The sequence below is a fragment of the Sinohyriopsis cumingii genome, chromosome 19 (genome assembly GCF_028554795.1).
Source record: "Sinohyriopsis cumingii isolate HCF-2022 chromosome 19, ASM2855479v2, whole genome shotgun sequence".
Classification (NCBI taxonomy): domain Eukaryota; kingdom Metazoa; phylum Mollusca; class Bivalvia; order Unionida; family Unionidae; genus Sinohyriopsis; species Sinohyriopsis cumingii.
This window is the reverse complement of record NC_142979.1, coordinates 18,520,423-18,664,601: the sequence shown is the minus strand read 5'-3', so window position 1 is coordinate 18,664,601 and position 144,179 is coordinate 18,520,423. Positions and strand designations below refer to the sequence as shown.

Below are 144,179 nucleotides of genomic sequence, written 5' to 3'. Positions count from 1 at the left end.
CGCTTAAAGTAAAAGTCGTTCCGATTGATGATTATTCGCTTGCAATCGGAACATCCTCAGCCTTTTACAACAAATCTAGATGGAAACCTCGAATGTATTGTAAACTGTATTCTAAATTACTTCAAATGGCATAATATGGTGGTAGGAGACAAAGACTTCATCGAAACACCGTCAGTCTTTTCAGTGGTAATCTACGTGATAGATAAAAAAATTGGTTTGGCATTGGATGCCTTCAGGGAACTGTTTCCATGTGACGTCATATTGTTAAACGAGCGCACTCGAACGGATAAACTGGTATTTATAATTATATGAATAGTATGTAACATTACTCGATGGAAAACATGCAGATGTTTAGTTCCAAGGATGATCTGATCTACTTTGATTAGTTTTACACGAATTTGAAAATAGGTTGTCAAATTGAATCTTGAAAAATTACTCATAAGTTGTAGAATTTATACTTTTTATACACCACTGTTATCATGAAAATGATAAGATATAATTATTGATAAAACATGCAACATATTAAACAATACTTTAAATTAATGAAAATTAACACCAATAGATATGATAAGGCACGCTTAAGAATTTTGAAAATAATGTGTATTTTTATATCCTATATGAACATTATTTGATTGTTGATATTTGTATCTCATACCCCTATCATTGCCTTGCTAAGTAAGACAATAATAAAACTTTTCAAATGTTTCTATTAGTTAAATTTTGAAATAATGTATATAAATAATATGAATGTTTCCCATATCATTTGGATTACTATTGCAAACACGTGAGTAGTTATAAGAGATGATATGGAATCCGTGAGGCTCTATGGGAATTTACATTGTTATGCATACCTATATTGTGTGTTTAACTTTTGTCCATGGTTGTAGATTATACTGATCATTTGTAAACAACATATAAAATAACTAATTTTTTCCATGATTATCGATTATAAGATAATGATCATTTGTAAGCAACATGTTTTTTTTTTGTTCAGGACATGTTTTTGTCTTGAAACAAATCCCTGGTCTGCCTAATATTTATCAGGTTGATTCACTAACATTTGCCTAAAGAGAGTTGACCTTACGGTTTGTGACAATTTCCATTGCTATGATGGGGGAATGTTTTGTTGCGAAAAGGCCATTGCGACATAGATTAAGCGGAAATGCATATACAGTTGTTTACATAAAATTTATAGATTCCCTTCTTAATCAAATTTATAGATTCCTATTTTAACTTATGTCTAGTTGAATAAGTCTTTAAGTTGTGTTCAGTTATAATTAAAGAGGATATATACATTTAAATTATTCTTTGGAAAGTGCTTACTGACGTTTGAACTTAATCATTGTTTTGGGATTATTGTGAATTTATTCAAAGAGATTCTTTATTATATCATTGTCATACAGCAAGACTGTTAGTACATCAGCAATGGAATTATCTCGGAATACGAATGTAATTTAACACTCTAGTCTTTAGGACTTGCAATATAACATTTCTGATTATTTGGGACTTAATTCACAAATCTGTTTGATTCACTTTGTATTGTAAGTAAATAAATTATTTATTGCGTTATACTTAAATTGTTGGTTTTCGCTTTCTCCGTTACTTTGTTTAAGTTTCGAAAAAAGCTACTGGAGGGAATCAAGTTCCTGTGAAATTGTTAATATATATGGCTGTGAAGGGGAAAATTTCTGGCAATCTATGAAGAACACATTAGTTGAGACCAGAGAACAATTAATTAGATTTATAGGGACAGGCGCGTATCAAATCGCCATACTGCCATGATAGGTAATGTCTTTTCGAGGGGAGTATTTCATTCTTAATTAAGCATTCCTTTATTTAGCCAACAAAAGACTGGTGGAGACAAAAGCTAACGTCGATTCCATAGTGTAAATGTCAGAATTGAAAGATTGCAGAACACTGTTACTCAAACTACAAGGTCAAGTTGACCACGACTTTGGCGCCTCTGGAAAAAGGCGGCAGATATATTTGATTCTGATTGGTTACGCTAAATACGGAGTGTGTTTCCCACACTAAATTTCCTAGTTTTAATATCGCCGTATCGAAAAGTTTAATCAGTCTAAGCTTTTCTGCAACAGAAAACAAGTGTAGAAGACACCGAGAGTAATTTGGGAGAAATTCTCTCCTAAAACTGTTGTCGAGAAAAACCGACGAACAAATTTAGCGGTAGAAGCGATGAACGCTGAAAGCTCAAATGTATTTGTGACAATTCCATGTAATTTGTTGATGCCATATATAATGCTTTGCTGAATTTATTTACTTATATTTGCATGAATCTATTTGCTACATTCGTATATCAATTTACTTTATGAAGTATAACTGTGTTGAGTTTATGCATATGACGTCGTACATTAATCTTTAGATAAGTCTGACGAATTGTTTGAATTTTTGTCGTCTTTTTTCCATAATAATTAGGTTCTAAGAATTTCATGTATTACATTAGTTAATATGAGTTACGAGAATCCTTGTGAATTCACAGAATTTAGAAGATTTCAGGTATGATTAAGGTTGAGTGTGTATTGACTGAAGGATGTAGTAAACCATGTAATGTATTTCATTTATTCACTTGTGTAAATTGAGGCTGGCTCGGAACCGTTATGCCTCGTGTGGTGTTAATGTGTGATGAATTAGCCATTAGACTAACTACGGTCATTATAGGACATGTGGTGCCGACTGATAGCCTTAGCATCTGTTTAGCACCGATAGTAAGATTTGATAACGAGAGGGGATAGTGCAAGCCCCTGTTATCATAAACAACAGGAGATTTAGGTTGTCTCTATTTATATTTTTTTTTGGGGGGGGGGAGAAAATAGCTCCTGCGAAGTATTATTCTACGACGTATTATCTCTGAGACGTATCCTGCGACGTATTATCTCTGAGACGTATTATCTCTGAGACGTATCCTGCGACGTATTAATTCTGAGACGTATTCTGAGACGTATCCTGTGATGTATCTGTGAATCTACGTGCTACGCACAGAGCTGAGGACCGAAATAGGCGAAACAGAGGGAGGCCGAAGAAACAGCTACAGTGAAAGTGGAGTGAACGGAGAAGCAGGTTATGCAATTGTACAAGGCATTGACTTCGATTGTTCACTCGATCCTATGATGAACTAAATCTATCAGGAAAACAGATCAGCTACTTTATATAAATATATTTGTGTTCTTTGTAATTCGGTGAAAGTTTTATTTCTAGAAGCAGAGTATATTCCTGATGTAATGAATTCTCACAATTGTTTTATGTAATTTATTAAATTGTTGTTTACGTGTATGGGGCTCGTGTTGGTCTGTTCTATATCTCTGCTCAGATCTCTATCTATTCCACCTATAAGTTTCACCACTTATATTTATATTTACTCGAACCGGGCAATAACATCGAGGGTGGTCAACCTCTAGATAACGATAACCAAATTAAGCGGACACCTTGAAAGAAGGTACAATCCGCCAACAAGCAAACCTCTTGCAAGAAGAGAGGACTTTGTATAAGGTTTCTACAGAGTGGACCGTGTGTACGCTTACAGTGGCACCAATCCTTGTGGGCCATATTACAAATCTAATTAATAACTTTTTACAGTGAAATATTTTCCCGATCGTCTGAAGGAGATAGCACAATTGGGGGCCAAAAAATATTCCAAAGATTCTATTTATTTTACGCCAGTTGTGCTGTTCAAATCTGCGGACACAATTTCAACATGTGCAGATTATTAATTCATATACAACATTACACACATTCCTAATGCATTATCAAACTGGCATTAATTGCAGAATTCATTAAAGTCTTCAAAATAAGCATGTAATCTACTTCAGGATTTTTAACAAATTTTACACCTTACTCAACTTTTCGTATTATTACTGATTTTTCATTTGATGCCGGTGGAATACGGCGAAGATAACCTTGAAGATATTCTTGGTTGAAGTATATATACGCATTTGCAACAGATACTGTGAAGAATCCTTTATAAAATTATACCTCTGATTGGTATTTCTCACCTTCCTGTAGGTCTTTAGTTGGGATTTTAGGCTACGGTGACATTGTTATAATCAAAGGAGAGAGAGATGATGATGACGATGATGATGATGATGAATATAAGATCTGGTTGTCTCGAACCTTGTATAATTAACGAGAAAAGAAGACACCAATCAAATTATAATTTATAGCGTGTAATGTTTCTTCTTTATTGAAATAAATAAGACCTGAAAATGGAAAATGAGTCTTGGAGTCATGACAATTTCACATATCATTTTTCATGGGGAGTGAGTATTGGAATCGTGACAATTTATCCCATCGTTATTGATTTCAATCATAAATTTAATTTAGTATATATGCGAAAAATTATCAAATATTCGCAGTTTATTGCTAGGCTGAAAAAAGGGAATCAGTCTTTGAGTCATGACAATTTTATCACACCATTTCTCATGGGAAATAAGGTTTGGAACCATGACAGTTTCTCAAATCATTTTTGATGGGAAATGAGTCTTGGAATCGTGACACTTTTCTCAAATCGTTATCAATTTCCTTCGTAAATTTAATTCAGTATATATGGGGAAAATTATCAAACATCCGCTTTCATTGCTGGGCTATAATTGCGGAAGTAAAATATGACATTCTAGATCAGATGTCTTTGTATAAGTAATGGAGATGTCAGTACATTCTAACTGAATTAGGAAATTATTGTACAGGTTTTTTTTTCTCCAAATGTGCTGTTTTTCAAAATGGACGAGCCCCGAAGGGGCGATTTTAATATAATAGTACATTTGAAAAACTATACAAATTATCAGTAGTGAAGGGGGATACTAGAGCGACAATGGGAATTAGCATTACAGGACCCCTTGGGAACATATAGCGACAATGGAAATTTAACATGGAGAAAAATCGTGGGAACATATAGCGACAAGGGAAATTTAACATGGAGAAAAATCGTGGGAACATATAGCGACAAGGGAAATGAACATGGAGAAAAATCGTGGGAACATATAGCGACAAGGGGATTTGAACATGGAGAAAAATCGTGGGAACATATAGCGACAAAGGAAATTAACATGGGATTTTTTTTTTTTTAAAAAAAATAAAAAATAAAAAAGGGGTAGGCAATGGAAAGGCTATCTCTTTTCGAGAAATATGGCTGGCCCTGAAAAGGGCCTTTGGGTTTATGTTAATATTAATATTAACATAGATGGCATCTGTCACATCTTCTTCTTCTTCTTAAACTCCTTCTAACTGCCGGTCCATGCACAAGTACCCTCTTGAGACATCCTTGCCTTTCTATATAAACTCTCCTCATCCATAGACTAGTATCTGTCCTATCAACAACAGTCCACTTGGACCGGACATACATGAGCATGTCCGTCCTGAACATCATTGTTGACACAAGGGTTGAAGATTGAACGTCGGTCCACATCTTGAGGCTCCGAGAACAGGTGAATCAATGCAGTGAACGGCGCTTATTTATAGGCAGAGGTAGGATTGAAACGGATTGAGTTCATTTACCAATCCGAACACGCGTTACAAAATTCAGTCAGCCCACATCCAATCCGAAGAGAGCAGTCTGTGACGTCTGTTGGTCTATATAGATTCGCTAGCGCTTGTGTGCAGTCAATCTATGCGACAGTGATTCAACATGACGGAAACTCAGAAAACGATCCATTGGGCTGCACCAACAGGGGAGATTGCCCAAGGGAACCCGGACTTACTTTCAGAAGAGGTGAATTGGGATTTTGTGGATTTTCTCTCCTCGCAAGAATTTGTTCCGGAACCTGCGTTACCTTCTTCATTACCGCAAGTGGAGAATTTTAGACAGAGACAGAAAGAAGAATTGGAGAAATTTATACAACGACAAAAGGAAGCGGAACAAGCTTTTCTCCTACAGCAACAGCAGCAAGAAGAAGAGGTAAGAAAAAAACAACAGCAGCAACAGCAAGAAGAAGTAGCAGCAAAGAAACAAGAGGGTGAAAATCAAACGGTCACGGTACTGTTGGACATTTTAGCGGAGTTAAGAAGTCTGAAACAAATGTATCAGACTTCTTTATTACGACCGAAGAGAATACGACCTTCCCGAGCTAAACACGTCAACCCTGTGACTAAGCCTACCGTACCACCCTTAGTGATTTCAACCCAATCATTATCATCATCATCAACATTACGCAGTCCAGAAGTAGGTCTTGGCCGTGGCAAAGGCTTAAGACAGTTAAAGTTGATTGCTTAAACTCACCCCTACACCATAAAGAAAAAGGCTTTTTTCAGGGCCACCCACATTTCTCGAAAAGAAATACAATTTCAATTTGCCAATAACTCGAGAAAAAAACCCACCCATTTTACCCTTATAGTACGTGTCTGTGTATGAGTGCGTGAGTGTAGCTTCTTATTTTAAAATCAAAACTCAAAGACACTTACCTTATATCATTCATTTATTCTTTTCTCCATTTTTTTACAATCCAATTCACAATTCACAACACAACACTTTAATAAAAAGTTCATTGACTTCTTCTTTCTCCTTGTTTAGTCTCTCTGTTTTTTAAATTTCTTCACCGTCTTTTCCTCATTTTCTTCCCTTCTTCTTTTCTTCTTCTCCTGTTTCTTTGCCTCTTGTAAATAGAATTGTCTTCTTTCTTCCTCTTCTTCCTCTGAAGAATCCCTCTCTTCTTCCGAAGAATCCCTCTCTTCTTCTGAAGAATCCCTCTTTTCTTCTGACTCCTCTTGTTTCTTTTTTGGGCAATCTGGAGACCAATGTCCTTTTTCTTTACAATAATAACAGGTATCTTGACTTTTGTCTTTTTTAGTCCCTGTTTTTGTTCTTTTTTGACGGTCTGGACACTCTGAAGACCAATGCCCTTTCTTCTGACAGATATAGCAAGTATCTTGACTTTTATCTCGAAAGGAAGGAGAGTAGTCCGTAGGCTGGTCTGAAGAGAATTTTCTAATGACCCCTCGCAAAGCTCTGACGAAACGTTCCATCTGGTTAGTCTCTTCCATCGTTGTGCTCGGCTTGAGAGTGAAATGAATAGTGAAAGGACAAGACACACACCCTTTTTATATACGCTGGTCTGCTATGACTATAAAGTAGCTCATGGTGTTTGAACTTGAGTCATTTGACTTTTTGCTTTCAAGATGAAACGATCTAATTCATTTGAGAAGAAAGAAGAAGAAAGTAAGAGGCAGAAACGTGATCTATCGCCTCGTACCAGAGCTGAAATCTTGGCACAAATTCATGCCAGTGATTTTGAAGAGGACATGAGTGAACCAGAATCAGAACCCTCTAAAACAAGTTCACCACCCTTAGTCAACCCTGAAAAATACTATTCCATTCGAGAGACGGAAAAGCGCTCCTCTAGAAAATTTAGAACCACGGCTTACAAATACACGGTGAAGTTTAAAGATTTCAAGGCTGAAGTGCCGTTAGAGAAAGCAGAAGTGTTCATCACTGAGGTGTGGGATTCTTTGCTCACTGCACTCAAGCAACAATGTCAACCCAAAGAAGACGATCGCTTGAGACTTTCCATACAACACGACGGTTTGAAATCCCCTGTTTGGATCGAGTTTAGCACCCCTGCAGAATTGACCGCTTCCAAAGTCATGGACAAGATTCAACACGTGCAACAATCTAATGACCAGTTTGACATCACCGATGGAAAAGCCACATTGGACATGACCCACGTCTCTCCTCCTCAAGGGACCGGACGCAAAAAGATGTTATTGGTGAACGACCTTCGCAGCATTAAGCGTAGCCTTGTCCAAATTCACAATCCTCATGACCAGATGTGTTTAGCCCGTGCCATCGTGGTGGGACGAACCTATGCCAACAAGAACGACACGGTAGAATGGAAAAGAACCTGGAAAACTATTCAACGATCCGATCGAGCCAAACAACGAAACGAAGCAGAACTCCTGTTGCAACAAGCTGGCCTGTCCAAAGACACACCCTGTGGCATTCCTGAGATGCAAAAATTGCAAGATGCCCTAGCTCCACGATACACCTTGAAAGTGCACCCTCAAGAAGTGCGCGGGCCTTTGTTGTTTCGAGGGCAAGACTTTAAGGACGGAAAATACATTCATGTCTATTATCACGATGAACATTTCGATACCATTACCGCCATCACCGGATTCCTGGGATACGGTTATTACTGTGAGAAATGTGACCATGGTTGTAATAATCGAGAGCAACACAAGCATTGTGGATCGAAATGCTCAGGATGTTTGGCCTCTTCACCCTGTCTGAGCGAAGAACCAGTGCCTTGTTCAACTTGTCTGCGCACGTTTGTTAGCCCTACCTGTTACCAACAACATCTGAAAACGCAAAGTTCACAGAAGAAATGTGCTTGTCAACTCCTGAGATTGTGCCCCACGTGTGAACAAGTCATACGTACCAATAATACCAAGGCACACGTATGTTCAGGAAAAAAGAAATGTCACATTTGTCACCACATCGTGGACTTGGAACACCAATGCTACGTGCAAAAATACCAGCCCCCACCAGAGAAAGAGGACGGTCACAAGAAGAAAGGCAATTTCATCTTTTTTGATTTCGAATGCATGCAAGAGACCGGCATTCACATTCCTAATTTCTGCGTGGCTCATCGAGCGTGCGAGAAGTGCATTCAAGAACCTATCTTCAGTCATTGCCCTCACTGCAGCAAGATTCCTGGAGGGCGTGAAAAAATCTTTCGGGGACCGAACACGTTAGCCGATTTTGCCCAATGGGTCTTAGACCCCATCGACAAGACGTGGAGCCAAGAGGACATCGAACTTTACGGAGATTGTCATCGTCATGCCACGGTGATGGCTCACAATTTCTACGGATACGATGGACAGTTTCTTTTGAGGTACTATACGGAACAAGGCACCGAGCGTCCTAAAGTGACTTTGAACGGAGCCAAAATCATTTTCATGCAAGTGGGACAAGTACAGTTTAAAGATTCGATGAGCTATTTGGCCATGCCTTTGAGTCGAATGCCTAAAACGTTTGGAATGACAGAAATGGCTAAAGGGTACTTTCCACACTTTTTCAATACGGAAACCAATCAACACGCCGTTCTACCCCATTTGCCTGAGGCTCACTATTACGACCCCGACAACATGCGTACCGAACAACGAGAAGCTTTCTACGCTTGGTACCAGATTCACGCCTCGGACCCTTTCGACTTTCAGGAAGAAATGCTAAAGTATTGTCGTTCCGACGTGGACATTTTACGGCGTTGCTGTGGAAAATTTCGAGAACTGTTCATGGAACACGGAGGGGTCGATCCTTTGAAAGAAGCTTGCACCATTGCCAAAGCGTGTTCCCTAGTGTATCGACAACGATTCATGCCTGAAAACACAGTGGCTGCCATCAGCCCTCAAACGACCCACTTTGTCAAGCGTCAATACTCGGTCAAACCTTGTCAGCACAGCCAGGAAGAACGGGCCTTGACGGGAACCTGGGTCAGCGTAGAATTGTTCAAAGCTCTGGACATGGGATACCAACTGTTAGAAGTGTACGAAATTTGCCACTTTCCCAAGACACAACAATACCGCAGGGGTGACCCTACTCAGAAAGGCATTTTCGCCGACTACGTGGATGCCTTTTTGAAACTGAAGCAAGAAGCCAGCGGCTATCCTTCCTGGTGTCACACTCCCGAAGACCAAATACAATTCAAAGAGAAATACTACGAACAAGAAGGCATCACTTTAGACCACATCGAGAAAAACGAAGGCAGGCGATCGTTTGCCAAAGTGATGTTAAATTGCTTGTGGGGTAAAATGGCACAACGACCGTGTTTACCCAAGACGGAATATTTGACAGAACCTTCCCGCTACTTCCAGATGATTCACGACAAAACCAAATACATGAAACACGTGGACGTCGTTCGAGAGAATTTGATCTTGGTCAATTACGAAGAAGATCTGGACTTTGTACAAGACGACCCTTTTGGAAATGTCATCATTGCGGCTTACGTGACAGCCCATGCTCGCTTAAAATTGTACGAAGCTTTAGAACTGTTAGAAGAACGCGTCCTGTACTTTGACACGGACAGTTGCATTTACATCCATCACCCGATTCAACATCACCCTAACATCGAAGGAGACCGTTTAGGAGCCTGGACAGACGAGCATCCCGACGACAAGATTCTAAGTTTCGTCAGTGGCGGTCCCAAAAATTACGGCTACGAATACCGGGACAAACAAGGAGAAGTGCACACGACGTGCAAAGTGAAAGGACTGACTCTGAATTATCGTACCAGTCGAGTGGTCAACTTTGGGGTATTGAAAGAAGCCTTGCAATCGAGAGAGGATGGAAACTTTAAAGTGACCACTTACCAACCGAACAAGATTGTACGTTTACCCACTCGCCACATCGTCAGTCGGCCCTTGGAAAAAGTCTATCAAATCGTGTACCAGAAGCGAGTGCGACTTCCCAATCACTTTACGTTGCCGTACGGTCACGTCGGTATTGGTCTGTATATAAAAAAGGAACCCTAGGGAAGATCGATAGTTCATTGTGACTACCAAGACCGAGCGAACAAGATGAATACTTTCAGAGAAACACAGAACAAGTTGTTTAGAAGGGCACAATTCAAGTGTGAGGCTTCGGAAGTGGAATGCGATTGTGAGCCTTGCGATGGGTACGATGCTGTACCTTGTGACCTGAGCGATGCCGTAAAGCATCATGGGAACTTTAGTGCCCCTACCCCTGTCATGGAAAGTGATGCTGTGCGTGTCAAACCTGTGGGATGCGAAAGTGATGCCGCTCGTCCTCTTGGACATTTTACTGGGTTTCGTTTTAAAGGGGAATGTTCACCTTCACGTCTACCCCCCTACGGATGTCATCCAGCCCTGAGCAAACTCCTACCCATGTCACTCAACCCTCATCGAAACGAACCTGTGAAAGACGAATATTCGTTCCCTGTGCGTTTGTCGGAATACTGCGACTTTGAAAATCGTCTTCAATCGTTCAAAGGAAAATGGCCTAAGTATCTGGGAGGACCGACCCCCGAAGAATTAGCCAGAGCCGGATTTTTCTACTTGGGCGAAGGAGATAAAGTCAAGTGCTTCAGTTGCGGTGTGTCACTTCACCACTGGGAACCGCAAGATTCGGCCTACGTTGAACATGCTCGATGGTCACCGAATTGTCATTACTTACCTTTAGTGGGACCGAGACATTGAAGTAACTTCTTACCATAATAATCTGTTCATGGATACTTTACAAGAGAACATTCGTGCTTTGCCTGTGGAGTTGAGAGAACGCATTTACCGAGAGCTGGTCAAAATACAAGTGAAACGTAAAGAACAAATGCATCCGTTACGTCACCGGTGTTTGAACCACTGGTACCTTCAGGCTATACAAGGACTGATTGAGTTGAAAGTGTTCCATTGGACAGACATTGATCAACGATCTCCTGGTTATAAAAAGGAATGGTTTGGTATGGACGATTCTATCTACTACATTGTAAACGTACTGCATCGAATTCCAGAGGAAGAGTTAACGAATTACCAACATCTTTCACGCGATGTCAACTTGGTGAAAGAGGAAACTTCTGAACGAATTGTAATGTGTAAATTAGTGGTGAAACGATTTAGATTCGACAATGAATTAAAACCATGTTTGTGCAAACAGTACATTTCTTGTGTCAGACCAAAGAGGATTTAGTATGACCTATTCATGGATACTTTGCTAGAGAACATTCGTGCTTTGCCTGTGGAGTTGAGAGAACGCATTTACCGAGAACTGATCAAAATACAAGTGAAACGCAAACTCAAAGTGATTCGTCCGTTTTTAAATTATGCTATGTTTCAAAGTACAAGAAGACTGATTATGAGTGGATATTACAGCAGGCACAAAGTTAAACGAGGCTATTGGCCACCACCCAACGATTCCAAAAACAGTGTATATACTTATGGATACTTTACAAGAGAACATTTTGGGCTTGCCTGAGGAGTTGAGAGAAAGGATTTATCGAGAGCTGGTCAAAATACAAGTGAAACGTAAAGAACAATTGCATCCGTTACGTCACCAGATCTTTAACCACTGGTACCTGAATGGTATGAGAGGACTGATTCGTCAGAAATTTTTTCACTGGTCAGACCTTGTTGAATACTTTCAGTATATGAATGAGGATGGGCCAGACGTTCGTAATTTTGGTTACTTGGAGATTCACTTACTGCAACGTATTGAGGAAGACGGGTTAAAGGATTACCAACATTTGTTACATGGAATCTGCTTAGAAAAAGACGAAACATCTAGACAAACTCTGACGTTTCAGTTACAGTATGTAACATTTAAATTCCCTACTGGAGAACGAACGTGTTTGGTTAGAAATTACCTTTATTACTTCCGAAACAAAGACACTATAAAATCAAGTTGCCATGCCACGGATTATGTCACATATCATTCAACAGATTCCGTGGAAGGAACTCAATGACCATATTCAAACCGTGGATCATTACCATCAATTATTACAAGAACTGTATCCATTCAATTTGGGACGACAAGTGGTGTGTGTCTTAGTGACTTGTTTTTTGGGATTTCGTTTACCAGCCGATTCTTTGTGGACTCTTTACGATCAGTACTTACCACCTCAATGGCCTTAAATGGTCACGAAAAACTCCTTTTGCTCAAAGCCTTGCGTTTTCATCTGGATACTTCTCGACCTCAACAGGAAAAAAAGATTCGTCAACTTTTAGCTACCCAAGAAGTGTATGACGATGTGTGTGTAGCTTGTGACTTACATCCCCATTGGACAGATGTCCGCGCCTGGAAAGAATGGGGTTTTGAGGCTTGGACCCAAGAAGTGGCCCAGTATGCACGAGAGTTGTTCAAGGAAAAAAGTTACTTTTCAACCCGTGTTAGTGACGGTGCCAGAAGAACCCGTCACCCAGGACAGGACTGTCGTGGACAGGCCTGAAAGACCCTTTCGGGAGGACACTTGTGTGACCTTATCCCCTACTATAGAACTGGTTAGAACATTACCCAAAACATGTGGTTGTTGTACAGACACTTGTGTTTATTCCACATTCATCGTTATCATGTGCCTTTTATTGTTGTACTTAAGCCTTTGGCTTTTATGTATTTTTGTCTTTCGTATTCATGTTTGAAAAAAAACATTCAATAAACGTGTTCTGAAAAAGTATATAAACTCTTATCTTGTTTGTTTTAGTGTCACAAGTGACATTTCTCACACCATGACTACCTCTGCTGTCTCTACTCCCTCTTCCTCTACTGTCAAAGTCATCGACGAACACTTAGATCGTGCCAGTTGGGAGGCTTTGTATCTTCGCCATCCCTTTAACATGCTCATTGCTGGACCTAGCGGTTCAGGCAAAACCGAATTCGTCAAACGTTTGATCGAACATAAACATCATTTGATCGATCGGCCACCTCAACGGATCGTGTGGTGTTACAAAGAGTGGCAATCGGCGTACAGCCTCTTGCGAGAAAGTCAAGGCGATTCCATCGTGTTTGTGGAAGGTATTCCTAAAGAAGACGACGGCATCGTCTCTGACTCCCGTCAAACCCATTTGGTCATTTTCGACGACATGTTAGGAGAAGACGAAGAAGAAATTAAATTGTGGTTCACGCGCAAAGGGCATCATCGTAATGCCAGTGTCGTTTACATCACCCAAAATTTGTTTCAACAAAGTAAAGCCCATCGCACCATCAGTCTCAATGCACATTACGTGGTCTTGTTTAAAAGCCCTCGAGATAAATCGCAAGTGCAAGTCTTAGCCAAACAGTTAGGAACGCCTTGGCTGACTCAGGCGTACGACGATGGCACTCAAACGCCACACGCCTATTTACTCGTCGATTTGAAACCTACGACTCCCGAGGATTTGCGATTTCGTACCCACTTGTTTCACCACTGGTGCCAAGACGGAGGGCCTGTCCTGTACACGTCTCCGTCCTCGACTTCATTTCACTCCCCATGAAAAAAATCTATAAAAACCTCAGACCCTTTTTCGTCTGTCTCACACAGTGTGAACATGACGTCCCTTCAGTCGCATCTTCCCGTCAAATTGATTCGTGCCTTGTATGGCATCAGTCGAGAAAAAGACCCACAAACACGAGCACGTGTCTTAGAAGCTAGTCTCAAAGAAGTCTTACGATGGTTCACGGTGACGGCACGTCAATTACTCCAAGGAATCATTCAGATTCCTCATCAAACCAAACGCTTTTTCGATCGAAACAAAGTCGCTTTGGTCCAACTGGCCGATCCCCGCATCGACACTCAAACCAAAAAACAAATCATTTTGAAACCTGGAGGGAGCGGTACTCTAGGAGGGGTCATCATTCGTTCACTTTTAAGATGGGATCCTAATGCCCCCAAAGTTATCCCCAAGACAAAAGTCCAACGAAGCCCCAAGAAGAAAAAGAAAAAGACCAGGTCCCCAAAGAGAAGAACTTCTCCAGTGGCGGGACCCTCCTCTTACCACACAACACCCCGGAAAAAGAAAAGAAGCCCCAAGAAAAAGAAAAGTCCACAGAAGAAAACTAGTCGCAAGAGAGGCACTTCGGCCAGGACGCAACCTTACACTCGCAAACCACGACCTGCCACGGCGGTGACTACGTCCCCGGCATCCTCACGTTTGTCCACTTCTCCGTTGATGACACCAGGAACTGAAGAGTACTTGGAGACGTTGATCACACCAAGAACATCTCCGTTGATGACCCCCAAAAGAACTTCCCCAGTGGCAGGACCCTCCAATTTAGTGGCAGTGGCTGCTGCTCACAAAGTACCTTCTCCCAAAATCAAAGTCCATGAAAGATCGGGCATGTTACAAAGTTTACTGGATTTGTCCAAGCAAGAACTGGCTCGATTTAGTCCGTTACGTACCCCTGCACGACGTGTCATGCCTGTCATGAAGTTGATACGACGTAAAGACAATCAGTGGCGACGCGTTCCAGTATAAAAAAGGCCTGTGACCAAGTAGGGTATCAGTGTTTTTTTGGTGCTCCTGAAGACTCAAAGATGTCACCCTCCAGAAAACCCCAAGGAAAGAAAAGGAAAGGACTGCCACCACGTTTAGCCAAACATGGGGACATGTTATCTGTCCTGTCCAAAGCTTCTCCACCCCTACGAAAAAAACTCATTCAAACAGCCTCCAAAGAGGTCATCGATACCGTGTGCGAATGTTGTTTGAACGTTTTGAAAGGCACGATCCCTTTGTCCAAACACCAGAAACAATGCTTAAGCAAACATCGTCACGTTCTTCGCCAAATGGTTCGAAAGAAAATTCCCATTCGTCAAAAAAAGAAGATGTTAGTGCAACGTGGAGGCATTTTGCCCCTCTTGTTAGGCCCCATACTGAAAGGAGTCTTGGGAACCATGTTGGGAGGACTAGTGGGAGCAAGATAAAAAGGCCCTCGAAAGTCCCAAGATCTCAGAATTCACCCCTGACAACCCCATGGAAGGACGAAAACTAGCTTTAGTGCCTTACAAACGATGGATGGAATACCATCGGTGGCAAGAACAACGCACCCCGCATTTACCTCCCAATCCCAATTTGAGCGAGATGTCCCAGTTACAACACGAATTGCAATCCTTGATGGATCGCCAAGATTTGTCCGAAACAGAAAAATCGCAAAAGTACGGTCAACTCTTGCAACGACTGCAACTCTTTCACCAGAAAGCTTTAGACGAAACAGCTCTACCCACTTTGAAAGATTTTAAGACCTTGATGAAAAGTCCAGCACCATCACCAGTACCAGTACCAGTACCGGTACCAGTGGTCAAGAAAGAAAAAGGAAAAGAAGAAGAAGAAGAAGGGTTTCAAACTCCACCAGAAAAAGTACGCAAGTTAACAACACCACCTACCTCCAGAATTGGATGGATTAAAAAGATGATGGCCACCCCTTCTTCATCACAAGAGAAAAAGAAAGTGAAGACAGAAGTGAAACAAGAACCGATATCCCCTGCTCAGACATCCTCCTCTTCGACACCTATTGCCGGTCGCACACGCAAAGCCTTGCAATCCAAGAAAATACCCCAAGAGAAAAAGAGTAGCCTCTTCCAAGAGTGGGTGCCTTATTAACACACAAACACAAAAAAAATGGAAAAAGTCTTAGCCAGCATTTACTACGATCCCTCGCATCCTGCAGGTTACGCAGGAGTTCAAAAATTGTATCGTGCTGCCAAAACTCGACTGAAAAGTCTCCGTTTACCTCAAGTGCAACGATGGTTACAAGAACAAGCTACCTACACTTTACACAAACCCATTCGACGTAAGTTTGCCAGAAGTCGCACCCGAGTGGAAGGCATCGATCATCAATGGCAAGCCGATTTAGCCGATGTCTCTCATTTGGCCAGCTACAATCGCGGCTACAAATATTTGTTTTGTGTCATCGACGTCTTTTCCAAATTTGCCTGGGTCGTGCCCTTGACTTCCAAATCCGGCAGCGAGTTAGTGCGAGCCCTGCAACGAGTGTTGAAACAAAGCGGTCGTCACCCTCTTCGATGGCAAACGGACAAAGGCACCGAATTTCTGAACCAAGCTTTCCAAAAAGAATTAAAGAAACGTGACATTCATTTTTTTACCACCGAGAATCCCGAAACCAAAGCCAGCATCGTGGAACGTTTTCAACGCACTTTGAAAGAACGCATGTGGAAATATTTTACGCATCACCACACTCTGAAGTACATCGACATCTTACCGCACCTGGTGCAAGCGTACAACCAATCTTACCATCGAAGCATCGGACGTGCCCCGCAAGACGTGACTCCCGACAACGAAGTGCTGGTGTTTGAGCGCCTGTTTGGTACGTCCCCGACGAGGGCTGTCCCCAAGAAAAGTGGAGAGTTGACCGTAGGAGATTGGGTGCGCATTGGCAAAACCAAACGCACTTTCGACAAAGGTTACTTACCTAACTGGACGACCGAATTGTTTCGCGTCACTGGACGAGTGCATGGCCGTCATCCTGCCGTCTATAAATTGGAAGACATGAACGGAGAAGTGCTCAAAGGAACGTTTTATTTGCCCGAGTTACAACGTGTGACCAAAAAAGAAGACGACGTGTACGACATCGAAAGCATTCTCGAACGCAGAACCCGTAAAGTGGGCAAACGACGTGTCAAAGAAGTCAAAGTACGTTGGAAAGGATATCCACCCAGTTTCGATTCTTGGATCGACGCTTCGCAAGTCATCGACTATAAAAAGAAGAAGTGACCATCATGCCCTTTCACACATCAGACGCAGCTACGTCGACCACTCCTTCTTCCCCTAGTTCTTCTGTGCAAGATTTACAAAAACAACCCTTGTGGGTGTGGTGTGGAGAACGTGTGCCTAAAACGCAAATCGTCTTTTTCTGCCAAATCTTCGTGGTGTATTGTGTCATCGGGGCAGCCATCGCCAATTTGAGTTTGCAACAAGGAGACAAACAATTGTGGACCATTTTATTGAGCAGTTGCATCGGTTACCTGCTTCCCAATCCCTCCCTGAAATTCTCCTCGAACGGGAACCCCGGGAACCTTGTGTCCAGTGCCAGTGTCAGTCACAACCACAACCAGAACCCCATTTTGGGTGGAGACACGCCTCTGACGTCCAGTAATATCCCCTCGGACAGCCACAGAACTCTAGAATTATGAGTCACGAAAACCAATTTTACTTGACCTTACCCAGTGACAGTTCCATGGAGGTGTTTCCCAATAACACGTTGTGCTGTTACACGGCCAAATTACCTCAAGCCATCCCCTTAGATCACGAAGCCCATTGGGAAGTGGCTTTAGTGGAAATGATTCACCCGACCCAAGTCCTCAATGTCCTTCCCAATCAAAATAAATTTGATGTGGAAGTTCATGACGAACAAATGCAACAGTATTTGGATACCCATAGCAAATATGACAAGAAAACCCGTACACCAAATCTAAAGTGGACCACCTATCACTTGTTCATTCCCCCAGGCTATTATTTTAGTGGTCAACATTTGGTCAACACCATAGCCACCAGGTTTAATGGTGTGTTTCTGAAAGCTTTAGAGCATGTCAAAAAAAGTGTCACCCTGGAGTACCACAAAACAGCTCGTCGCTTCCTGATAAAATTTGCTGAGGGGCCCAAAATCATGTCTTTCTTATTTTGTCCTGAATTGTTTGACATGTTGGGCGGTGACATGGAGCTGAGGAAGAAAGTAGAACAACAAAAAGGCGAATTACTAGTCATTTCTGACAACGATACTTTTGCCAAGTATTTTCGTACCCCGGTAGAACTGAACCAAGGACTAAATTTGATGTTCGTGTACTCCGATGTGGTGGAGTATAACGTGGTGGGACACACCTCTGTGCCGTTACTGCGTGTCATTCCTTTCAAAGTGGATTCTGCCGCAAACGCTGACGAGGAAGGTGGAAACACTTACCACGTCCACCGCGAATTTGTCCATCCTCACTATTTACCTGTCAGCAAGTCGTATTTGGACACGGTCAACATTACTATAAAAGGAGATTTAGGACAAAATATTCCATTCACCAAAGGAAAAGTCACGGTGAAACTCCATTTTCGAAAACGGTTTTCTCACGACTCGTAAGTAAGTCATGTATCCAGTGTACCGAGGGGTTGCACGACAGCGAGGACACGGCTTAGGAGACATGTTAAAATCGGCCTTTCGTTCGGTGGCCCCAGTCTTGAAACCGATGGTGACACGCGGATTGCACGCCTTGAAAGATGCGGCACTGACGCAAGGCAAAGAATTTCTCCAAAATGTCATCATCGACAAACAAAACCCTAAAGAAGCCTTCATGAGGGCTGGCAAAAATGTCTTGCTGCAAACGGGCAAAGACATTTTGGGCCGACGAGACACACCTATAAATGGTCTGCACGCTACCGAGTCAGGCATTCAGCAAGGACAAGGCAGAAAGAGACGACGAAGAAAACACCCTTTCACCAGACTTCAAGCGAGAAAGGCTAAGAAAAGAAGAACCGTTCGAGACTTAGACGTTTTCGATTATTGAGACACAGAGAAAAAATGATGCACCGAGAGTCTTGCGCTTGTTCCAAGACGGAACTGGATCTGTTTGCCATGCCCCCCACCATGATGACGATGCAAGAATCTCAATGGGTGGAATTTCATCCCGTCTCCTCATTGACAGCCTCAGCTCCCATCGAGTTTGAAATCAAAGGACAGCCCGAAGATTACATCGATCTGAATAGCAGTTACTTGTACTTGAAAGTCAAAGTTCTAGATAAGGATGATGGTGCAGTAGATGACACTGAGAATATAGCTCCCGTCAACAATTTCATGCATTCCTTGTTTAGTGGAGTGGACTTGTACTTGAATAACAAACTGGTCAGCAGCAGCATGGATACTTACCCTTACCGTGCCTACCTGGAAAATCTCTTGACGTACGGAATAGATGCCAAGGATACCCATCTCAATGCTTGTGTGCTGTGGGAACCTGACGAAGCGGGCAAGTTCGACCTTGTAGATGGAACCAATAGCGGCTTTGAGCAAAGAGAACTCAAAATCTTAGATAAGAAGAGTTTAGAACTGATGGATCGTTTGCATTTGGACATGTGGTTGCAAGAGAAATATTTGCTGAACGGAGTCAATGTCCGCTTGAGACTGAATCGTAGCAGTACCGCTTTCCATTTGTTGGCTGAGGATGCTAAGGCTCCTAAAAGCAAAATCGAAGAGGCCAAACTCTACGTACGACGCCTGGAAGTGTTACCCAAAGTAGGTAACGACATCAGTCAAACGTTGAGCAGAACGACCGCCAAGTATCCCATACGACGCGTGGAAGTGAAAACGTTCACCATTCCCGTTGGACATCATTCCATGATCGAAGATCATCTGTTCCAAGGACAGCTACCCAAACGTTTGATCCTTGGTATGGTCTCGAATTCAGCCTTCAACGGAGCCTTCGCTCAAAATCCTTTCAACTTTCAACACTTTAACGTGAAGAAAATCGAAGTCAGTCGCGATGGCAAAACCTTGTGTACCCGACCTTTCGAACCTGACTTTAAAGAGAAGAATTACTTGAGATCGTACTTGTCCCTGTACGAAGCCACCGGACAGTTAGGAACCAACACCAGTCACGGTATTACGTACGAGGATTACGCAGGAGGCTATGCTTTGTGGGCTTTCGATTTCACTCCAGACCAAGGCAGCGACGAGGGACATTTCCACCCTATAAAATCAGGCCAGATTCGTGTGGAACTTCAGTTTGCAGAACCACTGAAAGAGACAGTGAACGTCATCCTGTATGCAGAATTCGATAATACCATAGAAATCAACAGTTTGAGAGAAGTCATCCTAGATTACTAGAAACCATGGAAGACTGTTGTCCCTCTTTACCTAGTGGAGAAACTTTGGAGATGGAATGTGAGGAGACCGTGGAAAAAGAAGAAGTGATCATGATGAAGTCGAGATGGCCAGAACAAGAAGCCCATTTAGTCTCCTGTTTTGCCAAACACTTGGTCGACAAAATGACGGAATTGATCAAGAAAAATTGCTATGGATGTCAAAACGATCATCCCAGTCAAATTCAACACGATAAATGCCTGATGTTGAGCCAAGAAGAAAAATTGGACGAGTATCTGGACGAAGCTTGGAGTCTCATCTCAAACAAAGACGTGTTGCACCAGTGGTATAAAGACTTGCGTGAACATTCTTGTCCACCATTAACTACTCAAGAGATCCATCGTATCGAAGCTCTCCTGAATCAGAGTGAGGAAACAGAACGAATAACCGTTTATTCGTCAGACATTTTCAAGCAAAAAGTCAGGATCGAATTGACGACTTATTATTACCTGTGAAGAAGAAAACCACAAAACAATGGATACCTGGGAACTTTATTACCTTTTGAACCACAGTTCGTATACGGCTTCTTGGAATCCTGTCGTCTGTGCTAAAGATGAACTCCCTCATCGCAAACCTCAAGACCATCAAGCTTACGTGATCAACACGGACGACAGTCATCTCCCAGGAACCCACTGGGTAGCCGTTTACTTTCCTCAAGAAGGATGTGTGGAATATTTCGATTCGTACGGATTGCCCCCTTTGGAAGACGATATCATTGACTTTATTAGAAGAAATGCTCAAACCACCCGATTCAATAATGTGAAATTACAAGGCACAGATTCCTTGGTGTGTGGACAATATTGTGTGTATTTTCTGCATCATCGCAGCCTGGGCTATTCCTTAGAACATTTAGTGACTCATTTCGATCCTCGTTCTTCTGCTAGAAATGATGTGAAAGTAGACCGATGGTTTTGTGACCATTATGCTTATCTTTTGTCTCAAGCTAGGAAACGTAGTGTCCATCAATGGCCTAATGATTTCCAACAGTGGAAATCACAATTTCATTCACAACGTTGTCAGCCCTGTTCAAAGTAGTTAGTATTTGAAGAAAAAAATGTTTGTGATTAGAAAAAGATTGTTTGATGTTATAGTGTTGGATTATTGTTAAAAATGTTAGAAATGTTGTTGTTTAGTGTTAAGTGATTTTTGAATAAAAAATGTTGTGTTTAGAAAAAAATGCCTTTGTCTTTTGTTTAGCTATAAGAATGTTGGATTGATGCTCTTTCATTTCTTACTATCCCTCTCATGACACTCACTAAACGTTGCGACTCAAAAACCGTGTGGGGATGTTTTCCTTCACGTCCGCGCTTTGACTTTAAGAACCGGTTTGTTCCCAGTCTAACCATCCATTGTCGACTCATCCTCCTAAGAAGATGTGTTCCAAACTAGCTAAGCTCAACGAAGCCTACGTGAATTTGCATAGGGTCAGACACAGTCTGATACCGAAGCCAGAAGAAATAGAGAATGTGAGAATGTTAAGAATCACTGAAGACCTGATAGAAGAGCTCTTCAGAGAAGAAATGAACAGGGAGAAAGAAGAATGGACAGAGAAGTACAGACTTCAGAGACAGCAGCAACAGCAGCAACAACAACAACAACAGCAGCAACCTGAACCTGACAGAGGCTTTGTCGATTGTCGTATCGACACCAAAGAGTTCTTCTTCTCTTTCCGAAGAAGCAGACCTATCGCCAGAAAGTCTATCCTCAGAGGACATCGCATTCTTAGAAACTAAAAAAGAATGCCATAGCAAACAAAAAAACAGCCCTTTTCAGGGCTACCCAATACTCTAGAAAAGAAATAACTATTAATTTGCCAATGTGTGTAGGTAGAGTAGTGTGAAAATAAACACTAACTCTTTTATAAAAAATGTGAGGGTATGTGTTTGTGTGTTTGTGTGTTTGTAAGTGCTCACGTAAGTTGGTGTGGATAGTACATTAAAATGATGTCTTTTTTTGGTGTTTGAGGTGTATATTTGGGGTTAGATTGGATTGGTTTTGCGTATGTGGATAGTCTATTGAAGTGATTTATGAAAAATTTTTAAAATAGTGATGGGTAGCATAAAAAGCGAGTGAGTGTTTCTTTTAGGTCCGCGCGTTGTTGTTGTTTTTGGTCATGATCTAGGTAAGATCAATTTTATGTTTTTAGGGGATGTTTTCCTTCACGTCCGCGCTTTCACTATAAATTGAAACTCGCTGGACAGTCTAGCTACCCTTGTTGATTGATCAACACAAGAATGAATAGTAGCAGAATAAGCAAACTTCTTGAACTCCAGATACATCTGGAATATGTAAGGCGCCTGGTCAATGAACTGGCTGCGGAGGCTATAATAGAAGAAGAAAGAATAAAGAAGGAAGAGGAAGAGAGAAGACAGAGGGAAGAGGAGGAAAACAAAAGAGAAGAGAGGATGTCGTTCAATATTCCCGAGACAGAGGATTGGGGTGATGAAGCGAATCATCCTCCCTCTTCGCTCCCCAGAAGAAAGGTGAAAGGAGACTGGGGAAGAAGATGCGTGTGTGGCGCCAGGCCAGGAAGGTGTAATCATTAGATAGTTGCATCTGGAGTTCAAAAAAAAACAGCCCTTTTCAGGGCTATCCAATACTCTAGAAAAGAAATAACTATTAATTTGCCAATGTGTGTAGGTAGAGTAGTATGAAAATAAACACTAACTCTTTTTTAAGATCGTGTGAGGGTATGTGTTGGTGTGTTTGTGTTTGTAAAAGTAAAGGTATGTTTGTGCGAATAGTAGATTATGGGTTTCTTTATTGTTTCTTAGCAAATGTGGAGAGTATAGTTTGGGTTATATTATATGAAATGAAAAAGTAGGGGGATGTTTTCCTTCACGTCCGCGCGTTGTTTGGTCATGATCTAGGTAAGATCCATTTTATGTTTTTAGGGGGATGTTTTCCTTCACGTACGCGCTTTCAGTATAAGAACCCACAGTATTCGTCGTTCAAACCATTCTACATAGAAGATGGCTTCAAACCACCTGGATAAATTTCAATCATTGCAAGACGTCCTTGACAATTTGGGCATGATAGAACAAATGCTCGTACGACTCGTTGAAGACCACTATTCTTATAGTCCGCATAGAGTAAAAATGGAAATTAACAACTTAAGAAAAGCAAAGGACATGATCAGTGGTGTGATGAAGGAAATAAAGGAGGAGAAGGAGGATGAAGAGGAAAAGATAAGAATAAGAACATGGAACGAAAAAATTGAAAAAGAAGAAGAAAATGAGAAGAGGAAGAAAGAAGAAGAGAAGAAAGAAGAAGAGGAGGAGAAAAAAAAGAAAGAAAAGAAGAGAAAGAGTGTTGGAGATAAAATAAGAAGTTGGTGGAGGAAAAGAAGAAATTAGAAGCAGAAGAAGAAGAAGAAGAAAACCCAAAGGCCCTTTTCAGGGCCCCCATATTTCTCGAAAAGAGATAGCCTTTCCATTGCCTACCCCTTTTTTATTTTTTATTATTTTTTAAAAAAAAAAAATCCCATGTTAATTTCCTTTGTCGCTATATGTTCCCACGATTTTTCTCCATGTTCAAATCCCCTTGTCGCTATATGTTCCCACGATTTTTCTCCATGTTCATTTCCCTTGTCGCTATATGTTCCCACGATTTTTCTCCATGTTAAATTTCCCTTGTCGCTATATGTTCCCACGATTTTTCTCCATGTTAAATTTCCATTGTCGCTATATGTTCCCAAGGGGTCCTGTAATGCTAATTCCCATTGTCGCTCTAGTATCCCCCTTCACTACTATTATCTCTCCATACATTTAGACAAAAATGGATATATCTTTGTTAATCAACAGTACATTTATTTTTAAAAATATTAACATTGCATTTTTTCGCAATGTTAGATGAACATTAACATTTTTGACTTGTACATCATTATTACCTGCCCCTAAAGACAATAGACCTTTCCAACATATACTTCGTTACCGCCCTGCAGAAGAAAGAAAATCAACTCGGCATTCTTAAGGGGGCTCCCGTAGAGGACGAAAGCTGACAAACGCTGATCCAATGAGAAAGTTGCAGTTGAAATTTCAATGTCGTATGTCGAGAAATCCATTATCACGTGTTAAATCAAACTGTAGGTCTTAAAAGTCCATTTTCTATGTCGAGGTTTTAGATTTTATATTTTAATTATTCGGTGGTGGTTTAAAGTTCTTTTTCGTATGTCTACGTTTTATATTGTATATTCTAAATCACACAATGGTGGTTGATATTGCAAAATCGTATGTCGAGAATTCCTAATTTGGACGTTGAATGTAACTGTTGATGCTGAAAGTTCCATTTCATATGGCGAGTATTTAGATTTCATATGTTGAATTTCATAGCGTTGCTAGCAACTTGGATATCAAATGTCGAGTTTTAAGATTTTATCTGTTGAATTACACACCGGTGGTTGAAATTTTAACGCTGGATGTCGAGAATTCCAAGTTAACATGTTGAATTACATTGATTGTGCTGAAAGTTATATTTCGTATGCTGAGTTTTTAGATTGTATCTGTTGAATTACACAGCGGTGGATGGAGATTTTGTTGTGCTTATCATATTTACTTTTTTATATGGTGAAATTATGTGTTGGTGTTAAAAGTTACATTACACAATGAGTATGCCCCCTTCTACAATTCAGAATAATATCGAGTATTAAGATACATCATTCGTGTATTCAGTTATGAGGCGCCATTACAATTTATGAATTTACAGTTTGCAAGTTACCATTCACAGGTCGAGAATTACTATTAACTTCTTCGCTAGAGGTCGCTCTCGATAAAAGAACCGCGTTATTTTTAAATATGGAAGATTGCCGTTAATTGATTTTGATGAGCGATAATACCTGAAATATCTACTTATTTTAGTTGTCTTACTACTCTTTATTGAAGAAACTGTAAACAGTGAACTGCAAGACTACATTTTAGGTATTCATCGTGTATCCAGTTACTTGCAAGACTACATTTTAGGCATTCATCGTGTATCCAGTTACTTGCAAGACTTCATTTTAGGCATTCATCGTGTATCCAGTTACTTGCAGGACTACATTTTAGGCATTTTATCCAGTTACTTGCAAGACTACATTTTAGGCATTCATTGTGTATCCAGGTACTTGCAGGACTACATTTTAAGCATATATCTTGATCTACAAAAGCGTACTTTGAAGCTACGCCATCTCTCCCATAGACGGACGGATGCCAAGGATGATCTACAACTGTTATAAAATTGCGCTGAGGATGGTCTAATTGTCTTGGAGTTCCCGGAAAGAAGATTTGAGGACAATGCAAGGTTAAATTGTCATCATCATTGGAATATTGCACTAAAGCAACACTCAGGTTGTTGTTGTTATTATTATTATTATTATTATAAACTTTGTGCCGTATATGTGAATGTATTTAAAATTGTGACAAGATGAATATGAACAATACTGACATGGCATTGTTAATTGGTACATCTTAAAGATAATTCTCTCTCTCTCTCTCTCTCTCTCTCTCTCTCTCTATATATATATATATATATATATATATATATATATATATATATATATATATATATATATATATATATATATAATCTCTTCAGCTGAAACCTTGTTAGTGTATCCTTTACCCAAAGATTCTCCTGACTCATCTACTGTGATAGGGCCGGCGGCATAGAGCTTGCAGAGGATCGATATAACCTGCTGATACTTGACTCTATTGTACTGCCTCCACCTAAAAAGAAAGCTAGTAGCGGAATCCAAAATCCATTCGTGTCGGCTGCTATAGATTCATTAGAATGTCATCGAAGTCAGGGTTCAGGGTAGGTCGATAAATCAGCCACACACCTATAATGATTTTTGATTTTCGGATATTTTCGTCCATTTGTATCAATACTGATATGGGGGGGGGGGGGGGTTGATTTATGGGACTAGGTTCAAGGTTGGCCTACCAACCTTGTCATCTTATCAGCATTAATGCAAGAATTTGTACGTCATTATAACTGGTTAGAAAAATAAAGAGTAACATCAATAATTTCAGCAGAGATATTCTTGTATCATGATACGAGAAACCAGCCACAAAGAGAAGCAGCCTCCTTGGTTAAAAATAGCGCGGTCTGTTCACGGGAGCGACCTCTAGCGAGGAAGCTCATAATAATTCTCGACCGGTGAATGGTAACTTGCAAACTTACCATGTAGAGATTGTAATGGCGCCTCACAACTGAATACACGACTGATGTATCTTAATACTCGATATTATTTTGAATTGTAAAAGGGGGAATTCTCATGGTGTACTGTAACTTTTAACACAAACCCGTCATTTCACTACGTAAAAATAGCAATTCTGAAAAGCACAATAAAATGCCCAACCACCGCTGTGCAATTCAACAGATACACGCTAAAATCGCAGCATACATTACGGATCCTTCAGAGCAATCAATATGATTCAACATGTTATATTGAGACTCTCGACATATGACATTAAAATTTCAACAATCACCGTGTAATTCAGAAGATACAATCTAAAAACTCGACAGTGGACATCATATTTTCAACCAGCGGTTTGTAATTTAACCGATGAAATCTAAATACTCAACATATAAAATGGAACTTTCAAAATAAACTGCGCGATTCAACACGAAAAGTTCAACCACCACTGTGTAATTCAAACAATACAATCGAAAACTTCGACACAGAAAATATAACTTCCAACCACTGCTGTTTCAACTGATACAATCTAAAATCTCGACCAAGAAAATAGAACTTTATCGACAAACATTTTTGATATATAACATTTGAAATTGGAATTCTCGACTAATGACATTAAAATTTCAACTGCAACTTTCTCCTTGGATCAGCTTTTGTCCGCTACGTTGCCTCATACTTTGATGACTGGTTTCAGTATATATGGGATGGTGATGATGAAGATACGTTCCCGTACCAGGTTCTGGGCGAAACAGAAAACAAAACGTCATGGCATACGAGGAAATAGACAATATAACTTTATCTCAGTTAGGCAACGCTCATGAAGATTTCGGAAATGTGCAAGGGATGTGATATACTCCCCCACCCACCTGTAATGGTGCGTTGGTTATCGTTATCTCTCCCCCCCCCCCACCTGTAATGGTGCGTTGGTTATCGTTATCTAGGAGATGATCGACCACGATGGTATTGCCCGGATCGAGCAAACAATCAACTAAAAATGAAGATTAATGGATGGAATAACAGAGTTCTGAGCAATGATATAGAATAGAACAACACGAGCTCCTGTATGTAAAATATAACAACCGAATCAATTACATAAACAAAATGATAATGAACATGATATTTGAATGATACACATTCTCTTAGAAATATAATTAAAAGCTATCCGAAATGCAATAAGCCTTTCCGTTAAACCGATAAAAAAAGTCATCATAGAATCGAATGAATAATCGAGCTCAAATTGCCGGCATGTCGGCATAAAATGTTTGCTTACGGTTCTTTCCAAATCACTGTTGCTGACAGGTCAGCTTTGCCATATTTCTTCTCCCATATTTCTTCTCTCTCTCTCTCTCTCTCTCTCTCTCTCTCTCTCTCTCTCTCGCCTCTTCAGATCATCAAACTTAACTTGGTTGTAGAAAGCACTCCTTCCCACTTTGTAGCACATTTATGTATACATTATTTCCTTCAAATAAATAAAATGCAACCGAAATATTTTTCCTGTTTTTTTTTTTTTTCCTTTCTTCGTTTCTGGCGCTGAATAATATTCCCACTCTTGTTATGACAGGTATCGTCTTATCGTAACTCAGCAGGCAAGGATAATATGGTCTGTTCGCAATCTGATACTGATACCCAACCCTATTAACATCAACTTTAATGTCTCTTTAACGGCTACTCTCATTCCTTACTGGAACCACGAATAACTAGACCTCTTAGATAAACTATTGCACACCCTTTTGGCCTAATGGTTAGAGCGTCCGCCTCGGAAGCGGAAGGTCGTGAGTTCGAACCCCGGCCGAGTCATACTAAAGACTTACAAAAATGATACTAACAGCTGCCTCGCAAGACGCTCAGCATTAAGAGGTTTAATGTTAGGACTGGTCGACTTGGTGTCGGGATAATGTGACTGGGTGGGACATCATGCTACATGTCTGTAGCATGATGCCCCAGTGCTAGACATCACTGTAAACTGCCACACTGCAGACATCGTAACGATATGACTGAAAGATTGTTACAGCTACGTTAAAAATCCTAATCACACACGCACACACACTAGTTGAACAATGTCAGTCGACACACGCTGATTTTCTCTATTAAGAAAATTCACAATTACACAAATGAATAAATGGACTTCACGTCTTGGCTTAACTAAATTACTAATTAGCAATTCATTGACGTAGATTTACAGGCATAGAAAAATGAATTCTTAGCCAAATATTATACATGTCATTAAAGACCGATAAATTCATATATTCACACAAGTGCTATCCGAGTAATTCATGAAATTTGTAGGATACATGATTCCTATTACATCTGAACGAGGTAATTCGAACGAAAATACAGACGTTCAAAACAAACTGATATCAATTCGAGTAAATTCATATAATCATTGAGTCATATAACTTTCGAGACAAATGCATGCAAACTATTATCTTTCGAACTCATGGGAAATTGATGTATGAATTTAAAACGAATATATTCAACAAATAATTACAAACGTACATCAATGAGCATATTGCATGTGATTGAGACAATACCTTTGTGCCATTTCGAGAATCATTATCTCTGAGTCCCTCAACTTTCCAGACACTCGTCCCTTGGACAGTTCAACGAGAAATACTTGTTATTTCCCGGAGCTAAATTCTGGCTTCCCAAAGAAACTTAGACTGACTAATTTTGCGAGGGTGATTACTTAAACCCTTGAATTTCGTAGGGGAACACACGCCACTCGTTTCGCTTAGCTAAGCAGGATTGCCTTTCTCTAACCGCCATCAATTTCACACGTCCATCGACCGTTATCCTAGCAGGACCTAATTAAAATCCGATCATACCCCAAACAGAGCATGTCCCATCCTTCGCAGGCATCAATTTATTGCGAGCGTAGAGCATATGGCGAAGTTAATTGTTACGTGTCACGGTGAGCACGACAAAATGTGCTGCGAGAGCGTGTACATGGCACCATTAGAAAATATCAATGATTTAACTTATAATAAACAGTGAAAATATACCATGAAACAGATTTACTAGATCAAAACTTTGGTGTCTTGGAAAGCATGAACAAATTCTTGGCGGACACTGGCGATTCTCAGGCGGATAGACACGAGGTTAAACATAGATATTTAAAACATTATAAATATTCCTGGTTTCTAAAATGCAGAAAAAGTGCCAGTCTTCTAAAGCACAATTATCTGCCAGTAAGTCAGCAGTGAATAACTTTATTTCATTGGCTGGACAGGGTGCAATGTTTGATGATTTTTCATTCACTTCAGATTGCAATCTCCCAAACTAGGAGCCTATAGTAATATTCATGATCTAAATAATGTAATATAATCAATTATACAATCGTTATTTAATGTCAAATTGCGCTTTTTATTTGGCTATCTTAAATACAAAAACTAGGACAACTTTAATTGTGTCATTTCTACCAAATATGTATTCTCTCTCTCTCTCTCTCTCTCTCTCTCTCTCTCTCTCTCTCTCTCTCTCGCATTCAGCTGGTGACTGCTGTGCTGGCCTGGAGTCCAACAACAACAAAAAAAAGAACAGTATACTTATCACAAAACAGGACAATGATAATTTCAGTTATTAAGAAATACTTGTACCGAAACCAAAAATAGAGATACGGAGACTGGATTAATATAACATACGCATTTCCGACTCTAATTGACACCATTTAGATTCTTATTCTTGTCAATATTTTATACTTTCTCTTGAGAATGGCCAATGCTTTAACTCCTGTTGAACATCCGGTGAACTTTAGTCTTCCTTAGGGACATACCATTTTTTTAAGGGGGAAAGATAAGGAATTCTTTTTGAAAGACGAGAAAAAAATTGTCATGCTCTGATTTGTGGAATAAAAGACCATACTTGAAAGATAAGCTTATTTTAAAAACTTTGTAATGAAAAATAAACAAAACAAACAAACAAATCCCAAACGGAAGTAAATTCCAGTTACTGCACACACACACACACACACACACACACACACACACACACAGAGAGACACTGGTCCTTACAGTACACATGTAGTTAGTCCTATTGCATCAGAATTTAGCTTCTTCAAAGTTGGGTATATTGAACATCGTGCATATTTCTGTTCTCGACTGCGTACCGCCATTATTGCTATAGGGCTAAGCGTGTTGTTGCCCTTTCTGTATAAATTCACTGATTTCTATTCTTTTCTCTATTTTATATAACAGTGGTTGTCATTTGCAATTTAACTATCCGTGTATCAGAAGATTACTTTTTTCTTCATAAAGTAATATAAATGTTCAAGAGAAGCTGAAAGGTTGCCTCTCATTAAGTCAGTGCATAAGTTGTATGAAATTTCTTTGAATAAAGTTTAAACATAATGTTCATAGTAGTGTCTTTGATCTACAAATTCTTGGACTACCTTGTTGAAACTGAATTAGGAATGTACATTAATTTTTTTACATTAGCATTAACTGTTGATAGATTTATTGCATTGACGCCAATCAACTTTTCCAAAACACATTTACTGAATACACAAAACTGTTTTGAAATTATTTTTTATTGTACAACTATATGCAGTCGACATAAATTCGATTGTTTCTTCAAATGGTATCCGATTATACAAATCACTCTGACATTTCAGTCTTTCCATGAGTGGTTTTCATGCACTGACTAATCAAGCGTCAGTCAGAATAAGTTGACAGGCCCCCTTCCATCATCCATGGTACAGTTGCGCAAAAGGTGAGTGCCGAGTCGCGGTGGTAGTTTATAGGTATTTACCTCATTGGGGAAGAGCTTCAACGCAGTGCGAGCGTGGGAAGGATGGACTTACCTGAACACGATGAGTGGAGAAACAAAAAAAAGAGTGTTCTGTAAAGTAATTCTCACAATAGTGATAGTAATTATTCAGACAAAATATTCTGGAAATTCATAATTTCCATTAGTACACGAATTATCTGAACAGAAAGAAAAGTGATTATTTTTTGTATCTCTTGATATTTAGGCCAGCAACACCAACCTGTGGCAGAGAACCTTCCCTCTTCCGGTAGAGGAAGAGATAAAGAAGACAATGTGGGTTTGGATAGGACACACCTTACGTAAGCCGCCAACCAACATTACCAAGCATTGAAGTGGAACACTCAAGGCAAGTGGAAAAGGGGCCGGCCAAGAAACACCTGGCGACGCGACCTTGAGGCAGACATCACTAAGCTGGGTCACATCTGGAGTCAGCTCGAGGGGATGGCACAGGACAGTAGTCTCTGGCAATCTTTTGTGGGCGTCCTATACCCCGCAGAGGTGACGGGCAAAATTGAACTGACTCCACTGATACTAGTTGAAACGGATTTGGCAGCCAAATTTATTGAAGGTGTTTCCTTAGGTCTGCAGGCCCTTTTGCATAATGACCGTGGTGAGCATCTGCATTATCTCGGGAATTATAAAGTAACACATGGAGCTGAAGCAGACATGCTTGTTTCAACCGATCAACGAATAACGTACAAAGAATGATTTGTAGAAAGTTATCCTCTATTTACAATGTTGTAAGAAATGTACATGTTCATTCGCCTGACCCCGATATATCTAAACCTCGTCTGATGCAAACCAAACCAAAGTCACCCAATTCTATCATAAAAATTTTGGTTTACGTATCTTCACATTCGTACACCTGAACTGAATGACTGTTTAGATTACTATACTTATGCTGTAATTATTGTTGGAAATGTACATGCTTTTTGGAGTTCAAGTATTTTCCAGAACACATTCAAGAAGTTGTCTTTAAGTGCCCGATGGTTTGACTTCTTTCCAGAGTGCTGTGGCAAACTTTCGAACTGCAAGCCATATAATGTTTGCTTATTAACGTAGGATCACATTAATGATTTCTTTTAAAAGGAAACTTTGTTTAAGAGCTTATTAGAGGGCAATATGAATGGCTCAGACCGTTTAAAATATGTCATTATTTAAAAATGAATACGTTTTTCATTTATGGGAATTTCTTAGGCATTGGTACCTCCAGAAACATGCAGTTTGATATTTAGATGCGTCTCAATGAGTATAACACCATCCTACCGAAGGTAGGTCACTGCTACTTACATTTAACACAAAAGTATTTCCGGTTTAGTTTCGCGTCTAGGCAAGTTTCTAATAGATCATTGGCCACGAAAGTATGCAAATCTTTTTGTGGATGCATCTTGGTGACTACAACTCTACCGTATAAAAATCAGGTCATTGTGACGCATATTTTATGCTTGATAGACTTTAAGTCCAGTTGTTTGTTTAGGTCAGTTTTTCAGACATAAATGGTTGCAGTTTGGTGGCTTGTTATGTTGATGCAGCTAGGTAATCACAAAATTATCTTACCCAAACTTACGCCACAGTGACTTACATTTAATGATTCAGTGACTTTAGTTAAGTTATGGGTGTAAGACAGTTTCTCACACATTATTGTCCACAGAAGCATGTAGCTTCTTTTGGTGCGTGCAACACCACACGATCCAAGTTAGGTTATTGTGACCATCTTAAATGCCTCATTGACGATTAAGTTTTGAATTTAGGTCAGTTCCTCGTGTGCATGTGAGAATAGGGTTGCACAAAAATGTAGTCAAGGGGCATTGTTGTGTTTTCTGCACAAATGTCAAGCTTTATTCCATTAATGAAAAGCTGGTTCATTTTTACATTAAAATAAACAATCGTCTGAATTTAAAACAAATTATTGTGGCATGAAGACGTTTTTGTTCTATGCAGACTTTGTGGCTCCACATCTAATCGCCACAGTTAAAAGACCTTCATATGATTTCTTGTTAATAAACACTTGACAGAATTTGATTACAGTTAATCCGGTCCAGAAAGGAAATTTAATTGTTCACTCAACATTCGTCTCCAGGAAGATATGTATTTCAACAGTCATCTGTCTTCTGTAGTCAATGGCCAGGTCTTTTCAACCCAAACAATAGCTTGTAATTGTTTCAAGTAGTAAATAGGGCATCCGCCATATAAATAAAGCGTTTTTTTTAAAGGCATTGTTCAAGTAATGACATGTCATGTGAGTTGATATATAAACATGTCTTATGTTATATTCACTGTAATCAAGTAGATATATTACGCTACGTTAAATTTGTTAATATCTCCATTGATAATTTAAGAAATGAATAAAACCACAATTTTGATTAGCAAAGCCGTTGCTGCCATAAATAGTTGAGGTAAAACGCCGCTCTTTACACCTGTCTCTCCCCACCTCCTTGTCTATAGTAAGCATCCTGATGAATGTAGTACATGAACAGATTTTAAAAAATTAATAGAGAACTAATTTTATTCTGAATTCTTTTCATTGATCAAACTTGACCTATTTGGCAATTCATATCTGTTTTACTGCATCATAATAGTTTGGAGATAAGAATCATGGTAAACTGATTCTACGTATTGTTTATAATACGAAAAATAAAACTCAGCTTTCATGCACTGATAATTTCTGTTGGATTCTAATTTCTGTAAGTAAAAGCAAAATTGTAATAGTAGTATGTTTATAGTAAAAAGTTTGCATAAATTAACATAAATTAAATGAATTGTACATACAGTACCTTAATAAATAGCCATCCATGTTTGAGATGAAAATGCTAGCAGCCGTTTAATTATTAAGGTATTCTCTGGAGTCCAAGAAAATGTAATCGGTCAATATTACCGTCACAATTTCATATAACATATTCCCTTAGCTCAAAATTTTCAATGAATGCTATGCCAAATTCTGCAAGAACGCAGAATTGAGGATGAAAACTTTTGACAATAAAGACATGATGGGAACATTGTTTCTTACTAAAATGCTTTACAAGTCGATGAACAAAGGTGACCTGACCATCATTAGCTTGACACTTTGACATGTATGTATGTATGTATGTATGTATGTATATATATATATATATATATATATATATATATATATATATATATATATATATATATATATATATATATATATATATCCTCAAGCTAGGTACCTGGAATGTCCGGACCATGCTGACTGGGCTTTCAGATGATCTCCAGACAATCAGTGATGTTCGTAAGACTTCAGTCATCAACGATGAACTTGCAAGGCTCCAGGTCGACATCGCCTCACTACAGGATACACGACTACCAGATTCTGGGTCCCTCAGAGAAAAGAACTACACATTCTTCTGGCAAGGAAAGAGTGCAGATGAAGCCAGAGAGTTTGTTGTTGAATTCGCTGTCAGGAACACTCTGCTGGGGATGATAGAACCCTGCCAACAAGGAAATGGAAGACTGCTATTCCTCCGCCTCCACACCACAAACGGGCCTGTCAACCTGATCAGTGTTTACGCTCCCACACTAAGATCCTCCACATATACCAAGGATGAGTTTTATGATGAGTTAAACTCGCTCATCGACAAAATTCCCAAGGAAGAGAACTTGATTTTGCTGGGCGACTTCAATGCTAGGGTGGGTGCCGATCATGACTCTTGGCCCTCCTGTCTTAGCAAGTTTGGCGTTAGGAAGATGAATGAGGATGGTCAGCGCCTTCTAGACATGTGCTCGTACCACGAACTCAGCATCACCAATTCATTCTTTCAGACAAAGCCACAGCACAAAGTGTCTTGGAGGTATCCCCGGTCTAAACACTGGCACCAGCTGGACTTGATCATTACAAGACGGTCAGCCATGAAGAGTGTGCTTCTTACCCGTACCTTCCACAGTGCTGACTGCGACACAGACCACTCACTGGTGTGCTGCAAAATGAAGCTTCAGCCAAAGAAGATCCACCTCTCTAGGCAAGAGGGTCAACCACGCATTGATATGAGCAAGACATCATATCCAGACAAGGTTGAGGAATTCACCTATGCTCTTTCCAAGACGTTTGACTCAGAACCCACCAAGGGCAGTGCCAAAGAAAGATGGGATCACATCAGAGAGACTGTATACAGCACAGCCACGCGGATCTTTGGTAAGAAGCAATCAAAGAACAATGACTGGTTTGAGGCTAACTCTGCCACACTCATGCCAGCCATAGAAGAGCGTCGCAGTGCTCACCGGCAATACAAGCGATCCCTCTGTCAGAAGACACTACAGGCATGTAGGTCTACCAGAAGCAAAGTGCAGAGAATAGTACGGCAGTGTGCCAATGAATACTGGTTTCAGCTCTGTCAGAGTATCCAGTCAGCGGCAGATGTTGGAAACATCAGAGGCATGTACGATGGCATAAAGAAAGCAATGGGTCCCACGAAGAAACTGACAGCACCACTGAAGTCTGCCACAGGCGATACCATCCACAACAAGGGCAAGCAGATGGAGCGTTGGGTGTAATACTACTCCGAACTGTACTCCAAAGAGAACCACGTGACCAATGATGCCCTCAACGCCATTGAAAACCTACCTCTCATGGCCGAACTGGACGAGAAACCTACTGTAGACGAACTAAAGAAGGCCTTAGAGAAAGCCCCAGGGAAGGATGGCATCACAGCAGAACTCATCAAGTGTGGATGTAGCGTGCTGCTCACACACCTGCACGATCTCCTCTGCCAGTGCTGTGACGAGGTTGCAGTGCCTCAGGACATGAGAGATGCTAACATCATAACCCTGTACAAGAACAAGGGCGACAGAAGCGACTGCAACAACTACAGGTGCATATCACTTCTTAGCATCGTGGGTAAAGTTTTCGAACGCGTCATCCTGAACAGACTGCAGACGCTTGCTGACAGAGTTTACCCAGAGTCGCAGTGCGGCTTTCGCACAGAGAGATCCACAATCGACATGATCTTCTCTGTCAGGCAATTGCAGAAAAAATGCAGAGAACAACACAGACCCCTCTTCCTGGCCTTTATAGACCTCACCAAGGCATTCGATCTGGTCAGCAGAGACGGACTCTTCACAATCCTGGCAAAAATTGGTTGCCCTCCAAAGCTGCTAAGCATGATCCAGTCCTTCCACGATGACATGAAAGGCACAGTTCAGTAAGATGGCTCAACATCCGACCCCTTCGACATCCGCAGTGGAGTTAAACAGGGCTGTGTCCTTGCCCCCACGCTCTAAGGCATCTTCTTCGCAGTCCTGTTCAAGCACGCCTTTGGGACGTCCACAAAAGGGATTTACCTGCACACACGATCAGACGGCAGACTGTTCAACCTGGCACGACTGAAGGCAAAGAGCAAAGTGCGTGAAGTAACCATCAGGGACATGCTCTTCGCAGACGATGCTGCTCTAGCCACCCACACAGAAGCTGAGCTTCAGCGCCTGATGACCCGCTATGCTAAAGCATGTGATGAGTTTAGGTTAACCATAAGCCTAAAGAAAACAATCGTGATGGTTCAGGACGCGGACCCCCCCCCCCAGCATCATCATCAACAACTACGAACTTGAGGTGGTGAGTCAGTTCATGTACCTCGGCTCTACCATCACCAACAACCTCTCTCTCGATGCTGAGCTCAACAAGCGGATCGGAAAGGCATCAACAACTCTCTCCAGGTTGTCGCAGAGAGTGTGGAACAACAGCATGCTGACCATGAACACTAAGATCACCGTGTACCGTGCATGCGTGCTAAGCACTCTCATGTGCGCCAGTGAAACCAGGACTCTGTTCGCCTCACAAGAGAAAAGACTGAGCGCCTTTCGCATGCGATGCATCCGACGCATACTCGGGATCACCTGGAACGATCGAGTAACAAACAACGAGGTGCTCGAGCGTGCCAAGATTCTCAGCATGATCACACTCCTCCGCCAACGTCGCATCAGATGGCTGGGCCATATACGTCGGATGGTTGACGGACGGATCCCCAAAGACATTCTTTATTCGGAATTCGCCTCTGGCAAAAGGTCGATCAGACGGCCACATCTCCGGTTCAAGGATGTCTGTAAGCATGACATGAAAGCCCTTGATATCGATGTCAACACCTGGGAAGACATCGCTCTAGACAGATCAAGCTGCCGACATGCTCTGATGACTGGTCTGAAAGCCGGAGAGGACAAGCAACGCTTGCAAGCTGATGAAAGACGATCGCAGAGGAGGAAGAATCAGCTCCAACCAACACCTGACATAACCTTCAAATGCAGCAAGTGCAGCAGGGACTGCCACTCCCGCATTGGACTACTTAGCCACAGCAGACGCTGCACAACAACCAACCGGGACATCTCTCATAGGTGCAGTTCCATCGTCTATCGAGACTAACGGATGCCAACAACATATATATATATATATATATATATATATATATATATATATATATATATATATACACACACAGAAATTTCCCCTTATTAGGGACATCAAATTTAGCAGAGTCCAGTATGGAGTGAAGACCTTCCGAGTTCAAAGTATGTAAGTTCACCATCGAGATGGCTCTTTGTTAAACGTAGTTGCAGTCTGCATTTAGTTCTCTCCATGGCACGAAAAGTGGGGTGCAATAGGACATGTGTTTGCAATTCAGTCCATTACACTTGTTTATGCACAGTAACTTAAAGTCGCCAGAGTGGTCTAAAGCGATTACCGCTACCGATCACTGCCATTTCATCTCTATTTGCATGGGTTCTATTCTCGGTTCGACCAATGTGGGTACGTGTGAAAGTTTGCCAGCAGCTACCCGTGGGTCGGTGGTTCTTTCCGGGGTTATTCTTTCACCAGATATAAAGACCGCCATCTTGTGATGAAAAATGGCGTTAAACCCCATACAACAACACAACCTTAAAGTATTTTGATATTAAAGGTCAATACGTGTGGTACTTATATATCATCATTTAGCATGCATGTCATGGACCGCACGTGGGGTGTCTTTGGATGGTGTTGCTTCTGTTGTCAAGGGAACATGCTGTCAGCATCATAAGTATATCATCATATCTTCTCATCATATTTCACTTTACGTTAAATACTTTAGAACTGTTTGAAATAAATGGATGAAACATGGTATAATTTTATATTGTTACCAGATGTGTTGAATTGTACAGTCTGTGGCCCTATCGTCAAGGTCGTGGCCATAGATCAATACTGTAATTGTTTTTCTTCTATTCCCTGCACAACTGTAATCACTGAAAGGTAAATAATGAAGCTTGGTATACTTTTACATAGCAGGTGTGTTGCATAAATCAACGAACATTCCATCCTCAGGGGCAAGCCCTTATGTCAGTTTTTAATTTTTCCATCGCACTTTTCATTTGCATTCTATACTTAATAACCATTTTAGATTCAATATACTTTTACATCACCGTTTGCAGGTGTGTCGTGTACTATATTTACTGTCCTATCATCCAGACCAACATCGCCGGTCAATACTTTTAGTTTACCATTACACAATTGATTAATGACGTTGACCTTAAAAATTGGAGGCCAAATGTTGTATGTCATAAATGTACTGATGAAGATATAGAAGGATGCAAAGTTGTATCGCTCAGTATAAAACAGCACTAAAATTCAAGATCAAAAAAGGGATTTTGGAAATTTTTCAATACATTTTCATTTCCATTTTATAATTTTTTTTAACCGTTTTAAATAAATGAATGCGGATCTACACGTCATCACAAGACGATATTTTAGTCACATGATCTCGTGTGCTATAAAAATGCCTAGCTGACCTGCAACATGAACAGCCACGCTTACTGTCACTACCTCTATTAACAACACATGGGTTCTTATCAAAATATAAGTTATCTTACCCTTAATGAAAATGATGCCAATCCGACACAGTATGTTCTGCATTGGATGTGTGCGGTATTACTGGTATACCGTTTTATCACGGTATATTTTTCTTGCGTTACGTATCACGGTCCTTTTTCTTACTGTATCGTTACGTCGGTAGTTTCCGTCAGTAAAGAATGTGAGGAAATTACAGAGGAATCCTGTTACGACTTTAATATTAATAGTATGTTTTCATTATTCATAATATAACAATAATAAAAACTTGTCTTTTTATACAAAACGGTTGCATCTGTCACAAATTAATGGTGAATATTACGAATTATAATTATAGTTATGATCCTTTAAACACGCTTGACATGAGTCACGTCTGCCAATGCGGTCGCGAAATGAGATATTGTGAAAATATTCGGGATAAATCCAGATTCTGAAACGTTCCTGATTATTCCCACCCCAGGAAGCACCACATGCTATGCTTTAGTTATTTAATAGCGCATGGAAATGTGCTAAGTGTAAATCTTCCGTTGCAAGACTGCAAATCATCTTACGATTTTCAAGAGTGCGCCTCTTTTCTGTCTAAGTTTTACGTAATTTCTCAAGTATACTGTTTACTCGTTTATTGAGTAAGCTTGTTTTATGTTTATTGGCATTCTCCGATCAATATCTTGTTTGAGTGTTGGCATTCCACTCCAAGTTTCCTTGCCTACTATATCAACAGTGTAGTTAGAAAAGTGTAGGCTTCGGTATTAGCACATCCAACTTTTATGAATGAGCTTTCTAATGTCTGCACGATGTCTTTCATGGTATCAGCCATAGTGTAAGTTTAATCATCCCATTATAGTTACAGCTTTTAGATTAGAACTCGTACAACAATTAAATTTCACATGACAAATTCATCTACTATAATGCATTGGCCATTTGATTTTTATATTGGGGGTGGGCTGTGTTTTTCATTTGAGCTGAAATATTTTCTTTACGCTGATCTCAAGATCTTTTTTTCTCGAATAATATATTGGACATAGTACGGTGTTATTTTGCTATAAATCAAATAAAGATATTTCTACAGCTATTGTCATAATGAAATTGAACCCCAATAAGGCCAGGCCCTTGGCCCAGATCATTGAATCGTTGGTCCCTAAAATAATTGTGGTGTATCGAGTTACGTTTCGAGGTACGTTCAGAAAAACCGCGGTATACTGGTGGAAAAGTGTTCGTTGTTCCCAGGTCGGCATAGTATCGAGTTTGAAAATCTTTTTATTTCCAACTTTCCAAAAATAATCGTCAAATGGTGACATTGGATTTTTCACTAATGGACTTCTAAGACTAGTTCATCCTAGCCATTACATCATTTTTATAGGCGAAAGGCCATCGAATATAATTATGTTGTGCATTTACATGATTCCCGTGAACACATAAACTCACTGAACATAATAAAATATTTTTGTTGCGAAGTTACTCTCCATGACTGCCCAGTAACGTCACAACTGTAATACAAAAGAAGCAATCAGATTTCAATATTATTTACTTTTGGTGATTTCACTGTTACTAATAATAACTCCTTGAAAACTTCTGAATAGAATTTGACCAATTTTGAAAGAAGTATTCAGGTGTGAAGACTTTTCCAATACCATTGACGTTGATCTTTTATCAGATATGGTCAAAAAACAACAACTTGAAACCCTGTTGTAAAGAAATTGACCAAATTTAAGAGAAATCATTCTTGTACAGAGGGGTTTCAGATTTATACAATTGAATATGGTCACTGTTACTAAAAGAAGTAAAACCTTTAAACGCTTTTCTCAAAAGAAGTTCACCATGTTCGACATCTTGAAATGGACATCTTGCAAGTTTATACAAGTGATGCCGATTCACCATCAAATATTGCAACCATTACGAAACAAAAACCCTTTAAAACATTCTACTGACCGAAATTTCTTGCCCAAGTGCTCTTGCATTTCATTATATGACAGATATCAGCGGATCATCAATTGCATGCCGACTTGAGTCTCTTCTTTATTGAAAGTCCATATGTTCTCCCTGTTTGTTTTCCATCTGTTTTGAGTGTGCTCATTCAAGTATTCCACTCTCATTCTTCGGTACTCATAAAAACTTGGTAGAGGGAGAGTGGGCGGTGTCATTTGTCATTACTAGCAACCAGTATTAACAGGGTCGCAAGATCGTATTTAGACCAATAACATCATCACCTTTTTACGCTTCGCTAATGGTACGTGTAAAAGTCTATTTTGGGCAGGTACAAACATATAGTACTTACCTGATTGGACAGGTGGATTGTTATACAGGTTTGACAATCCCTTGTAGGTATTTGGCTCTTTTCATTGTGTTTCAAATAGGCAAAAAACAATATCCTGATATGACATATAGTGTCCTTCATCTTGATAATATTGGATTTAATACCTTTTGCTCTTGCATGCCTGTCCTTCTTATCTTTTCAGCAAACCTTTGGGTAGAACAGGTGAATTTTCGTTGGAACACCCGGATCTGTACCGATCGTGGTCGACCTGTACTTTCTTGTAGGTGAAACTGAGGATCCCTCGGGCGATGCAGCCGACGTTCCACCCGTTCCTGATGAAAATAGATATATTATTGTAATTCTCTCTTATAAGATGTTATTGTTGGAGGGTGATTGAGTGAGTGCCTGAAGAAAACTCGTAATTGTTGTAGTTTTATTTAAACAGCGTCATTAAAGAATAACGACATACGATGACGTTAATCTTGGTCCTCGCCTAAAAAAGACTAGAGAAAGTAAAGAGCGAATAAGGCACATTACGAAATTATTGCGGGTCGTATTGAAACTTTCTCCGGAAACTTAAACTGGAATTATCCCGATGTACTTGACCCAAACACAGAATGCAGCCAAACAAAAGAAAACCTCAGTACCATTAACGTTTTCCAAGTCAAAATTTAATAAAATACAAAATAAAAAATGAAAACAACAACAATACCCCCCAAAACAAACAAATAAAAGAAAACTGTTGGAACAGTTCCACATCTCGCAGCCATTCCTATGTCGATAGAGACTGCGGCTCCAGCTGCCTTTGGAACTGTCGGAACGGCATCCGGGATAACACTAAAGAAAAGGCGGTTGGGGGACAAATCCACATTGTGTCGCGTAAACGAAATTAAAGGAAAAAACCATCGACTAGTTGAGCAGTGTCGTCACTAGGGGACGTACCGGGTGACATCATTAGAAGGTGTGATACCAAAATGACTGTATATAACATTTTTTTTAATTTTTGTACAGGAAGGGGGTCCATAGGGGTGACATCATGAGTTACCGCACTGGGTGACACCAACTTTAGCGACGCTACTGTATTTGGGACGACTAGTTGAATATCCCCGGGCAGAGATCTTCGACTGCCTGGTACGACTCGCAAAAAGCCCCTCCGTTAACCAAATCACCTCCGTTACCACTGTTGATCTTCGTGTTGCTGAAATTCTGACCACAACAACTGACATAGGTACACCTATCAGATTTCTTTTCGTATATCGATAGCAACAGGTGGTGCTGGCGTTGCTGGTAAGATACGCATCTATTGGGAACTTCTTAATACAATTACCAAGCTGTACTCGATGGCTATCAAATATACAACTATTAGCGTGGGTGAGTTCTAGACCATATTGGCGAAATAGGAACCACCTATGACATCGTATGCAGATACGGAACCAAGCCACTAGCGATCCCAAACAGGTAACTGGTTTACAGATATTGAAGATCGAGTAACGGTTTGCCGGTGGATACAAATCTGCTCAGTCGTGTTCCGGACTGACTGTGGCACCTAGCAGATATTGCTTCGCAAAGACCTTCACGTGACCAAAGGATAACATCATCTACGTGAGTGAAAAAATTGTTCACGCGAGCAAAGAGTATCCAGAGTGTTTTTGAAGAGTACCCACAACGACACCACATATGCACTGTCGAAAATGTCTGCACCTACGGCGACACATAGTCTCACCGCACGTGTAAATAATACATTCGCGTTTGACGCGCAGGTAAAAATTTGTAAAGACAATGAGTATAGAAGGCATTGACCTATATCTAGCGGAAATAGGGAACCAGACTATTGCAAACTTGTAAGAGGGTTCAGGGTCAAAATGGACCTAGACGGAAAAGGTATATGGCTAAAACGAACTAGTGCTTAAAAGGCCCGTTTCTGTATGCATTACTAATTACTACGAACATGCATACTAATCAAAATTAAATAATACATAAATATCAAATCCTTACTTTTTATTGCGAAATAGTTATTAATATGTGATGTAACGTATCATTGCGCATTAAGTCTCATCCATATGTGAGTGATCGTGTAATTAATTGCGGCACGTTACAGCTTTTTTCTATGTAAAATGAACAAAGAAGAAAATAGTGCAAGTTGCTAAATGTGAGAAAGTTCAAATAAGGCAAATTGCTGTTTGTGAAATAAAATATTCGAAGTAAAGCCAATCAACAAAAATACCCTTTCATAACACATATAAGATTGATTACGGTTGCGTTTTGCCCATGTGTGGATTGTGCATTCGAACTTTGTCAAGGAACGATGATCCCATTAATGATGGATAAATATTTTCATTAACGAAAACTTTTCATGTTTCAGATTCATTCATTGTCGTTAATACGTGTATATGAGTAGTTTATTTTTATTGATATAGGTTAGGCTTTAAACAGACATTTTACTCTATTGTATGTATGGTAGGCACCGTTATTGCGTTGTGGTTGCAATGAGGATCAAGTCAAAATTGGAAGAGATTTAAGGGGTTATTAAAAAAGACTGGATAGAAAGAAAAGAGGAAAAAGTGTGATTTTACCACCCACTGTTCAACTAGCGCTAGCAACAACTTTCAGACGTATAAATCTATTAATAATAAGAACAACAAATGATAATACAGGAATATTAAACTTCTCCTTAATCCAATAGCATAGTAGTAGATCTAACATATTATTTTAGTACATTATATACGCAAACATTACTAATATTTTCCACACATTTCTTCATAATGTCCACTCCTTTGTTTTCCTAGTGAAAATGTCAATACGTACAAAAAGCTGGGAAGAATTTTTTTTAATCACACAGAATTACAAGCCGTGATGAAATGTGTAGCTATCAGAAATTCCCGTAAGAACCGACGATTGTATTGTACCTTCAACAAAACGTTTAGATACGGAAAGAAATTTTAAAAATAAATGAACTTTCCATATAGAAGATATTGAAAATATCATAAAATGGAAAATAAGGAGATATCACTAAGAGATTTATGAAATGGAAAAAATGTAAATAAAGATGGAGAAAACGTTATCAGCGAAGAGAAGGAAAGAGGCACAAGAACCAGACTAGGAAATCAGATAGAGAAAGAGTTACACTCTTCAGACGCCAAGGGCCATCTGTTCACAATGATATACAAAGTAATACAAGTAGATCTAGTGATATGCATCCAGAAATAGGAGGACTATAGTTTGTTCTATATCATCAAATACAAAAGAGGTCGCTTTAATGTATCAAGGACTCTGTTAATGGGAAGAAGTGTGTGATACAAAATCTACCACGCAACACCGGCCTTAGCAAACGCGGGGCCCTATTTGGATCATTTTGGCGGGGACCCCTGGACTTACGCGCTGGGCCCCCTGTGAGTACGGCATTTATCAATAAACTTTTAAACAAGTTTTGTATGTTACTGAACTTAACATTTTCTTCCATGGCTTTACAATTACTTTCTCTCTACAGATATATTTTTTAAAATACCTAACGCGCGGGACTCCTTTTTATTCATGGCGGCCTAAGGCCGACTCGTCCACCACGTGTTTAAAAATAGTTTTGACATACAAGAAAGTCGATATAAAGAATTTACCATCTGAAATAAAAGCGCAAACATTGGCTGAAAAACTTTAAAAAGAAACCAAACACTGAACTGACTAAAATCATTGAAGAGGTACTTGATGGATATTAGGGTTGTTAAGCAGAATTAAGAGTCTTCAAAGTCGTAGGGGAAGACACAACCCCACCCCCCATTTCTGTATGATGGGTTGTGAGGGCATGCATAATAGAGGGTAATTTAAAACAAGTGAATACGTGTAAAGAAAAATGTAATTTAGTAAAATGCAGGAAGAAAGAAGAACCAGAACAAGTAGAAGCTGAATAATGACAATTTCATGAAATCTCCAGTCAAGGAAGTATTGAAAGAAAAGCAGATTCATGCAAAGACAATGCACATTCATATGAATTCCGATGGTTCAGTACAAGGCACTTTTCGAAACTGAGGAAAATCTACATCTAAAATTGAATTGATGCCGAAGATACAGTAGACGAGAAAATGAATCCTGGTTAAGGATGAAAAAATCTGCAACAGAACAAAAAGGAAGTCAAGGACATAAAGGGAATTTTCTAAGAAAAAAGGTTGCAGAACATCAACAGAAGAAGGCACACAAAGAAAGGGATATCAAGAGCACTGTTGTTGGTTAGGACCCAATCCCCTCCCCAAAACCCCCAATACAAAACAAAATAAAAAATCCCCAATCCCACCCCCAAAAAACACAGAAAAAAAACAAACAAAAATAACAAAAAACAAAGAAGAGAGTTGAATTCTCATACGAAAGATAACGTCTCACTTGTGACCCATAGCTTATTTTGTCTTTTACAGTGACAGTTAGCAAATAAGCACACTAAATAACACATATTTCATACAACTCTCTCTCTCTCTCTCTCTCTCTCTCTCTCTCTTTGCATACATTCGTGTTAGTGTTAACTGGTTATAAGGGTCAGCCGCATTTTTCAATCAAGGAACAGATTCAAGTCAAGAAAATATGTTACGTTTTCACTGCTTACTAGAATCGGATTTTCTATTATTAGAAATATTTTTTTTTAAAACTGTGAGTACTATTTTTTTTAAACAAAAATGCCACTGATATCTAGAACTTACCTATAATTGCATGCGGAAGTTCAGTCAAGAGTGTTTCAGTAAACTTTTATGACACATCAAGCTTTGTTGAGACTGGGGACATGGGAAAGAGTTGTGATTATCGAAGTTTCGTGACATATTAAATATTTCTGAGACTGACAACTGGTAAAGGAGTGTGTGTGTGTGTGTGTGTGTGTGTGTGTGTGTGTGTGTGTGATTTCGATTTTTAACGTAGCTTTAAAAAAAATTCAGCCTTACGATGTCTGCAGTGCGGCAGTTTATAGTGATGTCTAGCACTGGGGCATCATGTCTCAGACATATAGCATGATGTCCCAGCCAGTCAAATTATCCTGACACCAGGCCGACCAGTCCTAACACTAATCTCTTAATGCTGAGCGCCAAGCGACGCAGTTGTTAATACCATTTTTGTAAGTCTGTGGCATGCCTCGGCCGGGGATCGAACCCACGCCTTTCCGCATCTAAGGCGGACGCTCTAACCACTAGGCCACTGGAGCGGTTCAACAAATAAAGGAAGTATGAACGGTAAAATGTGATCACTGAATTTTTCCTGAGACTGGTACTACAACAATTATAATCGGCACAGGTTTGTTGTTTGCAATCAGTAGTTTACTTGAGTCTTGGTGTTAATATTAACTGACCAGTGCTTCAGTTTTGCTGCCTAATGTTTTAGTAATTTATGTAAACAAATAAAGTTCATCTTTATGGGTTTTGCAGAAAAATTGTCATTAACGCGACAACGAAAACAGGATAAGGAAGCGATTGATGAAGGCAGGTTAAATTACTTTGATTACCGATTGCAAACACGGCTTTGAAAACACTCTAATTATAAATTGCAGGTAAAATTAAAACAAATAATGATTAGAGACTTATTAAAAACAAGGACACAAAAAATTGTGAAATTGTGAAATTTTAAAATTCTTGTTCTTGTTCTTGTTCTTCTTGTTCTTGTTCTTGTTCTTCTTCTTCTTCTTCTTCTTCTTCTTATTATTATTACTACTACTACTACTGCTACCACTACTACGCCAAAATGATCTTTAATTGTGGTCCTTTTTAACCTGGGTCGTTTCGGTCTTGGTCCTGTCTGACCCGTTATCGGCTTTTCTGGACCGGACCTTCCTAACCCGGGCCTTTTTCGTATCGGACTTTTCTGACGCGACACCTCTAATGAGTTGCCTCCCATTAAAAAGTCAAGCACGGGCTGGCTACTGAAAAGGAGTGTTGTTTATTTGTGTATTTCACTTATCGCCATATCGCCGGCATATTTGGTAGGTATTGATATTTAATACAGTCTATACTCAGTTAAAACTTATTAATGTGCATATGACACCAATTTCATTCTATTTTGTCTTAATTATTTTTTAACAGTGTATGTAATTGTTTGTAAATCTTAGTCATCAACGCGTTGTGACTCGATAATAATACATTTGACCCAGAGATCTTTGTTATGTCTGTGTATCGTCAGACACAAAATGTGGTGAATACGTGCACCGTATTTCCTTTACATGAATTTTGAAAGTCCGTACTTTAGCAGCATCTTTGTTATATATTAAAAGTGCAAATTTGATTCGTTTACATGAATATGTTGTACTATTCTACTGTATAGATAGGACGCAAAAACTAAAATGCCGGTTTTTCAACAAAACCGAGCAAATTTTCAGTGGAGATGCATCCATGAATGATACAAATTAAGTTTGCATGGTTTCTGTGATGCAACGTGGCCTCATTTCTGAAATGGAAATGTGCAGTTGCCAAAACGCTTTTTTATTTTTCATTTTTCAGAAAAAATATGGTCCATCTTAATTCGATGAAAATGAATAGAGTCTGTAACTCCTGGTAAAACACATGTGTAAAGCTTCAGTTTTAATTAGGACAAAGAAATAACAACTACAGTATGTCACATTTATCAGTAGCTATCTGAAGCATACATGTACCCTTTCTGTACCCCATATTTATTTACAGAGTATATCAATGCTTAAGTAATGCTACACTTGAGAAATGTAAAAAAAATATTTGTACAGGGACCATAATAAGAGGAGATAATGGTTTTTCAAAGCCAGTGGTCACTGTCTCCTACACTAGTTTACTTTCAAGTTGGTAATTTCATTCTAAAAATAAATGTTGCATTGATAGTTTGCATTTATTTTTGTTGACATTTGGTTTTGGTAGAGAAGAATTCAGTTTTGAAATATGTGAAAGAAACCAAGGTAGTTTGCATTTTTTTTCCACATTTAATTTGGTAGAGAAGAATTCGGTTTTGAAATATGTGAAAGAAACTATGATAGTTTGCAATTATTTGTTGTGACATTTGATTTTGGTAGAAAAGAATTTGGTTTTGAAATATGTGAAAGAAATCCTATTTGCAATATATGGTATTTTGAATTTAGATTTTAATAGAGCTTTCTTAAAATTTAGATAACATAATTCGTCGATGTATAATCTTGCCATGACACAGTTTCATCAAGAGAAAGTGAATAAATAAATGTCCAGAAAAGAAAAATGAGCACTATTTTGTTTACATGAATGAAAATCTTTATATGTATGAAATAACCCCTAATGGATGTTATCTTACTAAAATGACTTTAACATGATAAGTGACTAACATTGGTGACCTTATATTTGCTAGTAAATATTTGACTTTGACTTTGCACTGATCTTTCCATATTATTGAAACCAGATAGAACTCCTGAATTGAGCTTCTTACAGTAAATAGAAGTTATTCAGCAAAATGATACATACATGGGTACATTTAAATGGGTCTGCAGCATAAAACATATGAGGTTTATAATTGTTACCTTCTCTTAAAATGTTGGAAATTTCTTTGGGAAATTTTTAATGCTTCTAAAAAATCTATGCTTTTCATCTTACAGGCTGCATAGTGGCATAAATGTGTCTGGATGTTTATTCTGTCGGGATCCAAATTAGTTGCATTCAAAATGAATTGTAAAAGCAGACTCCTGTTCAGGAACATAAGCAGCTCAAGAAAATGGGAGTCTGAAAAAGTTATTTCCCCGGAGAGCTCTATATAATCAAGATCATTATGATATTTTTGTTTTCCTCCTGAACTCATCAGCCTCTTGCTGAAAGAGACCTTTCATTATTAAACTAAAGGCCATTGGGTTTGAGTCATTGCTGCTTCATGGGGCTAGCATAATCATTCTGCCTTGGAGAATGTAATGAAGGCAGCATTTTGGCAATCAGATACAGTAAAACCTGTCATGAGCGACCTCTGCTATGAGCGACCACCTGTCATTTCCGACCACAATCGTAATGCACGGATCGATTTTACTATATAAACGCTCTGTTATGAACGACCACCTGCTGAACGCGACCAGCGACCGCGATTTCTTGGCAAAATATGCATTTTGACACTGCTATGAACGACCGCATCGCCAAAAAATCAAAACAGATTGACACCACTGACCTTAACTTAATCCTTTGTAAACACTAGAGCTCGGGATAAATGTAGTATGCAAACAAAGTGCACATTAAATAACACTATAGTTGAACAACCATATATCGGGATAAACACCTCTAACCATCATTTAATCCTTTGTAACAAAGACTGCATAAATAGCAAAGATTGCTCTAATAAAGTATTTAAAAATAATTTGTCTTGCTACAGTACCAGTTTTGTAAAATTTACAACTCCAGCGTACGGTGTCATTTGTAAACTGCAGTAAACCAGACTAAAGTACATTTCACTAACCGCCATTGTAGTGCCGAAGTCATGTGAATAGCCAGTAAGAGTAACATCAAAGGGAGTAATGATGGATATACGCAGTCAGTTTAGAGGTTTGTATTTTTTCTTTATCTGTATGAAAACTCACAAAACGCCGGTAGTCCTTATGTCCAAGTGAGAAATCGTTTGAAAGGGCTTCAGTGTTGGTTTGAGTACGTCGTTTGCTTTCCAGTTAATCCATAATGCCTGGAGGGTGAATGAACTCATTGTCTTTAATACTAGTAAGTGAGAATCATTTCCGGATTTTTTTAAAATTATTTTTTATTTCTTTTGTTAGTGTTTCACCAGACCACAATCTGTTTACGTGGGTGCAGATGGTCGGAACATTTGTTTATCGAGCTATAACGCTGTTGATTTAAACTTCGTCTCAGAATAAATGTACAGTATTGTTTCCTGATGAGTTAATTATGTCTTTTGGTTTCATTCATTGGTACATAATATATATTTATTCCACAATTCCCCAAAACCGATAGTCTTTATAACGTCAACACTAATAACAACGGCAGAATCTCCGCTGAAAAAAAAAGAAAAATTTTAACACTGGAAGAAACGATTAATGTCATTGAAAGAAATGAAAAAGGCGAGACCACTCGCAAAATAGCAGTCAGCTTAAGCGTCGGTAAAACGCAAGTTCAAAATGTAATCAAAGACAAGAAGTCCATTAGAAACGAATGGCAGAAAGGTGCACAAGCACAGAGGAAATATGCCACGGCACGACGGACAGTTTACGGAGATCTGAACGAGCGAGTATGGGAGTGGTTTTGTGTCGTAAGGAGTAAAAACATAAGTGGGAAGTTGATTCATGAAAGGGCAATAATTGAGATACATGTTCAGACCAAATAGCTGAGTAAAACATGTCAACAAAGAAGTATAATGGATTTCTTTAAAAAAAACAAGTGAATAAGTGTATAAAATAAGATATATACATCGAATCCAACTGTAAATTTTTTGTATATATTAATGTGATGTTGAAATATAAATTTTATTCTCGTTTGATAGATGTATATCTTTATTATATAAAGACATTTTGAGAGGAATGCATACATTATTTAACAAGATTCATGAATAAAGGATATGATACATGTACACTGAGTATGGGTATTATTTATTTTTCAACAATGCTAACTATTGACCCTGAAAACCAGTCCATTTTCACACACCTCTTATGAGAGACCACCTGTCTTGAGAGACCGCTTTTGGTTGGCAGAAGGGGCGGTCTCTCATAACAGGTTTTACTGTAGTACCTTCTCGTCCTGCCACCTGCACTCATTAGCAGAACATAATGCTGGCATTGGATTTTTTCTTTCAGATACCCATAGTTGCAGATCATTATCTAGTGAAGTATTTAATATTATATGATATTGAGGTTTGATGTGTTTTCAGGCACATAAGCATGCTTTATACATAATTTCAAATTGACTTTTCAAAGGAGGACACATGCAGAACAATATGTACTAGGGGAGGTAATAATTATTGTTCTTGTAGTTGATTGTTAATTCATAGGCCTCATTACCAACACTAGACCATGATAATTTAAAGAACTACCACCCAGTTTCTAATCTCCCATTCATATAAAAAAAAATCTTAGAAAAGGTTGTTCTCTTCCAGCTTGTATCTCATCTGAATTCAAACAGTCTTTTTAGCAATGTACAATCTGGATATTGCCCTTGCCACAGTACTGAAACTACTCTTCTAAAAGTAGTTAATGACATTCTCTCTGCTTTGATAGTGGAAAGATTACAGTCCTCACCCTCCTTGATTTGTCTGCAGCATTTGACACAATAGACCCATGATATATTACTTCACCATCTCCAGCACGTATTTGGCATTCATGATACAGCCTTACTGTGGTTCAAGTCCTACTTGGTCAACAGGACACAAATTGTGTCTGCAAATGGAATACACTCCAGCCCAGTTGATCTAAGTTGTGGTGTTCCACAGGGGTCTGTTCTTGGACCTGTTCTCTTCATTCTATACAGTCAGCCGCTCTCAAATGTCATAGATCATCATCCAGTGTCTCACCAATTGTATACTGATGACACACAAATATACAAATTTAGCCACCCAACTGAAGTTGATGTTACCATCCAAGGTGTAGAGAGGTGCATTTCTGATGTGAAATCATGGATGACATGTAACAAGCTGCAGATGAATGATGATAAAACTGAGGCCATTCTGATCACAACACAAAGACTTTCTCTTTCACATCCTTTACTTCAAACATTAAATATCAGCAACACCAACATTAAATTCACTCAATCAGTATGAAACCTAGGTGTTACTCTGGACAGTACTCTCACATTGCACCAACATGTCATGAACATATGCAAGGCTGCATATCTTGAGCTGAGACGCATCAGCTCCATTCACAAATATCTTTCAGTTGATGCCACTAAAACACTTGTGTGTTCATTAGTACTTTCAAGACTGGACTATTGTAACTCAGTTCTGTCTGGTTGATCTCTATCTACTCCAAAAACTTCAAAAAGTTCAAAACACAGCTGCTCGGATCATACTTAGAGTACCACGATCAGAGCACACCTCCCTGCTGCTCTGTACCCTACACTGGCTATCCATTCAATCCAGAATCAAACACAAAATTTGTTCTCTGTGCTATGTTTCATTGACAGACTCTAGTCCAACATACCTATCCGACCTCACCCATGTGTACACACCAGCAAAATACTTATGCTTCTCTTCTGACAATCGTATACTCATTATTCCCACTATGAAAACAAAGTAATATGGACAGCGTTCTTTTGCATACCAGGGCCCAGCAACATGGAATGAATTGCCCACAGAACTTAGACACAAAGACACAGTGATAACCATTCAAGAGTACTCTCAAAACTCACTTATTTTGACTGCAAGAACAAACTTAAAGACCTAATAATATTTCCTACCTTAAATATTCTCAGCATGTTTTTTATGTTTTCTAATTTCATGGTGTTTGTTTTTGTAATCATAGCATTATATGTTTTTTATCTTATAGGTGTTGTCTAATGTTGTAAAGCACTTAGAGCTTCTAAAGATTAGACACTATACAAAGTCCTCATTATTATTATTATTACTTGTATTATTACCTTGTCATTTGTAATTGGACCTTCATTACAACTGTTTCATGTGTTTATACTCTTTGCAAGTTTGTGTACTGCAGAATGAGCTAAAATATTTGATAAAATTTTAATTATTTATATTTTTCCCATAATTCCATGTACACCCAAAAAAAATGACTTTAAAAAGTGTACCAAAAATAACTGATGTTACAGTAAACTGAATGAATGGGATCCAGGGAATAGAAGTGTGTTGATTGATAATACTGTTTTATTGTGTTTGAAAGGGGAAAAAAAAAAGAACCCAGCTGAATTATTTATATTTGCTTTTGTCAGTCATTTACAATCAAGGTTACTGTGACTTGAAATTTGAAAAACAGTTTCTGCAGAATAATATTAGTACCTCACATACCTGGACCAAAACTTTGTGGATGGCTTATACTTGAGGAAAATATTGATTTTTATTTGTGGGGGGTGTTAAAAAGTCCAGGTAAATATGACTGGAAAAAGTGGTTTCAGTAAGTTTATCGTGCCATTTATGGCGTTCTTGTTGATAGAAGATATCACATCATCACATTATTTAAGGTTGTGACACTGTAGTACATGGTCCAATATATTTCAGAGTCATTTAACTGCATTTATGTATGTGATTTATAGTATATGGTTGGTGTTTGCTTTCAGATTATTATGCTTATTTCTTGTTAAATTAATGAAACTCATCAGTATTTTCAATCTTTTGCAAGTCTTGAGATGGAAACTTTTAACTTTTTGCTTAAAAAATGTTATGCTTGATTTATAATTGATATTTCTTTCATGAATTTTATCAGAAACAAGTACCTAATGTTAGATACTGTATTTGCTTGTAGTTTTATCACTTGGATATTCATGTAAATTATCCTTCAGAAAACTATATTCTTTCAGGTGTCCTTTGATAGTTGCCCCAGCATCCAGTATATGTTAAGGAGTCTCATCAAGGTGGGTCAGATTTGCATAACAGCCAGCAACGGAAAGTCATCAGTCATGACAGCAATGGCTCTTCATGTGAAGGCAAGATGCGAAACATACCCGCGGGATAATATAAAACGATTTCATGTTCCAGATGACAAAGTCTCATGGGAGATTGACTTCCCTGGATATAATCCAACTGAGTACACTAGTAAATCACTCCTGGAAACACCCGAAAAGCCCAGGCCAGAATATTCAGATCCCGATCCCAAACAAAGGTAATACAGGGGTCAGGAAACATTTTCCCAAGTATTTGTCCATGGGATGAGTGAGTTGCAAGAATTAGTCTTCCCTAACTTAACACAGTACACTTTTCACTTCACTCATTACCCTTTTACTAAAGAACCACATGTTAGTTTCATTCTAAAATGGGTCCAAACCATTAAAATATTGTTTTATTTTTTTATACAAGGTCATGAATTACTGGATTTATATAACATATATTTCATCTTGTGGGTCAAAAACTTAAGTATTTTCACCAATTCGATGAAGTATCTCCATTATTAACTTGTTTCAAGTAAATACCCCTCTCTAGTATATGCTGTTTTAAGTTAATATATAATCAGAATCAATGTTTGTAACTCAAGGAATTGCAGTTGCACACCTAGTATGGTTTATTTTTGGTATTCACATTGACAGTGCCCCTTTTTGGTAATTTAGGTGTCATCATTTTCTTTTTCAAAGAGCTATCAGACAGCTTATGGTTTTGAAATTGGTGAAGTTAAGAGACAGGAACATTTTATGATTTTCACCTGATCAGATATTGTTATGCTTGCCCAAGATCACCAGTATTTTCAGGGCTATGCACTTTTATTAATATATTGTCATGCCAAAGTTGAGATGCCAGCAGATATTTATGCAAAGGTATAATTACTTTTCTAAAGAAGCATGCAAGGTATAATTACTTTTCTAAAGAAGTATGCGAGGAACATGCATCTGAAAGAAGAATTTTAAACATCTTCCATACTAAATGATCCATTTTGGTCAAACCTCCATTTTAGATATCTACACATACCAAAAATTGGCCTTCCAATTCAGCCATGAAACATGATAGACATGCTTGTCACACAGTAGTGTGCTGCGAATTTTAGAATTGGGAATCTACACGGGGGCTCGTATCATTACTTGCAATTTACCTGTCATACATGTACTGTATAATAATATATATGTGGGCATGTGGCAGAATGATGTGAAAAAGCGCTCTGCTAGCAAAAAGCAGATATTGGAAAAATTAAGAGCACCCACAGCAGATTTCAGCTCTGGAGTACTTGAAGCCACCTACTCACGTCCTCCAAGCTACCACTGCTGAAGCATTGTTTGTGAGTTTTCTTGTTGAACATAACATGCCTTTCTCAGTTGGAGATCAGCAACAGTGACAATGAAAGAGTATTTCCTATTGTAAGGAAAAATAAGACAAACATAGTGCCTCCTTAGGTACTGAAAATTTGCAAAATTTTTAGTCACCAAGATTAACCAACAGGCAAGAAGCCTCAACTGTTTTGAAAACAGATTTACCATAGCCCGATTGAGGAAGTTCAAGTCTGCCACAGCATCATATCGTGACAAATAGTGTGAAATTTGTGTATATCAGTAAATTTGGTTGCAAATAAATTTGTACATGTAATCAGTGTAAATAATATGTTGTGGTTTTATTTTGGGATTTTCATATAATGCGGTACTGGCCATCAAAGTTGATGGAGCTAGTGTCATGGTATAATTTTTCACTAATTATGTTCTAAATTCACTAAGTTTTTATCCCTCTTTTCACTAATTGTGAGTCTGGAGGGTTGGCAGCTCTGCTTTTGGTCTGACATGGAACAGGTCAATGTGGCCCCTCTTGTCCCTGCCCTCTCTCATTCATTGGTTATGGCTGAAAAGGTTTACCCCATGACCTGTTTCCCAGATCTTCAGGTTCTGGTGACTCTAAAATTCCTTCCAGTCTGGAGAAACTTTATGGGCAACCTCTCAACCGTATCGTTACTTCCTCCTTTGGTCATGATCAGGGGGCTCTTTAAAAGGTTAAACACGGGCCAAGACTCTGCTAGACGATGTAAAGGTTGGTCTGTTCCCCCTTCTTCATTGTGACCCATGGTAGCTGCTTCTAGCCATAAGGTTCATACCCCTTCCTGGCCCACTAAACTGTCCACTTTGGACATTGAAGCAGCTCAGTTGGGTGTTTTTGTGGGGACCTGGTAAAACACTGGAATCCTTGGTGCATAAGGCTAGGTCTTTAGTAATTGTAGCCTTGCATGGTGACCTCTTTTCAGCAGCCTCATTCAGTCTGCTAAAATAGAAATCCTTGTCACCAATGGCTTTTCGTCATTGGTTGGAAGCAGTGGCAAAACCCTCTAGGCATGCATTTTCATAGGTCTTTGAAACGCTTAATTATGCATTTTTGGATGCCAGTTTTTGAGCTGGGATGCAGAAAATCACTGAGGCGGGAGTCCTCTGTACGCATGTAATAGGTGTGCAGCAAAATTTAAAGACTTGGCAGTCCTGCTTCAGCCACCTGCTTTTGGGGAAAATTTGTTGATCAGTTAGCTGTGCTGATATTTACAATGACAGAATTCAGTGTCTGAAAGACCCCTTGATGTACATACATGTTGCCATTTTATAAGAGTACATAAAAAAGAACATGATGCAATAGCTGGGCTGCAAGTTCAAATGCTTTGACTGGCGGCCAGGTGGGAAAATGTACTGATATTTACAGTGATTGAATTCAGAGGCAGAAAGACACAGAGATGTACATGTGGTCGTTTATAAAAGTACATCAAATAAACAACTTTAGCTTTCGTTAGTGTGTTCATTTCCAAATGTAGCGGAATAAGCAGTGCACATGACCTCAGAATCAAGACATTTTGAGACTTAGACAAAATGCCATTCGTAAATTTGGATAAGTATTTTGTGGTTAAACGGCAAACTTACGAAGATTGTAACGAGATTCAGAAGAGTGCTAAAGCTGCTAGAATTGATTGTTTGGGTGGGACAGTAACTAAGTGTAAGAAAGTGTGTGATGCCTAGCTTAGTGTTTGGAAGAAGTCCTTACTTGGATTGACAAAATTCAGTCTCAGTCTGATGGACAAACAAGAGCTATGTCTGTGTTATAAAGAATGTAGAAATTAAACTCAATGGCAACCAATAGTTCTTCTAATTTTCATCGTTTTCTGGGGAGAGCCAGGGGTCACTCTGCCAGGCGAAGTGGGTGACTACGTTGCCTAAAAATGTAAACTTCGCCTTCTTCTGTTAGGAAAGTGAAAACAACTTTGCCCTGTGATTATTTAAGTGGTACATTGACTGACAATACTTTTTTAAAATGCCCCTCGCCTTAGCCCGGTTAGTTCTAGTGTTGTAGCGAAATGTATTCATCAAGACGTCAGTAGCTAGGCCTAGTTTTTATATCAATTACATTGACAAACTCTTGCCCATTCACAAGCATATGTTTTGATAGCTGATTGACCATTAACTGTTTTCCTAGTAAGGTAGCAACTGTCAATTTCCTTCATTATATCCTTTGATGATAAAACATACAAACTTGTGTTTTAAGATCAGAATCGGTGATCTGGATATATATTAACTGCCTCTTGTACACTATTTCATCATATAATTAGTTTGAAACTGTAAATGAACAAGTAGGCCTATTGGGAAATAATGGCGGATTTTGCTAAGTCTGGGATGTACCAGTTTGTTAGATTTTCTGGTTTCGTAAATAATCGGGCAGATATATTCAGAAAAATATCCAAATCATTGAAAGCAAAGCCTATGTATTATTTTATTAAAGAGTTAACTTTAAAATGCAAAATGTTGTGGAATTCACGAGATGCGCTTTAAGGTCTAAGTCATTTTCTGACATGTATTTATGAAAATATGGAGAAAAGAACAGTAAATCAGATGCTATTTAACCATGGCCTAAAAATACTACAAGTACGTAGACAAATAAACCATAAATTTGCAATCCTGTCAATGGACTCTTGTAATGAAGCTCTATTAAAGTGAGTGATTATATTACCAAAACCTCTCCATCTAAAAATATATTCACTCATGTCTGTGTTGATTCTGTACGAAAGAAGGGACTGCAAATTTTGATGGTGGGACTCCTATTTTTACCAAAATGGGAGTCCTGGACTCCTAGTTTTAAAATCCTAGCGAGACCTCTGATTGTCTTTGTACATGGCCTTGTTAGCAGTTTTTCCACCTTCTCAGGGATGCTGCTCTGGACACTTCCTAAGTCTTACTAGAGCACAGTAAGAACGTTCTGAGGACTGCCCCCCTCCCTCCAGGTGGAGACTCTCTTTGGATAGTTTACCCCTGGTGGGTAGTCAGGATTTTGTAGACCATCCTAAGTAAAAGGGTGGACAAGTGTAGGGACTCAATCTTCTCCCAAAGAGCATACCTATTTAGTTTCCATTGGCACTAGGCAGAACCTCTTCTCAGAGGCTTGGTCTGGCCTAATGGTCAATGGCTTGGTCCTTTGTATAATAAATGATGGCTACCAGCTTCGGTTCTAGGATCTCCCTTGTCTTGTGAGGTCCCTCATTTTCTTCCACCAGTTAATATCTGGTGCACTTAAAGGAAGAGGTTTATCCACTTCTTCAGAAGGGTGCATTAGAGAGGGTGTTATATTCTAATCTCTATCTTTCTATTCCTGGATTGTCCTGGTTAATGAGAAAGAGGCAAAGTCCCATCAAATTATAGACCTTTTCTCCCTAAGCACATTTATGCTGGAGGAACCATTCAAGATTGAGAACACAGCCCTAGTAAGGAATGCAATGCGACTTGGCAATTGAGTGTTCTCCATTGATCTTCAGGATGCATACCTTTACACCCTTATCTTTCCTCCACAAAGGAATTTGCTTGTATGTGCTATTTGGTCTGGTCTCTGTATCCATAGCTTTCACTAGGATCATGGGAATAGTTGCAGCCCAAGTTTGGTCACTAGGTATCCTTATCCTCCAATATTTTGATGATTGGTTGATCTGCCATGGCCAACTCTAGTTTCTCAGACTGTTAGTTCATAGTGACCAGGCTGGATCTTCTGCCAAACTAAGAGAAATCAGAGCTTGCTCCATCTCAAGATTTTGTCTGTGTTGAAATGAATTTCCTTACCAACGGTTAGTCCATTTTCCTCTGGACAGAGTGTACAAGATCCTGTGTTGGATGTACTAAGACTAGTAAGAGTAAAGACCATGTTATCCACTCATCTTTTTCTCTCCCTGCTTGGTACCTTGAACTCCACAGCAGACCTGGTTCCCCAGTGCAGACTGCACTTGTGTCCTCTCCATTTTCTCCCTTTAGCAGTGGAACTCCCTGTAAGCTCAGATGTCTTTGGGTGGGATTCCACCATCATCTGATTTGATGGACAGGTCAGGATCAGTTTTGACCAGAGCCCCACAAGCCTGTGAACCTCACTCTTACCTATCTGCAGATGCATCAGATTCAGGATGGGCCACCCATCTAGAACCAGAGGGGCTGATTCTTCAGGGTTCATGGTCCCAGGAAGAATCTAGCCTCCACATCAGTAATTTGAAAATGAGGGTAGCGCTGTTAGGCCTGCAGAGGTATGTTCTTCAGTGAAGAGGTAACTGCTTGATGGTTTCCTCCGAAAACACATCAGTGGTGGCTTACCTTGAGAGACAAGGAGGCATACATGGATCTTCTCTCTGCATGGAGGTTTGGAACCTCCTTTGCTGGGCACTTTAAAAGGAATTATCCTCTGGGTTTGCCACATTCCTAGCAGGATTAATTTTTTGGTGGAGTAGTCACTCTACCAATCCATAGCAGATTCATTGTTCCAACTTTAGGGAACTCGCTTGGTGGATTTGTTTGCCACAAAGCTAACAGCAAGCTCCCATTTTATGTTTCCCCAGTCCCTGACCAGGGTGGCTGTGCAGTTGCTGCTTTCAGGCAGAAGTGGGATGTACAGCTTCCCACCTTTCAGGATGGTCCAACAGGTCTTCCACAAAGTCATGCAGTCCAGCAATCATGGTCAAACGATCTTCTCAATCTGCTGGTCAACCATCTCAGGACCTTACCTCAAAGTAGGGACCCTGTTGCAGCACCCTACACTTTTTCCCTGCTGAGTTGAGAGGACAAACGTTTCATCATGCAGTTGGGGTATTTTCCTCTTGGAAAAGTAACCAGCTATGCAGTAGTAAGAGGAAAGTATTTCATCATTAAAGTTAATTGTAACCCCACCTACACACCCCAAAAACCCTTACATATTTATAGGTCATTACCCCAACTAGATTTGAACGAATCAGATGTTGTCTTGACATTATCTACTTGATAAATAGTTTACAACAGCATGCATTGTGTGAAAGTTGGTGGTAATCAACTAAGACACTTAAAATCCTCATTTAGCATGTAAATTGGCAAAATTTTGTTGTGAAAAGTAACCAGATGCTTACAGAAATATCTGCTGGCATCTTTCCTTTGGTATTACAGTGAATCAATAAAGGTTTAGTCTTGAAAAGATCAGTTGCCAGGGGGAACTGTAACTGCCTAAAAGTCACAAAAATGTTGAGATTCTTTTCAGTGGTCTGATTTACAAAGACGTGTGATAGCTCTTTCAAAGATAAACTTTCTTCTCATCAAGATGATGCCCAATTTACTAAAAACTGTTCCTGTAAATGTGAAAGAAATTGAAGGCTAGGTGTGAAACTGTAAATGTGAAAGAAATTGAGGGCTAGGTATGAAACTGTGACATAATACATGTAGTTGTGAGACCAAGAATGTCAACACTTTTGCGATTTTTAGGCAGCTACAGTTCATTCTGTAGTCTGTAGATTAACCTTAAAGTTGAAATCTTTTATGTAGTCAGTTTCTCTGGTACAGTTGCCCACATGGTGAAATTATTAGGTATTTGGATACATCTTAATGTGTATAACAATTTACAAAAAGTTTGCAGGCTCAGCGTAATAGGCCTGGATCAGTTTTATGTGTTTGAGTTGCTACCAGTGTTTTGAGGTCAAAGACTAGAGAATACTCAACACTGGTACTGTTTGAGTGATTTGAATGATGCTTTGTTTTCAAGTAATTGGTATTTGACTGGTTAAAATGATACTGTACTCTTTCTAGTCAGAAGGATGAAAGGCTCTTTATTTTGATAAATAATGACCTAATATTTTTAATCTGAGAAGCCAAAATATTTTTGTATTTTGTTAATAACATTTAGTATTGTATGAGTGTCATACAAGTTAGAACTATATTTTATGTACAAGTGGAGAATACATTTTTTATATGTTTTTATTTGAAAATATTGCACTGGTATATTTATATTTATATCCAACAGATTGTTTTTAATAGCAGCATTATCTTACCTGTTGCTATTGCCAAGCTTTTACTTATTGTGCCAAAAAACCTTGTCTATTTGATATCCATTTATCCTCCCATGACCTAATATTTTTAATCTCAGAAGCATTTTCTGCTGAGAAGCCAAAATATTTTTGTATTTTGTTAATAACATTTAGTATTGTATGAGTGTCATACAAGTTAGAACTATATTTTATGTACAAGTGGAGAATACATTTTTTATATGTTTTTATTTGAAAATATTGCACTGGTATATTTATATTTATATCCAACAGATTGTTTTTAATAGCAGCATTATCTTACCTGTTGCTATTGCCAAGCTTTTACTTATTGTGCCAAACAACCTTGTCTATTTGATATCCATTTATCCTCCCAGAGAGGGGAGAATTGTCAGTTAGAAACAATCCACTCATGCACCTTGCATGCCCATGCATAGAACATTATCTTTTTCGAGGATGCCATGTACATCAGCATATGTTATGGATTGAGACCATGCTTGTTGCAAATGTTTCGGTCTCCTTTAAACAGTATTTTGTCTCAGTGTTATATTTATCTGTTCTGTATTAATTTTAGATGCCAGTCACCCCTTGCTCCCATTTAAAAATTAGTTCTTTTGAAGGGACCTTACAGGTTACTGCAATATATTCCACCCTTTAGGGGCCATGGTAAACTTGTATCCTTATCACTATGCAATTGGTTACTGGTTACAAGATTTTTGTTTGTGTTAAGAAATAAGGCAGCAGAGGCCATACTCTAGCATAGTAGAAATTCTCTTAAATAATTGATGTAACACCGATTCTGTTTTTCATCTTTATATAACTGTTCATATGATTTGCATTGGGTTGTTTTTTGGCAGGGAAATTCCTAATGGGAGAATTCAGGTGATTGATATGTGACATAATAACATAATGTCATTATTTATTGTTCTTTTTTAGGAAATTTTTATTTCATGAAACAATGTCAGAACAACCTGTAGGAAAAGCACTTGGGACACTCACCCAGACTGCCTCATAGTTGAAAGTCCCTCCATCAAGATCTGTTCTGTTCTGTTGCTGGTCCACAGTAACTCAATTGGGTCTTTTATCCAGCCTCAAGAAGTCAAAGCTCACTCCATCACAGAACTTCGTTCATGTGGGTATGAACTTTCTCTCATGACCCAGAACTTAAATCAAGTCCCATGGGATCGTATAGATCAAATCTGGTACTTGAGGTGTTACAAGCAAAAATGTTGTCTGCTCACCTTTACCTATCCCTGTTGGGAACCTAGAACACAGCTGTCATCTGCAAAAGGACATCTTCATATGCATACTCTCACAAGGTGGAAATAATGCAGAGATTCTCTATCAGCTATGATTCCAGTAGGAACAGATTTATATCACCATTTGTGCTGGTGGATGAATCTGTGCAGATTCCTGGCTAGGATCCACACAGATGAACTCAACACCCATTCATATCTGTCACTGATGCATCTGATTCTGGTTGGGGTACTCATTTCGACATGGAGAGTGTAATTCTCCAGGTTCATTGGACTCGGGATGAATCATTCTTCCACATCAACAGTCTAGAAATGAAAGCCATAGTAATGTCTTTGCAAGGGTACATCAGTAGAGTAATGGATCTTTGTGTCTTGGTCTCCAACGATGACATCTCATTTGTAGCATATCTCTGATGTCAAGGATGCACACATGCCCCTTCTCAGTTCATCACTTTACATTGGAGAAGAATGTATTGGCAAGATAGTCTGTCTAGGATATGCAAATCAGACCTTATGGATTCATTTTTACACTGCTCTAAAACAGAGTTTTTTTTTACACTGAGGAGAAAGCCTCTGGTGGAATTGTTGGTGGCTGGACTCAACAACAGGCTTTGCTTTTACATTTCTGTAGTCCTTGACCAGAGACCATGGGCAGGGGACTTGCACAGACTCCAGTGGGATGTTCTGTAATGGTACACCTTCCCATTGTTCCAGCTATTCTGTTGTACAGAAAGTAAGAACTTCCACTGCTTGTATCATTCTCATAGCCCCTCTGTGGCCCCAGTGACCATGATTTAGCAGTCTTCTAGACCTGTTGATTATTTTGTTTCTGCCTCACAGGAGGAATTTTCTGTCATAACACAGGGGTTCCTACACAACAGACCACTTTGTTCTCGACCTTCATACTTGGCTCATCTCAGGCGATCTGTTTGCCAGAAGTTTTTTGTTCTGGTTGTCAATTGCATTATTAAGGCTAGGTGAGTTTCTCTATCCATGGTCTTTGATGCCAGTTTGAGAATTCTCTGTGATTGGTGCATTAGGAAACATAATGATCCTAGTTGTCTCCCTTTAACTTCCTTTACTGACTTCCTTTTGTTTCTTTCCATGAACAAAACACTTCATTATCAGCTATCAAAGGCTGCAGAGCTGCCATTTCCAGCACACTTAAATTCTCTCAAAGCACAGCAATTGGTTTGGATTAATACCTGACTGATTTTCTTAAGTAGTTTGAGCTACAGAGGCCCATATCCTGGCTTTCTTATGCTCCAGTGGAATCTATCATGTGTTTTATGTTCTTGAACCAAAATCCCCTATAAACTGTTCCTATCAGGACCTCACACTCAAGACTGTTTTTATTCACCTTGGCATCTGCAAAACGATGGAAAGAGATTCATGTCTTGTGCATCAACACTGGTTGCCTTTGGTTTAATGTGAATCATCATGAATCGGTTTCACAGTTTTGTCAACCAGGACTCTATTTAGCTTATAACTCAGGAGATCCCCAGTTGAATCTGTGGTGGGGATGATCAAGATAGGCTTTTATGTTAGGGCACTACATTCTATTTTAATGCCTTCAAGGGAAATGAAGGAAATTTCTTTTCCTTCCATGTAATGGTTTCATTGATATTTCGGCTTCCACTGTCTCATGGTAGATTGTCACGATAATCAAAAGAGTTTAGCAATCCCTTACCAATAGAGATCTTTCTTTTATGAAACTCAGAGCTCATGAGGTTTGAGCCGTCACCACTGCATGGATCTATCTTGATCAATTTGCCTTGAAGGATGTCATTTTGGCAATCACATTATCATCCTCCTACCTTTGCTTGTTAACACAACAAAGCACAGGCATATTTTCTCTGTAACCAAGGGAGACACTAACATTCTGTGACATGGATCTCCCTCACAGATGGTGAGTTCATTTCTCCCATTTACCCAGTTTTTGACTTTAAACACAACTTTAACCTGCCCTCCTAACTTGGTAAATAAAGTTATGTATTAGAATGGGTAAGGTATTGCTGCTATTAAAATGTTTTTCTGATGGGTGAGGTGAAATTAATTTTAATTATGCAGTACTTACCCATGATCACTATTGCTGAATGCCTTCCTCACACCCTGATCTGATGCTGTCATTTAAGATGAGTGTTCTGCACATGGGCATATGGGTTGCACAAGTGGACTGTGTCTCATTGTCAATTCTCCACTCCATCAGAGGCATGAAATAACTAAAAGCTATGAATTAGCCATAAGTATGTATTGCATAACTGAAATTTGTTTTACCCTCCCCAAAAAATAAATTTCTATTTTTTCCAGGCCAGAAGAATTTCAACAACTTAAATTTAACAGCTTGGATGGAAACTTGAACAGGTGCAGCCATGTACCACATGGCTACAGAATAATAGATGGATATCCAGTGTATGTATATTTACAAAAGAATCATCTTTTTGCTGTAATGAGCCCACATAGTCTGACCCTCAAATTATCCTGAAACCACATTTTTATAATATGTAATACTTTTTAAATAGTACACAACATTCCCAGACACCAAGTGCATTTTTGTTTAAAACAAACAAGAAATAATAAACATGAGTTGAAATGTAAACTGTCAAATGTTTACCGTAAAATTTGAGGATTGAGTAGTAGTCAGCCATCACATACTGATTTCCCTATTTATTACATGGATTATCTAAAGGTGTTGTCAGTGGGCAGCAGTTAAAACAACTGACACACTCTACTATATATATTGGGACATGATAAAATATTTGTTTTCCTGTCCCAGAACTTATGATGAAACTTTTTTCACCCAGGTCATAACTCCCAAGACTTAAGGAACAAAATAAATTTGTATTGCATTTGTGCTCACCTCCGCTGCTCTTTGCAATAAAATACATAAACAAAACGCTTATTTGATAATAAAAAGAAAGAAATTAACCTTGTATTTTTATCATTTATTCCTTTTTTTCAACATGAGCATTAAAGAATAAAATATATCCACGAAATCTGTATATGTAGCATAGGCTTCCATGCTTTAGCATGTCTCACTTATGTCTTATAACACATGTCACGTTGTTCATTGACATGAACATTGGGAAACAAATTGTGTTTGGTTCTGCTCAAAGGTTTTAATATGTTATCTGACTGAAAACTGGATCCAGCGAAATCACAGACGAGGGAAATAATCAGTATCTTGAAGACAACTGTCATTCATGCATGATGCTGCGTTCGGTGCAAAATAATCCCGATCTACTATGTGACATGATCTCGCAAATAAAAATCATTATTTGAAAACACATTCACTTGCGTGTAAGTGACAATCTTTTTGCCAGCAGGGGTTACAAAAATATATTTAGTTTGTATGATACTGGAGACATCAGTGCTCCTTTGTATTAATTGTAACTACAGATGCCAAGGACATAGAAGCCCAGGTGGTGAATAAATACAAATGGCAGCGAGCAGTAAACTCCTTCTTTGAATCTACCGCCAGGTCATAAAAGACCAAGGTTATTTTTATTACGAAGCAAGCTGACCTCAGAAGCCAACTTTGGAAACTTTTTTTTAAAAGGATATCAATACAAAGGTTATTTTATTGCAAAGCACGCTGACCTCAGAGGCTGACTATGGATTGTTTCTTAAGTGTGTCAATTGGTTAAAAAAAATTTGAATATACAAAGATGTCCAAAATATGGAAGCTAACTTTGGTTACTTTTCACCAGTATTTATGGGAATTTTGAAAAGAAATTGAAACAATGCAACAATTTTTAAAGTGATACAATATAGTGCTTCATGCATGGACATCGATGACCCAACATCGCCCAGAAGATTTGGAGAAATTAAAGTCATGTGATGAAATCTTAAAATCCAGAAGAGAGGCAGATGGTTTTGCCGATAGTATGATCATTAACATGCATAAATTCTTGTGTACTTTGATCGCATTCCTGGATGGACTGATGATAAGATGGGGGTTAGAAGTGCGGGAATTAGCAAGACTGATGCAGATTTGAAAAAAATCTGACCTTAATCATTGCAGTTTCTGCTTCAGGTAATATGTTTCCTTTAAAAGTTTTTCATGGTATGAGAAAGCTAAAAATATTCATGCACCGAAAGAATGGATCGTACGTGTGCAGGAGAAAGGTTGTGTTGATGAGATGCTGTTGTAGTGGATGAAAGAGTTTTATCTCAAGTACACAGTTTTATATTTTTTAAAATAAAATTTCAGTAGGAGTGCACTTTCCGACGTAATTTTTGAATGATTTGAAAGGTGTCCCACAACTTACGACTTAAAAAAACCCCAGATGTGTCCCAGAAGATAGAGTGCACAAAAAAATTACTTTTAAAATTAATTTATGGTGTCCCAACAAATATGGTATCCCAACATATGCGGTAAATATGGTACATCATTGTTATGATCAAGCAATTCTGGCAACAAAGTGATTTGTTAGCTTGTTATGGTAATTATAAGAAAAAACTACTTTTTCTTAGCAAGACAATGCACAGAATCAAAGAATTGCTTTGAGAACTGTAAAACAATGGTCATCAGCGATACATGTAGCCGTCATGCGATTATAAGCAATTTATTTTTATACCTGGAGAGAAAACAAACGGAGATCAATTATTCAATTAAACATCTAATCAGAATAAATTGTTTTGGGTACTGCAAGTCTAAACCAACAACAGATGATTTCTTTTCCAGTCATTTTAATGGGCTTACATTAATTCTTGACGAGGCGGTCAGAATCTCAGACATGCGAGTTTCACAGGTTCTAGTAGTCATAGTTTTATTCTGTGGCCGATTTTGCCTTGATAAGCTTGTTTTGGACATATTCAGTTTGGTCTATACACCTGTAATAGCTTGATAAGCTTGGTTTGGACATATTCAGTTTTGTCTATACACCTGAATAACTTTATAGAAATGATATTGCACAATTAAATTCCTGAACCAGAGTGAGGGATTGAGGTTTTTAGGGCAATGATTACCATTATTTAGTCGTAGCATTGAGATAATTTCAAGCATTTTTTTGAATGGCAACATAGATTATCTTTCAGGTATTCCGAGGTATGAATAGATGTATATTATGTTGGTGATATATTATTATTGTCGAAAACAATCTTTGTTATCAAATAATGTCTATATTAAAACTAGGTCATTTTGTAGGGATAAAGATTTAGCAATGACTGTAACTTGTCACCAACAGCAAGTACATTTATACAATGAGGATAATTTTACAAACAAAAAGAAAAACAAGCATAAAAAATGCAATTAGAATTCTTTTTTATTAAAGAAAACACAGAAACACTATTGAGTTAATGGTTTTTTTTGGCAGGTAAGGATATCATGCTACCTACTTTATCTACCTAGGCCATCACTGAGCCACTTGCTGGATTCATCAATGCATGCAGTACAGCTCACACAATATTTTATATCTCCATGTATGCAGGTGGTGCTGATGGATTTTTGATGCTTCTTGTAGTAAATAGCTTTGCACGCCATGCTTTCTTGCAGGTGGTGCTGATGGATTTTTGCTGCTTCTTGTAGTAAATAGCTTTGCACGCCATGCTTTCTTGCAGATTTGCATCTCATGCTAACTGTGGAGTGGACATTTGTGACCTCTGCAGGCAGCAGGAGTTTCACTGAGAGAGAGAGGGTGGGTTAGTGAATTGTCAGTGTTATTGCTCTTATAAATTAACTTGAGTACAAAAATACCCTGTCAAAATCAGGTGACTATGATGTACATTACATGCTTCAGAGACCTGGAAAATTTTACTTGCCTGACTGCAAAAATGGATAGTCTAGGACATTGTGCTATGCGATTTGATCAGTTCTACTACCATAACTAGGTCACCATGACCATCATTTAAAGCCTCATTGACTGTGTGTAAGTTTTACCTTTATATCAGATCCTAATGAATATTTGACTGCAGGGTTGTACAGAATTGTCAAGAGACACTTTTGTGTTTTATGAACAAATTCAGGCTTTGGGCCAGTTATGATATGCTTATTCATTTTTATATTAAAAAAACTTCTCAGATACAGTTGAACAAAAAAGGTCTGTATTTGGTGGAACGTATTTTGGTATTAAGACCTTTCTGTTCTGTGCAAATGGTGAAGCTCCATCATCAAATTGCTACAGTTAAAACAATTTTCACATGGCTTCTTCGTAGTGAATCCTTGACAGAATTCAGTTGCATTCAAACCTGACAGTCGCCTTTATTTCACCGTCACCTGGTTTTAGCAGCCTTTCCCAGGAATTTTATTTCAAAAAGTCTTATAGTGACCAGACTTTTGTGGTTAATGGCTAACTCTTTCCAAACCAAGCAGTGGTTTGTTACTGCTTTGAGCAGTAACTTGGGCAAATATCAGCCATGAAAATGAAGTGCTTGTTTTCCCATGAAAGGCATTTTGGTAATGACCTGCCATGTAAATTGATGTGTAAACATATCTATCTTACATATACTGTACTCAAGTCAATATCTCAATGTAACTTTAAATTGGCTAATATCTACATTATTTTAAGAATTTGAAATATGCCACTGTCACATAGAAGATTCATTATTGGCCTAAATACTAGAGATAAATGACCATTCTTACAGCCCCTCCCCATCCCTACAAACTTGTTTTTTTGCAGGGTGTGCTGATAAATGTACAAAATGCATTCATGAGAAAAAATTAATAGAGAACTAATTTTACCTGAATTTCATTGCTTTATCAGATTTGCCCTACTTGGGTAAGCAATTTCTGTCACCAAATATGCTTTTAAAGAATTGGTCGGTGCAGTCAGCACTGCAATTGTTTTATGGCCTTGCTGAGGCTTTCATCGATGCAGACCAGCTTGTACAAATATCCACAAGGAGAATATTCTTGATATTCACACATAAAACAAGTTTCCAGGATTTTGTCACATCCAGCAATTGGAAAAGTGTTTCTTTCAAAATTTAGATAAATGACAATGGCACTCTGATTTTGTAATTTAACTTTACAAATACTAGATAGCTTTCGTCTTTACCCAGTATTGCTGCTCTTATGACATGAATACAATCCAGACCGTCTTTGTGCTTGAAACCATGACGACACTTTCTGCAGTAAAAACAGCCAACCATTTTTATTTGGTGTAGTGACTGTTCATGAATCAGAAAAGTTTATGATCCAACAATAGTGGTCATCTGTGGTCTTGTATGAATGGAGAGCAAGTCAACATTTGTTTCACTAACAATTGAGGACAAATGCAGCAGGTAGATTTTACTATTGTCCACACCAAAAGCATTGGCTGAAATATTGAATCTCATAAGCTTTGGAACATAATTAATCGGAACAGGAAAACCTATGTGAGTAAAATCCAACTGCACCGATAGGGAAATGTTAATAAAGATATTAGTGAGTGATTTTGAACCCAAAAATAATGTTTGAATATGAGTTCAATGTACATGCTGGATGGACAAAAAAAATGGCATGCAGGTCAACCCCTCTTTCAGTGATATTTCAAAATTAAATGTCGAAAAGGTAGAATACCAAACCTTATTAAAATACAGACAAACATAGAGTTTTCTTTTTTTCCTGAAACAATTTACCCATTGGATCTTGTGTTACAAACCTATGCTAACCCAAAAAGGTTTTAGATCAGTTCAACATAAACATCTAATATGAAATTAAAAATGTAATGCTATTTATTTGATAAAAATTTCTGCCTTAAAAAAGGACACTGTGCCATTAATGGAATTAAAACCCTAAAAATAATATAGCATTATTGGTCAGATAAGAAATCTGGCATAATAGTCAGCAAATCAGTGACTTAAGATAGTGAAACTTTGGCAGCACTTATGTTTCATGAAAAATCTTACTTTGGAGCAGAAGTATCCAAAAGACAATACCTATGAGCTGTGAAACATTGTACATAACCACAACAGGTTCCCAACTTGTTCAAGGTGGCTATACTAGTTTTGTATATTCCCCTTCAGACAGCAGACTGTGAAAGGGAGATCTCAGCACAAAATATATAGATTAAGCTCAGAAACAATCAACAGATTAATATTCATACAGCTTGAGGCGATGTCTTTAAAAGATGTTGATTTTAATATAGCTGTAGAAGAGGTTAGCAGGAAGAAGGAGAGATGGATATTTAATGTTGGGTAATATTGAACTACGGCTATTTCCTCCTCCCATTCCTTTTTTTTCTCATTCCCCCCCTTATTTTTGTGACAAGGGGGAGTTGCTTTCTTAAGATAAAATCCTGGCAGCATCCCTGCAGCTGGTTTTGGCAATCTGTAATTGCTCACTCAATTTGGTTTTCTAGCTGCAGGAAACAAGGTGGACAACACTGCCCACATAAAACACTGGTTATCCTTGTTTTGTTACTTTAATGCAGCTTGGGCTGCTTCTAATTCTGGTTGGTAATTCCAAAAAAGACAGTCCACAAATTGGATTATTCTAAGAGGTGCGTATGACGAATCTTGAAATGCCAAGCACAGTCCAACCAGAACCTTCATGTGAAAACAATCTATTTGGAATATTCTGTACTTTTGGACTTGTGATAGAACATTTAGGATTATTTGGAATTTAATACAGAATTTGTATTCTTGGGAAATAAATTGTTTGTTGAATTTTACAAAAATTGTTGGTTTTGCTTCCTTCTGTTACATAGTTTAAGACCATAAAGTTGTTACACTTTGTAATTACATTTTCTCAAAAACTTTTACATGTATGTAGAATTTGATTAAACTTTGCAGATATCATCCTGGCATGAAACCTTTATTATTTTTTTTACAATAGATGCAGATATCATCCTGGCATGAAATCTTTATTATTTTTTTTTTACAATAGATGTAGATATCATCCTGGCATGAAACCTTTATTATTTTTTTACAATAGATGCAGATCAGCCATCAATTATACCACCATTACTAAAAATAGAATTACATGTTAACTCAGAAACGATCAACAACAGAATCTGACCAGATTTAACAGCATCCTGGCATAGAGGGCTTGCATATTGGTAAACTGAGTTGATCCCTGGCATAGAGGGCTTGCATATTGGTAAACTGAGTTGATCCTCCATCAGGTATAGCCACATTACTTAAATATTTTTTGTGTGTTAAATTCTAGTATTGGAAGGGCCATGAACCAGTCCAGAAAATAGCAATTCGCAAGATTAAGTTTATGTCATTAAAATCATCAATTTGTTGTATGCTTCTCTAGCAGCTGGTTGAAGAATAGTTTATTTTGGGCCAGTACCATGTTATGGGATAGCACTGGCCATTAACCTGGTGACCATTCAGTGACTCACTATGTGGATAAACTCTCCTTAGAATAAAGGCCCAGTTAAACTAAGACCTAATCTCCAAGAGGTCTCAGTGATTTTCTGATGAAGTTGGTAATCCTTACATTAAGAATGGGACTAGGGATGAAATGCAGACTTAAATTTACGTTTCATCTGAATTATTATTAGTCACAAAATCGTATGGCAGTAAAACTTTAACACTCAAATATCAGGTGTATCGTTTCTAAATAATTAACTCTTTGAGTTGAAATGTCAGTGATAGTTTGTATTTGGACAAACCAACTTAATTGAACAATTTATTGTGATAGAAGTTGACATAAAGATTTACAAATATCAAGTTTTAATGTTCAGATTTTATATTAAAACTAACTGCTTATTGATAGACTTTGAAACACTGACTAACCTTTAATTAAATTCATATGGTTAACTTCAAACAGAGCCTGGAGAAATACTCAGTTGCTATAACAATAATAACTAACAACTTATGAACAAAGCCCAAGAAACACTCGATTGCTATAACAATAATAACTAACAACTTATGTACAAAGCCCAAGAAACACTCAGTTGCTATGACAATAATAACTAACAACTTATGAACAAAGACCAAGAAACACTCAATTGCTATGACAATAATAACTAACAACTTATGTACAAAGCTCAAGAAACACTCAATTGCTATGACAATAATAACTAACAACTTATGTACAAAGCCCAAGAAACACTCAGTTGCTATGACAATAATAACTAACAACTTATGAACAAAGACCAAGAAACACTCAATTGCTATGACAATAATAACTAACAACTTATGTACAAAGCCCAAGAAACACTCAATTGCTATGACAATAATAACTAACAACTTATGTACAAAGCCCTAGAAACACTCAATTGCTATGACAATAATAACTAACAACTTATGTACAAAGCCCTAGAAACACTCAATTGCTATGACAATAATAACTAACAACATATGAACAAAGCCCAAGAAACACTCAGTTGCTATGACAATAATAACTAACAACTTATGTACAAAGCCCAAGAAACACTCAATTGCTGTGACAGTAATAACTAACAACTTGTGTACAAAGCCCAAGAAACACTCAATTGCTATGACAATAATAACTAACAACTTACGTACAAAGCCCAAGAAACACTCAATTGCTATGACAGTAATAACTAACAACTTATGTACAAAGCCCAAGAAACACTAGTTGCTATAACAATAATAACTAACAACTTATGTACAAAGCCCAAGAAACACTCATTTGCTATAACAATAATAACTAACAACTTATGTACAAAGCCCAAGAAACACTAGTTGCTATAACAATAATAACTAACAACTTGTGTACAAAGTCCAAGAAACACTCAATTGCTATGACAATAATAACTAACAACTTATGTACAAAGCCCAAGAAACACTCAATTGCTATGACAATAATAACTAACAACTTATGTACAAAGCTCAAGAAACACTCAATTGCTATAACAATAATAACTAACAACTTATGTACAAAGCCCAAGAAACACTAGTTGCTATAACAATAATAACTAACAACTTATGTACAAAGCCCAAGAAACACTCAATTGCTATGACAATAATAACTAACAACTTGTGTACAAAGCCCAAGAAACACTCAATTGCTATGACAATAATAACTAACAACTTACGTACAAAGCCCAAGAAACACTCAATTGCTATGACAGTAATAACTAACAACTTATGTACAAAGCCCAAGAAACACTAGTTGCTATAACAATAATAACTAACAACTTATGTACAAAGCCCAAGAAACACTCATTTGCTATAACAATAATAACTAACAACTTATGTACAAAGCCCAAGAAACACTAGTTGCTATAACAATAATAACTAACAACTTATGTACAAAGTCCAAGAAACACTCAATTGCTATGACAATAATAACTAACAACTTATGTACAAAGCCCAAGAAACACTCAATTGCTATGACAATAATAACTAACAACTTATGTACAAAGCTCAAGAAACACTCAATTGCTATAACAATAATAACTAACAACTTATGTACAAAGTCCAAGAAACACTCAATAACTTTACAGAATAGCCAATAACTTATGACTAGAGCCTTGAGAAACTCAGTGGCTCCATACTCAAGTAATAATAATAATTATAATAATAATAATAATTATTATAATTATTATTTATTATTTATCTGTGATTTCCTACTTTTATTAAACTGTAATAAACACTATTATTTGAACAAGGCCTGTAAGAAACACATGACCTCATGGGATCATGAGAAAAAAATACTGTTTGATTATAATATAAATTGAATAAGCTGACATTTAGGCTCATATTACTGAATTTAAACATAATTAATGAATGAATAAATATTCGGAAAGGTTTTTATTATTCAGATGTTGATTTAAAACTTTTAGACCTGTCCAAAAACCTCTCCAATAGTCTAGTGGTTAGAGCATCTGCCTCAGATGCAGGAGGTCATGGGTTTGAACCCCGTCTTAGTCGTATCAAAGACTCATAAAAATGGTACATGCAGTTGCCTCACTTGGTGCTCAGCATTAAGAGGTTAGTGTTAGGACTGGTCGGCCTGGTGTCAGGATAATGTGACTGGGTGGGACATGATGCTACTTGTCTGCAGCATGATGCCCCAGTGCTAGACATCACTATAAACTGCCACATTGCAGATATTGTAGTGATATTACTGAATTTTATTTAAAGCTATGTTAAAAATCCAAATCACAAACACACACACACACACACACACCTGTCCAGATATTTGGTAAGAAAAGTTTTATTTTTACTGGTAAGAATAACTACATTTCTGATAAATGGAAAATAATAAACAAAAGAGTAACCTTTTCTTTGTAAACTGCCTTATATTGAATTCATAGTAAAATAGTGAAACAACTTTCTCATGCACTGTCACAGCACAAAGAACTCTTAACATGACCCTCGTAAACCCGAACAGGTCCTAGCACATTTGCTGACAAGCCCTTTTATGCTTCCTGAGAATTCTGCACCTGGCAGGAACATTTTTGCCAGTTGCTGTGTAGCAGCTAGGAAAAATTCTTCAAGTGCATACTTGTAGTGGCAACTATACTTTGCTCCAATAGCAACAAAATCACATTTTAATTGACAATTGTAATTAAAAGCCTAGATTATTGAGTATTAGCTAAGTGTGCATACAGTGTTTACATGTCTAAATGGTAATAATTTACAATACCCCAAAAAATGTTTACCTATAAAAATGGGTGATATTATAAGTGACCATTAAGCAAGATAACAATGGTAGCATTCCAAATGTGCCTAACCAGGAAATGAGGCTAATACTTAGGATAGTTGTTCAGTACATTCATTCATGGTCGTACATGGATTTAAAGAGATCAGAGGATGATTTATGATCATTTTTTGTGTGAATATGAAATATACCTGTGAATCATACCAACCAACATTTTGTATTGGGTAAGTGTAGGTATTAATGAATAAATTAATATTGACTGTGAATGTTGACAGCACCCACCCACCTGGCTATGATGTCATAGTTGTGTCTCAGAAGTAGGGGTACTATTATTAATACAGTGACGAACCCCGCTTTACCACCAAGAGCTTTATGATTAATGAATTTAATTTGAAACCATTTTTTTTTAATACAAGATTTCTTGCCCATACCGTATGATACTTGCCTAATTGGGTTGATTTTTAAGGATTTTCAGTCCCTGGGAGGAATTCAGCCATCTATCATTGTATTTCTATAAAAAAAAACATAATCTCCTCGGACGACACGTGCATAAATGATCATATAGTTAGATAATATTGGATATACAGGGTATATACAGGTTTCTTTGCATGCACCTCTTTTTAAAAAATCTTTTCAGCAATCCCATGGGTAGGACAGGTGTAAAGGGGCGTGGTAGTCTGGGCCGTTGGGGACCAAATCATGCAGCAGATCCAATAGTGACCAGGTATTTATTGTCCTCACATTTTATTGTTTAAATATTTTAATGTATTTTTGAAAGAATAAATGGCCATCTTGAAAATTACCTTATTGCTATTCTTCCTGAATGGATGGCTTATCAACATGGATTTTCACTAAAAGACATAAAAGACATAAAATTATTATGTCTAGTTTTCACTAATTGAAAATGGCGCTAACCTGACATCATGTAAAACCATCCTAGCATCCATCTTTAAAATCTTGTTATCACTACTTTTCTGAGTTTTCACTGGAAGACTTTTTATAGTGTATACTTTGTCCTAGCTTAAAATGGTGCTGATCTGAGCTCCAATATGTCCACTATAATGGCCATCTTGAAAATCTTGTTATCACTACCCCTTCTAAATGAAAATGCCTTAGTTCCTTTAAGGGACTCCATTTTTGTAAAAGTAATGTCAAGTTTTTATTGTTAGTTAAACGTCTTGTCTCGCATTCAAAGTACTGGTTACATATAAGGATTAGCAGCTGAGTGACATCACATAGTGGTGTATCACTGGTTAAGCAGTTCTGAAGCACAAAATAACAGTAATTAATTTTAAATTCAGTTACTCCGAAATAAGGGCACTGTTGTTCACAAAGCTGTAGTGTCATCACTAGAATAGGTTATGATGGGAACATTGTGCATGGAGAAAGTAACATTTTCTGGATAATGTTTTGTTTTGTTTCAGATGGGAAAGAGATGAAAAGGGAGAAAGAAAGAAAGATAAAGATGGCAAATGTATTCTGCAGTTTGTCTGTGTGAAAAGGAGAGATAATGGAGAATGGGCAATTCCAGGGGTAAGAATTCACAAAACAAGATTCCCTTATACATTAAGAAATAGCAACTTTTACTTTATGCTTAATAACAACATTATTGTAAATGAACATTAAAGCTTAATCACTTTTTCACAGGACAATTTATATGCTAATGAAAATATTAATTTTTCGCAAATATAAGGTATGGAAAATTAATATTTCTTCTATCAATAATTGTTTTGTTGAATATACCTGGAAGTGGGCATAGTAATTTACCAGTAGGTTGCATTATAGCATTGTTTACCAATAAAGAATGCTAATGTGATAATGTTTCAGTGTAATTCTGGTTACGTTACTGGTGTTTATCTTGTTTCTTTGAAAAACTATGTCGGTCTGTATAGTTGCACCTAAGATCCCAAGGGCAGGGCTCACCGAGTCCCCCCCACCCAGATTTGGGGAACACACCACATTTTAAAGGGACAAAGGAAAATAGTTCAAAATAGTATTTCATAATGCATTAGTAGTACTTAAATTATAAGATAGTCTTATTTACTTTGACAGTTTGGCCACCTTAAATTTGTCAAATGCACTGCTTTATTTTGCCACCTTAAATTTGTCAAATGCACTGCTTTATTTTGCCACCTTAAATTTGTCAAATGCACTGCTTTATTTTGCCACATTAAATTTGTCAAATGCCTTGCACTGTTCTGCCACCTTAATTTTATCAAATGCTCTGCACTTTTCTGCCACCTTAAATTTGTCAAATTGACTTCACTATTGTGCCTCCTTATATTTGTCAAATGCACTCCACTATTATGCTACCTTAAATTTGTCAAGTGCACTGCACTATTATTCCACCTTTAATTTGTCAGATGCACTGCATTATTATATTTTCATTGGACACTTGCATTATTGCAATGAACATTTCATCATGTGCTCAGGTAACTCATGGAAACATAACATGTTTGAATTACTGGTAAACCTGAAATGAGCTGCCCCATGTAATTTTCCATTCCAGATCTCGATCTCTTTTAACTTTACAGTTCACTCATTAAAAATAAATCTTCTGCACCAAAGATGTGAATTTAACCACAAAATTGTTACATGAGCAACCTTGAAGGATTCACAGTACTAATTCAGTTCCCATCGTAAACCTATGCAAACACCATGATATTAAAAAATCAATAACTTTAAATTTTTGAGTGCTCATGATCAAGCCTATATTTATCAGTATAGATGAAACCCTGCATGACAGCTTCTGTGTAGAGGAAAGTACATCAACCACAGCATTTTCTGGAACTATTTGTGCTTGAAACATGTGCTTTCGATTCTGCATCAAACGCATTCATTGCCATCTTACAATTTGTATCACCTTTATTGACTTTGGCCACTGCTAGTGCCAACAGAGATGTGGATAGACATCCACTAAAAGAAAATGTTGACATCCAGTAAAGACAAGTTATAGGTATATTTCTTTATATTTTTTTCCAGATGTATAAGTGTGCTTCATGTGCACCACACAGTTCATGTACATATATTGTTGTTTGGGATGTACATGATATCCCCAGTGACTGTCCCTATACCTGTAAATGCTGGGCAGGTTAATGAACTATGGCAGATATGAAGTAGGTAAATCTGTTTGAATGAATATAAAGTATTTACAAAACCAAATGAGGGGCCCTGTGGCCGAGTGGTCTAAAGTGCTCACCATTACAGATCACTGCCATCTCACCTCTGTCTGCGTGGGTTCGATTCTCGGATTCAGCTAATGTGGGTATGTGAAAAAGCTTTCCAACTAGCTTCTCGTGGGTCAGTGGTTCTTTCCATGGTTTTCCCGGGTTCTTCCTCCATCATTAATACTGGCCGCCATGTCGTGTGCTGAAAAATGGTGTTAAACCCTACAACAACAAAACCAAATGATTAAAGCTTAAACTGTCTCAATTCATCATCTATTGAATCACCCATTTTTGAGTACAGTAGACCTACTGTATGGGTAACACATTCTTCTGTACCTTCAATAAGCATACTTGCTACATTGACTGGATTTGTGGGTGCGCATTTTTTTTTTCTATTACTCATTTGTGTTTCTGTAATGCAGTTGCTAAATCTTGCCTGTATTTTTTTCATACCAAAGTTGCTATGTGTATGTTAAAGGAGTGGAATCTGTGCTGACTCTGGCATAAGAGAATTAACTCCCTCCTCATCTTACCTATACTCCCAATGTATTTTGGTTATATTTGAAGAAGAAACCAGTTTTTAGCTCTACTGGTCATAGACCAGACGAGCTTATGGGATGGTCTTTCGTGTTTTGTCTGTCATATATCTGTCCAATAAGACATCATTTAAAGTCTTTTAGCGAAAAAGGTATGTTGATGTTATAATTCATTCAAAAGGAGTAGCAGTAACAAGATTTTTAAGATGGCTGTGGTAGCAGTCAGACTGTATGCCTAAGTGTCACCAATTTCATTAGGACCAACCAGATGATGGGACGATGGTGTGTGTCGAGTTTCATGGCCATACTCAAAGTAGTTTATGAGGAGTATTGATAAGTTGGTCCTGAATGGTACCAATCTGATGCCCATGGCAGCTGTCATGACAATTGATATCACTTCTCCTCCTTGGTGGATGGTCATATGAACATGGCATTTTCATTCAAGTAAATTTTATACCAATCTATGTCCATGATGGCCACCTTGGCAGCCATCGTGAAAATCTTGTTTTTGCTACTCCTCTGGAATGGTTTGAGTTTGGTGCTTTATGGCACAGCAACACAGGTAGGTTATTTAGTACTGAAGCAGTTAGAGTAAAGTCCCTTGCTGTAGAACATACCATGGTAGCTGACCCAAACTGGTCCACGGCAGCTCCACTATTGAACAGAAGGTCATATTGACATGGGTTCTCACTAGTCCTATAATGTAAGATATTGACCCTGATATTTATTCTTTGGCAGTCGAGGTCAGAACACACTACACAGCACCATTATTTAGGCAGTAAGACATTGATCCCCACAACATAAATATCAGGTTTGGTGTCTTACACTGTAGGCCTAGGGTTCTCACCGAAAAACTTTTTATGATGTCTAGTTTGTCCTAAGTGAAAATGGTGCCGATCTGAGGTCTAAGATGGCCTCCATAGTAGCCAGCTTAGTTATCAGTAGTCCTTCTAATTGGAAAGTCATATGATGTTTTGACCAGAAGACTTTTTATATCGTCATTCTAACTGAAAATGGTGTCAATCTGATGTGAAAAATTGCTGCCACAGTGGCCAGCATGAAATTCTTATCACTAGTTCTCCTGAGTGAATGGTCATATCATTGTGGGGTTTTCAGTAAAAGACATAATGTTTTGTTGATCCTAAATTAAAATGGTTGTTGTTGTTGTGGGGTTTAATGCCATTTTTCAGCACAAGATAGGCTATGCATGGCGGCCAGTATTAATGGTGGAGGAAGAACCTGGGAAGAACCACCGACCCACGAGAAGCTGCTGGCAAGCAATTAAAATGGTGTTCATCTGATGTCTAATATTTGGCCATCTTGAAAATCATTTTTTGGTTGCTACTCTTGAATGTAAAGTCATTATGATGTGGGATTTTCATTAGAAGAGTTCTTTTGGTGTTTAGTTGATCCTGACCATCAGTATGGCCATCATGGTGGCTATCTTGAAAATATTGTTATATCTACTCCTTCCAAATGGAATCACTATGGAGTTTTTACCAGTAGACTTCTTATGATACCTTGTTGGTCCTAAATGAAAATGGTGCCAGTCATACATTAAAAATGGCTGCCATGAAGATCTTGTTGTCACTACTCCCAGTGAATCAATGAGCATTGTGACAATGGGCTTTCACAAAAGACTGCTAATGATGTCTACTTTGGACTAAATGTAAATGGTGCAAATCTGATGTCCAGTATGTCCACAACAGCAGCTAATTTGAAAAATCTTGTTATTAATCAAGAATATAGACAAATAATTTTAACATTCTACAGTGAAAAGGAAAAAGGGATTTTATCTTGAATTCTTGGAAATTCTTTTTGCCCAATATAGCAGTATAGCAATATTGCAGGGACTATGTTCAAAGATGAAATGTTTCTTTGATAATACTTCCCTGATCATAAAACAGTCACACCTTCCCAAGCCATCTCGAGTTACATCCATGTTGCATGTGTACCTTTGCTCTAGTAGTAACTAATGCTTATAATTTTCTTGACATTAATCCCTATATCCAAAGGGAGGCTAATCTTGTCTGATTCATTTTTAAGAAGGTAAAGGACATTTTAGCACTATTGTTCCAAAACCAAGCCAAGATGGTTGTAATGACTTTCGTGTCTTGGGTAGGCGTAGATTTGGAAGGCAGTGGCTGTATTGATAACATTATGTTTGGGCAAGTGTAATGAGAGAAGCATTTTTTTATTACCTTTGAAAAATAGTTTTTTTTCCGTGTAATGCCAGAATAAGCTTTGCCAATAAGTGGAAAAGTGATTGGATTGGCTGATAAAATTAGGCGATGTAAACTGTCATTGTAATGACGAGATTCTTGACTGATTGAGACATGCCTCCTGCATTGGTATGTGGATCAAAATGAAGTTTAATAATACCCTTTTAAGTTTGCAATAGAAGAATGGCTTGAAAGATCATAGTATGTCTTGATCAGTTTTGAGATAGCATGTAATATTTTTTTAGCTCTAGTGGTCCTAGACCAGAAATGCTGATGTGATAACCTGTTGTTTGCCATCTATACATTTGTTAGCATAAGTTTGCTTTCACTACTGCTAAACAACTTGGAGTATTGCCATGAAACTTAACACACATTCATCCTGAGGTCTAGTTGTTCCTAACTGAAAATGGTGTCATCTGCCATCCAGTATGGCCACCAGGACAACAATCTTGAAAATTTTATCATTATTCCTTTTGAGCAGAAAGCAATATCGATGTGGAGAAGGCTTCTTATGATGTCTGGATGGTACAAAATCAAAATTTCTTATCTGATGTCTAATATGGATGCCACAGTGGCTATCTTGTAAATAGTTTTGATCAGCCATCTTGAAAATCTTGTTATTTCTACTTGTCCTTAATGTATGGTCATATCAACATTGGGTTTTCATCTACTTGGTTATGATATCTACTTGGTCCTAAATGAAAATGATGCTGATCTGAGATCTGATGTGGTCACCATAGCAGCCATTTTGAAAATGTTCTTAGGCTACTCCACCTGAATGGAAAATCATATTGGTATGCGTTTCTCACCAGAAGACTTCTTATGATGTCTTGGTGCTAGAACAAATTGTTACCTTTTTTATATCCAGTATGGATTGCATTGGTGGCCTATTGGTTAGAGTGTCTGCCTTGGATGTAGTAGGTAGTGGGTTCAATCCCTGGCCGAGACATATCAAAGACTTCCAAAAATGGTATTTTACAGGTGCCTAGCTTGGCGCTCAGCATTAAGAGGTTAGTGTTAGGACTGGTCACCCTGGTGTCAGTGTAATGTGACTGGGTTGGACATCATGCTACATGCCTGTGACATGATGCCCCAGTGTTAAGCATCATTATAAACTGCCACACTGCAGACATCGTAGCTATTAGACTGAAAAATTGTTAAAACTACGTTGAAAATCCAAAACACACACATATCCAGCATGACCACTTTGGTATCTGTCTTGAAAATCTTGTTATTGCAACTCCTTTAAAATGGAAAGTCATATCAACATGGGATTTTCAGCAGAGGACCAATTGTTCTGAACTGATTGATCTGAATGATTCCGATCTTAATGACTGCCATAATGAACATATTGGAAATCTTGGCACAAATTTTCCTGAATGGATGGTCATATTAGTGTGGGATTTTCACCAAAAGTCTTCTAATGGTATCTAGTTTTTCCTGTATGAAAATAGTGAAAATCTTACATCCAGTATTTCTGCCATTAGGGATCAAACGATTCATCAATTATCCATGGATCAGTACTTTTCCTGTAATGATTCACAAATTATTATAAGTGGAGGCAAATCGATACAAAACTATGCTTACTGATGCAACTTATTTTAATCTTCAGCAGTCATTAGAAATTGTAACAGTCATTTGCCTTGTTGTCTTCTTAGTCTTTAAACTGAGAATTCATCGAAGAAAGCTTTGCAGGCACATGCACCCATTTTTGTTAGTTACAATGAAATGGACACTCACTCTCCATCTACAAATTGACACCAAGTGATGTGGTTTGGAATATTGCACCCCACCCCACCCCACCCCCTGTTAATTCCACGATAATTGTTTTATTGCATCATCTTGTTTGGCATAAAGTAATCCAAGTTTCCTCTGACCCTTGCCACCCTGTTTTTGATATTTGGACATTTATGTTTTAGTGTAGTCAGAGCCAATTGCCTATTGAAAAGTTGGAATTCACTGACACTGTGTGGTGTTGGCCTAGGGTTGTCGCTTACTAGCTGGATTAGCAAACTTGAACACATTGGGCCATACTTGCTTGAAATCAACAGGAAGATGATTTATTTTTTCATAAATTGCTAGTATAACAATTTGTATGTCTTTAATCTGTTAAGAAATGAGACCAAAATACAGTGTTAATGAAATTGGATCTGGAACTTACCGTTTGCAGTGCTAATCATATGACATAAATGGTTGTTGAACTAAAATCAATCTGCACATTATGCCATAATTTGAACCTGCATAAAGGAAGTTTAGAAATGCATGTTTAAAAATATGGGCTGACTGGAAACCCAAAATGGCTGATTCCCATCATTTATATTCAGATGAGGATTTGATTCAGTAAATACTGGCTGATGATAGTTATGACAATAGTTTTTAAAGTTATGATATATGTCAGATTATTGGAGCCTGGCAGAGTGGTAATGGAGATACCAGTGGTGGTTTTGAGCCTGAAAATGGTGTTAAATACAAGTCCAGTGTACATGCTGGATGGACAAAAATAGATGGAATGCCAGTCAATATTCCTTTCAGGAAATGTAGAAAATTGCAGAATACCAATCCAAATTAAAATAAATTCAATTTAAAAATAGAATGCAATTTTCTCAAACATTTTAGCCACGTGGGATGATGTTCTACAAAACTATATTTCCCTATTGGGGCTGAGATAAACTGAATAAATGAAAATGAAATTTGAAAATAAAGATATTTTGATCAAAATACCTCTGTCTGGTGGCCAAAGCGAGTCCTGAATCTGATTAGATGGAGCAGCCTTAAATGGCATAAAATGTTGAACACAAATCACTGAGAACTAGCAGGTAGTCTGTTTGAAAGTATTTCTGTTGTCATGGACGAGAATGGCACATAAGTAGGTGCTAATTATATGTCTGTTTGTAATCTGCATACTGGAAATACAACCAGTAAATCACATAAAAGGGCACAACATACCACTTACAAATCTTCTAAAGAGAGAAAGACCATCTAGTTACTATATGTATTGATAATATCATAGGCTGTGTATTGTGAATCATATCAATACACAGTAGCAGCAGAGGAGGTGAACAGACCATTTGATAGAAGGTCCATTTTTGAAAACTAAGGCTTCCTACAGAAGAAAAAATAAATCCTGACCAATTAGAGAAATTATCCCTCTTTTTCTCTAATTAAGTCACTTTATTTTTATCAAACTTTAATGTGTTTTGTTTACCCGTCTGGAGGTTGCACCTCCTCTGCTGCTCTGGTTTTTGTTAAATTATAAAGCTTCCTTCAGTGATTATCAGAAATGTCAGTTTGTCAATCTGAGATCTTATTAACAAAAAAAGATCATTATGATACGTCTTTGTCACTGCAGAAACTTTCCAATCACTATAAAAATAAAAATAATATCACATATTTTCACATGGGACAATATATCAAGATAGAAACATTATTTCGTCAATCGAGATGTTATCTGATCATCATGATATATGTCCTTGTCACTGGGGAAAGTGGTCAAATTACTATATTATTATTAATTATGTACCACTTTCCCCACTCGCATGACATGTAAGTATCTTCACTAAGCAAGATAGAACATTTATTTAATTAATCTGAGGTTTCTATCATCGATTTGGAAACTACGGAAATCACTATAAAAAATATAAAATATCCATACTTTCCACAAACACACAGGATGATATGTGTCTTTCTCATGACAAAAAAAAACATCAATCAAGAAGATAACTTCTTTTCGTGGTGTTGTAGAAATTCCTCAGTCGTTGGAGGGTTTTCTTTTCCTTTTAGTTCGTGATAATCAATCAACGATCTGTATCTACTTCCGCCGCAGTCAGTACAAAATTGAAATCTTCCTCTGATGCCTCTTTTACATTTTATACAAGGTCTTGGTCCTGTAGAATTTTTCCTTCTTGATAGTACTGTTTGTAATCCACAAAAAGTACCATGACATTCCTTCCCACATACTTTCATTGATCCTTGTGGCAGCCACTGACACTTATTTGTTGCTAACTTGGAGGTTGGCATTTATTTCATTATCTTTAGTTTAATTACATCTGGTATTATGTCAAAAAGTCAAATATTAATCTAACAAAATGATAAGTGTTTGGACTAACAAAGATTATACAAAATGTATTTTGTCAAACAGGAGACTCAGAATAGTATGTGTAAATAGGTCATAGAACATAATTCAATCAAATCAGTGTCAAGTTTGTTTGGTGTCAAGTTATGTAAGGTCGTCAGAGGAGGTGCGACCTTAAATAAGTGTCCAGATGGATAAACAAAACACTATAAAGTTTGATAAAAATAAAGTGAAGTGAAGTTAAAAGGAAGAAATGACATTGTCTTAAATTCCTGGAAATTCAGTCAATAGAGTATCGCACCCTTTGACTGACTCTTGTTCGAGTTTCACTTGTACAAAGTTTGACTGAAGCATCTTTTGGCAACAGTGATCAGTGAAGCATTTTTACCAGATGCTTTTATAATGGAAACATGATGGAGCTGCATGCGAGTCCAAGACCGCAAGCAAGAAAGGCTCAGGTTTGCTGTCATAATACACAGGAATATCATGGCATGAGTAAAACAAACAGCTGTAACCTTGATCTGTAGGCATGTTACATGAAGGCAGGTCAGAGTCTATGCTTTTTACATTTAGTTGCATATTTTAAAAAGATCAGTATTTTATCCCTATAATGTGTTTGCAGGGCATGGTGAACGCAGGTGAGGTTGTCACTGTCACATTGCGGCGAGAGTTTGGAGAGGAAGCCCTGAACACAATGGAAATGCCACCAGAGGAGAAGAAAGCAACATTGGCTTCTATAGATGAGTGCTTCACGCATGGAGTGGAAGTATGGTTGCATCATGTTTATCAATAATTATTTGTGCAAATTTCTTTTTCAAAGGCTAGACTGGGTTTTTTTGAATGTGGGTTACATTAAAGGGTATTTCCCCATATTTGTTGCTAGTAAAGGAAAATATAATTTGAAGAGAGATTTAGTTTCACAAAAACATTTTTGCTCAGCATGCATTTTTTCCTTTCGCACTTGCACATTTGAGGCAGATTTTTTTTCTTTCTCACCTACCAAAACCATTCTGTTCGCTGAACAGATTTGTGCGCAGGAGATAGGCTTGAGAATTAGCTTGATGTAACAGTGTAGAACATGCTGTATTCCAAATCATCTTGAATGCAAGCTTATATCTGGCAGAGAGGATTTGTTGTAAAATAAAATGTAATTGAAAAAGTTCTGATTTATCTGCCCCATGGACATTGTTACCTAAGGATAAAAATCTTTAAATCATTGTCTGCTGAGAAAAGTCAGTCACCATGTCTCACAAGCTGTCTAGGATTCACTTGTGGGAGTTTCAGAAGACTTTGCATTTAAGTTCACTAGTGAAGAAGAAAGATTCCACTATCAAGGTCTATAGCCCAGCAAATTATACCCAGTGTCCAGTGGCTACTAGGCCGCTGATATGACACCAAATGTTGCTACCTTGGCAGCCATCTTGAACATGTTATTGCTACTCCTCATGAACGGAAAGTTACATGAACATGGGGTTTTCACTGAGATATTTCTTTAGATGTCTGGTTCGTTCTAAATGAAAATTGTGACAATCTGATAGGCAAAATGCCAGCTTGAAAATCTTCTCACTACTTCTAGATGGAAATTATATTGATATTGATTTGTCACCAGAAGACTTTTTATGATACCTAGTTCCCAAATGAAAATGGTGTGTATCAGACCTCCGGTATGGCCAACATGAGAGCCAGTTTGAAAATCTTTTTCTTGCTAATCTGAAATGGAAAGTCATAGTAATAAGGGAATTTTGACCAGAAAACATCTTAAGCTGTCTGATTGGTCCTGAATGGAAAAGAAGCTGCTCTGACATCCAGTGTGGTCACCGTGGTGGCCCTCTTGAAGTCTTGTTTATGCTGCTTGTCCAGAATGGATGGCCATATTGACATAGGGGTGTGTAGTTTTTCATAAATGAAAATGTTGCAGATCTTTCAGCCAGTAAGGCTGCCACAGCTGCTAAATTTTTGAGAATCTTATCACTCTAGAATATTAGAGATGGTTTCAACACTCCGCCAGGTAAAAAGAAGAAATGGTTTCATCTTGAATTCCTGGAAATTCTTCTTAGGCAGTATAGCACCAGTCCCTTTTAAAGACTTGTTTTATTTACAGCTGGATGCAAATTGTAACAGAATTTTGCTCCTGTGGTTGTTAGCTCACATGGATGTGAGATTTTGGTATGGTCCTTAATCCATCATGTCGTTTGTGTCATGCATAATGTGTATTGTTTGTCTATTGCTTTTAAAATGTCTTCTCAAAAACGGCCAGGATGACCTGGAGCAAATTTGGCATGGAGCATCTTGGTATGAATGACTTTAAAAATTGTCCAAGGATGCTGAACTGCATTCAGATCACTTTTTGTTTGTCTGTAGTAGTCTTTTCTTCTGCTAGATCACACAGCCAAAGAAAATCTATGGTGAGTCTTGTTTTCTTGGTGAGATCATTACATATGTGGAACATAATTATATTCAAGCATTATATGGCACTTTAGTTGAAAATGAGATAATTTGCTCTGCATTTTGAGGAACTATAATTTTGTTTTGCTATCCTGCATCCATCTGCCTTTTGTGTAGGGAACTTGCATTACACAAGTCCAAGGTTGATCTAAAAAAAAGTTTTTATTTTACAGCTATCAAAGAATGAAGTTCCCTACTCATTTATATAGTTCTCTGAATACTTAGCATCATGTCCTTTGCTGGGTCATATTTCAGCCATTTGTATTCCATTTCCCAGGACTCTTGCTCTCTTCTTTTGATTTTATTTACAATCACATTCTTTCTTGTCATCAGATAATTTCTGGCTGCACACCTTGCAGGAAGCCTTCACATCTTTCTCTTTGTCACCTCACTATTCAGTGACTGTTTATGAACAATGATCTGAAACTTAAACCTGTTATTTGTTTTAATTCTGAACCGGGTCTAATACTATAAATCATTTTATATTATCGGTATCGAAATGAAAATGAGTGCATTTTCCCGAAGCTTGTCAGCTTGCATGCTGAATGTTTTAATAGTCAGCACCATTATTTACTAAATGCATCGAAGAATGCATGGCCATTTCTGCTATGGACTCTTAGTGGTCGGTATTTTCATGTACTGACTTAACAATAAACCTATCACTTAGCTATAAAATGGTTAATTTATAAGTGTCTGAGCTTAAATATATTTTTGCCAGTCTAGGAAAGTTGTGTTGGCTTTGGTTGTAGAGATTCGCCAGCCGATTTACTGGTCATGGAACAGTGTAAATTTTGACCTCAGAGTACTGTTACCAAAGCAGAAGAAACCTCTGTATGACTTCTTCTCAGTAGAATTTGACCAGACTTGACAGACTGCATCCTGGCATGAAGGCCTTTCAGGTATTTACAAAATATGTTGATTAGAAATATGGCCACCAATCCTAAACACAGAAGAACCTTTAAACAACTTTACAGAAACTACTGAACTGAATTTGACCAAAATTGACAGCATAGAGGGCTTACAAGATTGTACCACTGATTCTGATTTGCCATTAAATATGATTGCCATTACATAAAATAGAAGAATCTTTAAAGGACTTTTTCTTTCCAACCATTGCCCATGAATTTGATAATATTCAAAAGAAAGCTTAATGCCATGAAGACTTGTCAAGTTTGTACAAAGGATGCCAAACCACCATCAAATATGGCCACATTTGCTAATAATAGAAAACATTTAAGTGGCTTCTGTGAAATTGCTGAATAGAATTTTGTAAAACTTGATAGAAAGCATTCTGGATTCATGCAGACGCAAAAGCTACCATTTGGCCTTTATATATGACTACTGTTACTAAAAATAGAAGCATTTTTAAACAGCTATTTAAAAAATGCTCAACATATTTTGTTCAAATTTAACAAAAAACTTCCTAGTATTGAGGGCTTGCAAGTTTGTACAGCTGATGCTGATGCACACTGTTACTAAAAACCTTTAAACAACTACTGCATAATTGCTGAAAAGAATATGATGATGTTTTTGATTAGTAGCATGGCTTCAAATGATTTTGTTTAGTAGCATGGCCTCAAGAAAACTTTCCAAATTTGTACAAATGATTTGATTAGTAGCATGGCCTCAAGAAAACTTTCCAAATTTGTACAAATGATTTTGATTAGTAGCATGGCCTCAAGAAAACTTTCCAAATTTGTACAAATGATTTTGATTAGTAGCATGGCCTCAAGAAAACTTTCCAAATTTGTACAAATGACACCAGTCTGCCATGGCCACTATTGCTAAAATGATACAACCTTGAAATGAATTTTTCTCTAAAAACATCAAATAGAATAGGACTGAGCTTAACAGAAAGCATTCTGGCAAGAAGACTTTTAAAATTTGTAAAAATGATGCTAATCCACCATTAAATAAATCACTATTATTACTAAAAAATATATAAAAATATTTCTTTAATGGATTCCTTTGGAAAAACTTTTTAACTGAATTTGTCTAAATTTAATAGCAAGCATCCTGGCATAGAGGGCACTCATATTTGTACAGCAGATACCATTTTGCCATCAGATATGGCCACTATTACTAAAACTGGAAAAAAAATCTTTTAACGACTCATTCAAAGAAGCAACTTAAAGAACTTGATCAATCTGACTGAAAGCATCCTGGCTTTGAACTCTTTCAATTTTGTACAAATTATGCCAATCCACCATCAAATATGACTACTGTGACTATAAATAGTCCAACAAGATATATATATCTTGTGATTGATTGACTGAGCTTGTTACAACTCCAGAGACCAACTTTTGATCATATTTTGCCACAGCTATTTAAATCAGCTTTTGTCATCATTAACTGAGACATTTGGTAATATGTGTTGTCTGGGTATATTAAATGAGACGATGCTGGGCTTGTTACCTTTCTAGATCTAGTTTTATCCAGTTTTGTTAAACTAGGTAAATTAGTTTATATCATCGGGGTCTTGCATGAGTTGATTATGAGCTAGAGATTATGTGTATTAATTATGTCTGTATCTTTGGATATGCATATTATTTATGCCTGTATGTTTGGATATGCATATTAATTTATGAATTTATGCCTGTATGTTTGGATATGCATATTAATATATTAATTTATGCCTGTATCTTTGGATATGCATATTAATTTATGAATTTATGCCTGTATCTTTTGATATGCCTATTATTTATGCCTGTATCTTTGGATATGCATATTATTTTATTCATTTATTCCTGTATCTTTGGATATGCATAATAATTTATGAATTTATACCTGTATCTTTTGATATGCCTATTATTTATGCCTGTATCTTTGGATATGCATATTAATTTATGAATTTATGCCTGCATCTTTGGATATGCATATTATTTATGCCTGTATCTTTGGTATGCATATTATTTATGCCTGTATCTTTGGATATGCGTATTATTTTATGAATTTATGCCTGTATCTTTGGATATGCATATTAATTTATGAATTTATGCCTGTATCTTTGGATATGCATATTAATTTATGCCTGTATCTTTGAATGTGCATATTAATTGTGCCTGTGTCTTTAGAACAAATATTTTCCATGCTGTAGTAAAATAATTAAAGTCAGCATGGTATAAAATGTTATAAATATTAACTTGAATCTATGTTGTGACAAGACTACATAAGGGTGTTTAGTCCTGTGGTCATCTGTTAGGTTATGTAAGTAAGGTGAGCCACTTTTTCTTTCATTTTAGAAATGGCAGATGTATTAAATGGTGGATCAGCATAATTTGTACCAACTTTAAAAGGTTTCCATTAAAATTGTGGTCAGTGTCTGCTGATCATTTTTGGAGAAGAACCTGATTTAAAAGCTTTAATGTTTAAAGTAACATGATGATATCTTAGAGATATATCATTATATAAACTTTAATGTTTAAAGTAACATGATGATATCATAGATCTACATCATTATATAAACTTTAAAGGTCAAGATGTTTTAATCAGATTTATTTGAGAAGTTTATGAGAAAAAATGTTCAAGGTTTTCTATCTTTAGTAACAGAGGCCATATTTGATGGTACATCAGCACTGTTTGGACAAACTTGAAAGGTCTACACAAGAAGATCATTTCTTATCAAATTTGGTAGAATTCTGCTCGACAGGTTTTGAAAAGTCATTAAAGGTTTTTTCTAATTTTGGCAAAGTTGGCCATAGTTTATGGTGTGTCAGGATTGTTTGTAGAAATTTGAAAGGACTTCATATCAAGATACTTTCTGTAAAATTTCAGTCTGTTGAGAAGAAGTCATTTAAAGTTCTTTTTAAATTTATGTAATGGTGTTCATATTTTATGGAGGCTTGGAATAATTTTTAAAACTTTGAAATGCCAGGATACTTTCTGTAAAATTTCAGTTTGTTGAAAAGAAATTCGTTTGAAGTTCTTATTAAATTTTAGTAATGGTGTTCATATTTTGTGGAGGCATGGAATAATTTTTAAAACTTTGAAATGCCAAGATACTTTCTAATACATTTGATCAAATTTTGTTGAGCAGTTTTTGGGAAGTCATTTTAAAGCTAATGGCTCAGCTTTCCTTAAGGCCAAATGGAATGGTCTTTTCAAATCAGTTTTAAATCATCCATTCACAGTTGTTTTGTTTTTTCTTAAAATAGGTTTTCTCAAAAAACCATTTGAGTTCTTTGTATGTATTTTACAGGGAGCATTCTGGCATCAAGGCCTTTCAGATTTTTTCCCTGGATCCAGTATAGTTGCCATCACTAAAAACAGAAATGCAATTAAGCTACTTTTCTTAAAAGCCTGTCAACATAATTTTACCAAATTTGAGAAAAAGTATTCCTGCCATGAAGATCTTTAAAATTTGTTCAAATGATGCTTATCCATATCAAATAGGCAACCATTAAAATAATAAGATAAAAAAAATCTTTGAATAACGTCTCAAAGACCACTCAACAGAATTTTGCTAAATCTGACAGAGTATTCTGACTTAGAGGGCTTTCAAGTTTATACATATGATCCGGATCTGCATTCAGATATGGCCACTGTTACTAAAAATATTAAAAATTAACTTCAAATAACTTCTCAAAAACCACTCAAAAGGAATTTGACAGAAGGCATCCTGGCATAAAAGCCCTTCAGGTTTCTGCAACTGATGTTGATAAACCATCAGATATGGCTGCCATTAGTAAAATAATTTTTTAAAAACTTTTAAGCAACTTTTTCCTCAGAATCTTAATTTGACCCAGTTTAACTGAAAGCAATCTGGTATTATGGGCTTTCAGCTCAATACACCTGATACTAATTCATGATCATATATGGCCTCCATTACTCAAATTAGAAAATTGTTTGCATTACTCCTTCTCAGTGAGCTGATTACTGCTACAATTTCAAGGTAATTTTTATGGAATATTTTACAAAAATATAGGCTATGGTTCAAGGTATCAGTTTTTTTAATCAAAGATGCTTTATTCCAAGGTTCTATATAGGTTTTTCAGCTCTGTCACAAAATTGTTGGGAATGCTGTAGTGTACTCAGTCCAAGCACCTGCATTATTTTGAGTGAAACCATTGCTTGTGAATGCCAAAAAGCTGTTAAGATGGTCTGTTAAAAAACATAGCCAATGTGATTTATGATGTTTCTGAATAACAGACATGGTGGTCTTATTAGATGAAGGTATAAACAAAGAAATGGGACCTTGCATATTAGTCAGTCCATGAAAACTACTGTTGGTATAGAAGGGGAAGCTAATTAGAGAATCAGTGATGCTAGAGATAGCCTCGTGCCTACTTGCTGAGTTTCACCAAAGTGTTGATTAACACCAGATGTCATTGTTGACATGGCTTGTTGGTATGGCAAAATATGGACAGGTGGCTAAAAATATGTTAGAAATTGGGAAACAACTGGTAAACATCTGTTGGAGTATTAACATGTCTGTTTGTTCATGGCAACCTGCAGATGATTCTTATATCCTAGTGGTGGCTGATCTTTGCCCTCAAGATCAAATGACAAAGTTTCAGTAGAAACTGTCAGAAATCAAGATCCATATGCCAGCATGACAAGCTGGGGTCCCCACTTACTCCCTTCCTTCCTAAAGTGAGCAGGGTCTTCTCTGGTCTGGAGTTATCATTACAAATTAATCTTTGAGAGATGAAGGCCAAGGTGCATGCATTTCAGTCATGGCCAGGAAATGCTGTCCGGAAAGAGCATTTGCATTCTGTCTTGCAACTCAACTGTCTTCAGTTATATTATAGGCAAGGATGAGACAAGTCCTTATACCTCTGCCTCCTTGCTTAGGATTTGTTTTCAGGTGGTGTTATTGTCAACAAAGTCACAACCTAGTCCATTACATACCATGCAGGCAGAAAGTCCTATGGTACTGATTGACAACAGCTGTTTGATTCAGCTGATTAACACTGAACAGTTCTTTCTCCCTTCAACCTTCAGTCAAATCTCTGCCCATTTGAGTCAATCTCTCATAGACCTTTCTATGACTCATGACCTTTGTCTCTTCAGTTCCAGATCTAAAAGCCAAGGCAGTCAACAACCTTTACCTGAACTGTAAACAGTCTTGTGGCATACACCTTTCACCCAGACCTTTTGCTTCCCATGGTCTTGCAAAAACCAAGGGATTAGAGCACTGAATAACACTGATTGATCACCTCAGGTGGGAAAGGTCATGGATGAACAATCTGTGGACCAGCAATCTATTGAATTTTGCATCTGTGAGTCAGAGGAAAATCATCCTTCACCCCAAATTGTGATTGTAAGTCATCCAGCCAAATCCATGGTGCTAAATATGTCAAGTTATCCCTCAGATGGGTATATTTCTTAGTACAAGTGACAGGTTTGTTTGGGCACAAATGCCCACCACTTTGAAAGTACATAGGATAAAGTGGAGAATTTTCTTCCAGTGGTGTGAGTTGAAACACATCTCTCCTTGTAAAAGCTTCTGCAACTCAGATAGCTGACTTCCTCCTTTTGGGCCTCTGATGGAGAAGTTTGCTCCTTTCACTAGCAAGGACTTTTATTCGTTAATCTCAGAAATACATATTTTGACATTATGGAAGGGAGGATACACCCCAAGACAAAGAACTCTCCAGCTTTCTTAACAAACTTTGACTTGACTGAAGCTTTGACCCATTGTCCGAAATGGAATCTTCTGTGGGCTCTGACATAATTGAATAAAACACCTTTCAACCAATGTCAGGAGTCTCCTTGGCTTACCTCTTGTTCCTAATCATTCTTGCTATGGCAAATGGGATCAGTGAGATACATGCCTTGTTGGTCAGTCTGAAACATATAGAGTTCTGCCATGATGGTTTGGTTGCACTCAGTACATCCCATGCTTCGTTGCCAGGAGGCTCGCACTAATGGAAAATGTCAAACACTTCATCTCAAGGACATCTACAGGACCCTGTAAAGGGGTCTGAAATGATACCTAAAGCAAACTGAGTTGATCTTGCTTGTTCTTACAATTCAATGAAGAAAGTGTTGATACTCGGGCTTGGTCATCCTGAATATTATCCATTTAGCCTAGAAGGTTCCAACCCAACGACAGATGGAGTTCATATTAGCTCACAAGGATACTGTAGCATTTTTGCACAACTGCTTCCCAAGTATGAAAGTCAGAGACAACATTTTATGTCTTTTGCAGGAGTGAAAAGTTTTATTCCAACCATATCCATGCATACATCAAATACTAACCTTAGTCACATGCAAGACTTGAAGCTGCTTCACATACATCAGGAGACTGGAGACAGGGTCATTTCTGGGGTTATGGGGTGTAACTCCCTCGTTCTCTTATATATTTCCTTACATATTATAACTGAGTAATATATTTGAAGAAGAATTCAAAAGTTTTAGAGTAACATGTTTATTTGATAAATAGTCATGATATGGAAACTTCCTGACATGCCCTCCATGCAGTTAGTCACTGGAAGAGCATGCACATATACCTCAATAGTAACGGATTATTGATTGGATTTGGTGCTAGTCCCTCTATCCAAGGGGAGACCAGTCATCATCTGACTTCCACATTGGCAAACAGATGACATTCTAGCACTTCTGTTGCTACAAACAGTCAAAAGAAATATCAAACTTCTTTTGTAGCTTTGGGGTGGGGGGGACTGTATTTTTGCGAGTAAGGGAATGCACTCCTAATGTACTGTGATAGGTAAGTATCGTCAAATAAAAATACTGAAGTCTAAAATTTGGTTTCACTGCCGACACTATTAATTCCATGTACAGTCATACAATTTTATGGATATTCATATTTGAGTGCGTGACTCACTATGGTCAGAAGAAGTTCACAGTGATGTTATTTTTTAGGATGAAGTAAGTATATTATGTTTTTGCATTTAGTCTAGCTCATTTTCTCAAATGTTGTATGCAATCATGAAACTTGATAGTTCATTTTGGAGGTACTACTCACTATAGGCAAATGAGGAGGTCATAGCAAACTACTTTCAAGGCTCCAGTGAATATATTAAGTTTCCGTTTTGTTTCATTTTTCTGACACAGTTATATGTACATTGATGAAACTTGCTGGGTGTGTTAATCTTGAAGGGTACTACCCACCATGAACACGGCTAATGTGGATATGTGAGAAAGCTTGCCAGTAGCTTCTCGTGGGTCGGTGGTTCTTTCTGGGGTTTTCCTGGGTTCCTCCTCCTCCATTAATACTGGCCGCCATGTATAGCCTATCGTGTGCTGAAAAATGGCGTTAAACCCTTCAACAACAACAACAACCATGAGCAAAAGTAGGCCACAGTGCTTTCTATTCATGCTCCACTGATTGCATTTAGTTATTGCATTTGACTCTTTTTTTCTGACACTTTATATGTACATTCATGAAACTTGATGCGTGTATTCTTTTTGGAGGACATTACATGGCACTAGCAAAAGCAGGTCACAGTGACTTAAGAAGTTTTATTATTCCACAGAGAAGGCAAGATGGTGTTCTGTGGAGTTCTTATGTTACTGAAATAACACTGTCTTGTGCTTGGATCCTTTGCTCATCATCAGGGTCTGTAAATGATCTATAACTCCTGATGCATATATATATATATATATATATATATATATATATATATATATATATATATATATATATATTACATACATCCATACAATTTTTTTTAAACAACTTGCTATTTTTGTGGAAGGAATAAAAAAAACCAATTTAATATTAATTTCTTGTATATATTTTCCATAGTTCTTGGAATTAAGCAGGGTTTTCGAATTTGAAAAAGCACAGATTTGCCATGCACCTAGGATATGTTTCCATCCTCCATTAGTTTCATATGCATGATGAATAACTATTTTGATTCTTTACCATATATACTCGATTATAAGTTGGGTCTAGCTGCAAACAGCATGGACCCAGATCTTTCATTGCATTATGTATCAGCAGAACAGTATATACCCATTCTGCTGGTGCACTGTGTGGTGGCAGATCAAGGTCTGTCTTGTTTAAAATGGGACGCAACCTATAAGATGGTACAGATGGTGTATTTACAGATAAAATGCCCTATAATGGGTACTATCTAACTTGCAGCTAAATTTTACAGATATCTGGTTTGATTGTAAAAGCTCAAGACAAAAACATTTACAGGAGTAAAACTAAAATATGAAAGATTTCACATGCGTACCAAAACTTTTGCTTGGAATATGGACTAGGGAAACATAATGTTTTAATATATTTTTAGGTGTACAAAGGATATGTTGATGATCCTAGGAATACAGATAATGCCTGGATGGAAACAGTAGCATGTAATTTCCATGATGAAAAAGGGGACAGTGTTGGCAAACTAAAGCTTCATGCAGGTAAACTTGTACACAGCATGTACCATATATACCAGCAAAGAACATACACCCAGATCTGCCATCACTTAATGAGTTGGAAGATCAGGGTCTGTGTTGTTTGTTCTACTGATTACTCCTAACAAGCTGCATAGACCCAGATATGCTAGTACATTGTGTGATGGCAACTCTGGGACTGTTTAGGTAAATATTTAAATTTTTTAATTTATTGTGACATTGAGACTTATGGAAAAAAAATGTCAGTTAAATGTTTTTTTTCCTTGTTAGCATTCAGTTATTCAGAGTTGTTTGCTTTGAATAATCAGGTCATGAAAGTTATAAAATTGTATCAACACTCATTTTATTCATGAAGAATACATAGATACTGTACATTGTTAGACTGAAACATGGTTAATAAAACATCTTTATTTATGACATACACAATTGCATGGGGCCCCGAGTGGCCGAGTGGTCTAAAGCGCTCACCATTACGGATCACTGCCATCTCACCTCTGTCTGCGTGAGTTCGAGTCTCAGCCTCGGCTAACGTTGGTACGTGAGAAAGCCTGCCAGTAGCTTCTTGTGGGTCGGTGGTTCTTCCCAGGCTTTTCCAGGGTTCTTCCTCCACCGATTATACTGGCCGCCATGTATAGCCTATCTTGTGCTGAAAAATGGCGTTAAACCCTACAACAACAACAACAAAATTGCATGATATTTGATGTTTATCATTATGATGGGACATGCAGCAGGGTGTCTTGAGTGTTTTGAAGAAAATGTTATCACCCATCAGCATGGCACACAACCCAGTAAATGCCATGTCCAATGAGGAATGGTTTAGTTTGTTTTGTAGGGGTTAAGTATCCTTTGCTGCTGTGATGGGCCATGCAAATCAGTGTTTTGGAGTGATATCCTGGGTAGTTATCAGTAGTTATGATGGACCATGAAAATCAGTGTTTGGAGTTTCATCATGGGCAGGTATCAGTAGTGATGATGGGCTATGCAGTTTAATGTTCAGAGTGATAGCCTGCGTAGTTAGCAGTAGTTATGACAGGCCATACAACTTGATGTTTGGAGTCATATAGTGGGTAGTTAGCAGTTGTTATGACAGGCCATACAACTTGATGTTTGGAGTCATATAGTGGGTAGTTAGCAGTTGTTATGACAGGCCATACAACTTGATGTTTGGAGTCATATAGTGGGTAGTTAGCAGTTGTTATGACAGGCCATACAGCTTGATGTTTGGAGTCATATAGTGGGTAGTTAGCAGTTGTTATGACAGGCCATACAACTTGATGTTTGGAGTCATATAGTGGGTAGTTATCAGTAGTTATGATGGGCCATGCAACTCAGTGTTTGGAGTTTTATCATGGTTAGTTATCAGTAGTTATGACAGGCTATGCAACTCAGTGTTTAGAGTGATATACTGGGTAGTTTTCAGTTGTTATGACAGGCCATTCATCTTGGTTTTTGGAGTGACATCCTAGAGTGTTATCAGAAGTTATAATGGGCCATGCAACTTGGTGTTTGGAGTGTTAGCCTGGGTAGTTATCAATAGTTATAAAGTGTCATGCAAGTGATATAGTGCGTAGTTATCAATAGTTATAAGGAGCCATGAAACTGAGTGTTGGGAGTGATATCCTAGATAGTTATCAATACTTATGATGGGCCTTACAGCACGGTGTTTGATGTGATAGCTTGGGTAGTTAGCAGTAGTTATGACAGGCCATGCGACTCAGTGTTTGGAGTGTTAGCCTGTGTAGTTGTCATTAGTTATGATGGGCCATGCGACTCAGTGTTTGGAGTGTTAGCCTGTGTAGTTGTCATTAGTTATGATGGGCCATGCGACTCAGTGTTTGGAGTGTTAGCCTGTGTAGTTGTCATTAGTTATGATGGGCCATGCGACTCAGTGTTTGGAGTGTTAGCCTGTGTAGTTGTCATTAGTTATGATGGGCCATGCGACTCAGTGTTTGGAGTATTAGCCTGTGTAGTTGTCATTAGTTATGATGGGCCATGCGACTCAGTGTTTGGAGTGTTAGCCTGTGTAGTTGTCATTAGTTATGATGGGCCATGCGACTCAGTGTTTGGAGTGTTAGCCTGTGTAGTTGTCATTAGTTATGATGGGCCATGCGACTCAGTGTTTGGAGTGTTAGCCTGTGTAGTTGTCATTAGTTATGATGGGCCATGCGACTCAGTGTTTGGAGTGTTAGCCTGTGTAGTTGTCATTAGTTATGATGGGCCATGTAGTTTGGTATATGGAGTGATAGATGGCTAGTCATCAATAGTTATGATGGGCTGTGCAACTTGGTGTTTGGAGTGATATAGTGCTTAGTTATTGGTAGATAAAGATTAACTCATGATTGTAGCTGTAGGAGTTGAGCTAATTCTTTGGAGCAGGTGTACAGAGGTCAGCCATTTTAATCTGGTACCTACAGATGTCATATCAAAATAATATAAAGACCTCATGATGTACCAATATACAATACAAGCAAGGTCTCAAAACATATTTTTTTCATTTCTTCATATTACCAAGAAAGACACCAACAATAAACTATAAAACATTTCAGCTTAGTTTTAAAATCACCAAAACAGGCTGTTAAAAACATGAAGAAGAGAATTGGAAAACTATTGAAACTTATTCTTGACCTCTGACCACCTAAACTTCAAAATGTAGTATCTTGTATACCCACTTACAAGTTAGATCCATTTACATACAGTATAGACCCAGATCATCCATCAATTAATGTGCAAGCATATCTGGGTTTGTGCATTTTGTTATTACTATGCAGTTAAACAATCAGCATAGACCCTGGTCTGTCAATGTTTGTAGTTGGACCTAAGTTGTAAGTGAGTATACATGGTAAGCAACATGAAAATTCTCTTCTTGGACTGTGATAAGCTATTTTTAACAGACTGAATTAAAGTGTGAATAATCTTGGTATGTTATTTTCTTGTAGATTTAACTATTGATGTAAAAAGAGTCAAGTCCAAATTAGTATTATTATTAGGGTGTGAATTAGGGATGTATGGCTCAACTAGTAGAAGAAAGAACACTGCATGAACAATATGACATCAAAGAAACCAATGTGCCTTGGAAAAAAGATAGCTGCATATCAGCAACAAAATCCGACCATATGTAAACTTGTCTCTTGGAAGCACTACTCACTATTATACTGTATTTGTGCATGGTTAATCGATCCAGGTATAAAAGGACTACTTTGAAGTATCACTAATTATAGGCTTTGCAAGACTTCTTCCATCAGTGCTTTGAGTTGCATTTTTGTATTATTTTTTCTTTATAAAAATCCTTACATTTATTTAAACATGTCTGTAACTGTGAGTACATGTATTTTCCATATGGGTAGATATATTTGTAAGCATAGTGTACTCATAAATGTGTTGAATATGCATGGGTACATATAGAAATTATGACATGGCATAGTGTGTTGCAAATGTGTTGAATATGCATGGATAGATGTACAAATTATGACATGGCATAGTGTGCTGTAAATGTGTTGAATATGAATGGGTAAATATACAAATTATGACATGGAATAGTGTGCTGTAAATGTGTTGAATACTCTGGGTAGATATACAAATTATGACACAGCATAGTGGACTGTAAATGTATTGAATATGCATGGGTAGATATACAAATTATGACACAGCATGATATGCTATAAATGTGTTGAATATGCATGGGTAGATATACAAATTATGACACAGGATGGTGTGTTATAAATGTGTTGAATATGCATGGGTAGATATACAAATTATGACATGGCATAGTGTGCTATAAATGTGTTGAATATGTGTGTGAGTGTATGTGTGTTATTTGGATTTTTGACGTAGCTTTAACAATTTTTCAGTCTTATTGCCACAGTGACTGCAGAGTGACAGTTTATAGTGATGTTTTGCACTGGGGCATCATGCTGCAGATATGTAGCATGATGTCCCACCCAGTCGCATTATCCTGACACTAGGCCAACCAGTTCTAACACTAGTAACACTAACCTCTTAATGCTGAGCGCCAATCGAGGCATATGTTTGTACAATTTTTTTAAGTCTTTGGTATGACTTGGCCGGGGATTGAACCCACAACCTCCTGCATCTGAGGCAGACGATCTAACCTCTAGGCTAGAAAAAGAAGTGAAAGTTAAAGAATTGATGGACATTTTGATCTTTAAATATTTTTCAGTTTTATGAATTTAACTGCTTGATAATTTTATTTAGTTTTGTCCAGATTGTAAAAAAATTATAATTTGAAAAGCAGGAGTACACATTCTAGCGGGGGCCCCGAGTGGCTAAGTGGTCTAAAGCGCTGTCCGTTACGGATCACTGCCATCTCACCTCTGTCTGCGTGGGTTCAAGTCTCGGATTCAGACAAGGTGGGTATGTGAGAAAGCTTGCCAGTAGCTTCTCATGGATCGGTGGTTCTTACCGGGGTTTTCCCTCCACCATTAATACTGGCCGCCATATATAGCCTATCGTGTGCTGAAAAATGGCATTAAACTCTACAATAACAACAACACATGCTAGCAACATATGTGGATGGGAATTTTTTAACCTTTTTTTGCCTGCTTGTGGTAATGAGTGCATATCAGAGTTATCCTTATATAACTCAGTAGTCAGTGTATGTATGTATAGCATTTTATGGCATTCAGCACAATAGTGGCTATATGGAACAGATACAGTCATACATTTGTAATCATCAGAAAGATTGGCAACATTGTTAGTCAAGGATGATTGGAGTTTATTCTTTATCAAAACCTGAATGTGTAAAGTACAATACATTGATGCAAGTCCCATCATGACAGCTATATTTTATCTCCTGTTTCAGTGATCCTGAACAATTAAATCTCATTAGCATCAATTGTACATAGATTTAATATTTTATAATGTTGTTCTTTATAGGAGATGATGCTGTTGGGGTACAATGGATGTCCATACATAAAGGCTTGAAGTTGTATGCTAGTCATCATGATTTTATAGAGAAAGTTGTGCAAATGCATACAGCTTCATGGTAGAAATGAAAACATTAGTTTTAATAATATATGTTTCCTTTATAAAGATATACAAGCTTTGTAGGTTATCATATGTTGTCATTCTTTAATCCAGAATATTTTTGTTTTGCATGCCCGAATTATTCCATGCAAGTTTTCATTGGCCTCTATGCAAATACTTTAGCTAATAACATCTATGTTGTATGATACCCTTTCAAATACATTCTATATTTGTCCTGTTTTTCATCTTAATTATTTCATATGTTGTACATTTTTACTTCTATCCCCACCCACCACCCATGACCCAGTATATATAATACAGGAGGATACAGCCTTTGCATAAACAGGGAAATCAATGGAATGTGTCTGAGAGATGTTTATAAATTGACTGTGCTAGACCATATGATAATATCTACAGAATATGATTTTAAAATTCAGATCACCCAAGCAATTGTATAGTAAGTTGTTTGTCATCAGTTATTTTAAAGTTATACAAATGTGAAGATAAGAAGGGATGTATTTAAAAACTGAGCTTGCACAGGATTCGTGAAATCATGAAGATTGGAAATCTGATTATGTACTGTATGAATGGCCATTGTGAGTGTTCATGAATGGTGTATAATTGATTTCCAACATTCATAAATTCATGAAAATAAAAATATAAAGTTAACTTAATAGAGGAGCTCGAATGATAATGATTTAATATTGAATTTTATGAACTGAATTTAATAAATTTCATATTAAATCATTACCCATTTGAGATTCTTTTTATCACTTAGTTTTTATTTCAGTGGACATTTGTTAGATAGAAAGAAGAATGAATAATTTTGTTCTTTCTGATAGACGCTGCACCATTCATTTTTTGCGCATAAAAAATAGTCCCAAACATAGTTGAACCAGTAAAAGTAGATTATACTTTTTTACCAACTTTAAATCAAAGAACAAGCATCCATCCAAATAAACAGAACATTTTACAAAGACTTAATTATTTTTCAACACAGAATGTCCTATGCTTATGATGTCACATTGTTTGATATGGTACACAGTATTGATTAGAGTCGGCCTACATTACACAGTCCAAGTTTTCCCTGAAGTGTCACTTTCACATCTATCTAAACATTATATTATTGTGATATCCATGTAAAAGGAAGACATAAACAAGTTTCTGATATGCTGTGGTTGGATAAAGTTCAGTCAGCTGGGAGACCAGTTTGTGTCCAAATTCTTCTGTGAACAGAGGTGAATTTATTCATTTCTGTAAGTTAACATTTAAATCATGCTTGTTTATAGGGTAGATTCTATGTTACAGATATATTGCCCCCCCCCCCTTTCCAACTTGCTATCAACTGAGCAATACCCTTAGTTTTACTTGTTGTTCTTGTCTTGTGGTTTTATGCCATATTTCATATGATGATATGTTATACATGACATAACAAACCCCAGTGCAGGTAAATTAGCCATATTCAGACAGTTGAGACCATTGTTTTCTCAATTTCCTTTTGTGACTCGAGTCAGAAAATGGCCACCAAAATGTTAATTGAAAACAACCAATTCCAGAAGGTGGGATTAAAAAGTTTTCCCCATGATCGCAGCCAATCAGTAAAGAGAATACTGCACATTGATTTCGTAGGCTTTTTTGGACAAATTAGAATCACATAAAGTGATATGTAACATGTGATATCAAAAATATGAAACTGCACATACATGGTACTATAGAAAAACTGAACCAATTATGTGATAATTATAATTACAAATAGTTCTAAAAATAAGAACAAAGCTCAAGGAATAAATAACAATTTTATTTTAATCATTTTTTACATGGATATTCAAAGCACACATGGAGGGTGCATGAATACAGAAATGGTTCCTTTCTGGTGTTGTGAACTTTTAGTTTTCAGTGTCATATACTGCAATTTTAACCAGCCTCAATGCTCGTTACAAAGGCATTTTAAAAACTGGTAATTGTACAAGAAGAGTGTTATTGGTTACAAGGATGGGAACACAATTTCTAATGAAAATCCTGCAGTTATGAAATGCTCTAATAAATTGTATCCAGTAGATGTTGAGCTTTGTTTTGTTTGTTCATTTGTAAAAGTAAAATATACTTTTGTTGTTGTTTTGGGTTGAACACCATTTTTCAGCACATGATAGGCTATACATAGTGGTCAGTTTGACTGGTAGGGGAAAACTCAGAACGAACCACCAACCCACATGAAGCTACTGGCATGCTTTCTTGTATACCCATGTTGGCCGTGCCCGAGACTTGATTCCACAAAGATGAGAATGGCTGGGAACAGTAAAGATAAGCACTTTAAACCACTCAGTCACCCTGGTCATCAGTTAAGTTTTTTATTTCAAGGCTTTTAATCATATTTAATGGGAACAGATACACATTACACAAATTTGGAGGAAGAAATGGAATAAGATAAAGAATGATGACTAATTATATAGTTCTGTTGATTGAATGTTATTGTTTTAAATGTCAGAGTTTCTTCTGGCAACACATTGTTTATAGTTTTTAATTTCACTGTTTATTTTTGTTGTAGTAGGACTGTCAGTTAGATGTATTTTCCAATGCTTTTTCTTCTTAGTTTAATTTACTGTTTAAATCCAAATGTTGAATATTAGCTCTGATTTATTAAAGGAGTGTTCATGTTCAAGACATTTTTAGAAGTGCAAGGAATTGTGAGAACCAGCCGCCTATCTATTTCTAACTCTTTTAAAGCACTGGATGAAAATAATTGGATTTAATATAGTATGGTATGACACTAAGTATTACAACCCCCTGTCTTATTTAGGAAGGATTCTGTTTTGTCTTCATGCCTTGACTATACACTCAGGTCCTGTAAAAAAACAACTCGTGGCAACTCATCTTTAGGATAAGTTATTGTTATCATGTTAACAAAACAACGTTCTAAAAAAGTCAGTGTGCAACATAGTGTAATAAGAAAGAGGCTAAAGGATAAATAAAAGATTCCTATCTTACTTTGACATGTTTATTTAATACTAGTTGTGACCCATAAAGAATACTTATTCATTACTTTGTATATTCCTTGCCAAACATTCTGAGGATATTGGTGACCACTATCCATGTGTCCAGTGATCCATACATAGTGTGGTTGGTGCAACACAATTTTAGTTTACTTTGGTCTTTATTCTCAGACCTCTAATATGGCTTACCCAGGATAGAGGCAGAAATTTTTGCATTGCATGGTCAAAGATCAAGGTCGTTGGCGCTGACAGTGTGATCCTTTTCTGCATGTTAAATCTAATTTCCTTGATCTAATTTCGATTTGGCTTGTAAGGTAGACTACACTTGGGCAGGGGCAGATTCCAATTTGTTCTGAGGTCAAGAGGTGAAAGGTCAAGGTCATTGGTGCTGACATTGTAATTTTGGAGGTTTCTGCTTATGTCAGGTTTCTTTGATGTCAAGTTTCATAGCCAACACTTGAGCAAAGACAGCTCCCTGTTGATTCTCAAGCCCAGTTTTCCTGGACTCCACACTCTTGACCTATATTTTGATTCTGAAATTTAATTTTAAAAAGTTTGCAGGTATGATGTCATGGTCAACAATTCTTCTGATGGCAATTTTTAAAATGTTAATTTAGACTTTTACTTAGTACCATCTATTTTTGTTAGAAGACCACCTGTCTTTACAGAGAGTGGATTTAGTAATCACTGCATTCACTACCTGGAGAATGCTTAAAAGTGACTTTCAGACCGGGGGTGAAATAGACCAAGATAACTGTACAATATTAATAATAAGCTGTCAGAAAATATCTTTCAAGTGCATCACACAACCAAGGTCAAATTTTAACTATATGGTAACAATACTGCTAGAATAGTTCATGAAATATTGCAATTGATAAAAAAATGACTCAAAGTTTATTGCATATACATTGCTACAATATATCACATGGACTATTAATTAGCATATATTGGTAGGTTTGTCTTTTAGGTTTCCTTTGAATAACTGTAGTTCTCTGATAGTAGAGATTGTTATCAGTACCTTTTATGTGTTTCAAGGGCAGATTAAAGATGATCCCTACCTTAAGAAATAATGTTAAAACTATAAATGATGGCTTTATTATTTTGTACCTAAGAATGACCTCTGATTTCAGAAATATTATACTCATTTTTTCGTTTTATAAATGTCTGCTTTAATTCATTTCAATTAATTTGTTACACACTAATGCCATCCATGTAATATTTTAAGTATAATTCATTTTGATCACTCGTGTTCAAATACCATAAGAAGTTTTACAAATGCCAGTCTTTTGTAGGCCAGAAATTTTTGTAAACGTACAGTGTGAAATAACTATTTTATTAATAGATAACACAAAGTGTTTCATTAATTGATTACACTGAGTGTTTCATTATCAGATTATTCTGAGTATTTTACTACTGAATTACATATGAGTGTTTCCATAATGGATTACTCTGAGTGTTTTGCTAATGGATTACACTGAGCAGTTCATTAATGGGTTACCATGAGTATTTACTAATGGATTACACATAGTATATCACTAAAGGACTACATTGAGTATTTCACTAAAGGATTACTCTATTTCACTAATGGATTACTCTGAAATTAAGATAAGGCATACTTTATATTCATATCCATGTAAGTTCATTTTTATTGGAAATTTCTGTCCATAATTTAATAATATGAGCTATACCAGACTGCTTCTTTTTCCAATTTGGTGAACTTGGGCATTATCCTTCATTGTGCCTTAAAACTGTCAAATTCTCTTTTCACATGTTGTCCAATAATTAAATTTGGAAACTATAAACTGCCACACTGCAGACATCGTAGCAATATGACTAAAAAATTGTTAAAGCTATGTTAAAAGTCCAAATCACACATACACGCTCAATTTGGAAAATCTTGGGACTAAATTTTAAGATTTGCTTGCAAAAAATATTTATTTTCAAAAACTAAAATGGCAGACAGGAAATGTGTTCACCATCCAAATACAAGTCCTATAGGAAAAGAACCTAGTCAGTCACCAGTGAGTCAAACAGAAGTTTGATTGGTTGAATGACAATGATGGTTTAATAGTAAAATTACCAATAATATCAGATTGCAGTTTGAAAGACTGTTGCAGTGTAATATTGCATGATATTCCATTTTTGGTGTTGATATTTATTCCTTTTTATATTAAGTATAAGTTGTATACGTTTTGTAAAACACATACTCAAGTCTTGAAATATTTTGCCAGCAAAATTACTGCATCTTTCTCTTGGTGTCATGTAGCATTATAACTAAATACAGATCATATCCACTCTGTTCTGAGGATATTTCCCCAGTCATAGCTATGCATAAGAGTGCAATAACTAATGCCTCGTGCTTATTTTCTAGTCAAATCATATGCCGTTTAAATTTTTTAAAAACAGTTGCTTTTAAAAGGAAAGCCTGGCAAGGAAAGTAACCCATGATATTGACTGTTTACACTTTAAAGTCTGGAGTTCTTTCCTTTGCAAAAATTGTGAAAACATGATGTATAAATTTCAGTAGAACAATTGATAAAATTTGGCAAAATAATACACTTTAGGTATTACAATAAATAATTTGTAATTTATAACTAGAAAATTATAAAAAAGTAATGTTATTGGAGGAGATTTACAACTGCAGACTAACATAAGCTACGCATTGTGTTGTAGTAAATCTTGATGAGATTGGTGAAATATAGTTGGATAGTTTTGAAAGATTAAAAAAAAATATTTGTCATTTATATGCTGTTGAATGTATTATGCGATGCCATTGCTCTCAAATTACGTGGACTTTTTTGTAGCTTTTAATTTAATTTTAAAAAAATACCCCAGGATGGTTTTCTTCTAATACACTTTAAGATTTAATTTCCAGGAGTCAAGAAACCCAAGAACTAAATAGCAACCAGTGAATTATAATTTCAGATTTTGTGGAAGACCTGAGACCCTGCACACCACAAATCAAAGCTTTGCCTGTAAACTTTTAAAGCTCTTGGATGACTTGAACTATAGGCAAGGGATTTTGCATATTCATCATGCCATTATAGTTTTGGAAGTCATATTTATCAGTCCTGTAAAATGGTACAATTGGCATGATATGAAGTTTGGGAGTTCTTACAATGCTACTTAAGCCTGCATAGTGAAATAGATGTAATGTTTTGTAAGACAGTTGGCAGTATCAGATACACTTTGGCCTCTTGTTTTTACATTCATCTATTCCTTTATCTAAATCAAGTTACCTTAATAATATAAGTGCATGAGCACTGCTTTGCAAATTTTAAGCATTGTTCTCTTTTGCATTTGTTAAATTTTTTTTGTTGTTGAAATTTTGAACTTTTTCTGAATTGATTATTCCTTCACTTAGGAAAGTGCTTCAGAAGGTGTGCTTGTATCTTTTCAGTTAGTTTCTCCATTGTTTGCAGATAACAAAACAGGCATCACTTTCTGCTGTTATTTCTGGCAACATTGATAATGTCAGTTTGAAACCGTTTAAATTTCATATTTTACAAATTTCTACTTGATCTACATGTTAGAGCATTTCACTCAAAAACATTATTCTTTTGAACTCCAGCCTTATTTCTTGGCTCATGAACCTGTCATACATAATTTGCATTATGCTGAATATTGTTTCATTGAGCACAGTTGCTCTTTTTTCATGCCTTTAGGTGTCATAGTTGCTAAAATAAAGTGGTACCCATCTTTGCTTGTAAGCATCAGGCTTTAATTCTAAGTTGTGCCTATTTCAGAATGCCAAAGGGCATGTTGACTTTTTTGAAATTTTTCATTGTTCATGAATTGTTACTATCCAGGTCAAATGAGTTTGCAACAAATCAGCACTGTCGTTTCTCCTGTACAAAGTCCAGTGGCCATGTTAATCTCATTATTTTACTGTATACCAGTCCAAATAATCCCAACATTGGCACTCAACATCATATTAGTACTCACTATTCAGCTGTTATGACTTTAGTACTCACTATTCAGCTGTTGTACTTGAATACTCATTATTCAGCTGTTCTGACTTTAGTATTAATTATTCAGCTGTCATGACTATTTTGCCAGGGTTTTTTTTCATGTTCAGGCTAGTTTTGATAGTGTGATATGTATTGAAGCATTAAAACATTCTCCATCATTCAGTACTTGGGTACACATATTTCATTCTTAAAACCTCTGTTTTTTAAGTATTTGGTTTATGATTTTTTATGTCCTATAATACATTGTTTGGACTCTGTGTCCTCAGCACACTGGGAAGAATGTAAGTTCCTACATTACATTATGATGCAGTTCATACCCATCCTGCAGATTTTTCAGTGGAAGTACTTTCTATGTCATTTACTCATTTACCTTGCATTTATGTTATTTCTCTTACTGGTCAGAGGTCATAACATTCATAGTCTGTTTCTATAGTAACACATCATTTTTTTTTAAAAATCTTATGGCACATAACATTTCTTACATTTTCATTAGTAAGGAGAATATTTCTTTGAATACTTTGACATAGATATTGTTTTTAATAGTCGTTGTTAGTACTCCAGAATAAATTACTTTGACATGTTGTTTTTAATAGTCATGTGTTGTACTCCATAATAAAATCAGTTGACTGAACTTCACTTCTGTTGTTAATTTTTTCCTGTCTGAGAAAAACTTGGGTATTAAATATTAAAGACAAGCTTGAAATCAAGGGTTCCCAACAGTTATTTGCAAGGTCATGACAGCCTAGTACTTTTTATCAAACGTACTTCAGAATGATTCCCTCTCTCCCCTTGCATGTCTGTACTAGAGGAATTGTCTCCCCTTGCATGTCTGTACTAGAAGAATTGTTAGCTAAAGCATCAGTGGGATCCAGTTTATCTTGTATGGACTTTTATTTACATCAGATCAAATTTCAAAACCAAAATAAACTCTGATCTGCTGTTGAGTATTGTGCTTGCATGTCAAGGTCTATGTTGTTTTTTTCCTACTGATTACTTCTCACAAACTGCATAGGGTCAGCTCTTCATAAACATATGAAGGTGGATCTGGGTATATTTTTTCAATCTGAAGACTCTAATGTTTATTGACAATGATATCAATAAAAGTAATAAACAGCAAGCAACACAGTAAAGGTAGGTACACAAATACATACAAACAGCCACACAAAAGAATCTGTATTTTACCATTCAGGAATCAAATTATTTTTCAAAACAATTTTATAAGCAAATATATTATTAGTAATAAATTCCATGTTGTTTCTAAAAAGGAGCTAGCTATTTTATGTTTAGTTTAAAAGTCAATTTCTGATGTTCAAGCAACCTTTTATGCAGTAAAAGAAACATTGCATCTGATTTCTTATTACATTGTAAGACATTTGGCCCACTTGATAAGAAACACCAAAATGACTGCAGACATTTACAAGAGAAATACAAATTCAGTAATTGTTCTATCACTCTCTAAGGAATGTAAATTAAAATATCTGCAAATTTACTATTAGTACTTGCTGGAGAAATCAAACCTGATTTAAAACAAGAATGTCAAAAGCTGTTATTGAACCATTTAATTTTATTGGGTCAAAACTGACTGGAATTCACAACAGTATTTAAGTCTGCATCTTTTCTTAAGATATATACAAAGTACATATGCCTAACATATTTGCAAACTTTTGCAAGTGTGCTTTAAAACACCCAATATTACCATTGCTTTGGTTACAGTGGCTTTAACATGGACATCAAAACTGGTGGTCATTATCAGCCATGCACCCCAATCTTATGCACAACTCGTGCTCTTTAGCTATGAAACCTACTGAATAACTAAAGCAAATTTGTATTTTGTTTGTAAAATTGACATAAGAAGAGTTTATATTCATTTTCAATTGTCATTTCTCCTACCACTCTCATATCAGGTCTATGGGCCTATTCTAAAGGGTTTTTCTGCCCCTTGGCTTGATAATTCCCCTAATTTACCCATGATGCAATATTCTTCCAGTGGGCAAATGTGTATGGTATGGGGCTGTCCATTTAGTATGTATGCATGGAGGAGGGTTAACCCAAATGCTTACCCTTTCATAAGGGTGTGTGTGTGTGTGTCTACTAATAATGTACGCACGCAAAGGAAATGGAGGGGGGTGAAACCTCGATAATAATTTGTCTAATACGTTACCTGTTCAACTGGGTTAAGTTGGCGTTGGAATTTTAGTGGACACTAGACAAACTTTTTAAAGTTATGCAGCTTATTTCTTTGATACAGCCAGACATTCAATGTTGGTAGACTGTTTTATTAAACACATTAATATTATTAATCCTCGATTGATTCTGCATGGATTTAATATAGGACGTTCTATAGAATTGGTGGGGGGGCATCAAGCATACATATGCAGATGGGGTGTGTGTAAAAAAAAGTATGCATGTGTACGAGGGGGGGGTCAATCTTTGCCAGATTTTTGCGTTCGTACTAAATGGATGGCCCCTAATGGTATCAAACAAAGCTGTGAATGAACCTGAACAATTTTGTTAACTGCCTCGTGACATATTTATGGGACACATCGTGTATATAGCACTGTATATGTGGAAATTATAACTTGTAGTTTTTTTTTAAATGATAATAAAAAGCAAAATAAACAGATTTAAATGATTTTTATATGACCTTCCTATTTCAAATGCAATTCACGTAATAATGTAACTCGGATGTACTTAAAAGGTTTGATAAAAGTGAATGTAGTATTTGTGTGATTTTACAGTTGACTGTGATCGGAATAATCTAATTAATCAAATGAATGCTGCAAGTACCTAGAAGGACATAATCCTTAGAGTATATGCGTGTGTGAGAGATGTTAAAGGCAGTAATTTATTGATCACAAGTGGTTCAACATCACAACATGATATACCCCACTATGGCAGGCATACATAAAGATTAAATAACCATATCATAAATGGAGGGCTGTTGTCATTGTTAGTGTATCAGTTTTATGTTGCTTTAAATAACTCGGCCTCTGCAACTAGGGTTTATGTTAAGACCTGGGTTAACCCCGACTTGTACCACACAGTGACACCAATACTGGTCCCTAAAAATCCTTCCGTTATGCTAATTTTTCCCTGCTTATCTCGACCCCTTTTAAGTTGATAACCCCATTATGTTGGGCATTACTTTCGCTCTGAAGTAATATGTGGATCCGCTTAATTTGACAAACTTTTAATGTCCACCTCAGAGAAATTTTCAATAAATGATCTGGCATTTCCGCTACTACTGGTACCTCATAATGGCAAGCATGAAAAAAGTCTGTACAAGATCAATACATCCACTAATCAACCAATCTCGTCAATGTATGGTTTATCACCTGCATAGAGTGGAGAAAATTATTTTGTAAACAATACTTTAGAGTAAGGAAACTGAATGAATGCATTTCCGACCTTTATTGAAGATGCGTTCATAATGGACATTATCACATGTCAACACCACAACAATATAGTTTGTTTCACACAGCATCACGAATTTGACTGGGAAAATTGTCAGGTTAACATCATCAAATGTAGCTAAAAATACGTAATTTGTTTTACACAATATACTTAAAACGAATTCAGTTATAGTTAAAGTGTTTCCATGTTTGGTGCAAGTGCAAGCCTTCAACTTCACCATGGCAAGATCACGTGAATTACAATAATCCAATAATGGGAACCCGTAAAATTCCAAACGGAACTGGTGCCCCTCCCCCCAAAAACATTATCAATTTGTTTTGAACAAGAGTAAATAAAAGTACCAATGGTATTGTAAAAAAAATACAAATCATCCAGAAACTTTTTAAAGTTTTTGATCGCTGTGGCATGATTACAGATTTTTCAAGACAAATGGAATAAAGCAGAAAGTGACTGATAGGCTTAATGTCTATGAAAGAGAAAGAAGTGCTTTCATTTGTTTTGTTTTCATCTTGAATATCAAGGTCTTGTAATCCATCACAGGGCTTAGCTGACCTCTCCTTCTGGTGCTGTGTTCATGTCAACGGTCACTGATCCAAGTCAAGAGAAATATGGGGCATCAACTGTATGAATAGAAAAAGCTGGCTTCTTACAGAATTTGATATTGAGACAGTAAACTTTAAACATGAATACCGACAGCGTCTTTTTCCTGTACAGAGATATATACATTTTTTAGCGGAACCTCTCATCAACTAAATCGATTTATTTTCATGCACAATATCGGTAAGTTACATTTTGCTACTAGTCACAGGTCAACACTAACAAAAGAAAATACTTTTAATAAAAGTATAATCCTACACATACTTAAACTGGCCTAGATTTTGGTCAGCATGAGAAATCATTGTCTTGTTGAGGCTACCAAAGGGGTGAGTTTTTCACAGGAAAATAAAAACAACTTTAAGCCACTCACATTATTTCATAAACTCGAGTGTTCTGAAAATGTGTGACTTATTACTTAATCTGATTTAAAAGACCTCCAATCTTCTTTCCTCTGCAACCAGGCATGACTGAATTATTTTTATTTTTTTTTGCATTAGAAGTGCCATTTGTTTTTAGAAGAAAAAAAAATCCTCTTTTTTGGTACTTCAGATGCATAATGATTGTTCTGCAATAGATTTGTCAACTAAACCCTGATATCTTGGAACCCAGTTATGTTGACAATTTTTTACAACGCATGATCAAAATAACCGGGTTTGACTGTAAATATAAAAAATAATATGACATTTCAATTTCAAAGTATTTTTTAATCATGGAATCTGAAATGTACAAAATCAAAATTTTCATATTCTAACAAACATCACAATTCAGTGACATTTATCTTCGACATATATATCTTTTAGATAATGACTACAACTGTTTTCAAGCAGAAAGAATGATAATCTAGTCGAAGAACAATACCATCTAAAAGCCTGATGAAAGGCAGTTCTACCAAAAAATGAAAAGATTGTAAATCCACTTAATTTTTTTATACAAAATTAAAAAAACATTACATATTAAAACATCGATTGCATGTACTTATTCATAATGCAGATTTATTAAACAAATTCTACATTTCTGCCTAATACATGTATCACTGAAACTGTTGTAATAATGTAGCTCACCCACTTCCAGAAATTCCTTCTTAACTCACGATGACAAGAATGATCTAACCATCAATAATTAACATACATCATCAAAGCCATACATGATTTAAAAAAACACTAACTTGTGAGAACATCCTGCAATTAATATATATATATATATATATATATATATATATATATATATATATATATATATATATATATATATATAAAATTCCTGTAAACTAATTAATTAAAGTACAGACAACTCATATTGCAAGAAATTATGTCAGAAGTCCTAAAGTCAACACATTAACTCCAAAACCATGTCAAGAATTTTCAAACTGGATTGCACACTGAAACAGCTCTTGGTTTCTGATGTAACTGAGACAAATTTAAATTAAAAATACAATCCTCTTTCTGGATAAAACTGTTTTCAAGCTGAATATACCATCCCCTCTGAAGCTCATGAACTGGGTCTTACAACAAAAAATATAAAGTGGAAAGACTAACTGAAAATCTAGGCACTACAAAATCTTTTTATCAATATAGTATTTTAAATGTTACAAGGAAGTACTAGGGAGAACAATTATGCTTTGATTTATAACATACATGTACAAGTACATGAACAATTGTGGCCAGAAAAATGCGAACAAATTTTGAATATTTGCACCATCAGCATATTGTCTTTGGTTTCCAGATGCCATCACATGAAAAATGCTCAAGCAAAATATCTGCACATACCTTACTGAGGTCCATTGATTTGCTCTATGTATTATTTCATACGATAACTTAGGTATAAACTATGTTCTCTTTAAATGAACAACACAACATAAATCTGAATATAATATATTGTCAGAGATTTTTGTCCCCATATAAACAATTACTTCCTGAATCAGTAACACTGTGGTTTCTTTGTACAAGTATGGTAATTGTTTTTGATCATTGCCACAAGTAATTTCTTGATTTCTGTTATTATCATAAGTATTTTATTTGATTTCAATCATTAGCACAGGCACTATACTTGATTACTATCATTACCACAAATGCTTTTCTTGATTTCTATTAGTAACACAAAGAAACTCTCAAGTACTTCCCTAACTTGTCTTTAAAAGTCATATTTTAAATGAGCTCTAAACCAAAAATTTAAGAAGAAATAAAATCTTTTTTTAAATCAAGAATTTGAAATGGATCAGGAGGGAACTCCCCTCCGACCTCCATTCCCAAAATAACAATGCACTTCCAAACAACCTCAAATGGAATGTCCAAAAGTTGTATACATCCATGCTCCTGTGTAAATATAAAAGTCTATTTCTTTCCATTTTTGTACACTACAGAACAGAATTTTCACAAAATCTGTACCATATCAGACAGTGAGAAGGTGTTAGTTAATACATGTCCAACAATATATAACAATGGGCTACAAAACACATATTCCAGTACAAATTGACACCATCTTTACAAGTCACTGGGGGAAATTTTCTGCAGGGTATTATGTGTATGACTGTCATCATTTGCCAAAGTTTTCATTGATAACACAGAGTAAACTAATGAAAAGATAACATTACACAACCTCCACTCACAATGAATTGCTAGTATGTTGTACGCAATTATTTATAAAATTAGATTGTACAGGAATTTCATGCCACAAGGGAAATTCATTATCTGGTTTTCAACGGTATTGTTTCTTGGCAAACTTGTTCATTATTGCTAATTTGTGTTCACATTTCTCTTCTAGTGAAAATAATTTCCTATAAATCTGTACTGTCTTTATGTTCCTGGTATTCAGTATATGGTCCAACTGCATGTATATAAAAAACATTATTAGTTTTAATGATGGTCTGATTTATAAAATATTTCCTTCTTTGTCTGGTAAAGTGAAGTTATTAGTGTCTTGTATAACCCAAGTATATGAAATAAATCTTAAATAATGATGTATAAATGCAAGACGTTTTAGAGATGCCCTCTTTTAATATGTCAAATCAGTTTAAAGGTGCAAAGAGATTATTTATGTTTAGACACATCAAAAAAGTAAATAAACATGAAAAGTGTCGGCTCTTTTACAATTCATCTTTCATTCTCAATTGGAACGATGTTAGAATATTAAGCCTCTCTGAAAGCTGTTCTTTCTTCTTATCGCTAATTTTACCATCTCTTAACTTTTCTACTCTTTCAATTTCAGAATCAACAAAATTATCTCCCTTTTCTGCAATTTTCTTCATAGTTTTGATATAAACATCAGCAGATGCTTTCTCAGTCTCGGCTGTAAGTTTTTTAGCTTCTTCCTCTGCCTGAGTTATAATGGCGTTCCTTTCTTCACCAGAAGCCTTGTAGAACTGCTTGACTAGTCTATCAAATTCCTCCAGGCAAGCAGGTAATCCAAGCCATAAACCTGAAACACACCAAACAAATCTTTGAACTTTACAATCTTTTCTTTTACATTTGCCAAAAAGTGAACATAAATTACAGTCTGATTCTTTGTTTTCTTGCAGGATTCCTCAGAATCTATACTTAAACTTTTTATGTCTTGTATAATGATATGAAACTGAGAGCATGTCTAATGACAACAGAGATAATATTTCCTTACTAATCACCAAAACCATGACATGGATTAAATTATATATATACATACACACACAACATGTCTGAGTATAGATGGTATAACTACCACTGTTAAAAGTTATTCAGGTTTATATATTCAACATATCTTTTTGTGGAACCTAATCCTGTCCAAATTGTCACAGAGAGTTATAATGACAGTGATAGTGAATTTTAAGGCTTTTTTGCCCAAGAACTCCAAAGAGGCTATGGAAAAACTGTTTAAATTGAACAAGTGAATATATTCCAGCCATATAATGATTTCTTTTCATACTATTATGTTTTAGCTTATTGCATGTGGCTTAATATAAAAAATTTTCCCCCCTCTCTCTAATTGCATACATACATGTTCTCTCTTGAATTGCATACATACATGCTCTCTCTTGAATTGCATACATACATGCTCTCTCTCTAATTGCATACATACATGCTCTCTCTAATTGCATACATACATGCTCTCTCTCTCTAAGTGCATACATACATGCTCTCTCTCTCTAATTGCATACATACATGCTCTCTCTCTCTAAGTGCATACATACATGCTCTCTCTCTAATTGCATATATACATGCTCTCTCTTGAATTGCATACATACATGCTCTCTCTAATTGCATACATACATGCTCTCTCTCTAATTGCATACATACATGCTCTCTCTAAGTGCATACATACATGCTCTCTCTCTAATTGCATACATACATGCTCTCTTTAATTGCATACATACATTCTCTCTCTAAGTACATACATACATGCTAAGTGCATACATACATGCTCTCTCTCTAACTGCATACATACATGCTCTCTCTCGAATTGCATACATACATGCTCTCTCTCTCTCGAACGCATACATACATGCTCTCTCTCTCTAACTGCATACATACATGCTCTCTCTCTTGAATTGCATACATACATGCTCTCTCTCTCGAATGCATACATACATGCTAACAAATACAACCATAGGAACGAAAATTATTTACTCAATGAATAGATTTGACTTGTCATTCCAAACTGGCCCTTGAATTTACAGAATCTTCATGATTCTGAATGTGAATTTACTTTGAGATAAGGGCTGTAAAATTTTCAAGCTTAATCAATATTTTTGCTCTTAAAAATACGACTGCAAGCTTTTGCAAGTTTTTCATGCAAGTCCAGTGAATTTAAATTTCTATCTCATGAATTTCAAGCAAGGCCACAATCAAGTAAGTAGGGGCTATTCCAGAAATAATGTTATCAGCGGTAGGTGGGGGTTAGTTGGTCTGTAGGCATTTTTTATTTTCACACTGCAGACATAAAATGTCTTTAATGTATGATGAGATATAGAGAATCTATGTTGGGGTTTGGACAGAGACAAGGAAATTCCAGTCAAAGGGTTACATTATTTGTCTCCCCACAAGGCCTATTTTTTCACAATGTTTTCCAAATTCTTCACTAGTGTACACATCCCAATGTTTACATGCGGTGCATGAACACAAATATGTCAATGAGGGCTGTGATGTGACAGTTGCATCCGAAGTGCACACTATATGCATGAGCAAAGAAAAATAACAACATAAAACGTTGCATAGTTAAGAGGTATTATCACAACATAAAACGTTGCATAGTTAAGAGGTATTATCACATTTAATATATGGATGTTATATGAAATTGACAATAAATAATTAATATTTATTACAAGAAACTTTGCTGTGACATACTTGTGTTGTCCTTAATATTGATTGTAAAATTATCCCTGGGTATAAAAGACCCTCCAAATACAGACCCTGGAGGATAACCATGTGCTAAACTTTCAAGTTCATGGATTCTTTGAAAATTTGTTTTTCTGTCTTGGAAATAGGGCAAGTACTACCATGAAATTTGCTTATGGATTAATGTGTTGATGAATAAATGATTCCTTCTGGCCAATAAGTGCACTATTTGTCATTAAATAGTATAGGTATATTTTTTATTTAACTGGGGCACAATGGAGATGCTTAACAAAATTAGAATAAAGCATGTTTGATATAACACATTTCTGTTACTAAGTTTTCTGTAGTTGTTAAGAGAGTTGGGAGGCTATGAATTGTATAGGTCTATAGTCTATGTGCATGGATCAGTGTTTTCTGTCACAGTTCATTTCCCACTGCATTGAGAATTTTATCCTATATGTAGCAGTCATTTTTCAGGTCAGCGTCATTAAATGTAGATAACAGTATATAATTTGTTTCACATGAAGTATTTAAAATAGTTACGTAGCTTTATCTACATTTAATGACGCTGACCTGAAAAGCTTTATCTACATTTAATGACGCTGACCTGAAAAGCTTTATCTACATTTAATGACGCTGACCTGAAAATGTATTGAGCTAGGCCTGCATATAGGATAAAACTGACCATGCGTGTGGAACGAACTTGCACAATACCAAAAAGCTTGACATCATATGCATGTGTGGTGGATGTGAAGATGGATTTTCCTCAAGTTACTATGTTTTTGTTATATATTTGTTGTTGTTGTTTGATTTTAGAACAAATAAGTCAGGCACAACAGAAGACAACAAGGGTTTCTTTTTTTAAAGTAGTTCTGAGCACGTGGACGACTGGACTGAGATCAGAAAAGTAAGGTTAGCAAAACAGCTAGATTTCTCCGTCGCATGGGGGAGAAAGATGGATGTGTGTAGTCTACTGTCAGATGCTAATTTCATGCCACGTCGATGATGAGATTATGGCACCGCTCTGGTGGCCTAGTGGTTAGAGCATCTGCCTTGGATGCAGGAGGTCGTGGGTTCGATCCCCGACCAAGTCATACCAAAGACTTACAAATATGGGACTAACAGGTGCCTTGCTTGTCACTCAGTATTAAGAGATTAGTGTTAGGTATGACTGGTCAGCCTGGTGTCAGGATAATGTGACTGGGTGGGACATCATGCTACATGTCTGCGGCATGATGCCCCAGTGCTAGACCACTATAAACTGCCACAATGCAGACACCGTAGTGATACGACTGATTTTTTTAAAAAGCTACATTAAAAATCCAAATCACACACACAGATTATGGCTGTGTGTACAGTCTACTGTCAGATGCTAGTGTTTGTTGAAAAGAGGATGTGAAAAGTATAACTTTATATATATGTTCATGTGCTACTTTAATAATAAAGACAGTTTTGACATAAATTGTGTTTGTTAATTATTAATTTCCTCAGTCATTTCCGAAAATACAGACAGGTCAAAATGAGACATTACTCATCTACAAAAAAAAATTATAATAGCTTTCTTTCATCATTGAAAGTACATAAAACTATGTTTGTTTGGTGCAAACTTGTGTATTGTGATCTCTAACCTGGAAAAATTGTCTTGGTGGTTGGAAAAATAAGGTTAAAAAATAATTTTTATCACCTGAATGTTACATGTGATGCATCTTTAAAAACGTGCAGAAAATAGCAAGGGTTATACAAGCATTTGAATTTATATTACTGAATGAAAATGAATATTAGCACCATATAAATTAAAACTTATGCGAAAAATCTTCCTTTTGTTTTGTGTTTGCTTTACTTACTCAATACTGAAACTAAATCTCACAAAGAATGTGCTGAACTGTTTGAAATGTTATAGGATGAAATTTGTTTTCAGTGTACTCCTTTATAAACATTAAGTAACAAAGCTTTCCAAAAGTATCCAAGACAAAAAAGATGTGGTAACAGAAAATTCTACAATTCACATGTCAAACAACAAAGCTTTTCATCAACTTAGGGACAATTCGACTGTTCTTACATAGTTGAGGGAACCAAAAAAACACTCAGATGATAGAGCTTTGGATTCCTAATTCAGTAGGCACCCTGGCCATCTCCCTCAGCGTGTCCTTGGAAAAGGCATTTAACTCATTTCCTCTACAAAATATAATCAACTTTGCTAAAAGTGCCACTAAAAGTTAACAAACTTGCATAGTAACATTACAGTTTCAAACTGCAACACTGAATTTGATATGCCCACCTGATTCCTTCATGAGAAATTTCTTAATATCGTCAGCGTTGGTTGCACTGCCTTTGTAAAGGATGGATTCTGGTTTTCCCTTCAGGAAAAGTCTGTAAACTGGGTAATTTTCCTTCTTGACACCATATTTTTCTCCCAGGTCAAAGTTTTCTTTGTCGCCATAGTCTGAAAAAAAGGCAGTAGCAAATAAAGTCATATACATACAAATACCTGATTCTAATTTGTGTTTGTGTGATGATGTATCTTCTTGGATCCAGCAAAATACTTCAATATTGATAATGCCACTGCTGTTGCCAAATAGCAATACATACACGAAAGTCTCACCAATGACTATGTTAACTAAGTTTCATGGTAACATATGTGAGGTAATAACAACCACTTACAAACACCAATTTTTTCCTAGTAAAATATGTTTCTTCGAGATCAATCTGCCTGACTGACACATAGGTCAGCAGACAACTTTTAGCTCCCTTTAGCTAAAAGTAGTATCTGGATGGCTGGATTTGTGAGGTAATAGTAGTTATCCTAAGGTATTATGACTGGAGAATGTATTTAAAAGAAATGTTTTTGACTGGAAAAGTTGTAGGTTGTAACACCACAAAGGAAGAAGTATTTATTTTATTTCATGCAGGCATCAGGTGTTTGTGTGACAATTTCTCAGAAAGTCAAAAATGTCATTATTCAGACTGGAAAATCACACAAATTTTTGCTTGCTGACAGTTGATATTTTAATAAAATTGCATAAAAATACGACCCACCCCCTCAAATCTGGAACATAGCACAACTATAATTTTTGTTTGTTGTATGTCTCATCTAGAAAAAGAAATAATTCTAAATTTGACTATTTAGAATAACTGTTGAAACTGAATATAAAACACTTATTGATCCAATTAGCTACAAATTCCGTTATGAAAAACTGCCATTAATAAATTTAATTGCTGATCTTCAACTTACGGTCAGCAGGATTTTTTTCAGGCAGTCAAGCTTGTCCATTGAATGCCAAACAGTGACCTTCTTACAGTACATATCATTCTAATTTTCATAACTTCATGCATGAATACTGGCGAGGGTGGAGAGGATTAACAAAGCCTCTCCACCATTTCCCCATATGTCTTGATGGTGTTGCCACAGCTTATCAGAGAATAGCTATGCATACCAGATTTTCTTCCAGTCGCATCCAAGCAGTGCCATGGCTTGTATTTAGTGTTGAAAGTGGTAATGATGTATTTTTATGACCACAACAAGTATGTGCTAAAGAGTTTCACTGAAGGTGGTCAGCAAGACAATGACTCGCCTAAGTCACTGCAAAGTTATAGGTGTTCATGTATTCATTCAAATACAATTTTATATAACATCAACGTTGTCAGATAAATGTGAAATGAAATTAAAATGTATCAAATCAAAAATTTCCTTTTTCAAGACAGAATGTGCTAACTGCTGAATATGAAAAAATGCATTTATTTTTCACCCTGCATACATCACCCCATTATATAGACAATGCAGTATGTAGCAATCAAATTGGTAAAACAGGGTTCCCTTTACAAGTATGTCTAGTGAACATGTGCCATTGTTGACAGTGTTTACTGCTAAAGGACTAACCGTGTGGTTTGCATTTCAGTCAAAATTCAGTGTTTCTAGTTCTTTCTTTATTTTAAATTGCAGTGGTTGCCATTGAAATTAAACTGTTTGTATTTTAGAAGAGTACTTTTCATCTGTAACAACAGGATAAATTTATTATGTTCTGAAGCCAAAATGTGTGCTTCATATCAAGTCAGTGTGTTTTTTTTTCTTCTTCTCCAGATGACTTTGAATAAAGTATGAATGTAAACTTCCTATACGTATCAGTGATCCACTTGCCATGGATAATAATGTTATCTTCTTGGGCTACATTATTTAAAATGAATTAGGAATACACATTAATTTTTCACATCAGCAATAACCAAAAAACAAAAGTGTATTACTTACAGCCCAATCAATCTTTCCAAAAACACACAAGTACTGAATACAAAATACTCTTTTGAAATCATCTTTTTTTGTAAACTTTATCATGGGCACAAAGGCAATAGATTGATCAAATGGCAGACTTTCAATTACTGGTACATGTACATTAATATCAACTAGCCCCCTCCACAGAGAAGAATATGATGTGCCTGCAAAGTTGCGGTGGTGATTTGTAGATATTTACCTCTCCAAAGCAGTGGTTTCACTGCTAAGCTGGGAGCACAGAGTGCATTAACTCCCCCACTGTAAAATGTGGAGAAACAAAAATCGCATGAGCTGTACTGTACATAGGTCAACTGTTAATACAGGCTCAACTTTTTGACACTGAATGAATCCCACAAAAGTGGCAAGACACAAAATTAATTGCCTGATACAGGTCACCTATAAATTGTGCAAGGTATGTCCAACTTTATGTGGTGGCTAATTTGACTATACATGACATGAGATGGCTAATTTGACCATACTTGACATGAGATGACAGTGCTTATCAATTTGATTGACAGGTCAGATCTATTTATTTACGGGGGCACATGACAGGTGACCAAATGATCTGAAGCGGTCATTTCCATCTCAACTCTTTCTATATAAATCTGAGTCAAATCTGGGGCTAGGCCAATGTGGGTGTCTGAGAAAGCTTGTCAGTAGCTTTTGGTAGGTTACTGGTTCTTTCAGGGATTTATCTTGGTTCATCCTCAACCAGCAATATTTGCCGCCATGTACAGCCTATCATGTGCTGAAAAATGGAGATAAACCCAAACAATAAGAACATATATCATAATCTGGAAAGGCAGAACATTTGCTATGATACTAAAAAAAATTCAGATTTCTCAAGCCCCCCCCCCCAACTCCTGATAATCAAAAATTGTAATTGCATCTATCGGTGACATGTCAAATTTTAAGTGATGTTCAAAGTTGTTTTTTTTAATGAAACAGCATTTGTGTCTCACTAGAAGTCCAAATAAATTCTTTAAAAGCCCCATCCTTTTGCAAACAATTTTTAAATGTGTTCTGTTCTGTAAATAAATATGTTAAAATTGTATCCTCTTCATAAAACAGGTAATATGTATCAGCATAAAACAACTATAGAACATCTATTGAATTATTAACCAACCTGCAATCTGTACTTCGGCAACCAGCAAGTCTGACTGGGAGATGGTTGCCTGAGCAACCTTCTTGAACGTGTCCTGCTTCTCCCCATAGGGATAAGTTTCATCGAACTTAACCAAAACTGCCTTGTACTTGTCTATTACCTGAAATAGATATTGGTTACTGCCATGTATTTTTCTATTACTTAAAATACATACAGTATTGGTTACTCGCAGAACAGACTGCATTCATTACAATGAATAGTACCACTAGTGATCATGATGGATGGATCGGCTCAAAGACAACGAAGAAATTATCAGAACATTTTAACAGTTTTCTTTGTAAAAAATGTAATAAATGCAATGTATGTGTGTGCATGTATGTATGTATGTATATATATATATATATATATATATATATATATATATATATATATATATATATATATATATATATATATATATATATATATATATATATATATATATAAAACTTAATCCATGTCATGGTTTTGATAATAAGGAAATATTATTATCTCTATTGTCATTAGACATGATCTCAGTTTCATCACATTATACAAGACATCAAAAATTTAAGTAGGATTCAGAGGAATCCTGCAAGAACACAAAACATCAGACTAATTTATGTTTACTTTTTGATAAGTGCAAAATGAAAAGATTGTAAAGTTCAAAGATTTTATTTTCTGTTTCAGGTTTATGGCTTGGATTACCTGCTTGCCTGGAGGAATTTGACAGACTAGTCAAGCAGTTCTACAAGACTTCTGGTGAAGAAAGGAATGCCATTATAACTCATGCAGAGGACCTGTCTGTCTGACAATTAACATTAACAGATGTTATAGTCTATAATAGTCATGTACCCTCCCATCTGTTTGTATTGATTTTAAAAATGTAAAGCATCAAGGATGTAAAAGATGCACACTGATCAACTTATAATTTATAACCAGACTATTTCAGATGCATTGGAGCATCGTCAAGGTGTTGAAACTTCAAACCAAACTCTGTTGATGTGAACAACCATACAGACTGCTCAGTGTCCTTTATCGAATTCTAGAACAGTCCATTTTTTTTAAGTTCAAACTGTCATATGTATCCAATATTTGCAGTGTCCAATTTTATAATTTCTTTTTTTTTAAAAAGGTACAATTCATATCATATGTTGAAAGGGATGTAACTCTTGTAAGTTTATGGAATTATTCAAAGCTTATCACAGAAGGCAAACTACATACATCAGATCTGTTATCTAATAAAAAATATATTTAAAAAAACTGACTCACCCATGCAAATATGATGAGTGTTCCAATTTAAACTCTGGTTTTGTTTCAAACCTCAAGAATTTGACAGTGTTAGGGTTCATAATGGTTTGCCAAAGTGTGAGATAATGGTTAACAATGACATACAGCATCATGACCAAGTCACACAGCAACATGACCAAGTAATGCCAAGTTCATAATCTTACACACCTGTTAATCATACATGAAATATACAAAGCTCAATCAATAATACATGCTACTCACAGCTTCTGGAATGTTATTCAAACCCTTTGATAAATTTGATATCAGATGTACATTCAAAAAGATCAAAGTCTTGTAAAATGCATTCTATATAACCAATCTACAAATCTGTCCCATTACAGTTTCAAAGATATTCTAGTGATATATTACATTTTTTCAGTGAATGTACTGCATATACTAACTTGTAAAATGGGTCCAACAGCAAACTCCATAGACTGAGATCTCCCGCCATGAGACATACTCAAATTGACATGTGATGTCCAATAAACATAACTGTGTCCCTTCCTGCTTTTATTCACAAGAATTTGATTTTTCCTTTTTATTCTTGTGTGCTGATTACTAACAATATTTAAGGGGCTTATTTTCCCTCTTGTCTTCAACATGCAATGCTTGCTGGACAACATTTTAATGGCAAAAGCTTTGCATGAAAAAATATGTGCAGTTAAAGTGTCTTGAGTTATTGCTGTAAAGTATGCAGTTCCTTGACTAAATTCACTAATTCTAATATGAAAATCGGATCCAAATTGAACATGGATGAACCAATTATCCAGATTTATTGGCAGCAATATTTTTTTCATATTTTTTGCTTTTATTCCGTAAGTCCATATTTGTAAGACTTTTTGCAAATTTGCAAGAGTTAGCAGGTCTGCTTAATGGTATCAACAAAACAGCTATTGCAATTTTTATTATACAGTTGGTAATTTGATTTCTAAGAGAAAGTGTATCAGTCAAATGTCATATTCAATTTTCTTTTGTTTATATAATTATTATATTCTAGAAATGGGGACTTGTGTTATTCTATTATATATGTCTGCTCAGGTCTGTTTATTCCACCCATTAATTTCAAAATTTGTTTACTTGATCTGGGCAATAACACATGGTTGATCATCCAAGAGATAATGATAACCACACCACCATGCAACAATGATTAAGCACTTTATCAATTATAATACTGTGATCTAGGTACTCCTATCAATCAAAATGATTATATATATATATATATATATATATATATATATACACACACACACATACACAATCTACTGTGCTCTTTGGAAGTCATGTATCTCTCCATCTAAACACATACACTTTCAAATATGAACAGGGCAGGTTACAAACTCACCTTGCCGTTATAAATAGAATCTACCCTATGTGCACTACCCTACTGCTTGTGGACAAATGGAACAAAACAGGATTGTACCGAATGTGATACTTATGCTGCATACAAATGGAGCAAACCAGGATTGTACAGAATGTAATAATTATGCATTGTTTCATTTTTTTTATACTGATTGGAACATATTTATTGTGCCATAAAATTTCCTGTTTGCCACAAAAAGTTCATGCTTACAATCACTACCAATGGCAGTTTAAAACCCCAACTAAAGTTCCAATATTTTGAAACAATAGATATCTGGCTGTAGAGTTAAATGAAGGTGGGACATCTGGCAAGAATGTTAAACTTTTTAATTTGTTCACATTTTCATTTCCCTATGAATAGCCTCATCCCCTTGGTAGTCTCTGCTTCATGGTAGTTGTCTCTGGCTGAAGAAAATCTAGGCCAATGTAAGTACATTTACATGTAGCATATAAACAATTATACAACCACATGTTACTAAGATAATAAATATCAGTGAATTATTTCGGGAAACTCATTTCTTGACATTGTGATATCGATCAAACGAGGACCACCATTTTTTTATATATATGTTTGAGTCGTGTTTTCTAACAGGATTTGACTGATACATGATTTTCTAATATATGAATGAATGCTCAAATTCATGGATTTTTCATATCCATGTACATATATGTATATTAAACATGTTGTGGAGTGTACTACACAAATGTAAGATGTCAGTATACAAGTTTATTTCAGACCAACTGTCCTCATTTAATCAAAATTTCAATTTTATTTCTCTGCATAAATCCTAGTCACTGACGACAGGTCATCTCTTAAAAATTTCACCTGCATGCAAAATTTCAATTTATTTTCAGCCGCCCCCCACTGATCTAAACATCTGCTTATGTCAACAATAAACGGATAGTACTATATTATGAAAATGGCAACATGTTTTGAAAATTGGTGACAAAATATTGAGGTTGGCTATTTACTTGGCCACAACTTTATTAAAGCCAGCGCCATCCCTGCCAGTGGTTACCTCAGGTGGGAGCAAAAGTGACCTCATCAAAAGCCTGACCAACAAATGTGTCAGCTAAAGGAATGATTTCCTGATCAACATCATTCTCAAGAACCTTCTTTGGCATAGCTATAGTACTCGCACAAGCTGGGTATAAATTAGGAATCTCTTTTTCAATGGGATCTACCTTCTGATCCAAACAAGGCTCATCAGTAACAAGTGGATTAACCACAACCTTATATCCAGCTAGGTCAATGCCTAGTAATAAATGTATACCTTCAATGAGCAATGATGTTATTGTTCCAACTGTCACAGGTCCTGCAAACAAGTCTGATGACAAATTTACACAATGGATAAGAACATTAACAAAGCTGCAGTATACCCACTGAATAAGAACACTCAGTAAAAGAAGACTTCTCAAAGGCAAAGTAATAATAAAGATCCTGAAAATCTCTGGTGTCCCTTAAAATTTTAATAGGGATAGGATTGGCAGAATCACAAAAAGTGACATAGAACTCTTTGACATGAATGCTTCATAATTTTCCATAATAAAATCAGAGTGGGGTTTGGTTGACCAAAGAAAAGTATTGCTTTCAATACATGGCCATGACCTTGACTTCATAGAAATAAAAGCATCTGGAATATGTCTGCCTTGATTCTATTGCTTATTTTTCAATTTGTAGCAATGCCAGGTTGAGATGTAGTAGTGCTCGTGTTAGAATGAATTTTTCTTACCAGAGTGTTCTTGAGTCAATGAGTGGTAGACTTACAGATAAAATAAACTTCAGGTAGATCTCAAAGTCACTAATGACCCCTTTTTGAACTCTTCAATTTTTCTATACTGCCTCAAGCAGAAGCTCTCTTGCCTCAACTTCAAGGTCTTCCATTGAAAAACAGAAAATAGACTCTGAGCCATTAAAGTCTCTGCTTCAGGAATATTATACTGTCTGGCAAGCTGAAGTATATCATTTTCAAGGACTCTAACCATTAGGAACAGAGGATTTAAAACAAACTTCTCTACTGTACACGGCATTGTAAAAGCTTGTTGCTTTCACTATTGATTTCCCAATATGTAAAAAAAACTCATAGGCAGTGCTAAAAAAATCTGATAGCTCGATGCCTGGGACCCTTCAAATTTCAGATCAGGGCCCTCCTGTATTCTAAGTGTTGTGCCCATCAAGCATGTCTCATAAAAAATGAACTAAATTACCAGAGAAAACTTCAATCGCATTGATCAATTGCAGAAAGTTTTGCTGAAGATGATTGAAGACTAGTAAATTATTCATATTTGTCCCCATTTATGCCCCTTACCCCTATGAAGATCTCTATCATACTTCTATTGAAAGCTCTAAACTTTGTGTGTATAGCAAATCATGCGACCTATGAATGGGAACAGACTGCATGTGCTATTATTAATTAGTGCTCACATGGTTTTAAGTTACATGCATGTACATGTACCAGAAACAGCCACAATCAGTCTAGTGGGTACCAGAACGGTCCCATCAATTTTTGCAACTGGTGCAATGATGTGTGGCCGCATAATGGGATCTAAGGCCAGTGTGTATTAAAGGCAAACTGTTAATTGGTCACTTTATTGTTGTAATCTGGATAGTTAAGGCCAAATACACGATATTTTGTTTGAGGTAAAGAGATCAAATGTGGCATGTTGGCTCTTCTGTCTTTGATTTAAAAAATCTTTCGATCTTTGGCGGACTAGAGATTGGAAAAAACACTTGCATGTTCTTTTTTGTCTTCTTTAATTGCTATTGAATTATTCCAAGTGTTTGAAGTTGAAGTCATAGCTGAAGTGGTAATTCCACTGCCTGTACTCATGCTTCCTCAAGAATAATGAAATACCAGTTAAACAAATTATGTGGTACATATGAACAACAATAAAAGTGAAAAGAAACTGGAACTGTATAAATCAAGACACACGCTTCTACTTCTAATGAACATAAACACCGTTAATCTATTGAAGGACATTGTTAGTGCAATTAAACAATGGCTGACCTTGGGACTTGGAGAAAAACTGACATTTTTCTTGGTCCCAAAAAATCACATAAGACAATTTAATATTGCTTTGTTTTATGTTTGGGCATACAGAGAATGGAGTCAGGCTTGTAGAATTTGAGTTGGGGCTTGTGACTTTGTTTAAGACTCCAGCCCTGGGCCTGTATAAAAAAAATTCATTTAGCTCAGCTCTGGGGACATGGAAAATTCTGAAGCAAAGTGAATTTAAGCTTCCAAAACAAAGTTTTCTGAAATAGTTTTGAGAAATTCATCTCAGACAAGACCCCAATTTTCTTACATGGCTCAATGCTCTTAAAATAAGTAACATAAACAAGTGAAAAGCAAAACACTTGGTAAAATTCAACAAGTAATTTATTTCCTTAGAAGACAAAGTGAAAATGTAAAAAGAATTTATGGTATTGAAAATTAAATCCCAAATGAAATCTAGGCCAACAGAACTTGAAAACACGTCCATCTGCTTGTGTGAGAATCTGAAGGCCATTATTTAGGCAGTAAAACATAGCACTAAAACAAAACGTATCAAGTGATATGTTTGATGTTGTAGGACAAGACTAGTTCAGTGCCTTGTGTAGCATGTTCTCACATACTTGGCAGCACATCTTGACACTCTTCCACAAATCTGAATCTAACTGACTCACTTTATCCTGATGGAATCAAAATCTGACAGTACTGCATTTTCATGTTCCATTCAGCTGGTTGGAATGCGATGAAGATGAAATCGGATTAAGGTGAAGAATGTTTCTTTAGCCATATGCTTGCAACGCATTCCAAGCAACGAAAATGTTGTCAGCGGGACTTGATTGTGTGAGGATTTAATTTATTCGAAAAAAGACATCAGACTAAGCAAAGTCCGCAAAAATCAACATTACTTTCATTTGTGGAAAAGCTTCAGTATGTGCTGCCAAGAGTGCATAATATTCTTGAAAATTCGGACGCTCGTTCCTATGTCAGTCATCATCGGAACAAGCTACACAAGGTCGTTATTTAGGCAGTAAGACGTAGCACCAAAGCATTAACAATAACATGTGATAATTTTTCCTTGTTTGGTGTTTTCCTTGGAACATTCATCAACGTTATAAAGCTGATAATTTGCCAAAGTATAACAATATATTTTCAACTACTTACCATCACTGTCACAACGACATGCACATTTCGTTTTTGTTTGTTGTTTCTTTTCTACAAAAACACACAAAATGCTCTACTGTCGGAATTTTTCGACACATCTTTATTTAATGTTATAGGACATGTGCCTCTACCATATGCCGGCCGGTTACAAGTTCGACCGGCTGAAAATTTCATTAAGACACTAAACAATTGTTGCAATAAAATTTATTTTACCTTCTGAAACACACCGGAGTTGAGAGGAACTGATCCCTTAACGGCTTCTCCCGTAATCAGCTGAAAAAACGCGAAAAGTACTAGAGAGCAAGTTAGGACGATACTGCAAGTCGCCATGATTAATGTTTGATGATGTGGACCAATCAAATTCTTTTGTCTTTATACTCCAGTGTTCCCCTTCTAGAACAGCTAACAATCGGAATATCGATCGGCAGTTTCCGTTATACAGTTGAAATAACCTCGGAAGCTGTTGTAGGAATACACATCAATTTAATCAGTTTGGTGATACTACTCTGACGGAAGTCATCACATGTTACCGTAACAGTTGACGATATTGATGCTTTTACTGTGTCTCCTTTTACAGCATATTGTTCGATATGAACGACAGTAGCTCAGAATATAGTTCTCAAATGCCGACGAATTACATCGCGCTTTTCTTTCTCGACTTGACGGAAAAGGCCGAGAATGTTCGATTGGAACGCCTAGATGTTTCGTCTCAGGCGTAGTGCATCACATAGGTAGCGCTCTATAGTTTCGATTTTGCATTTTAAGTAAACGAATTTTTCAGGTTTTCCTCGCTGGTGATACTGACCATCCAAAAAGGACCTTTTATATCTTAGGTATGTTTAAAAGAACTTTTAATTCCCTTTATCTTGGTGTATGTCTGATGGGTGTAATTAGGGTTATAAAGTATAAAGTTTGGCTTAACTTCAAATGTGTACATGAGACAAAACCACAACAACAAAAAATAAAAAATAAATGAAAAAATATAGATCCGCATGCTCATTTTTAATTCCTGGATTTCAGAGGCAAGCTGGAGAGAACAAAAAAAAAACAGATAACTTTTTATAGTTTATATATTTGGTAATTCATTCGTTGCACTTACAGAAACTTGTACTGTCTAGTCTGGCAAAATTAGTTTTCCTTACTTCAGTAACTCCTAAAGATAGTGTATTGTGGTTTAATTCGAGCTGTTTTAGCCACAGAACATGACAAACAAATAAAACAGAAAAAATCGTTGTGTTTGCAAAACTTTACCTGACTGTTTCAACAGGAATTAAACTTTTAAATGTATTAAAGTATTATGTTTCAACTATTTTATTGCAACTTGTTGAGGATGCTGGAAAACAGTTTTATTGACTTAGTCGTATGTACTAGTTTAGGCTCTAATAAACAGTAACAAAAGAAAGAGTGAAAACAACAAGCTTTGACAATTTTGACAAATAATTTATTTCCCTGGAAAAAAAACACTGTAAAAATTAAAAGAAAAAAAAAAGAAGAACTTACGGTTTTAAGAATTAAATCCAAAAATAATCCAAGAATAATCCAAAAATTAAAATTTAGAAGTCTTAGTAATGAAATGTTCTAATGAATTCAAGTTCGGTTCCCGACGAAAAACAATCCAAAATGGAAGGCGATGACGTATACTGTAATCAGTATAGAGCTGATGTGTACAGTCCTTTGTGAACCACATAAAATAATATTCCGGTGTTTGAATTCCGACCAAAATTTAAATAAATATCTTTGTCCAAGAATTCCATATGAGCACTCAAATATTTCCAGGAAAAAGAATTAATCTTTAAGAATCCAAATATTTTGAATATTTTGAATAAAAATTAAAATATAACTCCAGACTGGTCACAAACACTTATCCAGTGTCCAAGGTAATAGCCCAAACTGATAAATATCTGTCTAAACATCACACATGAATCTAACTACTGCGCAATTTCGGAAAACCCAAAATTGCGAAATAGGGCTGTTTACGATCTAAAGTCAATATTCCCAGTATTACCTTGATAAAACCAATCATTTTACTCCAAGAATAAAATAAAAATAAAAATATGTTTACTTGTCTCAGTGATTTCTGAATCTAGGCCGGGAAGTAAGTTAAAAACAGAAACAGTGTTTCTATTATTAGGTCTTTATGCAAAGATTCAGATCAAACTGATAACATTCCTGGTAAACAAAATTGCATTACGTTGACATGTAATGAAACTAAAACTAAAAAAAAAAAAAATTTAAAACTTACAAAGATACAATTCAATTAAATCAAATATAAATTAAATCAAATATACATAACACTAGAAATCGATATCCATAACGACATCGGTTATTTTAAGTAAATTTATGTAAGCGCATTAGAATGGGTGTTTGCATTTACTCGTAAAGCGCGCTCTTTATTAAAATAGTATACAGTTATAGTACAGAAATAGATGAAATTAATCTCAATATATTTTTGTGCAAAATTACGCCATATAATTTAATGAAAAATTACTTTTAATACAATTTAGAGAAAATTTCAATCTTAATAATTTTGCTCAAAAAATTATGTCCTTATCATATGTTTCGCTATATAACTGAACATTACACAAACTTTTCCTTCTGTGCCAGAAACTAGAACATTCAGGGTTCAACCGTCTGGTTCAGTGCATGTAACTTTAACTCCGCCAGAACATTTTTCTCGGAGTGCAAATATTTTTGGAAACTACCGACTTTGCAAACAGGTGTGTCTTCTGCTATAAAATTAGATGTTTTTAATGGTGATCAGTCTCGGAATCCTGTTAAATGGTTAGATCATTTTGTACAATGGGCTAAGTCTTATGAATGTATGAAATATCATAAGCAAAAGATTTGAATGCTTTTCCTTTTCATCTTCATGGGAATGCTAAAATCTGATATGATACCTTACTAGATATTGTTACAAACAATTGGCACATTCTAGTCACATCCTTTAAATCTAGAGTTCAAAATGACAATGTCATTTTAGATCTATCAATTTTGTAAACTTAGCAAGGGTCTTCTGAAACAGGTATGGACTACCTAAGTCGCCTTTTGCAAATTGCAACTAACAAAACTATCCCAGATCAAGTTTTATTAGCGGTGGCATTGAATGGATTGAAATCTTGTGTAAAAATGATTGTATTTAACAAAATAAAAAAAAAACATGGCATGTTTACGCCAAGTAGCAGTTTTAGCGAAAATGTCCATTGCCACTACTGATCATCGCGTTAAGTCGTCATGATGCCGTATAATCAGCATCTTTGATGGACAGCTTTTAGCTATTTTCACTGTAATATGTATACTATATCCATCGTTTCAAAAGCATCAGTTCCATATTTGAACAACTTTCCTGAACTTCTGGTATTGGCAAGAGAATTTTCCATGCTCTCCAAGGCATTTCTTCAATCGGCGTAAGCCTCTTCCACATCATTTGGGTTTTTTCTTGTCCCCTTACAACATTTCTAAAACCTCTATTATTCATGGTGAAAGTCTTTACTTTTAGCTTCGTTCTGAATGTTCTTCTTTTATTCGATCTCTATAGATCCACTTTGTCTCGTGTAGGTCTCCTGTCGTCTCTTTTTGTCGTCTGATACTCCCTATTTTATTTCATGAAGAAAAGGGACTCGTCATATTTCTTCAAAACGTTTTCCACTACTGACTAGACAAGTCTTCGTAACAACGAGTTTCTTTATGAAAAAGTGACTATTTCATGAAATGGACAAATAAATGCAAATGATGTAATTCTTCTAGTCCAAAAAAACAAAAACAAGCTGAATAAGTGTTAAGGTTCAAAATGATATGGTTCCCCGCCCCATCCCGAATTCTTTCTCTCTCATTGAGGGTGGGCGATTATCTTTAGAACCATGCCATTGATCTGCATGACTGTAATCGGTAAGTACGAAACATAACTGCAGAAAATCGAAAAGTATCTGTGGTGTACTGTCTCTGTAACTTGGTTAAATATTTGTTCCAAATCTACACAATGAAATGAACCAGAAGTTTCCAAAATGCATTCTACTGAAAACCTGTAGGTAACCTTCAGAGAAATAGCATAGGCAAGTTGAGTAAAATGCCTTAAAGACACAATGCTCATGGTGGCCGATTCAGTCTGATCAGATACTGGGGATCGAGCCAGCACCAGTCCTGCCAGTCTGATCAGTGGTACAAACTGCAGGTGGGCGAACAGACTACGAATCTGAATCCAGGAAGGAGACGGGTCCGATGCTTCACAGGGATGACTGTCTCCAAAGGCTTTCCAGGACGAAATCGGAAAGTCGCGGGGAAGTTAGTCTCCAAACTATTTCCCCGACGAGCATTAGCGCTCTCAACCCCCTCCCAGAAATGGGCTGGTCCAAAACCTGCACACGCCACCACACGAAGCGGCTCAAATGATTTAAGGTCCCTCCATTAATTATAAGACAAATTTGTCGCCCGTTGAGTGGCAAAAGACAGTGGCTAATAGGAAGCAAGAGTTTCCATCTATGTCAGAAAAAGGGTGTATTCCTGTTTATCAAAAGCGAGGAAGGGGTGGGGTGGCGCATCACATTGTGTTACTTAGCTGTAGTAGGGGATCACAAAGTTACTTTTTAGACGAGTTGCCAATATAGCATAGGCAAGATGTGTGTGGTGTTCTAGGATAGATGCCATTTTGACATTAGTTGCACTGACATTCGCCAGGATTTTGATGGTGGGTACCGGTCTGTTGGAAATTAGCGAGAATTCTTTTAGTATTCTTGTTTCTAGCTATCAGCCATAGCGATGATGGCACTGGAGGCGGTATCTGTTCAACGTGCTGCGCTGAAAAAGCCGATAGTGGAACAGCTGATGGAGGAACAGCTCCCTTTTTATGCTCAGTGGAGCATGCCCCTGAATGGTCACTGTGGAGTGCAGATATAACGCGTAAGTCAAAGAAACTTTTTTTAGCGAGTGTGTGTGTTGGATTTGGAATATTATCGTAGCCTTAATAATTTATCAATCATATCACTACGATTTCTGCAGTGTGGTCCTTTGTAGTGATGCATCATGCCGCAGACATGTAGCATAATGTCCCACACAGTCACATTATCCTGGCACCAGGCCGACCAGTCATAACACTAACCTCTTAATACTGAGTGCCTAGCTAGGCAGCTGTTAGTACCATTGCTGTAAGTCTTTGGTATAATTCGGCCGGACCAGTTGAGTTTACGCATCCGAGGCAGACGCTCTAACCACTAGGCCACCGCATCGGTCTCTCTGCGAGTGCCAGTGCGCTTAAAGAATGCATAGAGAACACACACACACACACACACATATAAACAAGGATATGCACAGAGAGCCTTTGCTAACTGACAGGTGCATTTGTCGTTTGCTTAGGAGCTTCGGAATGTGTGCCATGAGTTACATAAACGAATACTGCGCCTGTGCAGAGGAGGGGTGAGAAGGGGATAGGCGTGTGTGTACTATGCTAACAGGCTGTAAGATTGGTGGTTTATGGCAACGAAGATCGTTAGTCACGCAACTTTTCAAAACCTATGAGGAAATGTTAAGCAAATTATTTGCTGTTCCTGCAGCTTATTGTACGCAAAGGTCGCTGTATTTTTAGGTGGATGGAGTCTTATGTTCGAAGACGAAAGTTAAAGTTGAGTTTTGGTCGTCCATTTGGCCAGTGATCTCAATCAGGCTATAATAACGTAGATTTAGTGATTGAATACAAGCATCTGTATAGAGCATAACAAGCGGCGAGATTTATGAATGTCGAAACGGAAGATAACCCATTTATTTAACATTGTCTGGTACAGTCGATACTATACAGCAAAAGGAAAGCTCTCGCAGTTTGACGCAAACTGAACATGTCGCACAAATCGATGACACGGAAATAGTGGATTGGACACTTCGTGCATAAGTAGAACCGGAGTCTTAGCAAAACAGAGGAAACACAAACCGAAATTCTAAGGCACGAAAGATAACCCATTTACTAGTGAAAATGTTTGCACAGATTAACGAAGGCTGAATATATCCTTGCAGCAAACATAATCCAACAACAGAAATATCCTAGTGACAACATAATCGAGTTGGAGAAAATTACGTTCGAATATCGTGACCAGTTCCCTAATTTGTTTAAATTAGCCAAACTTGCTGTGTATTCTCCCATTACAAACAGCAGATTGTGAGAAGGATTTAATTTTCAAAACAGATATTATAAGGGATCACATAGACCATTTCTCGTTTTCAGAAGTCTTGAAGTGGAGCGATAAGAAGCAGAGAAGAATATTTACCAGCTTAGAAAACTAAACTGGGTGTGTAGATAGATTATATATTTGTTGTCAAGGAAGTGACATAAAGTCATTAAATGCTCGTCTTCAATTAGGTATTAGGTATGGATATTTCATAATAACGTTGTCACCCATCAGCTCAAATTCGGCATTGTCCCCCCTCCTCTGGAGGTAGTTGTGGGCGATCTCCCCCTCTTAAGAAACTAGTCAAGGTAAAATACGCCCGCTGATTACGCCCGGTGGCCCAAGTAGTTAGAACGTCTGCCTCGGATGCGGAAATCGTGGGTTCGAACCCCGGCTGAGTCGTACCAAAGACTTATAAAAGTGGTACTAGTATCTGTTTCGCTTGTCACTCGGATTAAGAGGTTAGTGTCAGCACTGGTCAGTCTGGTGTCAGGATAATGTGACTGGGTGGGACATGATGCTACACGTTTGCGGCATAATGCCCCAGTGCTAGACATCACTATAAACTGCCCTACTATAGACATCATGGCGACATGACTGAAAAAATATTAAAGCTATGTTAAAACTCAAATTACGCTGAGGTTACTGAGGCAACAATTATGTCACCTAAAATAAAATATGAATTAGGCGACTCAAAGCACTTGAGCCAGAGGTTCCTTTTGACCTCGACAAGGCAGTGTAGGTACTTATCATCTATTCCTAAAGGCACGATTAGTGAGGTGACACAGAAGCTACCGTTACGCTATGGACAAATTTGATGTCAGCGGGGAGATGCCCTTTGGGATCGGGTACGCCAACATCATGCCCAGGTTCAAAATGCATAGCAAAAGCCTTATCTCGCACTGCCAGATGATTTATGCGCTCGTGGCTGCCATTTTCACTGTCCTCCATGCCATTCACATCAAGTGTTTCACCCAAGCCAAGGACGCGGAGAAGTACATAGTAGACAGTTTGAACCAGATGAGGTCGAAAGTGGGTAAATGGTGTGGTATTGGGCACAATCACGCACGAATGGACTTATAATCGGCATTCCCAGGTCATACAACAAGAAACAAATATCTGGTGGTGCAATTGTATGCGGGAGCATGACCAAAACAACTAAGTCCTTCACAGGGACAATGATTTTATCTGTGCCATGAAGCGAGAGATTCGACTCCTTTGATAACGTCGCACGAGGGCAGGATCAGACACAGGCCTGCCACCAAAAGCTGGATGAGTGGGTGATGTGAGTCTACGAAACAGAAGCCACCGTCAATGACGTGGCAAATCTGGAAAAAAAATCTGAAGCGACCTATTATCATAAAGGACATCGCCAGCGGAGACATCTAAAACAACAGTGGGAATAACCGCTCAAGGGATGGGAGGATTGTTGAATTCAGTTACCACGATGGGCACGCCTGATCAACGATCATTCAATTTTCGGCAGATCCGCATGACTCCAATTGTCCGTTAGGTTCTTGACTGAAATTGTTTTTAAAAATCTCTTTCATAAACTGGTAGAGTAGTTTTCAGTGCCACCTCATTTTCCCTGTACAGAAAATACACCAGGTTGAGGAGTAGCCCCACAACCATCTAGGTCCTAAAGGCGCTGAATGGTGATCAGTTACCAGCTGTGCTGCTGGATCCGGGGCTGGCCGGCCGATAAGTTAGGAAACATGTCGGCTTTTTCCACACGTACTATACTCTAGTTATCTTCCCACAGAACTCGCAAGTTCGCCAATGGGGCTAAGCTAGTGGCCTAAAGCAACCTTATTGTTTATTTCGACCCAAAATCCCTGGATGTATTCGCCGACTTTGACATAAACTAATTGCTACAGGCGAGGATCGGTCCTCGCTGTTAACCCACCAAGCCGAGGTGGAGACGCGATCTGACATGCCGTTTTCCAGGCAGATGTCGCGCTGCATGAAGGTAGCCAGAAAGATGTCGAGGTGGTGGGTCACACTTAGCACCCAATAAATAGCCGAGACTAGCTGAAGATAATCGCACTTGCGCTGCAGCAGGATATGGTAACGCCTCTGGGGTAGCCCTCACGTGAATATTTGGTAAATAAGGATGCCTAAGTGGAGGGCTCGCCTCTGCTACCATCGATAAACAGGCGTATCCATCTCAGAGAATCCGCTTATTTTTCAAAAAAAAAGATACGGTGTGGCATCTCATCACTCGAACACAAGCATTCTCATCGTTAAAGTTCCAAGAAGATATTAGCGATCTGGACGACGACCGTTTCGACGACACGTTTGTCATAAAGATCTGGAAAAACAACATTTCAACTTCATTACCATCATGCAGGAACACTACAGTGGAAAGCAAGAGGAGTGAGCCAAGAGGCTCACCAGAGGTCCTGAGGATGATTGTGATCAATTCATTTTCTAACACTCCCTACTCATTTGAGATATATGAGTCTGTACCCAGTGACAAATCAGAAGACTTTCGACTTAACAGAATACAGAGAATGGCATCTGCATGGAATCAGAGCGTCAACGGGGCCATTACAAGAAGAACCATTGTGGTGTGGGCATTGACGATGCTCTGACCATAGTGTCCATAATGGACAGCATTGCAGGTGTGACAATGTTGACTTCAATCGTTTCTGCACCCAATGCAGTCGGTGTCAAAGGTCTGTGTATGTGATGTGGCCTGGTCTCTCTGGTCGGGATACCTGACAGTCACCACTTTGCTGTGAAGGCCAAGAAGCATGACGAAATTCACGTCATATACCAGGTCAAGCTGAACACCATCCAGACTGGTGTATTCCGGGTGCTGTATGATCGCTCCATGTGTGGGAAACAGTTCTAACTCATTCTTGACGAGTGCGAAAAAGGGTGAGGTGGCAAATAATGAAATCCAGCTCAATACGCAAATGGCGCACAATGCAGTCCCTCGATGAGGCCATAAACGCGGGTTTGCTCACCAATGCAATGGAGACAAGCAGAGCTCCTGACAATACTGGACGCGGTTGGTAAATCCTCTGAGTATGATGCGCACCTTCTAACACCGACGGTGCGTAATACTCCATAGCAACTATTCTTCCCCAGTATTTTGAATGGCTATTTGTAGTTTTTTTTATATAGTCTTTTGGCAATTCTGAAGCGATAAAAGACGTCTGACAAAATCCGAATCGAGCGGAGGGTTGGGATCACGCATGCACTCCTTGTGTTTATTTACAGTACCGATAAGGTGATTTCGTGTTGTCAGAGATTTGATCATACTTTATTGATAAAACGTTCGACTTCTGTTATCATATTTTGTAAATGAAGATGCCGAAGTGTATATCTCGCCCCTGCTACAATCGATAAACACACCGGTTTCAGAGAATCCTTTTTTTCTTAAAAAATGACACGTTGTTGCATCTCGTTATTCGAACACAAGCATTCCTCATCGTTAAAGTTCCAAGAAGATATCTGCAATCTTGATGACAACGGTTTCAACAACACTTTCACTGTGAGAAGTCATAAAGGACTGGAAAAACAACATTTCAACCTCATTATCATCATGCAGGCACACCACTGTAGAAAGCAGGAGGCGTGAACCAAGAGGCTCACTTGAAGACCCGAGGATGCTTGTGATCACTTCAAGTTCTAGTTCCCTATTCATTATGGAGATATGAGCCTGTACCCAACCACGAAATCACAAGACTTTCAACTTAACATAATACTGACAGTGGCCTCTGCATGAAATCAGAGCAGTAATAGGGCCTTTACATACATAGATCTGACAATGCTCTGACCGTACTGTCCATAATGGGCAGCATTGCAGGCGTGGCACTGTTGACTTCAATCTTTGCTGAACCCATTGCAGTCGGCCTCAAAGGTCTGTGCATGTGCTGTGGCCTGGTTTCTCTGGCAGTCACCACTTTGCTGTGAAGGCCAAGAAACATGACGAAATTCACATCCTAGACTAGATCAAGCTGAACACCATCCAGGATGGTGTATTCTGGGCGCTGCATGATGGCTCCATCGCCGAGAAAGAGTTCTGGCTCATTGTTGACAAGCCCTTAAAGGATGAGGTGTCCAAGAATAAAATCCAGCTGAATGCGCAAATGGCACACACTGCAGTTCCTCGACAACGCCACAAAAGCGGGTTTGCTCACCAGTGCAATGGAGACCAGCACAGAGGTCATGACAATGCTGGATGCAGTTGATAAATCTTCTGACTGTGATGTACACTTCCTAGCACCAACGATGCGTGCTGCTCAATAGCAACTGTTCTTCACCAGTGCACCTTCTCTGCCGTGTTCTACGTGCATAATCGCACACCCACATAGGGTTTAGAGACGTGTAGGGTCTGTGCAGAATGATCAGTGTGCCCACAAATTTGTGGAAAATATGACAAAGGCATCTTGGGCAAGTTTTTCATGCTGTCCCATTGGTGATGCAAACCTTACAGAGGATACAGGCTTTACTGGCCTGCTCCCGGTGGCCCTAAACATCTACCTGACTAGTCTGGGCCACATAGACCTCAACAAATAGGAATGGATAAATGCCCTCCATGCTTCAACTTGTAGGGAAATTCAATCACAGTGCCAGCTATGATGAAGTATTTAACCCATTTCTTCTCTGCCTCCAAGTAAGAGCTTACATAGTACACCTGATATAACTGGATCCTTATGACACTAGGTAGCATAAGCAACTAACCAATTATGCACGTGACCATATGGAGGCAATGTAAGTCGCTTGTTAGTCACTGTGTTGATGCCGTCGCTATAGTCACTATGGGCATCTAAAGGTCTTACCCATGTCACCATTAGTTGCTGGGTATTTTCAGTGTCCTTTATATTGCTAGTCACAAAATGTGAGGCACAGTTCTCTAAAAGTTGCTTATTACAGCTACTGTGCGCTGTTGTGAGGAGATCCACATTGCTGCAATAGCAGATCCCTCTTCTGTGTCAATCTCCTGGTGATCTACAAAAGGCTAAATAGAACCATAGCCATATAGCAACAATGCCAGGTAAGCTGAGCTGTGGAGAACCTGACTTGGTGGAGTAACTGCATCATTTTTTTGAAAGGTGGTAAAGCATACAGATACAAATGAGCTCATGACCCAGGCTCTCTGATCTTGAATCTTGAACTGGAGACATAAGAGGGAAGCTTCTTGTTCAGTCTCATAGCAAATAAGTCCACCAAGAGTCTACCATATTCCTTTTGCCCGTAATATGGCTGGCTTGGAGAGTGATTTAATACAAGGCTGCCATCAGCGGAGTTTCCAGATAAGGAAGGAGCGTGTGTACCTCCCGGACACCTGAGGTATGCAACTGCTAAGGATTTGTCAGAGATGACCATAATACCATGTCTTACGAGGTTGGCTTACCCCTGTAAGTACAGAAACACTGCCTGCATTTTCAAGTTGTCTATATGCTGGATCGCTTCTTCCCAGGACTGAAATCCCTAAAGAACTACCCATCTATTTCCGGGTGGACACTCCATCAATAATCTGATGTGACAGTGTAGGGGGCGCTCACCAATTAATATGTACTTTAGAGAGAGTGACGTATGTAAGGTGAAATAGTTTGCATTTAAAACATGCACAATAGAGAGAATGTTGGCATACCTATATGCTACAGAAATGTAATGTGGATGATATTTCTTTGGATATTGTACTTTTGGAAATTTTACATGATTTAAGCACACTGCTAACTAAAATGACTGCTCCTTTGTGTTAAAAAAATCAGCCTGAATTAATCTAAAGTACACTATACATAGTAGCTATTAAAATAGGGAAAATGAATTTTGCCAGACTAGACAATACCAGCTTCTGAAAGTGCAATGAATGAATTACCAAATATATAAAATGTAAAAAAAAGTTATCGGCTCCTTTTTATACAATTTACCTCTGAAGTTCAGGAAGTGAAAATGACCAAGTAGAGCTAGCACTTTTTTGAAAGGTGCACATTTGAAGTAGGGCCAAGCTGTATACTCTATAACCCACAGTACACCCATCAATCATACACCAAAATAAAAGGAATTAAAGGTTCTTTTAATTATACCTAAGATATACAAGGTCTTTTTTTAAATAGCCAGTATAACCAGTGAGGAAAGCCGGGGAAATTCTTTTTCTTTAAAATCCTAACCCTATGGAAAATGCGAAACTGTATAGCGCCACCTTAAAGCAAATATAAAAATGTTTGCAATTATTTTTTTTATTTTCATATAATTATGTATGATGTTCTGAATAAAATGGTACATTCATATTGATGTTGAGCATGAAAATAAGCGAATTATGATTATTTTGCTCTTGCTTACGTAATTTGCCATGAGAGGCATGTTTGTGTGAGTAGTGACCTTAATTATGGGGAAATTAGAAGTCTTAGAATATAGGAATAGAGGAGTCAACTTAAATTTAAAACTGTTGCAATAAGTGACAGAAATATATGGTGAAAATGTTTCTTTTCATTTATTTGTAATGAAATGAAAAAATAAATGATGAAAAAGTGAATTTGCTTCTTCCATATTAAACAATAGGCAAATATTTTACACTTTGACCTTTGACCTTTATGAACCTGATGAGTTACCTCCCTTTTCAAATTGTAAAATTCATTGTTGATATCTCAGAAATAATTCTGGCTAGTTTCATGTTCCTGTCATTCAGTATAACATTGGTTGCTATGTTTACAAAATGTAATGTGCATTTTTAAAATAGCTCACTTTTTATCATGGGGGTGGTGGCTGGACTTGTTAGAGACTCTGACACTCATAAATACTGTTCTGTGGGGGGAAAGGCAGGAGAATTATTCAAAAGGATTGTTTTGATGCTTGCAACTTAAATGTTTCAGCCATATAAACATAATTAAATCATACAATAATAATACCTATATTCTCTTTATGGGGGCGCTCACCAATTAATATGTACTTTAGAGAAAGTGATGTATGTAAGGTGAAGTAGTTTGCATTTAAAACATGTATAATGGAGAGAATGTTGGCATACCTATATGCTACAGTAATGTAATGTGGATGATATTTCTTTGAATATTGTGTGTGTGTGTGTGTGATTTGGATTTTTAATGTAGCTTTAACAATTTTTTAGTCATATCGCTACGATGTCTGCAGTGTGGCAGTTTATAGTGATGTCTAGCACTGAGGCATCATGCGGCAGACATGTAGCATGATGTCCCACCCAGTCACATTATCCTGACACCAGGCCGACCAGTCCTAACACTAACCTCTTAATGCTGAGTGCCAAGCGAGGCAGCTGTTAGTACCATTTTTGTAAGTCTTTGGTATGACTCAGGCGGGGATCGAACCCACGACCTCCTGCAACCGAGGCGGACGCTCTAACCACTGGGCCACCGGAGCAGTTCTTTGGATATTGTACTTTTGGAAATTTTACATGATTTAAGCACACTGCTAACTAAAATGACTGCTCCTTTGTGTTAAAAAAATCAGCCTGAATTAGTCTAAAGTACACTATACATAGTAGCTATTAAAATAGGGAAAATGAATTTTGCCAGACTAGACAATACCAGCTTCTGAAACTGCAATGAATGAATTACCAAATATATAAAATCTAAAAAAAGTTATCAGCTCTTTTTTATACAATTTACCTCTGAAGTTCAGGAAGTGAAAATGACCAAGTAGAGCTAGCACTTTTTTGAAAGGTGCACATTTGAAGTAGGGCCAAGCTGTATACTCTATAACCCATAGTACACCCATCAATCATACACCAAAATAAAGGGAATTAAAGGTTCTTTTAATTATACCTAAGATATACAAGGTCTTTTTTAAATAGCCAGTATAACCAGTAAGGAAAGCTGGGGAAATTCTTTATCTTTAAAATCCTAACCCTATGGAAAATGTGAAATTGTATAGCGCCACCATATATAAACAAGTGGTATTTATTCCTATTGCTATCAGTTTGGTGAGAATAAATATAACAAACACAGCACCATTTTCCTTAAGGACTAACCAGACATTGTAAGAGATCTTGCAGTGAA

At 37.2% G+C, this 144,179-nt stretch overlaps 2 protein-coding genes across 2 annotated transcripts; one reads left to right on the top strand and one right to left on the bottom strand.

The window, feature by feature from the left end:
* The first annotated feature begins 47,135 nt into the window (after nucleotides 1-47,135).
* On the top strand, nucleotides 47,136-109,169 carry LOC149775220 (ADP-ribose pyrophosphatase-like). The gene is made up of 8 exons (XM_089944403.1): nucleotides 47,136-47,231; nucleotides 53,680-53,981; nucleotides 64,637-64,738; nucleotides 75,472-75,558; nucleotides 76,259-76,367; nucleotides 85,454-85,597; nucleotides 96,483-96,600; nucleotides 101,488-109,169. Exons 2-8 carry the CDS (start codon nucleotides 53,713-53,715, stop codon nucleotides 101,598-101,600), a joined length of 942 nt encoding a protein of 313 aa, XP_089800529.1. The 5' UTR covers nucleotides 47,136-47,231; nucleotides 53,680-53,712; the 3' UTR covers nucleotides 101,601-109,169.
* Nucleotides 109,170-113,238: 4,069 nt separating this feature from the next.
* On the bottom strand, nucleotides 113,239-130,409 carry LOC149775219 (endoplasmic reticulum resident protein 29-like). The gene is made up of 4 exons (XM_089944405.1): nucleotides 130,256-130,409; nucleotides 123,243-123,381; nucleotides 120,131-120,295; nucleotides 113,239-115,963 (listed from the first exon to the last, which is right to left on the bottom strand). The coding sequence occupies exons 1-4, from the start codon at nucleotides 130,370-130,372 to the stop codon at nucleotides 115,632-115,634; spliced, it is 753 nt and encodes a 250-aa protein (XP_089800531.1). The 5' UTR covers nucleotides 130,373-130,409; the 3' UTR covers nucleotides 113,239-115,631.
* Nucleotides 130,410-144,179: the final 13,770 nt, after the last annotated feature.

Bases quoted from the DNA above. Each gene is read 5' to 3' on its own strand.
- LOC149775219 (XM_089944405.1), bottom strand. From the start codon at position 130,372: ATGGCGACTTGCAGTATCGTCCTAACTTGCTCTCTAGTACTTTTCGCG. The intron at 123,382-130,255 runs GTAAAATAAATT...TATCTATTTCAG, and splicing joins ACTCCGGTGTGTTTCAGAAG to GTAATAGACAAGTACAAGGC. The intron at 115,964-120,130 runs GTGGGCATATCA...GGTGTGTTTCAG, and splicing joins ATTTCTCATGAAGGAATCAG to GTTTATGGCTTGGATTACCT.
- LOC149775220 (XM_089944403.1), top strand. From the start codon at position 53,713: ATGTTAAGGAGTCTCATCAAGGTGGGTCAGATTTGCATAACAGCCAGC. The intron at 75,559-76,258 runs GTATTTATTGTC...GTTTTGTTTCAG, and splicing joins GCAGATCCAATAGTGACCAG to ATGGGAAAGAGATGAAAAGG. The intron at 85,598-96,482 runs GTATGGTTGCAT...ATATATTTTTAG, and splicing joins GCTTCACGCATGGAGTGGAA to GTGTACAAAGGATATGTTGA.